We start from the raw sequence: 144,179 nt of genomic DNA on the forward strand, positions 1-144,179 counted from the left end.
TCCCTAGTGTCCTAAAAGAAAAGAATAAAATCAAAAATCAGATTGCCCTTCACTTGAATACGAGTTTTGCTTCTCATAGAAAAACACCATAAGGATATTTTCTTCTAATCAGATTCACAGCACTTATATAAAATGAATTAGTGAAGTGATGCAGAGATGGTTAAGTGTGTGGTGTTGCTACAGGGTTTGAAAGCAATATCTATCTCATATTCAATACCGACTTTACAGCTGGGTTATGTATTCATGAAAGACACTTAGATCCCATTTTTTTTCCTACTTGAAAGTTTGCTCTAAACATATGCTACTACAGAAGCAGAGGACAAGAAAGTTCCATTGACTTGATCATGCAGAGCTTTCCTGTGGTTTAAATATTGACCTAGGACCAGTTCCTATAACATCCAACCAGACGTCTGCAGTCCAAGAAAACAACATTTGGAAAATGAGTTACTTCATTGCCAGACTTTATACTAAGTTTTATCCCAAAAATACAAGGGAGCAAAAACAAAAATGTATGGAAAATGGAGTGTCTCTTTCTCTTTCTCTCCTCTCTCTCTCTCTCTCTCTCTCTCTCTCTCTCTCTCTCTCTCTCTTTCTCTCTCTCTCTCTCTCCACATATGTGCTCTAGGGAGAACATACTCCCATAAATACTTTGAGGTAAAGTCATCAGGAAACAGACATTGAGCTTTTAGAATGTATTTACCATAGCTACAGTCAGGTAGCTGGAGCGCCGAAGCTTTAAGTATATGCAAAGCTTCCTTCTGAAGCTATCTGACCCTATCTGAGGATTCCCGTATTAAAAAACATCCATTAAGGGAAGTTTCACTAACTCCTTGTCATCCTAAACAGAAAGTTTTCTCTGAAGTTTCGATTTGTTCCAAGGCTTTGAAATTATGTTCATTGTAAGCCTGAGAGCAAAGTAATATTTATGTGGCTGAAGCACAAAAAAAAAAATCATCTGAAGCTAAAGGGCACATCTTATTTCCAAGAATGTGTTGACTTTCCTTCTCTCCCTTCCTCTGCCACTCACAACACTGCTTTGTTTGAAGGACAGTCAGTGCCAAACTAAACCAAAAGCCGACATGGAAATTCATATTCCTATGGCCACAACACCTTGTACCACTCCTGCCTTGCTGGGCCAGTTTTCCCCTTGCCGTGCCAACAAATCCCAAAGTTCAATTTAGTTAAAATGTAGGCTGGGGTCTGGATCCCAAACCAAACCAAAAGGACACTTAATCCCTTCAAAAGCAACTTCACATATGTTTCTCTGGGCCATAAGATGAATCTCTACTTTCACGTATTACTAGTGAGTGCAGTGCTGAGCACCGGTACCAACCACTGCCGCTCAGCCCTTGCTACCTCTTACCTCGTACCTACATCACAAAGGTCCTATTATGAGCTCAGATCTACTACTCCCCTCATTTTACAGATGGAAAACCAGACTCAAAGAGCCTAAGTCCCTTGTCCAGCATACCTCTTCCCTGTATCAGACACGGGGCACTCTGCAGCGAGACATGACTAATATAAAAACAAACACCTATCTTGACTCAGATGGAGCCAAGATTGCTGCTGCTTAGACTCTGAATCACAAATGGGGGCTCTGCAGAGTCCCTGAAGGGCCTGTTGCCACCAGTTCTTCCTTGCTCTTGGGGAAGGGGGACAGTTCAGTTTGACTTTTGCCTTAGCTCCAATAGTCCAATCACCCATGTACTGACACTGTCTCCAAGTGGTGAGGCAGAGCATCCAATCTTTTTTTTTTTTCTCCTGTTTTCTAATTCAGTTATTTTCTCCACATTTTGGGCAACAATACACTTGATGCCAAAAAATGTAAGAAAATATTTTCCTTAAATATTTTACTATTTTGTTACATTCAACATTTAGTGGGGGATTTGTGTCTCTTTCCTATCGAATTCCTTTAACTTTCAAGATTAGATTTAAATGGTTTTCTTTGGCAGAGATCAGGTATGGGAAGCATCAGAAACAAGAGCTAGTTTTTAAGTCAGCTCTCTTCTGTGACACTCCAATCCCCAACCCCCAAGCTCTATTAAGCCCTCATTCCCCACTGCCTTGCCAACATGAATTGTCTATTCCACACTAAGCCAATAAGATTATCCTCTGAACAAGGCTTGTTTCCTGTTCCCTGCCAACCTTTGACAATGAAAGCTATTTCCTGTTCTCAAAGTCCCCCATCACCCCATCTCAGTGACAGTGTCCTCCCTCCCACATCCCAGCCCTCTAACATCACTTAGTACTTGTAGTCTGACCACATTCTGATCTTAATTTAGACCGTTAGTCACTTACTGTAGTACCTACTCACCTACTCTACATCCTGCTACCTAGATGTCCGGAAACTACAGAAGAGCCTGTGGGGCAGGGCCACTGCGCTGCCTTTTAAACCCTCTGAGCACCTAGGACACAATGCTCTATTGATGACCTCATCCAGTTTTCAGCCAATCCCAGTTCAGCACACGGCTCAGTAAGATCATGGCTGGTCTAGAAGTAACATCATGTTAGTTACTCAAGGACTGACTATATAACTTAAAAATTTAAAATAAAGTCTAAATTATCCTGGTATTTCACTGTCACAAACAGCGAAATTAATGTGAGCCGCTACATACTATCTTCATGTATTCTATTCTGTCTTTGAAGGAGAAAAAGTCAGAGTACATTTTACCTTTTGTTCACATAACCTTGGCATTTTTACTTCCTTATCCCTTTTCTTACATGTCTTCACATTTCCTTTGCTAATACACGGGATAAAATTTAGAAGCCGCTCCCAGTTATTTTTTTAACATTTAAAATAGGATGTTACATCATCGTATACATTATAACTTCATCCATTGCTCAACATAGTGTACAAACATTTTCCTGGATGGTTTTTGTCCCCTCTTATCCCCTACAAATTCTCACTATTTCTTCTTTAGTCGTCTGTTCTATATCTATTTTTTCTATTCATTTGTTACTTATTTAGACAGGGTCCTGGAGGCCATGCTATGCAGAACAAAATGGCTTCAAACTAGTAGAGATCTGCCTGCCTCTGCCTTTTGAGTGCCGGGATCAATGGCTTGTGCCACCACTCCTGACATTTATTTTTACTTGTGCGAGTGTTTAGCCTGTATATATGTGCCTCCTTGAGCTTCATCGAGATCACAAGTAAATTTATTTAATGTTTTAAAGAGAATAACCCTTGCTGAATGTTTAGGGGCTTCATATTAACATTCTCAAGTTGAAAATGATACTAGACTTTAATACATTTAGTATGTATTTTGTCTGTGTTCTCATCTTATCTTTCTACCCAAACACAAAGAGAAGTGGTTTTGCTTAAATGTATACTCTGAAGTATCTAGCATGGTATTTTCCACACAGAATAGGTGCTGCAAAAGTGTGTGCATGTGCATGTGCATGTATGTGTGTATGATGCATTTAACCCAACTGTTCAGGGGGGAGCATAAGCTCATCCTTGTGCTTTATGGGAATGTTATCTCCTCTTATATGCCCATGTTTTCATGAGTCCTTCTGGAACATCCTCATCCTAGTCTGTGCCAAGCTCACTGTTGGGTGCTGGAAATCTGAAGAAGAGTGGAGATAAGACCCTGGCCCACTAGACCCTCACAGTCAATTATGGGTCAGACATAAGTCAAGAACAATGGCAATAACTCTGATATGTATAAAATAATTGAGATGTGTGCAAACTATGCTGTATGAAGATAAAGAAGGAAAGTAAACTCCTGCTGGCTGGCTGACTGACTGACTGACTGACTGAGCTGGAGCTTCTCAGGAGGTATGGTTTTCAGGGGGCCAAGAATAGAGGGAGGGATTTCGTGTGTGCAAAATCATAAAAGTCTTCGTGGAAGGGATCAAAACTCAGTGTGTTGGAAATGAGACGAGTAATGAGATTAATTCTCTAAACTAGGGTGAAGACAGATGTGGTCTTGCTTGTAGAGGGACAGTATGGAGTGTTAGGTCATGCCAGGGACTCAGACTGCTCCCTGTGCCAAGTCAGAGGCAGAGCCAGTGCCAGTGCCAGTGAAGGAGTTATTTTAGAAAGCAAATATCTGCTTAAAATTATCATTATTCCTTCCCCACCCACCCCACCCCTCACTCTGAGAGAGAGAGAGAGAGAGAGAGATTACATATTCACTTTTCCTACTCATGAGTTTAAATCTTCTAACCCTAAACTATGTATTCAACTTTGTTTAACGTAACTCTCTTGAACCATCTTACCCATCAACCCTCCATAACCTAAAAGTGGACCTCAGTTTATATCATTTCCTTTGCCTGAAAACACACCAAAGTCTAGTTCTTACCATCTGCCACGTCCCCACTTCTGGCCTCTGCCTAGAGTCTACAGAAACTACACTATAGTTTTGGGTACTTTAGTGCTATTGGTGTTGTATTGTTTGCCAGTTGTCTGAGCCATCCTTCTCCCTGATACTCACGTAAATTCTCTGGGGACTAGATGCAAGTCCTATAAGATTAAAGAAACTGCAACCTTTGCTCAACACTATTTCATTGATGCTTACTTATTTGATCTGAGCAACAAAAATTCCCCAAGCACATGCAGTGATCATTAAGCGCATTTTTCTTTGATGTGATTTTCTTTTTGTTTCACTGAAGCTTTTCAAGTGTCTAGAGAAATATGTGGCACATAATAGATGCTCCATATATATTTGTTGAATTAATTATAAATGAATATCAAGATATCAGGGATTTTATCTGTTGTATTCACCATTCTGCCCACCACTCTTTCACATTTTATTAAATATTTATTTATTGTTTATATATAAGATTATTAAATAAATAAATTATAAATAATTCATAAGGTAATATTTTATTAAATAATGAAGCAAAAATATGCCTTTTACTTTTTGATACTGTGCCACACTTTTGAATCCATGCTAGATATTCAATACATACATGTAATTGGTGGTTCGGAAATAAAATCCGATATCAGGCTTACTACTGAACTTTGTAAAATTATAGGCCCAATTCTTCTCTTGAAGATCAAGAAGCTGTTACCATGTACTTATACATGGAGCAAAAAATATTTCCTACAACTACTGATTTTTTTTTCTTTTGAAAGAATATAGACTCTTAGCCAGGTGTGGTGGCACACAATTGATCCCAGCACTTAGGAGGCAGAGGCAGGCATATCTCTGAGTTCAAGGCCAACCTGCTCTATGTAGTGAGTTCCAGAACAGCCAGTGCTATGCAGGGAAACCTTGTCTTGAAACAAACAAACAAGCAAGCAAGCAACAACAACAAAAGCCCTGATTCTTTCATAATTGTATACGACTCTTAAAAATGTACTTTGTTAAAAACATATATTATTTAAACGCAACCTACAGACACCATTTAATGTTGGTCATGTGCATACGTTTGGTGCTGAACACAGGATTGAATAAGAGGTTATGCATTTGAGAGGAAGTTGCAAGGGTACAGAAGGAGTGCAAGAGAGGAAAGGGAGGAGTAGAATTATCTAAACAGAGCTCTTGTATGAAATTTTCAAAAGGAAAACCAATTTTTTTAAAGGAAAGGGGTGTATTTTGACCCTTTCCCCTTCTCTTATCACCTCATCTATCCCCTACCCCCAACACATACCGAATTCCTTTCTGTTCTCAAGAAGTTCCTACTCTACTTTCAAATCTCTTTTGTGATTGGGTGCATTTAATTAGAGTCACCTGCAGGAGCATGAGTGGGGAGCTATTTGCGAATTAGAGCAACTTACCAATGGCTGAAACACTGAGGAAAGTGACTTCCTCTCCTCCAGAGACCATTAAGTGCCTCTTCTGGGTGTGTGGTTGGTGGATGGGACCTAACAACCCCCTTCCCTTTCTTCAGTGGGATGTCAATGGGCCCAGGCTCGTGCAGGTCTTGTGCACATAGCCACTGATTGCTGCTCTGAATCAATGAGTACAATGGTGATGTCATATTCAAAAGATAGTTTTTCACAGGAACCACTGATTTTTTTAACGACATATCTAACCTATCTATCCCAGGCTATCCTGCAATACACTCTGTAGTTTAGGCTAGTCTGGAATGCCCAATTCCCCTGCATCAGACTCATAAGTGCTAGAACATTAGGTGTATAGCACCAGACCCACATAAACTGACAAGTGATAGAAATGTTAACTATGAGTACATAAAGGGTATAAGGTAGTCTACACTATGTAAGAGCAATGTTATTATCAGACAAAAGGACAAAGAAAACCTGCTCCCTTTGATGACTAGCCCTCTAGCCAAGACCTCTGAAAAACATCTTGGCAATAGATATCGCCTTGCCATGAATAGATTATTTAGATTTATTTAAAGAGCCTTTCAGAAAAGCCTCCCTAAGCATACTTTCCTTCCATTCATAGTAAGGGAAATTAATCTTAATTCTTCAGGCAAGTCCTTGGTATGCCTCAGTGGTGGAATGCTCACATGACATTCAAAAAGCCTCAGGTTTGATGCCCAACACCTTATACAAACACATGCATGATTTTTTTTTTGGTAAACATAATCTTATCAAAAAGTTGTAACCGAATAGAGAAAAAAAGAAGTTGGGTGGGTAGAAACGTAGGTAGGATCTGAGGGGAACTGGAGGAGGAGAAAATACTATCACGAATTATTATATCAAAAGACATTCTAACAGATCTAAAACAAAAACTTAGGTCATCAATGGGAATGTTTCCAAGTGTGTCTGACCCTTTATCACACATGTGACAAAGCAAGTGTGAATCTGAGAGGGGAAAAAAAGGAAGCATAGGAAAAATCTAGGGGAAAGCTAAAGTTAGTTACATGTGTCCCCTCTTGGGAACTGGTGAAATTCCCTTTCTTTCAATCCTGAGGTCAGGCTGAGTCATAAAAAGCAGTGTTCCTCAGAACACATCTCTGGAAGTCCTTTGGTAGTCATCACTCCACTCAGAACTTGAGACCTGAGACATTGACACTTCTCTCTTATGCAGCAGACGGCTCCAGCTCCTGTAATCCTCCTGCTTCTCCCTCCCCCAAATTCTCTTCTTGGGGAGGAAAAATTATAGCTTTGGGGATAATATAGCTTTAAGACGACTTTTGGCAAATGTAAATGTCCTAACATCTGGGCAGTGTTACCAGAATCCCAGAGGCCCTGACAGACCAGGAGTCACTGGTTCTAGGAATGTTAAAGTAGAAGGGCTTTTTTCCCCCTCGACTGATGAGAGGAGCAGAAAGCAAGGAGAAAGAGGAGAGATGAACGAGACCACAAAAATCAGAAAATAAAAAGCAGGTAAGTAAACTGCACTTAATTCCTCAAACTGAACTGTTCTGCTTCACAGCTGTGGAGAGTTCAAAAGACTCGGGACTCAGATGATAGAGCTGGAGGTGGGGGGAAGAGATTTTTTTTTAAATGAAATTGGATCATATGCTGTTTTCATTTGTGCTGGCTGCAGATGCATGTTCCTGCTCTTTTCTCAGCTTCCAGTAGAAGGATGGCTCCCTCCGGTGAGTCCAATTTCTCAGTCTGAGATTGGGGAGGAGGTGGGCAGGAGAGAGGTCATAGGCTCAAAAAGAGTATGGGGGCTGACACAGGAAAACCTTTCTTTATTCCACTGCAAAGGCGTTGGTTTGAGGCTGGATGTGGGAGAAGGGTCAGCGATGAGCTCATTTCCCCGGCTCTTTTTTAAATCTCCTTCTGTTGCCACTTGGTGCTTTAGTCCATCTATTTCCTCTACCTCCATCAGTTTCTTTTCATAAGAGCATAGCATTCCTTACTCTCACTTCTCTCTCTCTCTCTCTCTCTCTCTCTCTCTCTCTCTCTCTCTCTCTCTCTCTCTCCTACTTTATAGACACTCTAGATCTAGAAATCAAGAAGTAATGACTTGACAAATGAATTTTGGGCTTTATCCGATGTCCGTTTAAGGACTCTGCCCAGAACCTGCCATAAGTGTTTTTGTTTTTGTTTTTGTTTTAATGTTTCCATGTCTCAGACTGACTCCCTCTCTGAGCATGGTATTGCATCGAAAACATGTGGATGAATGGATGCTTGCTGAAAGGTCCAGTGGCTGTTGTACATTGATGGGCAGCAAGTTGTAGCAATGCTACTTGAGGTGTGTTTGTCCAGTAGCACTACAGAATTCTCTTGTCTCATCTCATTGCTGTGAAGCTTTCCCCAGAAAAGAAAATGAGATAGCAATAGGGACTTGTTGTGGGCTCACTAGGTGGGTCCTCTTCAATCTCTCTGTCTTCCTCCTAGCTCAGCAGGGCAAAGCTGGAGGGGTAGGCTGGACTTCAAAACAAGAAGTAACTATCAAACCACTGAGTCTCAAAACCCAGAGCTAAGAAAAGCACAGAGCTATAGTTACTGCTTGGGAAGCCGGAGAAGGAAAACACCCTGTCTTGTGTAATATGAAGTTAGTAATAATAACATCAAAACACACTGATTTTTCCCTCTGTGGCAGGCAATAATGTACACACTATTTTTCTTGTTCTATAGGTGAAGTACAGAGACCTAGAGAAGTTACCTAGTTTGCTGATTTGTCACAGAACTGGATTCATATCCAGATCTGCCTCACTGTAGTGCTGAAGGTCTTAAGCCATATAGGCCATGCTTCTCCGGGTTTGTGGTTAAGAAATGCTGAGTGGCCACAATCCCTTTGGATTTCCACATTCCCTTCTAGTTCTATGTGACTTTATGGTAGTACTTTCCTGGTCTTGGAACTTCCGTGTTCCTCCCTGTGACTTGGACCATGCAATATTTGCACTTGATGGCCCCATAGTATATTGAAGATTAGTTGCCTAACACCCCTTTCCTCCTGCTTGGAGAAAAGGGAACCATAAATCCAAAGAACACTTATTATGCTTTGAAGCAGAAAAGGTTTATGGTATAGATAACATGACTGGAATTGATGAATGTTAAATCTTCTTCCTCACAGATCCCATATGCCTGCTTCCTCTCACTTTTGGGAGTTCATAGCTGGTTCCACTCTGAAAGTCATTTCCCCTTATCCTGATACTTCTGCCACATAGCCCTAGTCTTGCCTTCTGAAGCTTCCCTGTCAAGGATGAAGACTGGTTCACTGACTCAAAGAGGTGCGCTCTTATTGCTGCTCCTCCTAGCACCAGCAGTGACACCAACATGGTATGCAGGTAAGTTCTGTGAGCTGTTGTCCATTCCTTCTAGGGAGGTCAAGAACAATACCAAGACATAGAAGAGGGAAGAACGAGATGACAATGAGAGATCCTTAACTTAGGCCAGAGAAAAACTGATCGATGGCAATGAACATAAACAAATAATAGAAGGGGCTGCCATTCAAGGCCCATGGGGCACCCTAGTAAGAGCTAGTTGATAATAGGTTATAACACACAAGCGAGAGAGGGAGACAGCATGGCCTTTGATGTGATGCTTCCTAGTTTCTTTCTTGCTTTTTCTTTTTCTTTTTTTTTTTCAGTTGCCCTTTTCACTTAACTTCCTGACAATTGGGGGGATTTTAGGTTTGACTGTGTATTTGGTTGGTTTGTTACATGTTTGCTTTCTACACATGGGATTAAATTTAAGAGTCTCACAAACCTAAGTTCTCTACTGCTAAACTCTATCCACAGTCCACTGAAAACTCTTTAGAAAATGTAGTTTTAATAAACCAAAGCTTTATTAATATTATTTCTTCCCTGAGTCAAATATCCTCGTGAAGACTACAAAATAAAACTCAGACCATGTATCTTTTATGGAAAATATAAAGAAGACAGGCAGTCTACTAAGAGGGAAGAAGAATTCACCAGATTTCCCCCTTTCTTCCTTCCAGGGTTTACCTACAAGATTTGTATAGTCGTTTATCAGCCAGCAGGGTCAATGACAATGCAGGTTACATGCTTTGAATTAGGATTCCTCCAGTCCCTTCTGGCTGTTCCTTATTCAAAAATGATGTAGTTCTTTGGATTCTTGAATGTTTCACGCCTCACCCTTGGGGGACATAGGGAGCCAACAAGAGTGGACTAAGGAGGGGGGTAGAATACAATGGGAGACAAGGAAAGGATACTGAACCACCATACAGAGGATTTTGATTGCGTTCCAGTGGCTTTCAAGTGCTAAGAATATTCTGCGGCCTGTAGTGTCTGCCCTCATAAGGGCTGGAGAGAGTGGGGGGAATGAGACAGTCCTGACCAGTGGGGTTAGGAAAATATCCAGAGATGAGTAAATAACAAACTGCAACCACCACAGCCACAGTCATTGCAGCTAAAATTTTCCACATACCCCCAGCTCCTGGTAGAAGCCTTTGGCAGCAGCTCTGTTTGTCTGGAACAGCTGCATCCAGCTTTCAAACAAGTATGCGAGCTTCTTCCCCTCTTTGGCTTAACCTGGCTTTGTAGGAGGTAAAGCACAAGGGTTGACATTCAGCTGAAGAAATTCAAATTAAGCCCTTGGCAGAGCTCACACTGTTTGGGGTTAAAAGAGCCCAAGTCTTCTGGAGATAAATATGCAGCTGTTCTCCCCAAACACCCACTGGCTTCAATTCAAGTACAGAAGACCAAAATCTACTCAAAAGACCACAGAACTAAGGGAGTGGAGATCTGAGGTTCAAACCCCAGTTTTGAACACCTGTATGAAACTCATTAAAGCCAGAGACTTTTTTTCAGACAAGGCATTAAAAAGGAGTAACTTCATGGCTGTTCGCAACTCAGGCACTCCCCAGTTCTACATCAGTCTTTACCCCCAGTCTGCTTGGGAGGAACCCAGGCTGCTAAAGTCTCTGGCAGCCCTGTGAGCATTCTTAGAAGGCTACATGATATTTGGCGTTTTCAAGTTTCTCCCCTTAATTGCCAGCTCACTCTGGGTTTGTGTCCATTTGCCCATTTGTTCCTTTGTTCATTCAACAATTAAGTGTTAGATTTTGCCTATACCTCAAGGTCTGTTTTGTTCTTTGTTTGCCTTTGTTCTCAAATGGGAATGGTGGGAAGAAAGCAGCTACGTGTGGACTCTGAGCAAGTGAGAAACCGTGTCCAGGAATAATCAACGGAGAGTGGGACATTGTTAGGGAGTACACTGAAACCGAGTGGGTTAAAAATGTGTGCTGGAATATCTGCGTATGTCAGAGGCTCACACTGTATTTGTCATCAGAAGGCAGGCATTAATGTGTCTCTTAACACCATCTTTAATTATCCAATATCTTTCCAACCATACATCCACAAAAGGCTGGACTTAAAGGATCCCACTTGGCTGTGGAATTTGAAGGAACCCAGTAACAGAACACACAGTAAAGAAACCACCGATTGATGTAAAGGAGAACTGTTGCTCAGGAAAATGGAATGAGACAGAGGCTGTGTTCTTTTTTCCTAGATTCCCCAGTTCAGTATCCCAATATGTGCATAAAAATTTCAAAAGTAGGCAACCGGGCAACATGGGAAAGTTTAAGTGGTTAAGTGGCCCAAGCCCATTCCTGGTACAAAAGGAACCTACCACTGGTTTAGCTACCTCTGCACACTGGTGGAAACTATAATTATGTGATTGAATCTTCCCCTTAGTTTTCCCACATCCCCTGTAATTCTGGAATGGTATAAAATTCACGGTGGTCTACGGTCTCCTCACTCCACCCCATTGCCACAGGGGGAAAAAAATGCTACGCTGTAAGACAGATTTTGGTTCTTTATCACTTCTGGACATAGTCAAAACTCTGCCTTTATTACCATTTGCATTTTAGTATCTGAGTCCATAGGGTTCAAACAGACACGGGCTAGGAGGTCTACTCTACAATGTATTATCTAGGAAGCCTTGGGCAACTCCTTCTATTCCTGAGTCAGCTTCTGTGTCTTTATGTAGGAGAGCATTAATGTTGTGTACCCAGTTGAGATGCTATGGCAACATAATGAGCTAGCATATGCTCTACAGATTAAGAGCTAAGTTGTCATTGTCATTACTTTATCCAGACATAGGCCTGTGACACCCCTCTTTCTCTTTTGGTGAACAGCTGTTTTTCCCTGATGAACACTTCTTCACAAGCTAGCTCTGCAATAAGAGTGGGGAGACCCAGTACTTTAAGGAACCAAGCACATCTGGTCCCCTGTTTACGGGAGTTGTGAGGGATTGAGGCTAACACTAAACTGAAACAGCTGACGAGAATTCCATGCTGCACAAACATACCTCCCATGTGGTAAAGAGAACAAGAGGGGACCTAGGGAGGAATAAAGGGAAGTCAGAGAAACTGGAATGTGAAAAGAGCAAAACTGAAGAGAAAAGGGGAACCCTTTCCTTTGGAATAAGGGCAAACCAAGAAGGACATGATTTCATAAGGCAAACCTTCTATTTAATTCATCTCCATGTTTACTGAGTTGGACACCACCACCACCACCACCACCACCACCACCACCACCACCACCACCATCATGTCCAGAATATGCTCTCTGTGTCTCTCTGTCTCTGTGTCTCTCTGTCTCTCTGCCTCTCACTCCCCTCTCCCCTCCCCCTCTCTCTCCCTTCCTCCCTCTTTCCCCTTCTCTCCCCCTCCCACCTCCCCTCCCTCCCTCTCTTTCCTGCAGGAAGCCCTGTGCCTCTGCCCAAGAAAAGAAAGGCCACAAGCTTTTGCTCTGTGTTTACATAGGTCAAAGGGCTCCAGCTTTAAAGCCCAGCCCTGTCCTGTAAGCACACCTTCTCCTGGAACTGAAGAGTTATCTTAAGACTGCAACTAGGCTGGCTGCCCTCTTCCTGTGCATTCATGAGAGCTCGGGGGCATTAAAGAAGGTCTCCGGAAACTTTGCTATGGAAAGAGCTAAATTGTTTTCCAATTAGTTCATACTCATGCCCGATTTCCTGCGTCTGGTGGAACACACTGTTTAGTCTCCCAGACAGCCGCAGACCTGCCACTGTGAGGGACTGTGCCACTTAACTGAGTGGAAGAAGATAGACTGGGAATGTTTCCTAGTTCAGCAGCTCACTGCTAAAGCTGCTTCTGACAGGATTCACATGTGTGAGCCCTGGGCTCAATCAATAGCTTTGAGGAAGAACAAACAAAAACAAAAATAAACAAAACCTTACTCTGACTTCTCTTTTTATCCCAAGCCAGAATAAGGTGCTTATGAAAGCGCTCTTGTTCCCCTTTGCCCTTTAAAGCCGTCCCTCTGTCTTGGCGTGCCTCCCTACCAATTACAATCAGGTGCTTAATATGCTCTGTAGGCTAGTGAGAACTCGAAATATCGTTTCCCTGTGAAAACTGTGTACAATGTCTGTCACTGGAGAAGACACTTAGGTGCTATTATTTCCTCAGAGCTGGGACAACAGTTCATCCCCAGAGATTGGCTACTCACTAAAACAGTGCCTGAACTACATCAAGGGAATTGGGCGGTTTATAGTCAAGATTGGCAGAATTGATAAGTGGTTAAGGAGTTTGATGGTCTTTATTTTGAAAGTCTTCTAATACAACCAGTGAGCCCCTACCACACCTCAGCCCTCTGATGTTGCTCTCTGTGTACCTCCTATGATCAGGATCACCCACAGCCATTCAGCAGCTTTACAAATGACCTGGCAGCTCTATCATGAAGTGTCAGATCCCAAGGAAAAGACACTGGTGAGGGTACTTGGAAGTACTTGAGTGAGAAATGAATATACATCTATATTTTCCTCCTCATCCTAGGCTCAGGTTATTCTCCAGATGAAAGCTACAATGAAGTATATGCAGAAGAGGTCCCCGACACCCGTGCCCTGGACTACAGAGGTAATTCTCATTGTCTCTTAAGCTCAGGAAGGATGTTTTCTGGCCTAAGATCTGGACCTTCCCAGAAACACCATCGCACATGCTTAGCTCATATGTGTCAGAATTAAGCACAGAGAATCATGAAGATCTCTGATTTTCTTTGCCATTGTTTTTCTTTTGCCTTTCTTTGCTTTTAGGTAGGTGCTCTAGCACTGAGCCCAAGCCCTCTTGTTTTGTTCATTTCTTTCTTGAGACAGGGTCTCGCTATTTATCCCTGCACAGTTTTGAACTCAAGATCCTTCTGCCTCAGACTCCTCAGCGCTGGCCTTACAGGTATGTACCACCACACCCAGCAGGTGTGCTATGATTTCTAATTACAAATTTGGTTACGGGCTTGCTGTGAGGTTTTACCTCCCTGGCCTGAAGGGATCATTAAGTATGGACTGAGTATCGGCTCTATGCCTATTCCTGTGCAGGGTAAGCCTATGGGGAACACAGGGAATATATCCGGGGTTTGCCCCCTCAAGGAGATTGCACTCTGTTGGTTGTGAAGTGAGAATAAAATTAACACATGTAGGGTGAATATGTGAAACTGTGTGGCAGCCATAAATGAACTAGGAATATAAGAATTCAGGCAAGAGGTCATGCATGAAACATGACATCCAGGATAGGCCTTGAAAATGGGCAGATTGTTATGGAAAAGGTTATAGACATTTGCCAAAGCAGATAGCCAAAGATAACAAGGTAAAGCAGATTTACTGCACTAAGAGACTAGGAAGAGATCACACTGACTTGAAGGGATGGAATATATGGGTAGAGTAGCAGAAAAGAGACTTGAATAGAAAGAGTGAAGTAGAAAAGGTCCCATGACTTACGGGTCCTTCCAAGGAGAGTCAGAAAGAATGCTGCCTAGTATTTCCTGAGATGATAGCAAGTTAGGTCATATGATGTCTAATACGACTTTAATTTATGATTCTCTCTGCCCATGCTTTCCTGGACACACGAAAGAGTTTATCTGTTATACTAGGAGCTCTAAAGGGTAGTCGTGTGATTTTTCACAGGGGGCTGACAATGTCAAATATATTTTAGAACACTAGGTTATTTTGTTTAGAAATAAGGGTTAGAAGGAGAGCCTGAGTTGAGGCGACTCCAGGAATCAGATACAGTAATGTTATGTAGAAATATTTGAGTCTAGGGGCCAATAAATGTAGAGTGAGGATGGAGCCCATAGGAGCCAGCTATGGAGCTCAATAACAGTGAATTCATGGAGTGTAGATGGCTCCCCTGTGTTTGACTCCAAGCACCTCAATAAAAGGATATATTCCACAGAAGTTGTAAAGCAGATGATAAGATTGGGTGCACAAATGCCTGGAAACATCCATTCTGAATACCAAGGAGGACTGTATAAACCATTTCAGAAAGACGAACTTAAAAAATTATGCTAGGAGCCACCAAGATGGCGCAACTGGTAAAAGAGCTTGCTGCCAAATCTGACAACCTGAGTTTAATTCCAGCATCACACGAGATAAGGACACACAGACACAACACACTTGTGAGTACTCAAATGTCTACACACACACACACACACACACACACACACTAATTTGGAAGGTTAAGTTTTGTGAATATGCAACTTAAATAAAAAGGCTCTCTGAAGAGAGAACTAAGGTCAAGCCTTGGAAGCCATTGGTAGATGTGTGTAGAAGAGAAAGATACATCAGCGAATGAGAGTTAGTGGTCAATATAGAAGAAGACTATCTATTGGGAATATTACAAGAGCTACAGAGGAAAATTTAGAAATCTGGAAAGTATATGGGATCAACTACGTGTATTGCAGAAAGATCAAACTGAAGGATAGGAAATATTTTAGTTGCTGAGGTGGAAAATGGTGCTCTTTGAGAAAGTCGTTCCAGTAGGGAAATGATCCAAATGGGGTTCTTCCATCGTTCAAGCTATTCTTTCTTGTCTTCTTTTTTACTGCTACTGGTGCACAATCACTACCTCTGACTCTAAGTCCCCTGCAGCCTGTCTCCCCATTCACCCACATATCTGAGTTGACACACCACATCTTGAAAATGATAGTTCTCTCTTGATCTCCAAATCATATGGCCTTGAGCTTTAGTCTCCCTGGTCTCTCAAGCAGGAGTAAGCACATCCTTTTCTTCCTGGTTCTCCTTCCTTGGATCCCATGGTAATTTCTCTATTCTGATCATAGTTGAAGCCAAGGTAGGAAAATGCAGTGTGGGTAGTGATCATAGAGAGAAGAAGAAGGCTGGGCTCTGAATGTCGGGCATCCCTGACATAGCTCCAGAGCTGCAGGACTGCATCTCTAACTCTGCCAGAGACGTCTAAAAGAGAATTCTTTTGTCTTATCTGATAAAAAGTTCTACTGTAACCTGACTGTCCTACTTCTATTTTCTGATAATCCCACCACCGCCCTCTTAGTGACTCAGACCTTGAAGTACCCTAGTGTCACTTCTAATAACCCCCAGCACGTTTAATTAACCCCCTTTCCTCGTCATTTCTTAGTAGTCATTCTCCAAGACCTATCATTTCTTTAGTACATGGGATTAGACTTAGTATTATTTCATACATGGACAAAGGCTACTGTTTCCTAATTAGATTCCCAGGCTCAATTTCTGCATTCCCCTAATGTAGTGACCTAGTAAACCAATTTTAAACCAAAGTCTAGCTCTGGGTCCTAGTCTGACCACTTTTTAAAACATTTCCCCATAGGAAATCTGTGTTTTAGCTAGAGTGGTATACTGTTTTCCCCCAATGTTGATTTAGTACACTGGGCCATTCCTTGACAACTAATTCTTTTTTTTTTCTATTTAATGTATCCATTTATTTGGAGGGAGTGCGCCACTGCACACATGCAGATGGCAGAGGACAAGGTGTTGTGAATTAAACTCAGGGCCTTGTGCAAAATGTTCTACCACCCAGCCATACTTCCAGTCCCAGAAGTACTTTTGGAAGGGTCTAGCATCCCCAATATTACCCCTTACTGTCTCACTGGTTATTTTTAAAAGATCAAAAAACCCTTTAAATACCTATATGCCACACAATAACATTTGCCTTGGTGTCGAGTGTCCAGTAGGTGTCTTTGGAACTTGGTATCCAGGCCTAAAACAAACTAAACAAGGTTATCAATGATGCATGGAAAGGAGGGGCCAGGAAAAGTACAACCTGAGGTCCTGGCCTCCCTTGTAATCTCTTTTGTGTCTTGTATCCATTTTCTCTGCAACTGTACCATTTAAAAACTTCCTACAGTTTAGACGTGATAGCTCCACATGGAAGGACCGAAAATAGACACCACCGTGTATTGATGCTTCAAGACAGGTGAGACATTGACTCCAACCTAGACACTGATTTAGAGAACAGCATTCCGGAGAGTGGGCATTTCATGGGTAGGATTCTATTTGCTTCTCATCACAGGCACATGAGGCTGCTTTATTATCTCCCATTTTACACACCAGAAAACTAAGCATAGGGAAGGCTTATATTGACAGAAGTTAGCAAGGCAGAATGGGCATTTAAAATGAGGGCTGTCTGACCACAAAGCTTATTTTATGTCTTTCATTAAAAATGTAATTTTTTTTAAGATAAAAAGGAGAGGTAACAAGGAAAAGGGATGGTTTCCCTTATTTTAGGGAAAACTATCCACATAGTTTAGTATTTTTTTCACAAACCTTACACTTTCTGCCATTTTCTTACCAGGAAACCTGCCTGGAGTCAGAAACTTTAGTCTGGAGGTGCAGCCTTAGCCTGCCAGGTGGCTAAGCAGCTACCTCAAAGCTTGTCTCAGTCCTGAGCAAACTTGTAACTGCCTGGGTTACCTTGAGTTTACCACAGAGAAGGTCTTTTCCTTGTTGACAGACTTTCCTGTCCTTGTATGCCCTAAAGAGAGAGGCCTTCAAGCTTCTTAACATTGGTCAAGCTATTACCATGTGCCACTCATAATACTAAGTGTTCCATAAATGTTATTCCATTTAAATAAAGTGCATACTTGCTTTGTTATGATATGCAAAGATTTCAGAAACATATTCACTTCAAAAAGAGAAGTTAGGACTGTGCCTATAGGTCAGTGATAGAGTATTTGCCCAACATGCATAAGGTCCTGGGTTTCATCCCAAGAAACACAAAATGTAAAGCAATGCTGTGAACAATGAACACAATATGCTCGCACTTGTGTCAAAAAAGCAACAAAAAGTAAGACACTATGCAAGGACTTGTATCTATAAACAAACTGTTACCATGGCCCTTTGGAAGGGGAATATTGAGCATAGGCATATGAGAAAGACTCAGAGGAGACATTTTACTATATAGCTAATTGCACTTTGGATTCATAAAACATGTGGGTGGATTAATAGATACTTCAAAATGGCAGCTGCAGTCGCAGGTCTTATACTTAGATAACCCATTTCTAGACTAGACAAAGCTTGGGTTCCATCCTGCCTATGCCCCTTACTTCCCAAGGAACTCTGGGAAAGTCCCTTCCTCATCTCCAAAATAAGGATGAAGACTGCATACCTCACAGGGCTACTGAGAGAACTGTATGAGATGGACGTGGAAACGGAAGAACGATGCATAAACAGGGGACTCAGTATGGTTACATTTCCCATCAGACATTTCACCATGCAGCATTTAACCACAGTCTTAGTTTCAGTTGCCACTGGCAGTTTTTATGTACAGTTGTTCGACCAGTTACAACTCTCTTGAACTGTACTGTCACTTCTTTTGTATTTCTTCATCTTCTCCACATCAGTGGTTTGGAAAGCATAGTCTGTCATATGCCTCACTGATTTACACATATCTATCATCATCCCGGTTCTACCAGTCCGGTGGCCCTGCCCAGAAAGGAAATCAGGTCATTCTGGAATAACTTGTTCTTGAGTGCTCCCGCTGGCTCACAAACCTCACCTTGAAATGTTCAAGAACACTGCGCTATCAGTCCCATCAATGGCACCAGGCTATACTACCTAGAGACTACCTTCTCCCTTATTTGAAAAATTAGTTTGTGGTTTTGCCCCTTTCCTGTCTCCAACATTCTGTCCTTATGTCACAATTCTTCTGGGCTAGCAATTTAAAAAAAATTCATAGAAGTATATATTATGTGTTAAATGAATCCCTCCCTACCTCTGTATCCTCCCATTTCTCACCCCTCACTGCTTCCATTGTTCCCCTTAGATAGTTCCATTTGTACCTGCATGCCATAATTCTCTACATCTGTATATAGTCTACAAACCACAGACATTTTTTTAAATGTACTCTTTGTCTTTTGAGACCAGGCCACCAAACTTGAATTTGTTTACAATAGCTGGGCTTCCATCACTCTCTCTGTATTGATTCTGAGCTTTGTATCTCTGACTTCCATTCCTGTTTCCTCTACCAGTTTCAATCTGGTGTGTCTTTCCTTCACAGAATATGAGAAACAAAAAGAACAGACGTGCTTTTAAGGTCCCAGGCTCCCGTGTACGACTTTGTGATATGTGCTGTGGCTTTGTAATTACCAGCTCTGCACAAATCTAGCACTTAAGCGACATTATGTAATTTGGAGATGGTGTCTCCAGATGGCAGACCCACCACTGCCACTGACTTAAACTAATAGTAGTTGGGGAAGAGTTTTCCCTCTGTCATCTATCTTTTTTTTTTTTAAAGATTTATTTATTTATTTTATGTACAGCATCCTGCCTGCATATGTGACTGCAGGCCAGAAGAGGGCACCAGATCTCATTACAGATGGTTGTGAGCCACCATGTGGTTGCTGGGAATTAAACTCATGACCTCTGGAAGAGCAGTCAGTGCTCTAAACCGCTGAGCCATCTCTCCAGCCCCCCTCTGTCATCTATCTTTATTTTCCAGTTGCATGCAAACAGAGGCCCTACCTTTTCATTTCTTCCTTGACCCGCTGTTATGTGCTTTTGGTAAAAGTTTCCCACATCCTTGTCCCTCTGATTTGAAAATCAAATAACCTTATATCGTCCTTTTTGCCTTCCAAATTCTAGGCAAACAGATCTGTGCTATGCTGTGTGGGAAAACTTGTGCAGTCCACCATGCAGTTGTTTCTCTGTGTCCCTCTAAACGCTGACCCACATGGAGCAAGTAGTTGTGGTGCATACCTGTAATCCAACACTCTGGAGATTAAAGCAGGGAATCGTGAGTTTGAGGCCAGCATGGACTATATATAAGCAGACGCTATCTCAACATATAAATAAGAACACGGAACCAGTGGAAGGGTCAGTTCTTTTGTTACCAGTAAGGCATCTTTATGATAGAACCACCCTCTAAACCTATGTGTTCAATACTAAGCTGGGATCAGACATTCAGTCCTCATCAGTCTGCTTTGTTCTCTCTCTAATGAATATCTTCCATGTTTTTTTTTCCATTGTTTTAAATTTCATACAGCAGAATGTACTTTCTGGTATACAGTTCTTTGAACTTTGACCACTACATAAAGTAAGATAACTACCACCAGAGAACAAAAACAGTCTTGTCTCCTCAGGAATGTGTACCATGCTGTCACATTGCAGTTCTCCTCTGTCTTTACCTCTGACATCTGGAAACTACTGAGCTGTACTTTACACCAATGGTATTGCCTGCGTATTTGTCATAGAAAGGAGTCATGTTTCTCTAGCTTCCCAAAATACACTTAGAATTCATCTGTGTTGTCACCTGTATCAGCACATTATTCTTATAAACATCTTTATACAGAGATAAACCCATTAGCTATGCTGTTCACACACAGAACCAATTTTTGACAATTACGAATAGAGGTACTTCAAACATCAGGGTGTAAGAGTGTGTGTGAACTCAGGTCTTCATTTCCAATGAGTAAACACTTTAAAATGAAGTCGCAGGATCAACTTTCTTTACCAGAAAGTATATAATGTCTCGATAAACTACTATTTTCCAGTGTGCCATTGTTTTTCTATTTCCCAAAGCAATTTGTAATTCTGGTTTCTCTCCATCTCCTTTAGCACTTTATTTCCATACATTAGACATCCTAAGGGGTTTATTAATGATTGCTCTGAGGTTTTACTTTGCATTTGTTTAGTGACTAATGGTGCAGAACATCATTTTATATGTTTATTAATCATTCATAGACCCTCTTTAATAACATGTCTCTTTGTATGTTTTGTCCGCATCTTTACTGTTAAATTTTTTTCTACATTTTATATTCTAGTCACTAGCCTTTTGTTGTGGATGTGATACAGAGTTTGCAAATATTTTCTCCCAGTGTTTGCATTTTCCTTGAAATTATTCATAGAGCAAAAGTTTTTACCCTTGAAAAGGTTCAGTTTATTGATTTTCTTTAATAATTTATACTTTTGGTATCATTTCTAAGACTTCTTTGCTTATGTTTGAATCCCAGAAATTTCTACTTTTCTATAAGTTCTGTTCTTTTGTTCTCAATGTAAATCTAATGTCCATTTTGATGAAATTTTTTGAGTAATGTGTGGGATTTAAGTTCTAGTTCTTTTCCTTCCCTGCCTTCTTTTTCAGCACCTGAAACTCCAATTTCTCTAGTATCCTTTGTTTTGAAAAGCTGTCTTTTCTCCATTGAATTGTTTTTACACTTTTGTCCAAAATCACGTTGACCTACTTCAGCCTGTTTCTGGGATCTCTGTTCTGTTCCAATGAGTTCTGTTTCTTCCCTTTTGACACACCACACTTTTTGCTGCTGCTGCTGCTGTTGTTGTTTTTGTTTTGTTATTTTTACTTTATTTTTTAGCTTGTGTTTTCATTACATTTCTCCTTTCCCTTTCCATATAACTCCTTCAAATTTATGGCCTCTTTATCTATCAATTGTTATTGTATACATATATGCCTTTGTATGTATACACACATGCACGTACACACACATGTGTGTACACACACATATTCCTAAATATAAGCCTATTGAGTCCATATAATGTTACTTGTATGCATGTGTTCAGGATTGACCATTAAGGCACTGGACAACAAATCAGTGTACTCTTCCCTGAGGAGGATCACCTCTCCTACTCCCAGCTTTACTGAGTTGCCTATAGTTACTATTCGTGTAAGGTTGATTATTGCACTTCTAGCTTACTTTTCTTTTGCTATTATAGTCCCTCGATGGTGTTACACATTGAATATCCAGGATGGAGAAGCCACATGCTACTCACCAAGGGGAGGCAATTATCACAGTAGCCTAGGCACACGTTGTGAGCTCTCCTGTGACCGGGGCTTTCGACTGATTGGACGGAAGTCAGTACAATGTTTGCCAAGCCGCCGTTGGTCTGGAACTGCCTACTGCAGGCGTAAGTTGCATGTGAGCATATATATATATATATATATATATATATATATATATATACACATATATATACACACACACACACACACACACACACACACAAATATGTGTATGAGAGAGAAGTTAGCCTGCTGGCCATGAAAGGCATATACCTGGAGGCTTTATGCTGTGAAATTTGGCAACTTTCCATAGGCCTCTGACAGAGCCTTTCCTCTTCCTGACATTGTGGTTTCTATTTCTCTGTATGTGGTGGTTACTGTCCAAGTAATGTGGATATTTAAGCCACAGCCAGGCCACTCTGACTCATAGAACCCAGGAATGTGTGTAGGAGGATAAGACTTGGCCATGAGGAACTGATCTAAGCCTGGACCATCTCTTGCTGCTTCCAAGGATGTGTTCCAGACTCCTTCCCACGTGTGGTCAAGGGTCATTAACCTTCCTAGCCTACAGCCTTAAAGGTCTTGCCAGTAAAGCTGATGAGACATCTGCTAGTCTTCATTTTCTTCTTAAAGTAGAAAAGAATTCCCAATAGCGTGATATGAGAATACCAATATACACATATCTTGCATTCTAACTCACTTCATCTCCCAAAGCCCTACTTCTTATTCAAACTCTTCAGTCTTTTGGCAGCAAGATTTGTCTTTCCATACGTGGTCAGCACACACCATTTGGATGACATCCATATGCATGAGGTGCTTCAGGAGCTCACTCAGCTCCTCGACTACCTTTAGGTTGCTAATAGGCTAATGGGATCGAAACTTAAATGTATGCACATGCATGTTGCACACCTGTAAGCATATGGACTGAGTATTTAGAGATAAATGAACTTGGCAAAAAAAAGAAGCTATGGAGGAGAGAAGAGGTTGGATGGCCAAAAAGGAGTCACTACAGTGACTCTTCAGGTCATGCTAAGTAAATTGCTTTAGGACTTAAGCCTCATCGTTTCCAAAATTAATTTGACCTGAACTGACAAAAAAAAAGATATAAGGCTATGAATTATCAGCATAAAGCTAGTCAAAGCATAGAGATGTACCCATTTCCATGAGGTGGCTATTACAATTGAGTCCTGTCTTTAGCTTGGACTTTCCTCATGGTTGAATCTGCTCTTTTCACTGTCCCATAATACTGATAGATTCATCTGAAGAGACCTAGCTTTATCACTGGCTCTCGTTTCAAAGTGGTCATTTTTGGGTGTGATTTTTTTACATAACAAATGCAGGGGCAGGGGGGAAGAAAATTCATCAGCTCATCGTCAAGCTTCCTTTAGTCATGAAGAAAAATGAATAGAGCCTATATAAAATTTTTGTTAAAAGTCCTATCATTCAAACTCTATGTAGGACTTAGACAAGCTAAAGAACTGTGTGTGGCTTACTTCTTTCAAATATCAGTTATCCTAAACAAGACTAATGATTGGCTCACAACTATTCTATGCTAACAGTCTTTTTTTTTTGACCCAATTGGTAAGATATAATTGCCCACCCTAAACAGACAAAGCCCAGTACCATCCATCCCTTAAGAACATTAATAACAACCTTTAAATACATAGAGCAGAATCACCCTCTTGCTAACAATCTTGAAAGCACACAAATTCCATTTTTATTAAATATCACCATGCCCTCCAGACAGTGGCCTGACGCAAGAGGACTGAAAGCCAGGTGACTGTGGCATCCAAGTGAGCCTTGGCTTAACTGTGTCCAGCTGAGGAACTTTGAACATGCTTTAGGGAATATAACAATTGAAGAAGACCTAGCGTCTAAGGAACAAGAAACAAAAATGAGCCATTGCTGAGGCTTCCCTTAAATTGTCCTGTGAGGTAAATGTAGTCTATTGATTAAAAAATAATAACAGTAAGACTCAAAGAAATAAGGCAATGTCTCTAAGTCACAGAACAAGAGGTAAAGGTAGGATGCAAACTGAGGTCTCATTTTCATAACCATGCACTCAGACAACTGAAACAACTTACTTTTTTAGACCCCACTCTCCATTCCACTCAGATTGCTTTTTTACTTTGTAATAAAAAAATTTAAAAAAAAGACAATCTGAGGGAAAAGTGGTTCCATAAAAAAAATGTTAAGGGCAGACTGGGTGAGATTTGTATATTCTCTGTTGAACATACCCCCCCACACACACACACACTCTGTGGTAGACACTCCTGCACCCTCTCCAGATAGTCCCATAGGGTGCTGAACTTACTGTTTGGTTCTCTCTTAGAGATGAGGTGCCACACACTGCCATTCATCACTAGTGGCACCTACACCTGCACCAATGGAATGCTGCTTGATTCCCGCTGTGACTACAGCTGTTCTAGTGGCTACCACCTGGAAGGCGATCGCAGCCGCATCTGCATGGAAGATGGGCGATGGAGTGGAGGCGAGCCTGTATGTGTAGGTAAATGCCAGTAGCTCCAGTTATTCCGTTGCAAAAGGTGATCTGGCATTATGTTCACAGAAGATGTGGAATTCTAATGATAGAATTATTTTTCACTGTGACAATACAGTATGGGCATAGCATTATCACCTACAGAGCCAGGCTCCTTTACCTCTCTTTGCTGGATGTACGTGAACTCTTGTTCTTTTACCAACCCAGTGGTGTGTGATATTGCTTCCATGAGGGAAGGCAGGAGATCTATAAATCCACCTTTGATTTTTGACCTTGGCAGACATAGATCCACCCAAGATCCGTTGTCCTCACTCTCGGGAGAAAATAGCAGAGCCAGAGAAACTAACTGCTCGAGTATACTGGGACCCACCCTTAGTGAAAGACTCCGCTGATGGTACCATCACCAGGTGAGCTTGAGTCACTCATGCCTCTTGTATCCCCAGTAGATTCTTCTAGTTTCCCAGTGTGGTTCTGTTGTCCACTTCTTCCCTCTGAGTATCCAGCCACTGGTGTGGACCAGGTGAGGAATAATGGAGCAAAGTCCTGAAAGGGTGGGTCAGCAGGATCCTGGTCCAGCAGTGAATTGGGAGGGGTCTTCTCTGAGGATTTCAGTGTTACAGCTCTTTTAGACAACATTGAGTGAGACAGCTGTCTTAAATGGTATTCAACGAAAGAGTTTGTATTCTTTATTTGGGGTGAACAAGGACTACATAAACCTCAGAAAGTAGGAAAGGGTTCTTCTTAAGGTGAAGGTTGATTGGCTGAGGCTTAAGGTTCTGGGATACCTCGTTTGCACAGAGATGCAATCCAGGAAGTTAAGCCTATAATTTCACCAAGGATTAGGTGACATTTCTCAGTTAGAATGTAGGGGCTAGGCTCCCCAGATAAGATAGAGAAGAGGAAGCCCTGCTGGGAAAAGGAGTTTGTTTTTCCATTTAGCACGGAGCTCAGGGGAGCTATCTAGACATGGTAGACTATGACCTTTAAATAGCAGGATCTTCCAACCCCTCGTGATCAGATAATACAGGCTGGGTCTGAAGATGTGCCTCAGATCTTGTCCTAACTATCTTTCCCTTAGTTGTTCAGTAACTCCTTCTCCCTGTCTCATGCAGGGTAACACTTCGGGGTCCAGAGCCTGGTTCTCACTTCCCTGAAGGAGAGCATGTGATTCGCTATACTGCATATGACCGAGCCTACAACCGGGCCAGCTGCAAGTTCATTGTAAAAGTACAAGGTCAGAAGGGGTGGGGGGAGCTCTTCCTTGTATACACTGTTCAAATTCCTGCTCTGCCCTGACCTTCAGAAACCCATGACAGCTATTTCCTCCTTTTTATATTGGGGAAAAGCCAACTTCGTCAAACAAACAAATTCATTAAGAAAACCTACACTACTTCGTCACAAAATTGTTCTATAAACCTTGATTCTCCAACAAGACTTTATTGTCCTTCTAAATCTAGATAACATTCACAAATAGTCTACATCTATTGCTTAGTATTCAAAATAATCAAATCTAATCAGTTGTCGTGTCTATCTGCTGAAATGATAACGTTGGTGGCCTACTGGTCCCCTTACCTGCTTCTGGTCACATAGTTTCACTTTGTTTTTTGTCATCTTTAAAATAATTCATGCTTATAACTAGACATTTGAAAATTTAAAAAACAAACAAACAAACAAACAAACACATACAGGTAGAGTATCACATGCCTTAATTCCAGCAGGTGAAGCAGGAAGGAAAAGGCGAGTTCCAGGTTAGCCTGGGCTAAGTAGCAGAATGCTGCCTCAAAACAAAATTAAAGCAACACTTAAACAGTGTTTAATAATTTATTGTACCCATCTTCTAGGGCCTTGTTGGTAACATCTTAGTATTTTCCTTCTAGTCTTTTCTCTATACATACTTGCAATGTGTAATTGAAGCTCACTCTTTCTACTTTTCATTAAAACACAAATAATGTTCACATGTTCTTGAAAACCACGTCCAGAATCAGTGTACTAAAAATATTTCAGAATATATTTAAGCACAACATATAATTCTGCTCTAAATCTGTATCATGGTTGGTTTAAACAGCCTCTCAATCATAGTCTCATCTAACATATACACACTTAAAAGTGAGTGTGACCAAGTATGGTAAAATCAGCACTTGGGAAGCTAAGGCAGACAGATAGTGAGTTTGGGGCCTCTTGCGCCCCACCCCACCCCTAGAGAATCCTCTTCAGCCTGTGCTATATTGATTGTGAATCAGGTCTCATGAGAAAGAAAGTCATTCTGCAAGTCATATTTACACTGGTTATCTATAAAAGTCTACAAACATAGATGACAATATTCTGTTTTATACATTTATACTCATCTGATGACTCTATGTGTGTGTATGTGTGTGTATGTGTGTGTATGTGTGTGTATGTGTTTGTGTGTGTGAATATGTGTGTGTGTGAATGTGTGTGTGAATGTGTGTGTATGTGTGTGTGTGTATGTGTTTGTGTGTATGTGTGTGTATGTGTGTGTGTATGTGTGTGTGAATGTGTGTGTATGTGTGTGTATGTGTGTATGTGTGTATGTGTGTATGTGTGTGTATGTGTGTGTGTGTGAATGTGTGTGTATGTGTGTGTATGTGTGTGTGTGAATGTGTGTGTGTGAATGTGTGTATGTGTGTGAATGTGTGTGTATGTGTGTGTATGTGTGTGTGTGTGAATGTGTGTGTATGTGTGTGTATGTGTGTGTGTGAATGTGTGTGTGTGAATGTGTGTATGTGTGTGAATGTGTGTGTATGTGTGTGTATGTGTGTGTGAATGTGTGTGTGTGAATGTGTGTATGTGTGTGTGTGATTGTGTGTGTATGTGTGTGTATGTGTGTGTGTGTGAATGTGTGTGTGTGAATGTGTGTGTATGTGTGTGTGTGTGAATGTGTGTGTGAATGTGTGTGTGTGAATGTGTGTGTGTGAATGTGTGTGTGAATGTGTGTGTGTGTGAATGTGTGTGTGTGAATGTGTGTGTTGTGTGTGTGCGTGTGTGTATGTGTGTGTATGTGTGTGTATGTGTGTGTGTGAATGTGTGTGTATGTGTGTATGTGTGTGTATGTGTGTGTATGTGTGTACGTGTGTGTGTGAATGTGTGTGTGGTGTGTGTGTGTGCGTGTGTGTGTATGTGTGTATGTGTGTGTATGTGTGTGTGAATGTGTGTGTATGTGTGTGTGTATGTGTGTGTATGTGTGTGTGTATGTGTGTGTATGTGTGTATGTGTGTGTATGTGTGTATGTGTGTGTATGTGTGTGTATGTGTGTGTATGTGTGTGAATGTGTGTGTATTTGTGTGTATGTGTGTGTATGTGTGTGTATGTGTGTGTGTATATGTATGTGTGTATGTGTGTGTGAATGTGTGTGTGTATGAATGTGTGTGTATCTGTGTGTATGTGTGTGTGTATGTGTATGTGTGTGTATGTGTGTGAATGTGTGTGTGTGAATGTGTGTGTATGTGTGTGTGAATGTGTGTGTATGTGTGTATGTGTGTGTATGTGTGTGAATGTGTGTGTGTATGTGTGTATGTGTGTGTATGTGTGTGTATGTGTGTATGTGTGTGTATGTGTGTGTATGTGTGTATGTGTGTGTATGTGTGTGAATGTGTGTGTATGTGTGTGTATGTGTGTGTATGTGTGTGTTTATGTGTGTGAATGTGTGTGTGTATGTGTGTGTATGTGTGTGTATGTGTGTGTGTATGTGTGTGTGTATGTGTGTGTATGTGTGTGAATGTGTGTGTGTGAATGTGTGTATGTGTGTGTGTATGTGTGTGTATGAATATGTGTGTGTGAATGTGTGTGTGTGAATGTGTGTGTGTATGTGTGTGTATGTGTGTGTATGTGTGTGTATGTGTGTGTGTGAATGTGTGTGTGTGAATGTGTGTATGTGTGTGTATGTGTGTGTATGTGTTTGTGTGTGTGAATATGTGTGTGTGAATGTGTGTGTGAATGTGTGTGTATGTGTGTGTGTATGTGTTTGTGTGTATGTGTGTGTATGTGTGTGTATGTGTGTGTGTGAATGTGTGTGTATGTGTGTGTATGTGTGTGTGAATGTGTGTGTGTGAATGTGTGTATGTGTGTGAATGTGTGTGTATGTGTGTGTATGTGTGTGTGTGAATGTGTGTGTATGTGTGTGTATGTGTGTGTGTGTGAATGTGTGTGTATGTGTGTGTGTGAATGTGTGTGTGTGTGAATGTGTGTATGTGTGTGTGAATGTGTGTGTATGTGTGTGTGTGTGAATGTGTGTGTGTGTGAATGTGTGTGTGAATGTGTGTGTTTGAATGTGTGTGTATGTGTGTGTGTGTGAATGTGTGTGTGTGAATGTGTGTGTGTGTGAATGTGTGTGTGAATGTGTGTGTGTGTGAATGTGTGTGTGTGGGTGTGTGTGTATGTGTGTTTGTATGTGTGTGAATGTGTGTGTGTGATGTGTGTGTGTGGGTGTGTGTGTATGTGTGTATGTGTGTGTGTATGTGTGTGTGTGAATGTGTGTGTGTGTATGTGTGTGTATGTGTGGGTGTGGGTGTGTGTGTATGTGTGTATGTGTGTGTGTATGTGTGTGTGTGTGAATGTGTGTGTGTGTATGTGTGTGTATGTGTGTGTGTGTGAATGTGTGTGTGAATGTGTGTGTGTGTGAATGTGTGTGTGGGGGTGTGTGTGTATGTGTGTGTGTATGTGTGTGTGTGTGTGAATGTGTGTGTGTGTGTGTGTGTGTGTGTGAAGCATGCTTTTAAAGACTACAAACCTGGATTTGCATGTCAAGTTTAGTTCCATCTGGCTACTGAAAACTCAGAAAAATCTATTCATTTGGATTATCTCAAGTCTCTTGTTCTAGAAACCTGAAGTGGACCCTTTCGGCCTTCCTGACCATGAGAGATATCATAACCCCTAACTTGACCTTCTCCCTGGCAGTGAGACGCTGTCCTATTCTGAAACCACCACAGCATGGCTACCTCACCTGCAGCTCAGCGGGGGACAACTATGGTGCGATCTGTGAATACCACTGCGATGGTGGTTATGAACGCCAAGGGACCCCTTCCCGAGTCTGTCAGTCAAGTCGACAGTGGTCTGGATCACCACCTGTCTGTACTCGTGAGTGAAACTAGGAAGGGAGTGACTAGGCATGTTCAGGGGCACTCTGGAAGACCTTCCATGGCCTAGGGGCCAACTATCAGTGTGTGGTATAAGAACAGAGATTCTATTTTAAGGGCCAACACTCCCCCAAAGAATACTTATAACTCAAAAAAGAGCATAAAATATTCAGGTTTCCCTCTGGAATTCACCTCATGGAAGGGATGGCAAGAATGTACAAGACTGGAATTCCTTCGGGATGAAGAGGAGGGGCATGTTCTGACTGACTATATGCTTCTGCCCTAGCTATGAAGATTAATGTCAATGTTAACTCAGCTGCTGGCCTCCTGGATCAGTTCTATGAGAAACAGCGACTCCTCATAGTCTCAGCTCCTGATCCCTCCAATCGATACTACAAAATGCAAATCTCTATGCTGCAGGTGAGACCTACTGCCTCAGGATGGCTTAGTAAAAAGTTTACTCTGCCACACCAAACCTACATCTCCCTACTTTTTGTAGATAGTATTTGATTCATTTTATCATTACGTATATTGGTCACATTTTAAATAGTGTTTTGTGGAAAAGTCAGTAAGTATGGCATAGTAGATGTATTTTGCAAGGAACTGGATGTAGGCTGGGAATGGAATATACAGGGGCTTATAAAACAGCTATGGTCAAATATAAATATTAAGAATAAACTACATGTGTGTTTCCAAAGGAATTTCACTTGTATAATAAGTGCTGGGTAAGTACCACATAGTGACTGGCATGGTTTTACACATATACAACTAATTCTCGCAACAACCCCTATGATGTCTGTACTGTACTATGCCCCACTGAAGACTTGAGGAAACTGAAACAGTCAGATTTGGTGACTTGCCCCAGATCACTAGCTAGTACGTGGTAGAGCTGGGACTGAAGCCAGGCTACCTAGCTCCAGGTCTGTGCTGTCTTTCACCATCAGTACCTAAGTGCCATGATATCGCAAAGGAAAGCAAGGAAGTTGCATGGTGAATTTACCTGATGAGTGGGAGAGATAGGGAGGTAGGAAAAGACTGATAAAAAGACCAGACTAGGTGGCTGTCAACAATTTTCTCTCTTCTATTCCACATTGTACAGTATATTTCAGACAGTTAGGTAGAATGAAGAAAACGCTTTTGTGAAGCCAGTACTTCAGGGATGAGAGGGAAGAGGTTGTACAGACCTCAAAGTATTGTGATCACTTGATTCCAAAGGATTGTGTGATTGGTGCAGACACCCTTCTTTTTCTATGTTGCCTTAATGGAGTCATGGGGTGGAGGGTTAGCCAAGCAGCCTAAGAATGTAAATACTATTCTATTTAATGTTTTCTCTCCCTCCCAGCAATCCACCTGTGGATTGGACCTGCGACATGTGACCATTATTGAGCTGGTGGGACAGCCACCTCAGGAGGTGGGGCGCATCCGGGAGCAACAGCTATCAGCAGGCATCATTGAGGAGCTCAGGTGCAGGCTGCGAGGCTGTGGGGCAGGGATGGGCAAGGCAGACACTAGCAAGCAAGAACAGGGAAGCAGGCAGATGTGAATTAGTGTCTTGGAGGCATTTCTTGTGTTTGAACTCTTATAGCTAAATAAGGACAGTGGTTCTCAGCTCTAAAGGAACTAAACAGAGCCTTAAAATACACATAACCAGGCTTTATCTCAAAGCACAGACCTGGGCTTTCATAAAGGCACCTCAGGTGACCTTGAAGAGCCACAACTGAGAGAGACACAAAGGATTCTACTCCAGACTAGAATCACTAGGAAGCTTCTGATCCCCTTGCCTATGCGCTCTTCTGTTTACTTACAGTCTCCAAAAGAGAAAAAGGCATCTTTGGTCACTGAAATCTGAACTGTATCTATCTGTCCCTCATGAAAGAGACGGTTATAGGTAACAGGTGGTAGAAGTTGACTTTTCTCATTATCTATCCATTATCAGCCTTACAGTTCCCCCAATTATACTCAGGTCCAATAAAGGCATCAGTGTTCTCTGAGAAATAATACCTAGCTCTAGGATTCAGTTTCAATGGGGACAGAACAATTCAGGGCAGTTAAAGAGACTAGAAAATACTGAGGACAGAGACTTGCAGCTACAGATAGAAGAGTTAAGCACAATTTGCTAATCAACCTTAGAGCTCCTAGGTTGGACGTGCATGCAAGTCCTAAGTTCTCCAATTACATGCTTCCTGGAGTTGCTCCACGTGGGCTGTGTGCAGTATGCAATATTCTTCTTCCAAGTGGAAAACACAGCGAAGAAATAACAGGCTATGGTTAGGAGGGGAAGGTAGACCTGAAAGGCTACCAAGACTAGAAATGCAGCAGAATAAGACTGAACCCCCAGTGAACTAGACTGTTGGGGGGAGGGCGGCAATGGGGGGAGGGTGGGGAGGGGAACACCCATAAGGAAGGGGGGGGATGTTTGCCCGGAAACCGGGAAAGGGAATAACACTCAAAATGTATATAAGAAATACTCAAGTTAATAAAAAAAAAAAAGAAAGAAAGAAATGCAGCAGAAAATAAGCAAAAGAATTTGAGATGGTGGTAGCAGGGGTAGAAAAAGGAGTGGCAGAGCTATGAAAGAGGAGAGGGTAGTAGTACAGCCTTGTGGCACTTGGACCAAGGTCTCACACCTCTCTGAACTGCTCTGTCTAGGCAATTCCAGCGCCTCACTCGTTCCTACTTCAACATGGTGTTAATTGACAAGCAGGGTATTGACCGGGAACGCTACATGGAACCTGTCACCCCTGAGGAAATCTTCACATTCATCGATGACTACCTACTGAGCAACCAGGAGCTGGCAAGAAGAGCGGAGCAGAGGGATGTTTGCGAGTGATCTTGAGCCAGGGTGTGGCTCTCCTAGGAAGCTTAAACTGAGGAGGAAATGTTTTCCCACACCATTGGGAGCAGCCCTCGGGTGGGGGAGAGGTTTGCCAATTCTAGGACATTTCCAGGCATTATTTTAGGGCAGATTATTCATTTCCTTAAGCAAGTGTCCACTTCGGGTAGCACTGGAGGAGCTTCGAAAGTAGGTCGGGACTGAGGATATGTCTTGGGCAGTGAGTTGTAGACAGAAGGTCTTCTTCCTCTGACTGGAGCTTTCCAAAGTCTTTCAAATAAGTAAATCCTAAATTCATTCCTTTACTGTTGTAAATGGTTCCTCTACCATATGGTAACAGCAGAGGGCAGCATCGCAACAGACAAGCAGGACACTTTGAACAAGAAAAAATAGATTTTCCTCACAGTTAATTGTGTTAGGAGCAGGAGAGGGGAGACTATGTTCTACAAAACAAAGCTGCTAGTCTCCCCGCTACCCCCTTCCAGGATGCTGGGCTTAAAAACAATGCTCACTTGAAACATTTCTTCATCAAGAGCTAGAAAAACCTTTTCTCCAGAGGGAGTTTGGGAAGCATCATCTAGCCACAGCAGCTCCTAGATGATCCAACTAGCTTGTGGGCAAGAACTTCCGCTTACTGAAGTGTTTAATACCCTGGTGATGGCCCTTCGTTAGAGGATTCTGCGGTCGACGAACAGGATTGGCTCTAAGAATTGGGGAGATGGCTCAGATGGTAAAATGCTTGCCATCAAGCATTGAGACCTGAGTTTGATCCCCAGAACCCATGTAACATAACCAGATGTGGTGGTTATGTGTGTGCTTGGAATCTCAGTGGAGAGGTAGCGATAAACAGATCTGTGGGGGTCACTGCTCAGCAAGCAGAGTCTAATGGTGAGTACCAGGCCACATAAGAAACACCATCTCAAAGAGCGTGGTAAATGGCATAAGAAAAAAAGCCCAATGATATCTACATACAGGTACACATATGTGCACTTACATGTATACACACACACACCACCACCACCACCACTACCACTTCACAAAACATAGCAGAAAAACAAAATGGATAACTTTATGCATTAACTTCCTCTGCTACCCACTTCTAAAAGAGAGCACCGAGTAGGTTGCTACAGTAGGTCAAGGTAAGGAACAAGGCCAGAAAGTAAACATGAGGTTGGGCTTTAGGGAAATGGAGCCACACTGATCCCTGCTCTTCTGCTCTTCCTTTCTTTCTTCCTTTACCATGCACCCTTTGTCTCCCCCACCCCACCCCTGCTCCCCAACTCCCTGCCCTTGTATGCCAAGCACTGCTGCTAGGAGCACTTCTGGTGTCACACAGAGTGTTTCCCTAGAGTTTGATACAAAACCTTCTTCCCTTGCTTCTGAGAACAGTCCTTTATACAGTAGTGGGAGCCACAGTCATAGTCAAGATTTAGATGCCCTGTTCCTTCAACTTTCTCCTGGGCTTCATTGGGCAACTAGAGACAGCAACAGGCTAGCTGGGGAGGCAGAGATAACAGTACTCTAGTACCTACTCTGTGTCAGGTGTCATTGTGAAAACATTGTAAACAAGGAAAAACTATTAAGTCAGATGTCTTCACAAGAGCCCCAGGAGGTCGGTTCCCCTAGGCAATATGCTAAGACCCAAACAACTAGGACGAGGCAGTCAGGCCTAAACAAACTGCAACTGAGCTCCTCTAAGCCATCCGACCTCAGCTCTTTCTACTTTCCATTAAAAGAGAACTGAACATCCTAAGGGGAGAGGTTCATCTTTTTTTTAAAAAAGATTTACCCATTTATTATATATAAGTACACTGTAGCTATCTTCAGATACACCAGAAGAGGGCATCAGATCTCTTTACAGATGGTTGTGAGCCCCCATGTGGTTGCTGGGAATTGAACTCAGGACCTCTGGAAGAGTAGTCGGGTGCTCTTAACCGCTGAGCCATCTCTCCAGCCCGAGGTTCATCTTGAGTCCCAGGAGGGAGGAGCAAAATGAAAGGCTCTCAGCCGAGAAAAATTCCTCCTTAAAGCAGAGTGATAAGCCATAAATCACAAGTCCACAGCTTAAGCACAAGGGCAGCAGTGAAATCAGAGAGAAGCAATTTTAACTGGGGTTTTAGTGGAAGTCTCTGATTTAAGAGGCAAGAAGTCAGTCAGTTGCCTAGTGGAGTAGAACATGGAAGAAATGATCAAACCTCAAAGAGGGGCAAATGCCCTTCTTCATCGTCTCTTGAAAGACACACTGGAACTTTGGAAGGCTAAAGACAAATCATAGGCTGAATGGGAAATACAGTTAATTCATGTAGGAAATTTCTACTCAGACAAGGTCTATGATTCCAAAGGCAAAGACGGAGCCTTGGGAAAGATAAATCCTCTCCTTGTCTTTACCCTAGCACATCAATTGGCAAGCCAGGACATGCTAGGAGATCAAAGGCCCAGAAAATAATGTTGGGCCCAACTGCCTCCTACATAAAGTGCCCAGCTAGGCCTGATCCTTGCACGGAAAGATTCCAACCAAGTGAACCTTAGAACAACTTGTGTGGGGATATTTTTGTTTCATTTTGAGTAACCAAATACTTCTTGACTTCCCTTAGGTAGGTCTTACCTTAATCTCCTAGGGAGTCCTTTATAGATTATGACTTAAGAAATACAAATAGGGGAAAGAGACAGGAGTAGAGTCAGGGCCACGGTCAGTCAGACACAGGGGAGCTAGCAACTCCTGTGCAACTCCCTTTCCCCTCCCCTCTCCTGTTCTCTGTCCTGCTCTCCCATTTTTTGCCATTCTCCTCCTTCGTCCTCCCTGTCTTCTAATCTCTCTCACACATACACACAAAAACACAAGCTATCTTGTCACTGTGCTGGCTTGGCGATACCAAAAGCATTCTAATTGTCCCCTTTTGTAAATTAATTCCATTTCTCTATGGTATTTTGAAGACATCCTTTTCCTTAGTGCTTCACCCTTGACATACATCCTTTTTATAAGAGGCAACCTGGTAGTTAGATCTGAATTCAAAACCCAATACTGTCACATGACAAGGAGTTCATATTTCTTTGGCTGCAAGAAGAGAATGTTTCCTACTTCATAAGGTGTTAGAGTCAGGCAATATTATGCCAAACCTTGTGTACAAAACCCAATTTGTTTTTTGCAGATATGCTTTTGCACAGAGGCCAAGAATCACTTAGGCTAGAAACTGGAGGCCTTATTTCAAAGACAATTTGTCTAGAATCAATGATTTAGCTCTCAAATCTAAATAAGGAAGAGATGAGGAAAAATATCAACCTCCCAGAGAAACTGAATAACCTAGAAAGAACTGCTGGTGGCATGGAGTGTGTCCACCCACACCTGTATATCTCTCTTCTTCCAGTGACGGTGTATAAAGCCAAAGGCCAGCTTCTATTGGTACCCAAGAGGGAAAAGAGCAGTGCTACTTTAAGTTTCCAATCATATAAAACAAGGAATCTGGGCTCAGCAAAAGTATCAGACAGCAGTGTGGGAAACAGCAGATTTTCTTCCAGTAGAGTGAGGTGCATTCGTTTCTCTGGTTCAGATCTTCAAGCTGTGAGTGTCAGTGGCAACAGAGACAAAAGCATCTGCAGAACTCACAAATGTAAACACTCAGGTGAGAAAGCTTTATTGAAACACACATGCATATTAAAGTAGAGTAATACTAAAGAACAAGTCTGAGCCTGGGCTCTCAGGTATGTTTCCATTACAGGATCAATCCACAGTGAAGGGATCTTTGAAAACACATTCTATGCAATTTCCACCCATAATCTCAGCCACTCTAGCTGCCTGCAATCCAGTGACCTTACAGGAACATCAGCTTGCAGCTGGCTCCATTGGCAGGCAAGTCTTCTCTGTTACAGGCACCTTCCACACACACATACACACACACCCATCTACAAATAGACTGCTATGAATGAAAAGCCCAGTTCAGAAGAAAGAGTAGCAGGAAATAAAAGCTCACTAGAGCCTCTTTTAAGTCTCACACACTATTCCCATGTTACACCCAGGTCAAGTTTGGGAAACAACCAAAGAGAGGAACTGAAAATATATTGGGTGAAAAGTTAGAATAGCTGGGTGATTCCATCCACATTATCATGGGGTTATAGTAGTCCCCAACCTGAGGGAGCACTGTGTCGGTTTAGACAGTCTTTGGCTCTTGCAGCTGAAGCAGAGGTATACAGCCTATGTTCTATGTAGCAGCACACCTTAGACACAAACTTAGAGAAAGCTATAATACGGGAGAGTGAACATGCCTCATCTTCCATGAGGAAAATAAGGGTATCTCTCTCCAACAACTACGGTAACAGTTTAAAACAGAGAACTCAGCAGGGCTTTGAAAAACTTTACTCAGAGTCACTTGGACCTAGTGGGATCAGCTAGTAGGTCTCACAGGACATGTTAATGTCTCATTGAAAAGGCCATTATCTAATTAAAGTGATTTTTCTAAAGTGACTCCATTATAAGGGCTCCCTAAAGGTCTCAGAAGGAGCTGGGGAATTTTCATTGCATTTCAAAGAAAAGCACTATACTCAAGCAAGGTGGAAATTGCTTAAAACAGGAAAAGTTAAAAGGCAAGTTCTAGAAGTGTATCAAGGTAGATGATGAAATAAAATACAAATTGGAGAGGAAGGACTGGTCGTTCACCCCTCTCCCATAGTCTAATAATATCTTTAACAACTAATCCTTGCTTCTAAGAGCTTTGGCCTTTAATCAGGCACACCTAGACCCACAAACTAGAACTAGTGCCCAAAGCAGCCACACTTCCAGGGAAAGGGTAAGCAAATATAGCAAGATAAAAGGTAGAGAGTTGTTGTGAAAGGTTTTTAAAGTTAATTAAACCACAGAAAGAGGCAACTATGTACTCAGAAAATATACTAGACTATATATAAATAAAAACCATTTGAAAGGGCCCTTATTCTTGGGCTGCTTTAACAGAAGGAACAAGCCTGTGTCACACTAGGTAGCAAAATAAGATATGCAGAAATACACGGTTACACACACACACACACACACACACACACACACGCGCGCGCGCACGCGTGCGCATTAAATTAGAAATCTTTCCTTGTAGTTGCGTTGCTTCTTTTGACTTGGACTGACCAGGGCTGCACCTGCAGATAAGGATAGGAACTCAGACACCCAGCTTCTGCTTGACCATTGAAGAACGTAGCTGCAGAGTTCCTTCTGCCCAAGACCCTGGGTACTGTCGCATCTTCTGCCACAGGCTTACTTCTTCACCAGTCGAATCCATCCAGTCCACCACTTCGCCACTACTGATCCCTGAGAGAAAACACCAGAGGAGACTGAACAGAGTCCTACCACTGAGCCCCTCAGAGAGGATTGGTTATATGGCAAAGGAATCCAACCCAGAAAAGACATTGGGGACAGTAAGCTGGCAAGCTAAGTCTACGAATACATGTGCTTCTGAGACAGTAAGGAGGTTGATGAAATGGGACCTGAAATGACATGATGTCAATAGAGGCTTGTTGTTTAGTGACCTTTTTAGAGCTCTGGTGTCTGGCACCCCATATTAGAACTGCTTGCTACCCTTCTGTCATTAGGAACTTGACTTGATTTTCAAAAGTGCAGTTTTTTGCTTATACTGTAAGGCAGTGACCTGGGTAGTCACAGGAGTACTAACTAGTCTTTACATGGGTCCTTGACTTAACATTTTAAAGAATTGAACACCTCTTTTTTGTTATTACTAACACAGGATTTCACATGGAAATCTTGGCTGGCCTTGAATTAGTGGCAATCATCCCGCTTCTGCCTGCCAAGTACTTATATCATGGGCATGTACAACCTGTAAATACCTTTTTCTATAGCTGTAAATTCTATTACCATTAATATTATGTGTTCCTACTCCTGTTCTATTGTAAATCATTCATTCATCCATTCAGTGGACGTTTCCTGAGTGCCTACTCTATGCCTGTTTTAGAGATACTATGATGAACACACAAAGAAGGCCCCTGCCCTAGGCAGATTACATGAGAATAGAAAGCACAATCATTATAAAATCCGAAAGTAGGAAGTAATTAGGTATATTTGGAGAGCACAGTAAAAATTAGAGTGGTTTTAACACAATAATACAGGGAAATGGTGCAGGAAAGATAAGAAAGAAAGAGTCAAGATTATATGGGGTCTGCAGACTTGATAAGAATTTCTAAATGTGGGAGAAAGACACTGAAGGGTTTTAAACGGGGCAGAATGCAGTTGCTTACATATGCAAAAATATCATTGTAGAGCTCTGTTAGGTACTCATATACAAGCAGTATTCAAGCCCATAAGAATCTAGCAGACATGTCAAACCAGAACTTCATGGAGATAAGGATAGCTATGAATGTGATCCAATCATAACTAATTAAAGCAATGAAGTTTTTTTTTTACTTTTTTGTGATTCTTGATACTCAATTGTATAGTTCTTGGGTGTGAACATTATATTTGAAAATGTAATGAAGATGCAATGTCAAAAGGTTGGATAGGCTTGAATGAAACTATAGAAAAGAAAAAAAAGGCATCCAAGACCAAGCCAGAGAGCACCATCATTCAGAGTTTGAGTACAAAATGAAGACCTCATGAAGGGAATTGAAAAGTGATACACAATAGAATCAAAGGGAGTTGGAGAACGCAAACAGCATTTCAAGACAAAGGAAGCGCTCTGCTCTGTTACATAGTGCTCGGGAATTCTAGTGAGATAATAACCCCACTTTGCATGAGTAAGCACTCTTAAGAGTAGAAGAATAGATGCTGTATCACGGTGGGCTAAGATCTGGAAGAAGAGGCTGGTACACAGAGGCCATTCTTTTTAGAGTGAGGAGGACATGTGGTCCGTGGAAAATATGCTCTTATTTAATCAAATTAGGCCCGAGTACATTGGCCCTTGTCTAGATCTGAGCACTTGGAAGGTCAAGGTAAGAGTTCAGGGCTAATCTGGGTTAATGAGACCCCGTCTCAAAACAAAGAAAGAAACGATCAGAAAGATTGGTGTCACCAGAGCATTCCCCTTCAATAGTCGAATCAAATGAAATTGATCATACAGAACAGACAGAAATTATAGAAGCAGAACCATTAAGAGGAGGTAGGAGGTAATCTAGAATCCTCAGAGAACAAGGATTTGCTGGCAAAGACCCTTATCATTATACCAAGATAGAAGATAGAAGTCAGGTGTTAAGGCAGTTAAAGGAGAACAATGAAGTTCCTGGCCTTCAGGGTCACCTTTCTATACATAGAACACTGCATGCCGTCTACCTTCCCTTAGGCCTAGCAGGGAGGTAGCAGGCACTCTATAAGTATTTTTTGGATGTTTATATAAAGGAAGAAGATTTTTGTCAGAAAAGTTCTTTGTACATAGCGGTGGCCGAGAGGTGTGAAGAGGAAGAGAGACAAGAAGCCTTTAAGACAAGTGATGATCAGATCGGGGAGAGAGTCTCACCAGTGCCAACACCCAGTCTGACCCCTCCCAGGAAGTCATTGCTGGCCAGGGGCTCCCGGTCCCATACAGTCAGTTCCAGGCACATGTGTTGTAGATCTTCCAGCCTCACACCATTGTAGACAAATGTGTGGTTGTAGTGGGGATTCAAGGTCTTCTTCATCACAGGAGTTTTACGCTTACTGGCCTTGTTCCTCATGGGAAGGAGGTATCTGGCAGAGGGCGGGAGTCATCAACACCTACTCGAGCTGGCAATATGTTCCCTTTGCCCCTACCACAGGCCTAGCCCAGGATGGTAAGCCAGCACCTAGGTCCAAGTGCACACAACCCTCCTTTGAATCTGCTGAGGCAGACTTCCCACTACTTCTACTAGATCATCTACTTCCTTTAACCTAAAGAGAAAAATGAAGGCATTAGTCATGCTGTGGCCTCTACTCCACCAAGGCTGAGTTTAAATATGTGCTTCTACTTTTATCACACAAGGTAAATGAAGCCATTAATTATATGTATAAGTTGAGTCAACATGGCTTCTCAAGAGACCTGGAGTCAGTAAATGATCTCTAATACAGAGGAAGCTTACAGCCCATAATAAAAATTATGGAGCACACAGCATCCTATCCTGAATCACAGGACATGAATTTTCCACCTAGGCTTACGGCAGAGTATGAGAAAGTCAGAGCTGAACTCTCTATTATTCTCTGCTGTGAAAGCAAGCACCAGAGTTGAGGCCTAACTGATCTCAGACCAGTGCAAAGGTAGTGGTGGAGACTTTGCCATTACCTAATTTCAGAAACCAAGCTGTTGAGGGTGGCAGGAGGAGGGCAGGATCTACAAAGGAAAATTAAACTGGGTTCCCCACTAACTTGCTTATCTTATAACTGCTTAGTTTGATGCTGGTCCAGGGACTCACCCCTTGACAAAGCTGTCTGATGTCCCTCCTGATTTGGCAGCCGTCAGGTTCTTGGCTTCTTTGATCCACACCTGGAGTTCTCCCCCTTCCCCACCTTTACCTGTAAGGGATGTCAGCCATTGCAAGTGAACCCCCATGCCACCAGCTATATCCTGAATTTTAACTGAATAGCACATTCTCCCTTTGCTTTGGAATACTGCAAACTCCTTAACTGAATTGGACCTGCATCCTTTGTTCCTAGCACAGTGCCCAGCATAAGCAGTATGAACTCAACTAATAATACCAATAGCAACACACGTTCATTAAAAACTTGCTATGAACCAAACACCACCTTAAGCATTTATTCTCCAAATAGTCATATGAGATACACACTATGATTGTCCTTATTTCATTCATGAGTTGACTGAAGCTAAAAGAAGGAGTTGCCTGTCATTTGCTAAGCAATTAAAGCAGGAAGGAAGTCCTCTGCTGAGTTCTAGACCTCACCTCTTACTGCACAGGACTCACCGGAACACCATCAATCTCCACACTCACTCACCTACCATTTTGAATATGCCTTTCCCCAGACTGATCCTTTGCCCTCAGTCTGAGCACTTGCTGATCTGTTTCTTTAAAAAAAAAATCAATTTCAAAGAAGACTTCCCTTCCTTCAATCTGATCCTTTCGAAGCTGTTCTCTGTGCCTTTCTTTCCTTTCACGATCACCAATTACCTTGGCAAAGAACTCTTCGCACTCATCACCTCTGCTTCTCTGCCTCATCCACCGAGCCTGGTTTCTTGGGAAATCAGATTCCATTAATGCCTTCCAACCTAATTGTAAGAAGCTGCATTTTCTCAGTCCTCATCTGGCCTGGCTGCTCGGAGTGTTTGGAGAGTGCTGACAGTTCCTGCCCACCTCTTCTTCAAAGTTCCTCCCGGCCTTTCTGTGTCCTGATGACCTTCTCCCTCCTTGACATTTTCCATCTCTTCATCCTTTTTAAATGTTGCTGTTCCCAAAGGTTCTGTCTTTACTTCTTTTCCAGTCATTCTGCACACAGTCCTTGTGACCTATTGATTCCTCAAACCTACACTGCAATTTCCTGACTATAAGTATGTGATATATCATATATGCATACATATAGACATATACATATACATGTACATATACATATACATACATATAAGGGAATTGGGGCTTCCCATTGCCAGCAGATCAAATTAAGCTCTTCATCAAAGGCCCATTTCCTTTTTTTAAAATTTGGCTCTAAACTCATCACCAATCCCAGCTTATTCATATACATACACACTCACATCATAACTCCAGCTCCACTAAAACTGATCTTCAACCCCACATTTACCAGGTATATAGATTGAGCCTGTCTTTATTTTTATTTTTTGAAACAAGGTCTCATGTAGCCCAGGCTAGCCTCAAATTCCCTAGGTAGCTACAATCCCCTTCAATTCCTGATCCTCATGCCTCCACCACCCAAGTGGCAGTTTCTGAAGTACTCTGTGCATACAACAGAGGTTTTTATGCATGCTATGAAAGCACTCTGTGAACTGAGCCGCATTCCCCACCGACATTTTTAAATAATTATTTTGTTTTCCTTTTTGTTTTAGCTACTCAATGTTTTTGAGATGGGGTCTCACTCTACAGCCAAGTCTGACCTGTAACCCAGTAACCTATCCTATAAACCTGTAACCTATCCAGCCTGAAAATTCATAGCAATCCTCCTGCCTCCACCTCTCAAGTACTGGGATTCTAGACATGCATCACCTAGGCCAAACCCCCTCTTCCCTTTCCTCATCCCTCGTTTTGTGCCTAGTATAATCTCAAGGTCCAGTTTCAATATTACTTCCTCAGCAAAGGCCTCTCCATCACCCACATAGGTGGATGGCCTGGGCACGTGATTACCTTTCTTTAAAAGTTGTTTTCAGAGGATGAGTACTCTGTTTCTCTTATATACAGATCTATAGTCCCCAGCACCATGCTGGCCACGTTGAGTGACTCAGCCTGTACTTCCTACTCCTCATGCTTCACTACACCTTCCAAGTACCCTTCTCTGCCACAAAGCTCCTGTTCTCTTCTGCCTTATTAGTAGCTTGACACAGATAGAACAAGACCAAATCACATTAACAGTCTAAACGTCATCTAAAAGGAATGACGGCACTATGGCATTTCCTTCCAACTTAGAGACATAAAGGCTTCCTTAGGAAGACACTCCTACCTAGAAGATCCAGGAAGCATTCCATTCTTTCCTAGCCAACAGTGCCAGCACGAATCTTTCACAGACCCTGTATTGAAGCCTAAGAGCTGAATCCAGGGCCCCCCAAAGAAAACTCACTCTTTTTCCGGTCACCTCCAACAGGGAGTTTGGAGGCTGGGATGTATTTCAATGAAACCACCAACTCGCCTTTGTGTGCTGGCAAACCAGGCGAGGACTCAGTACTGATCTGAAAAGGGAAACCCAACAAGTAAAATCAGGACTCTCAGGGAAACACTGGGACCTCACCCTGAGAGGATCATAATGTTGTCCCCATAGGTGGGTGTGGTGGTACATCTCTGTCATCCCAGCACTGGGAAGACTGAAGAAAAGGACCGTGAGTTGGAGGTTAGCCTCAAATTCATAGCCAGACCCTATTACAAAAATAAAGGAAAAAAAATAAACAGATAAAATTACCCCAAGAACAGGTTCATGGCACAAGTCGATCCATCTTTTATGGCTAAATGCCACAGCAGCTACAGTTTCTTTGGCAGTCTCTTCAGAAGGTGATCCAGAAGAACCAAGGTGCACTACTGTGCACTCTGGGAATAGGATTACTAGATTCCAAATGTTCCCAAAGGCATGCCAACAAGATGGCCACACAAACTCTCAAAAGAATCAATGATATGTGAGTAAGACTCTTGCTACCTGCATTGTTAGTAAGAGCCAAGAAGTGAAAGCTACCTAAGTGTCAGTGAACACAGGCCAGGTTAAGAGTAATTTTAATGCCTTCATGTGACGCGTGGCATGAGGTTATCAGAAGGAACACAGACTATTTCTGAGAGCTTAAGTGCAAGCAAAGTCAAGGCAGAAAAGAAACCATTTGGATTTCCTGTCAGTCATAGTTTAAACATGACCTTCCTCTTACACTCCAGCTAGTTAAAATAGAACCTGGATGATTTCAGCCATGCTATGATCCTGGCTATGCATCCTAGAAGTGTTTCTATTTCCAATCTTGGTTGAATAGAACAGATAATTAGTTATATGCCTGTTGAGTAAAATCAACTTACATCTCTGCTTTCATTTATATCCTTGAATATGATCACACTGATTTTATACTTTCCAAAAAGGGAAAATACTAGAGATATACTTACTCTTAAGTAAACAAAGCAAGAAGTAGAAAAACAAAACCTTGTATTATATATAAACATAAAATATACTAAAACTATACCCACGAACAACATTGGGTAATGTTTTCATCACTCTCTTATAGTACTTACTATTTGCCAGATACTGTTATGAGTAGTCTAACTATATCACTTGTTTAGTATGTAATCTCTGTGAAATAGGTATTACCCTCATCTTGTGGACTATTGCATAAAGAAACAGAGAGGTTAAGTCATTTTCTCACAACACCTTGGTTCCAGAGTTCATGCTTTTTACCACTAGACTGAATAAAACAATACAAAAAATACAGAAGAATCTAACACTAGGGAGAACAGACTGGGGAAAGCAAAAGGACCTTGTGCTACTTTATATCACATCGACAGTGTCCTGCTTGTGGAAAAAAGAGCCACATCGGCTTCTTAAAAGTAAAAAATACTTTTAATATTTGACAGTTTGCTTACTTGCTTCAGTGCTGGGTATCAAGCCCAGGGCCTCGGACCTGCTAAGCATATAGTCTACCTCTGCATTATATCAGCCCCTGACTTAAACATGCTTTTAGCTAACAACTCTCTATTACTAGAATCTGTGTACCAGAAGGACAGGAGTCAAGCTTACTTCTGTCCATCCCAGAAAGGCCAACACTTAGCACGGTACCAAGCTGACAGAGGCACCCCCATGTTGACTGAATGGATATAGCAGTGAAAGGACAGGAATCCAGGACCCAGAGCAAGTAGCTCTGGGTGGGGCGTGCTTCCCTCTCTTAGCTCACTGGCTGTCACTTTCTTTATGCTTCAGTTTTCCCCAGCACAAGCCAGAGGTACCCTTTTCATCTACCCATATTTCTTGAGGCTGAGCTAAGCTAGGTCTTCACCACTGAGCATGCTAATACTGGTAGGCATAATCTCTTACGTTTCAACAGGCTTACTGCATATTCAGAATACACAGGCTTAGTCTATGGGGAAGGACTGTTAGCAAGAGAAAAGAAAATGGTAGCACATGGTTTATTGGGGGGGGGTGTCAAAAACCCCAGAAACGTTAAATGTAGGATTATTTTAAGTTAAGAAGACATGTATGATTTTTAAATTTTTTAACTACAAGTTTAGTTTTTAAAAACCTTGCTTTAAGTCTAGCAAATACAGTTTACATATTAACTAATACTATAGTAAAATGATTTGAGAAAGTTTTAAATATGATATAAGGTGAAAACTTCAAGTCATTAACAATTTTAAAGAGGAAGATAAGATATTATTTTATTTCATAAGCTACCTGATTTATTAATTCCTACCCTGTTGACTTTAGTGAACTCTTAAAATCCAGATTTTAGTATGATGCGCTTCTTTCATACTGCTGAAAATATTTCCAAAGAACAAACCCTCCATTTTAATGGAAGACATGTTTTGGTGCTTTACAGTGACATTTTTGATATAATTATATAAGCTCCAAGTCACAGGTAAAATGATTTGCATGCCAAATTGTTAAGAAATTCTAGGACTCTAATAGCATGTTTTACTTTGACAGTATTTGCTTTCCTGTTTTTATGACTCTTTAAAGTGGAAAAATGCAATGTCACTAAAGTTTTCTGGAAGGCAACAGCCATCAATTTACTAGATACACTCTCCTCTAACTCAATTATTTTGCCACTAGGACTTTCTCTGACAATTACTTTCCCCCAAAGAAAGTCAAGATAGGAGGCAGGGTGTGGCTTGGCAGGATAGCACTTGCTTAGCATATATGTAGCTCCAGATTGGATCACCAGTACTGAAAACAGAGGGGAAGATGTGTGACAGCAGTTTTCAAGCATAACGTCATAATTTAAGTAGTCAGTAGTAGGGTGCTAGTAAATAAATTTATAATACAAAAATCTAAGAGAATAGTGTATAACAAGTAAAATCAGATCAATCTGTAAGTAATGCCATAGAGTGATACCTATAATAAATTGTTTATATATACATATATGTGAATAAGGCTTATTCAATTCACTTGAGTCAAAAAAGAATACACTATGTATGTGCATGTATAGATGATAGATGATAGATTAATATCTATGCTGCTCAATACAAAAATTCTAGAAGGATACTTAAATATTGCTAATATGTAGATATTTGTAAGTAATAAAATTTACTTTCTTTTACATATTTCTGTTGTTTTAATTTGGGACCATGTATATATAGATCTTTTTGCACTTAATATTCTTAGCAGGGCAAAAATTTGAAAGTTTAAAACAAAGAACACTAAAAAAGACAATAATAAAATGGAAAAAGTACATCCCTCTTCCACTTCCAAGAGGCAGCCCCTTTTCTGAGTTTCTAGGCCATTTTGGTAAAGGTATTCTATGTGCTGTTAATTGTTTGAAACAGTCAAAATGTTATTATGACTTTTAAAGGGGTTGGCATTGGATTCACTATGATAAACAGGAAGTTGCTGCCTAAAAGTTCCTGATGTAGCTGCTTCATCTGAACGAGAATAGCAGTACACTATGGACTGGCCATCGGGTGCTACACACTAAAGGATACAGCATTAAGTCCCGCAACATGGAGTAGAACTGCTATTCGTTTTGCTGAAGACAAAACTGAGGCTCACAGAAGGTAGGTGAATTCACCAGACCACCAGTAAGTCACAGAAGCAGGACTCTAGTCCTGAGCTGCACTAAACTGACCCATTACTATGGTGCCACCTTATTATACTGCCATCTGAGATGCCATCTCTAAAGTAAAGTTTCCCTGGCCTGCACACAGAACCAAGAAGCCAGCCATTGCAGATCCATCAACTGTTGTGCCTCTCACTTCTAAAGCAGGAAATTGGGCATAGAAAGGGTGCAGATTAGAATATGCCTCAAAGGTTAGATTTGAGAGGAAGTGCAAGTTAGGATGTCCGAGTACATGCAGGTTCTGGACAGTCATGTGAGCTGTGGCTTTCTGCTTTGCCTGATTTACACAGAAGAAATTGCTCCTGCTAAACTTAGAAAGGCCAGCAGAGGGCAGTAGAATTCTACATACAAGTCCATGCAAAGCTACTTCCAACACAGACCAGCAGAGGCCGCTGCAGACAATTCACCTGGAAAGCAAGCTGGGAAAGACCTTGAAAGCAGACTGCCTACCTTTCCATGTAAAGGGAGGCAATGATCCAGCTTCTTATCCAGCTTCCAAGAGTCCATGTGGACCTCCGCCTCTCCAAGGAAGGTGTTTCTACCGAAACGACCATGATGCCAAACGGAAAACTGCAAGGTCCTCTGAGCCAGAAGAGACTCCGAAATCTCATACTATGAGGGGAAAGAAACCGGGGTTGGGGATTTAGCTCAGTGGTAGAGCGCTTGCCTAGCAAGCGTAAGGCCCTGAGTTTGGTCCCCAGCTCCGGAAAAAAAAGAAAAGAAACGAAAAGAAAAAGAGGGGAAAGAAACATCCCAAGGTGGGCAGTTTGCAGTAATTCCTCAAAAGTTACTTCTTCCAAACCCTAAACAATCTGTCCCCCAATTTGTAGTTCAGCGTGTCAAATGGTTTTTAGCTCCTAAGCACTTTGAATAGCTCTTGGAAGTGCTCAGCTTAAAGCATCAACTGCTCCTCGTCCATTAACCCTAACACAGTCCACAGGAAGCCAGAGAAAATTAAAGTTTTCCTTGACTGGCAGAAAGGATGTGAGAATATCCACAAACACATGTCAAGGAGAGTCTTTATCTCAAACTGTTTTTAATGATTTTGTTATATTTTGCTTATTTGTGTTAGTATGCATGTAAGTACATGTATGTGTGGGTATGAGTATGTCGTGGCATGTGTTTGGAGATTAGAGGACAGCTTACAGGAGTCGGTTGTCACTTTCTACCATATGGGGCACCTTGATAGCCCTCAAATAATTTCTTTTTCATTTTATGTGAATGTGTGCCTGAGTATGTTTATGTGCAACACATGTATGTAGGGGCCCACCAAGGCCAGAATATGACATTGGATCACTGAAACTGGAGTTACAGACAGCTGTGACCCATCATGTGGGGACTGGGAATTTCACCTCTGTTCTCTTCCCCAAAGAGGTGAGTATATGAACAGTGATTCCTCAGACACAAGCATGTTCTTCCAGTCACACTATACAGAAAAAGCTATACCACAAAGACCCAAAACAAACAAACAAAAAACCCTTCTCCCCTTTAGGGTCAAATGTATACCCGAAAGGTCTCATCATATAGTGGATTGATGGTGTCCCGCTTGATGCTGGTTTTTCTTTTTCCTTGGCGGGACTTGTCAGGCAGAAGATAAGTCTTCACGTATCTAGTAACCAAGAACAACACTAAATTATTTGCTCTCCTCTCTCAAGGCCCGTCTTTACTTTCCTGTTTGGCACATGATGAAATACTATGTGAAAATTTTATTTTTGCTTTTTCCAAGGCCTTTATTAAATTATATCTTACTATTCTGTCACCAAAGAACTGATCATTTTGGTCAAGGGTACCCTGATAGATTCTGAGGTCTACTTTCTCCTGTCAGAGTATTTATTACTCAGGTCCCAGAATCACTCACGGGTTAGAACGCTTCTTGGCTTCATCAGCATAAGCCAACTGGTGGCACTCCTTGACATGGATGACCAGAGTCTGTGTTTTCTGCTCAAACTTCAGTGAAAAGGCAATTTTGCCAGTCACAGAGACGTTCCCAAAATCACCAGCTTCGCTATAGAGGCTCATCATGCTGCCAATGGTACTCTGAGGGGAAAGCAATTATAAATAGCTCAGGAAAACAAACTCCACATCCCGAATTGCTCACATCTCCCCTCTGATAAAGCCAAAAGCCTCAGAAAGGACTGCAAGGAGCTGGGAGTGCCAACTGTCCTTTCTCCACAGGGTAAGTCAGCGCAAGCAGCACATCCACAATTGTTTGCGTTAGTAGCTCACCTCCTGGCTCACACAGACTCTTAACGTCTCTTTCCACCTCATTTTACACAATCTATTGATTAATTTCCCCATCTTTAGAATGATGACAAGGAGTAGGGAGGTAAGGTACAGCTAAGCCCATCTGTGCTGTGTGTTATGTATGTTGCAACGTTGGCTAGAAGATGTTAGTCACTGGTTTTAAATGGGGCCTCAATTATCTACCTTCTATCAAGCAGTGTCGACAGGGGAGAGTGACTGAGCCAAAACTGAGAGCAGCAGGAGAGTTACCACTGCCCTCCCCTTTGGTAGCAGTGAAGAAGATAAGGTTGAGCTCTATAGTTTCTTCCAGTGTAAGTGTGAAAGTCGAATTAATCTTCTTCCAAAATCTGTTTATCCTAAATAGCAATCTTTGTACTTGTAATAGATATAGGCACTGGTTAGCAAATGTCCAGGAGGCTATTTTGTCTTCATCCTATCCACAACCTCAGTATCATAGCAAAGGTCTTTCTCACAACACCTGATTGCCTTTTAGTGTAAGAATAGGGTAGAGCTTAAGACATCTGGAAGTATGATCTTGTTTACATCATGGCCTGGTTATCCTCTCAGAGGTTTCCCCAAAGCTAGGATGAAAGAATGGCCAGAGCCTTCGCTATCTCTTGGACACTTTCCAGATCAGAGGTTCTGGCTGTCACCTAGAAGCTACACTGAGCACCTAAGCTCTAAAGTGATGATAGCAAAAACCAAATGTATGCCCCTGTCCTAGGAAGAGTGACTAGGGGGATTTTCCTGGTCTGCTCTAATGACGATGGCTCTTCTTTCCTTCCTGGTGCGCCAATGTGTCTAAAACCACAAATGGATAGAACATACCATGGAGGAGCCGCTCTGCATGCTGCCTCTGGCCAGTTTCTGGCGATGCAACTTCACCAGGTGGTCAATGTCCTCTTCCTCCTCCTCCTCCTCTTCCTGGAACAATGGAAACTTGAGGGTTAATAAAAAAAGCAAGGTGAAAAAAAAACCAAGGTCTTTCCTTCAGTGAGGACCAAAATTGGTTGCAAAGGTTCTGAGCTTTCATGTGAATCTATATGCACATATCCTTTAAAAAATATATCTTCATGATATCTCAAAAGAAAACAAATATTTAATATTTCCATGGGAGGTTTTTAACTCTCCCATTTGAATATCCCAGTGTAGCCATCTCTTTGTATAAATTTTTACTATAATTTTTGTTGTTGTTTGTATATTCTATCATCATTGTGGTCGTCGTCGTCATCATCATCATCATCGTGTCTGTATTCAACCATGCTTGTGCAATGGCATGTATGTGGAGACCCAAAGACAACTTTAGGAAGTCAGTTCTTACCTTCTACCTTAGTGTAGATAGACTCCAGGGGTCAAATGGGTTGTCAGGCTTTTGCAGCCAGTGCTGCTGCCCCATCAGTCATCTGACTGGTCCTCTCTTTACATTTTAGTCAAAATAAATATTTATTTGAGTGGCCAACTATATATCCAACAATGAGATAATGGTGAGTGATAACAAAGGCTGTACTTTAAGTAAATCAGGTGCTAGTATAGTTCAGAAATTAGGGGAAATTATAGGTTATTTCACCTTTCCCAAAGAGTTAAAACAATTAGAACAAGAGAATTGGGTACTAAAGCAAATTCGTAATTTAAATATTTTAATACAGTACCCAAGTGAAAGGTAAGAGTACTCACCATATCCACACTGAGGCCTGGTACAGATTTGCTTCTATCTCCCAAGATGCCACTTTCTTGGGCCACATCTTCTGGACGAAGGTCTATCACAGACTTAGTGTATTCTGCATGAAAGGCCAAAACCTTAAGTCAAAAGGAATCCACTGTACTCCACACCAAGAGCCCAGCAAAAGCACTTAGAACACAAGCCTGGGGCTGCTGTGATGGAGATGCTACCTGAAGGCCTCAGGACTTTCCTAGTGTTCTTCTTAAATATCATGTCACCCTCATCACCACACACTGCATTCTGGTTCCCTGGTGCAATTTCCTAGAAGAGAATAAGTTCAAGGACATGGAGAAAAAGACCAGCAGGTAGACCAAAGGAGGAACTTAAGAGTTAGATTTTGATCCAACTCTAACAGTCAAAGGAAAGATTAATGTAAAACTCGTGTTCACACACATTTCAGCCAAGACCTTTGAAATGTTTCCAAATGAAGGTGGGGTAACATTTTAGTTGAATTCCTGACTTGAGATATGAAAACAGAGTGGAATGAAAGGGAAGGGAAGAAAGGAAAGAAAGAGGAGAAAGGGAGGAAGGGAGGAAAGGAGGGAAGGATAGAGGGGAAAAGAAGTAAAGCCAATAGCCTGAAGTCTACCTTTTCAACTTGAGATTTGGGAGCAGACATCTTCTTCCATTCTGGGAAGAGTCCAGATTTATCCAGAGAATCTCTCCTAGAAGTATCAGAAGTTAGAACTAAACCATGCCTTCCACTCCCGCTTCTAGCCAGCCCCCAACGCATTAACAAGGAAGGAGAGTCATTGCCAGAACTATAGCAACCAAACTGAGAAGGCCCATTTCATATCCATCCAAGGCACCTTGACAGAGTGCAGAAGATCGGGCAAACAACTCTGTTTGCACACACACATGCACACACACGCACGCACACACACACACACACTCTCACACTCACACTCACACACGCAGGAGCACACACACACACATGCACATGCACATGCACACACTCTCTCTCTCTCTCTCTCTCTCTCTCTCTCTCTCTCTCTCTCTCTCTCTCTCTCACACACACACACACACACACACACACACAAATGCTCAGACCTCCTTTCCCAAGGGACAGAAGCAGAGTCTTCCACAGTGCAGCATCCAGGGGAAGTTAGCTCACTCCAGGAAGCAGTGCTCAGAGCCAAAGCAATAGTACTAGAGAGAGATTTCTGGTGAGGTCAGAGGAAAGATTCATCCAACAGCCCAAGAACAGAAACTAGGAAGGCAGAAGAAACCTGCACCCTGATGCTAGAGAACAAAATGAGAGCTCAGTATGGATAGACTTGACCTAGATGGGAAAACTCCACCTGGAGGTGCTGTCCGAGTCAGCGGTGTAGCTATCCAGACTCTCGCTCTCAGCCTCCAGTGCGCTCTTTCCACTCTTCAGCTTTGGCACTTCAAACAGCACACTAGAATAAAAACCAAGATCCAGTGTTTTACCGAAATGGAATTCTCCTGCCTCTGGATAGGTATCTCTCCAACTGACCCACAGTAGTAACCTGTGCAATTTTTTAGCATAAATGTGAGTCGATTTTACAACAGTGGGAATCATACTTCGGGCCACACATGCTAAGCAAATACTCTACACTGAGCTGCATGCCCAGCCGTGTGAGCAGACTTTGCAAACACCTAAGTCATTTCCCATTTCTGTGGAAACCAAGTTCAAATCCCTTAGCATAATGTGGAACTTCTAATGTAATGCCCCTTCAAAGGTCTCCAGCTTTATCTTTCACCCTTCTCCATACTCTACATCCCAGAAGACTAATATCTCCTACTTTCTAAATATCCCAAGCCCATGCTTCTTTTTTTGTAGACCAGGCTAACCCCAATCTCACAGAGATCCACCTGCCTGTGCTTCTGGAATGCTAGGATTATTGTCCTGCAACACCATGCCTCACATCCTACCCTTAAACACTTGTTTTTTAAGTGTTTGTTCATTCCTTTATTTTATGCATATTAATGTTTTGCCAGTGGGGCATGTCTATGCCTGGTGCCCATGGAGGTTAGTAAGAGGGCACAGTATCCACAGTACCAGAGTTATAAATTGTTATAAATTGCCAGGTGGGTGCTGGAAAGCAAATGCAGGTCCTCTGCAAGAGGAACAAGTGCTTTGAACAGTGAAGCCTCACACAGCATTATTCTTATAACCCAAAAGGTAGAAATAATCCAATTGTTCATCTACAGATGACGGGATAGCCAAAATATTGCACAGCAGCACAAAGCCCCATTGTTCCTCTGTAAAAGAGTATAAAGCTCTAATGTCTGCAGCAACATGGATGAATATCAAAAACTTTATGCTAACTGAAAGAAACCAATCAGAATGTCCACGGTTGGTATGACTCAATTCGGACGATAAATCCAGGGTATGAAAACACAGAAAGGCAGATCGGAGAGTACATTCTGGAAGAAATGGTAGTGTCTAGTTCATGTACAAGGTTTCCTTTCGGAGTGATAGTTGTGCAACATCTTGAAAGTTCTAACACTCATGGCACTGACCTTGGCAGAATTAAAAATGGTTTAATGCTAAGTGAATTTTACCTCGGTTTTTAAAAGACAAAAAAGAAGCAATAATCGTTAAGTCTGGTTCTGATATCTTTCTCTCTCAAAATAACTTAGAGTCTTTACAGAGGCCAATGAAGTCTTACACCACTGGCTTCCCATCCATTTCTGTGCCTAGTTCCTCACACAAGCGCCACTCCCCAAGTCAACTCCAGATTGCACATGTGTCAAATTTGTTCTGAGCTCCTTATACCTGCTGAGATTTCTGTCTACAATATTCCTCCCTCCAAATACTCTCCATGTTTACCCCTGCATTTTTTTTCAAATGTCACCTTACGATCCAGACCTGCCTTAACTATCTAAGGAAAACAGCATATACAGACACACGCGTGTTCCTGGTCCTCCATATCTGTTCACACTGAGCCGTTGTCTTCATCACACTTGTCAACATCTGGCAGACTACTTATTTGATGATTTACAAGGGACCTTTTTGTATCCACGATAGTATCCCAGCACGTAAAACAATATCTGGCTCAGAGTAAGCTTCCACATATATTTAGCGAATGAACAAGTAACCAAATCTATAATGTCTCCGTGTCTCAGCCAGTGGGGAATAAACTTTCCAGCTTGTCAGGTGATGTTTGAGATATGGCTGTGCAAACAAACAGAAGGAGCTGAGTTGAAACCTTAGAGAAGACAGGAGGTGGGACAGAGGTCATTCTTGACAAATGTACCAGCTTTATTGTACAAGATGCAGCAAGGTGCTTGGTTTTCTTTACTTTACTTTTAAAAGCATTCTTTTGTCCCCTTCCGGGCAAAGAGAAAAAGAACTTCAAACAGAATCATTCCTCTAGAGCCACTGTTCAACAATGGTCCATGGAGTGTTCCGTGCTTATATTCCTTTCTATTTCTTTTTTTTCCTAAAGATGAATAAGTTCTGATCCTGAGCTGATGTAAACAACTGTAGGGCAAAAAAGCAATTATTTGACATCTGTGCAGTAAAAAATAAACTCAGAGATAGGAGTCCTGGTCTTTATCTGTGTGATCTCAGGTAAATCATTTATCCTGCTTTCTTTTCTATAAAAATAAAAGGGCTGAATTAAATTATCTCTGAGGCTCCATAATTTTATGTAAAAGTCACTTATGCTCACTCAATTTGTTTTCATGTTTATAATAAATAAGAGGCTTCTCAATCCAATGAGACAAGAGGTCCCAGACAGCCAGAAGCAGTAGATTTCAGAAATTACATTCTGACCAGTGATGTCAGATGCGTTAATCAGGTTCAGCAAATAAAAGCCATTTTTAACCTTAACTACAAAGGACTGGGGGGGGGGGGCTCATCACCTGGAACAGATGACTCACACATCCAAGGCTATCTGATAAAATCACAGTACATATAGACAGTCAAGCAGCACACAAACATAAAAACGAATGGAGTGCTCTGGCGTTGGAAAAGTGTCTGTGTTGCAGTTTTCTGCTGGTTTTAACTAATTGGTACAAACAAGCTGTACGTGCTTAATTACGCACGCTAATGATTTCTGGCAATAGACAGGCACTTTGAACACTACTGCTACAGTTTAGTTAAGGAACACATTAATCACTCTGCTGAAGTGTCTTCATGCCTGTTGGCAATCCTGTCTTTCCCTTTTCGTCCCTGGTCTCATGCGAATGTTGATTTAGTTTGCTCACTAAAAATTAGTTTGTATTTTCTGGAAATTTATATACCAGAATCATACAGATTCATAGAATAGGTACTCTTATTTGTTTTGTTTGTTTGAGGGTTTTTTGTTCTTATTTAAAAAAAAGAAGCATGGTCTCATTATCTAGTTCTAGCTGGTCAGAAATTTGCTATATAGACAAGGTCAGCCTTAAACTCACAGAGATCCACCTGCCTCTGCCTCTGTCTCTGCCTCTGTCTCTGCCTCTGGCCTCTGCCTCTGGCCTCTGCCTCTGGCCTCTGCCTCTGCCTCTGCCTCTGCCTCTGCCTCTCTGCCTCTGCCTCTGCCTCTGCCTCTGCCTCTGCCTCTGGCCTCTGCCTCTGCCTCTGCCTTTGCCTTCTGGCCTCTGGCCTCTGGCCTCTGGCCTCTGGCCTCTGACTTCTACCTCTGCATCTCCTAACTGTGGGAACTAGAGGTTTACACCACCACACTCAGAACATAAGTACTTTCCTATTTAGTGCTTTTCACTCAATAGACGTATTTTGAGATCCATTCATGATACCTTTCATTAACAAATTCTGTGGCATAAAAAAACTACAGTTTATCCATTCACCTGCTGGTGGGCACTTCAATTGTTTCTAGGTTTTAGCTATCATGAATGAAGCCATTGTATACATAATAGAGCCTAAAGACACCCCCAGAAATCTTTTAAAACCGATAACCATATTCATCAAAATGGCAAGATATAGAATTAATACACAAAAGTCACCGGTCTTTCTATATATATAAACTTCAAACAAGCTGAAATAGAAAACAGTTGCAGTCACAATAGCCTAAAGGTACCCTGGGATAAACCTAACGAAGGATGGGAAAGACTTTTACAATAAAAACCTCAACACACTGAAGAAACTGAGGGGACTACTAAAAGATGGGAAGACCTTCAGGTTTATGAATTGGAAGAAAAAGATTCAATATTGTGAAAATGGCCATTTTACTAAAAGCAACTTACAGATTCAGATAATCCCTATCAAATTTCCAGTGACACTCATAGAAATAGAAATAGGAGAAAAAGTCTTAAAACTCACTCAAAAGCACAAGAGACCCTAGTAGTCCAGCACAAACAAAAAAAGAATACTTTGGGATGTCTCACCATACCCGATTTCAAGTTAAACTGCAGAGCCATAGTAATAAACACACATGGTACTGTTACAGAAGCAAATTCATAGAGTAATAAACTAGCATCTAGGACAAGGTCATACAACTATTTCATTTCTGTGTATAAGCTTTCATAGTACTACAAGGTGCTATGTAGGCTACTATGAGGGAAACAAAAAACAAAAAAAAACAAAAACAAAAAACGAAACAAAAACTGTGGTATCCTCGAAGCCAACCTTACATGCTACAACACTAACCTGCTAGGCAAGATGCACCAGTGGTACAGTGGGGGCATAATGTATATGAGGACAATCGGCTATTTATTCCACAGGAAGAATTAAGCACAGGAAGAATTAAGGCCTGGTATTGTAAACCTGACCAAAAGCAGTAGTTCTCAACCTGTGGGCCCTTTCACAGGCATCGCCTAAGACCAGCCTGAATATCAGCTATTTGCATTACAATTCCTAACAGTAGCAAAATTACAGTTATGAAGTAGCAACATAAGTAATAGTATGGTTGTGGAGGTCGGCACAACATGAGGAACTGTATTAAAGGGCTGCAGCACAAAGAAGGTTGAGAATCACTGCCCTAGAGAAAAGCCTACTACTGTTGTTTTGGTACATGACATGTTGTCAAATTGCTTTCTAAGTATTTGTACTTTTACATCCATAAATGAATGTTGCCTGAACTCTGGCCAAAAAGCTTCTCTCTGAAATGCTCGACAGTTACTACAGAAAGTTATAACTGAAAGTAAGTGTCTATTGAGTGCTCAGTCCTAAATAGAACTACTAGTCTAGATCAACTGTCCTCCTGTGCCCTGCCAAGGCTCAGGGAACATCACAGAAGGGTGAAAAGAATGTCAAAGCTGGAGGCTAAGGAAGAGTACTGTTAAAGGCTGTGTTGGGGACATGACATGGCTACTGCACCACCCATAAACTCACTGCAACTATGATTATCTGCACAAGATAAAAATCTGCAAAGAAAGAAAGAAGATAAAAATATAAGGAGAGAAGTAGCTTTACTTGTATAGAAGCCCTTCATATTCACATCATTACTATTAATATGCTATCTTTTGGTTTTATAGACTATATATTCAGTGACTAAATTTGCTATAATCATGGTTTTCCAGGTTTTTATAAGGGCAAATTAATTTTAGTTAGTTCTGTGATGAAATATACTTAAGACATATGTCTGAGTTGCATGGATAGAGAAATGTGTGTTTACATATTTGTAGACACAAAGTGTGTGTGTGCATGTGTCTGTGTATCCATCCAAGATTGGTACTGGGTGTTTTCCTTGATCCTTCTACCCATATATTAAGGCAGGGTATCTGGGTGACAGGGTGAACTGTCATTTTGCTATGGGATTCTTTGTCAAAGCCTCCCTATCTCCCACACTAAACCAACTATTAAGTCCATTTGGGAGAGCTAAACTCTAGTAGGGCAGCAAGCACTTTACCAACTGAGCTGTCTCTCCAGGCCTGTACATTAAAACATTTTTAATTCCAGATCTAGGAATATAATGCAATAAAAACACTTGTCTAGCATATATGAGACCCTAAGTTCTATTACCAGCACTGGCAAAAAAATGAATAAAAACAAAAATCCAATAAAATAATTTCTTACTGTCTTAAAAATAAATGAAATTTCTATGAATATGCATATACAAGTTGCTGAATGGACATATGACTTGACTTCTCTTGAGTTACATATCTATGAAACGTCTGAATCACACAGTAGGTGTGCAGTAAACTTTTTAAGGAGTAAACTTACAGAGCAGCTGAGCATGGTACATTTCTCCACAGAAATGAATGGGAATGCCAGTTGTTCTGCATCTAGCAAGTGGTACAACTGATCTTTTCAAATGATGGCCATTCTAGTAGACAAGGGCCATCTCACTGTCATTTTATTTGTAGTCTAGTGATTAATGATATTGAACTTCATTATTTGACATCTGTATATTTTCGTTAATGAACTATCTCTTCAGGTCTTTTTCTCCTTTTTCTATGGGATTGTCTGTGCTACTGTTTTGAAAGTCCTTTTTCTTTCATTTTTTAAAACTTAACAGGTCCATAGTATAATCTATTAAAAGGCAATTAAAATTCATGAGTTTAACTCACATGGGGGATGGGTGGAGATCTTGGTAGTTCACATGCCAAAATTATCAGTGACTATTAACAGTGATCAGACAAAGAAATTTAGGCTACTGGAGGACTTAACGCCCCTGTTTCTGTGGACGTCTTTTAAATCTTTGCCTTTATTATATAGGCCGAGGTGTCCTCAAGCTTGTGACCCTCCTACTGCAGCCTCACTAATACCTGCAAATTCAGCCATGTGCTACGAGCTCTATGCTCATTTTTAAACGACCAATAATAAGGTATAATAAAATCTTTTCTCTTTGGCTGAGGTAAAATTAAAGAAAAAGTCTTCACAATACACATGCCTAAAATTCAGCAGCAATAAACAAAAGGGGGGGTAAAGTATATGATCATAAAGCAACGTTTAAAAATAAACCCTACAGTTCAGAAAACAAAGGGTTTGGGAGCCGAGAAGATGCTGAAGAAATGGGTCAGTAAATAGGAATGACTGCTTTGCAAGCAGGGGAAAGCAAGTTTAAATCCCTAGAACAGGTATTGTCGTGTGCCTGAACCCAGTCTTCATATAGAAGCAGAGGAAGAGTACCACTGAGACCTGGCCTCTAGCCTAGTCTCCAGGCTTACGGAAAGACTCTGTTCCAAGGGAAGAAGGTGGAGGATATTATGGCCAACCAACCACCTGATGATTTATTTCCTCTGTCTTCCTCACGTACCCATGCACATACATGCACGCACACATGCACATAAACATGTGCTCACACACCATACAGACACAAAAAATAGAAAAAAATATTTTCCAAGTTCAGGAGACAAACATTGAGATTACAACCCACCTTCCACCTCTCTTCTAGGGTTACAGAGAAATAAGTACAACAGGGCCCAGAGAAATGGTTTAAGTGATTAGGAATGACAGCTGGACTTTCTAAGGGTCCTGGCTCAGTTCCCAGCACCCACATGGTAGCTCACAGTCATCTGTAACTCCAACCCCAGGTGATCCAATATCCTCTTCTGACCTCTGCAGACACAAAGTACTAATGTGCTACACAGACATACAAGCAGGCTAAACATCCGCACACATAAGAGCACAACAGTGCTTGTCAAAAGAAGGGAGAATGGGAGGATACTAAGTTATAGTTAGATCATGGTTAGAAGTTCGAATACGCAACTCTGCATTTATAGGACCACACATGGTAACATGTACTACATCTTTTTAAAGAAATAAGCAGTTTTGAATGTTTTCACCATAAGAGGTAATATGAAAAGTAGCCCTGCTCACCTTGATTTAAGCATTACACTAATTTATTACATGGATTTATCAAAATACCATGAGTTATTATGTAAGTATATACAATTTTTTAAATCTTGGGTTGAAAATTTAGTTCAGTGGTATAGCACTTGACTAGCAGCACAAGGCCCTGGGTTTGGTCCGTAGCTCCAAAATAAAATTTTAAAATCTTAAAAAAATAAAATTAATTAAAAACCCTGCTTTGGTACTCGAAAGGGGGTATATATGTATATATGTATATATGTATATATGTATATATGTATATATGTATATATGTATATATGTATATATGTATATGTGTATATGTGTATATGTGTATATGTGTATATGTGTATATATGTATATATGTATATATGTATATATGTATATATGTATATATGTATATATGTATACATGTGTGTATGAATATATATGTATATATATGAATGATGATGGGCCCACAAATTTTCATCATATAACAATGTCATAGCCATCTTAGTTTGCATAATCTATTTTATTCTGTTTGCACAGGCATAATGTAGACTTTCTAAAGTGAGTGAACTCAAATACAAAATGATAAAACAACAAAAATGATAAAAACAATTGAAGAGGATATAAACCAAGTCTAAACAAGGTAACTCCTTCAAACCTTTAAAGTCAGCAAATGGAAAGGAAGAAACAGAAAAGAAAGAGAGAAAGAAAAAGAATGGCCCAAACCCAAATAGCATATAGGGAACAAAGTCATTGGGGTCTCCATGCTTAATTGCTTCCATATTTCTCTTTTGCTTTTACATCATACATTTTTTTAAAACATTACAGAAATAGAGGATCATGGAATCCAATATCCCCAAGGTGGGGCCCCTAACAAAACAGGAAAAATGTTCAAGGAGGTGGTTCAGAAAAAATTCCAACTATGAAGAAAAAGATCATGAAGAGTATATCATATGTCAAAAAGTACAGAATAATCTTTGTTGATTTATATTCTTAAGTAACTAATATTCAAAATTTTCCAGTAAATTCAATAATATCAACACAAGATCTCACACCCATGCACACCTGTGTGCATGTGTGTATGTATACACACAAAGTTACCTCCAAGGGTAAAAATGTCAAGCTGGCCTTTTTCATAGATTCAATGGCAGAAGACAATGGAGCAATGTCTACAATAGTCTGAGCAAAAGAAAACATAACTCACATCTGTAATACTGATTTAAGATGCTATGCAACTGCCAAGGTAGTTGGCAGCATTCTAAACATGAAAGAATGCAGTGAACATCACAAACCCTTCTTGATGGCACTTCCCAATGATGAAATCTAGACAACCAAGAAATAAAGCCAAAGTAAAGAATTCAGGAGGAGAGAAGTCACAGTTCCAGGGCTGATCATGAGCAAAAATATGTATAAATGTGAAACTAAAACTAAACCGGTTTTTAAAGTCTGTTGATTTATGGTTGCATAACAGAAAGAAAATATCACAAAGCCTGAAAAAGTTAAATACATTTTAATAATGAATAGCGAGAATAAAAGAAAAGATTAGGGGGTGTGTGGAAGAAAGTTAATATGGGACTGGGGAAACAGTTAATGATAGGTGTTGCTGTGGCAGGGACTCAAGTTCAGTTCCCAGCACCCATGTCAGGTGGCTCACAACTGCTTATGAGTCTAACTCCAAGGGACTAACACCCTTCTGGCCTCTGCAGGCACCTACCCACAGGTATATATACCTGCAAACACACACTAACATTTTAAGGAAATAAATCCTTGTTAAAAGCGGAAAAAAATGAATAAATTGTGCTATATATTTTTTTTAAAAAGAGCTAATAGCTTAGTTTTTTACAGGAGAGTGCAGCCTAAGAACAAAATTAATTTGCTAAAATATTGATATTTGTGTGGGGCTAATGGGATCAGGATTGACTCCTCCTCCTCCTCCTCCTCTTCCTCCTCCTCTTCCTCTCCCTCTACCTCCTCCTCCTCCACCTCTTCTTCTACAATTTTATCTGTATTTTCCAATTCCCTCCAGAAATACCTATTATTTTAGAAAACAAAGTAATAGTAATAGAAGAACTAAACAATACTAATTCCTTGGCTCTCACCTTTGTTCCTTCTGCTGTTCCTGAATGATCCTTCTTCCCGGCCAGATATCACCCATCTGGGTCTGCTGAAGGAGGGACTGCCCCACTGTCTCTCTTTTATTCACTTCAAAACAAAAGCATGGCAGGGTAGTAATAATGAGACTAAGGAAGGAAACAACTTCCACAGCTGCTTCCCCCAAAAAACACACTTGCAGACAAGACAGACAGAGATATTCGCACAGACTGCCTGAGCCCCTGGGGGATTAAGTCACCACTAACCAGAATACAGCTGGATTCCACACAAGCCTAGCTATTTCCAAGGACGGCTCCTTCAACCAGCCTCTAGCCCTGAACAATACCTGCAGGCTTACGGCGCAGGGACATCCTGATGATGTCGCTGCCTGTTCTGTAAGCAAAGCGATTTACTTTCTGGTCATAAAACCAATCTCCAGTTGCTTTCTTCAGCTCTCTGGGGAGGAAAAAAAGAAAAGGAAATGTCAGACGTGTTGTACTGGCTGGTTTTGTGTGTCAACTTGACACAAGCTGGAGCTATCATAGAGAAAGGAAGTCTCGCTTGAGGAGACGCCTCCACGAGACCCAGCTGTAAGGCATTTTCTCAATTAGTGATCAAGATGGAAGGGCCCATTGTGGGCGGGGCCAGCTCTGGGCTGGTGGTCCTGGGTTCTGTAAGAAAGCAGGCAGAGCAAGCAAGCCATGAGGATCAAGCCAATAAGCAGCACCCCTGCATGAGCTCCTGCCTCCAGGTTCCTGCCCTGTTGGAGAGTTCCCATCCTGACTTCTTCCAATAATTACCGGCAACCTGGAAGTATAAGCCAAATAAACTCCTTTCCCCTCAAATTTGCTTTTGGCCATGTGTTTTTTTTTTTTTTTTTTTTTTTTTGTGACAGCAATAGAAACCCTAAGTAAGACCTGTAGAAACAATGACTCTTGTCACCCAAGTAATAAAGTTAATGAGAGACATTCTCAAGGCAGCCCAACTTATGTCCCCTCTTTATGCCACCATGACATGACACTCACATTTCCTTCGAGCACACCTTGCACCTCCAGGAGCCATTGCTCTCCAGAACTCGGCATTCTCGGCACACTAAATGATTACAACCCACACAAGTGTTGCTTTTGGAAATTAAACGGCCCAGGCCTTCCTGGCACCTGGCACAGGTTCGATCACTGTAGTGTTGGCTGCCCCTTTTGGCACCTTTTCGTTTGATCTCCAGGAGCTCGTTCTTCAGTCGCCTGGCAAGACCGGAAAGAGAAGCACACGTGGGTTCAGGATGTACAGAAGTTGAGGGAATGACAGTGAGACTACTGTGTTCTGCAAAGCAACAAACTCCGAACCCAACTAGACTCACGAAGCTTTTAATCATATACCCAATTCTGACAGCGAATGAAGAAGCAACTCGAAAGCTTGGGTCTGTCTCCTTGGTTGAAAACCTGGAAGTGCTTAGTATTTCTGGAACTCTTACCGAATCCTTTTCTCATCTGCTTTTCTGAGCTCTTCATCTCTCTGCAGAACACTGAGAATCAAATCTCTTTCCATCTCAGACAGAAAAGAGAGGTCTAGTATCTCCGACATGATGTATTGAGTCTCCTCCTCTCTCTTCAAAGCAACCTGGGCAAGAAGAGTGACCAGAGGTGTCTAGAATAAAAGAGCAATAATTTCATGAAGATTCTTAACTCCAGAATCACTGCCCAGCCCGAGAACATTTTTTCCAGTCTGTCTTCTTCTTGATTAAGCTAAAGAGACAAAACAGGAAAAAATGTCTGCGATTCATTATTTCTACTTTCACATTTGAACCCTGGCCTACAATGGATTTTTTTTTTCAAGAAATTACTCATGACTCTGGAAAGTGGCTGGGTCATTCAGATTAAGCATCTTAGTCAGGAAGAATTATAAGACAGCTGAGTCAAACTCTCCCTCCACGAAGGATGTCCTCATCATCCAAGTTTATTATTGTAAATGTTCTCAACTCTCAATTCCATTAATCCAAATAATCAGGCAGGTGCTCTCTGGATGTAAGGGGGCTGCCAGTTTAGGCTAAATTCTCCATCCCTGACTAGCTCATGTGTTCCTGGAATTTAGCCATCTTACTAATAACGTTTCAAAAGATTTTGCTACCCCCAGCTACCTTCCAAACAACATGTACTGGCTCTGCACTTGAAAGCCGCTTCTCCCATTTCATTAGCATTTGTTGAGCACCATTCTGTGAAGTATTTTGCAAAGCACTGGAGACACAAAGATGACTAAACCATGGTCCCTGTGTTCCAGAAATTGACAGGCATGACCACAATACTTCGTGCAAATGCTATCCAGAAACTTTAGATTAAATCTTTGGAAACTTATAGAAGAATCCAATTCTGTCTTACACAGACAGGGGAAGGAGGAGAGAAATAGTCAAAGAAAGAGAAAGCTATTTACATGTGAGGACTTTTACAGACGATATGGATTTTTGCCTTATTGAATTGAGTGTTTTTAAAAAGTGTGTGTGTGTGTGTGTGTGTGTGTGTGTGTGTGTGTGTGTGTGTGTTTATCATGAGCATGCAGGTACAAAGGGATACCAAAAAAGGGCATCAGATCTCACAGAGTGAGAGTTATGGACAGTTGTAAGCCAATCCACATGGGTGCTGAGAACATAACTAGAGTCCTCTGGAAGAGTCATAGCCATTCTTATTCAGTCATCTCTCTAGCCCTATGAGTACATTTGTTGATAAAGGAGAATGAAGGGGAAAATGGGTTGTAGACAACTTACACGCCTCTTAAGTATTTTTGACAATGAATAAGTTTATAACTCACTACATACACAGTACAAATTCATCAAGCAATTCTGGTAATGCTTTTTGACGTTAGAACATCCTATGACTATGGTTGCAGATGTAGTTCGATTGAACAAGGGCTTTCCTACCATGCATGAAGCCCTGGGTTCAAGCCCAGCAGCTTAAAAACAAAGTGTGGTGGCTCACACCTGTAAACCCCACCCCTTCTAGCACTCTGGAAGCACAAATAGGAATACCAAAATTCAGAGCATTCTTGCTACACAACAACCTTAAGGTCAATCTAGTAGACATGACAACCTGTCTCAAAAAGAAAAACAAATTAATTAGTAATGTATAAACAAGTTGAGCATTAAAAGAAACTTGATTTAAATGGCATATTAAAAACTATATATTGAGCTGAAAGTATTCTTCTCAAGCACACTTGGAATATTTACCATACCCTCCCCCAGGAATAATCATGTACTAGATAAATCTCAATAAATTAAAAAGTCCTAAATCTCAATAAATTAAAAAATGTATTTTTCATACAAACCAGTCTTTGAGTTCAGGAACATTAAAAAAGAAGTTAATTTTAAAGGCTAATTCTAATCTCAGTACTGTCTGAAAATTTGCCAGACACTTCTAATTAACTCATAGGTCAAAGAAGAACTCATCATAGACTAACCATGTCTTTAATATCTTAGCAAATAAACCTGCCTTTTGCTTCACCTCTGCTACCATGGCTGTTTGCACACTATTGGATAAAAATATTCTCTAGGAATTCAAAAGGGAATACACGGAAAGAAAAATAATGCTTTCCTGTGCAGTGCATTAAGTGATAATAGTTTAGGGCAAATGATAATATCACATTTTGAAAAACAGAATAAAGAAAATAACAAAGGCATACACACAGACAGAAAGACAAACACAAAGTTGTCTAAAACTCTATGGCCACTCAGATACTCCCAATTTATGGATAGGAGAACTTCATAACGGAGAGATTAAAGCCTAAGAGGACTTACCACACCACTTCACTCCCATCAGTCATAAATGTATAGTCAAAATGGCCAAGTCACGGCTAAGATCACTTGTCAAAACATGAGCTCTGGTGGACCATTTGTTTGTTCTATGTAGTCACATAGTGTCAGTTTTCATTGATCTAACACTTTGGTAGGGCCTAGGCCCAGAATAAGGTATTCCAATCATTCATTGAAATCATACTGTATGTCAGGTACTGCATTAAACTTCTGGGTGTCTATGCCCAACAATTTCTTCTAAGGAGGTCATATCTGGCAGAAGTTTCTAGTTTGAACACAAATATTATGATCTTCACATTTATAAGCAATCTTCATGTTTGAGAGACAGAGAGGTTATTCGTGTGTTCAACAAATATACCACCCAGTCAAATATGTTAAATTTTCTTTGTACTGTAAGCACTGTTTTCTTATTTCTATCACCTTTTGTTTTTAGAACACCAGTAGCAATTTTTAATCTGAGTGCCATTAGGAAGATGCATATGTCTGAATGACTTTCGAGGGTAATTCCAAAGGTCATATAGCTGATAAATGGTGCCAGAATTTGTCTCCAACACTGAGAAATATTGGCATTTATGTGTTTAGATTCAGATTCCCAAAAACAGAATAGTAGTAATAGAGCTGAGAGAAGAAAAAACAAAAACAGTTGTTCTTCTGATACAGTGTGGATGCTGAGATTAAACACTAGGGCTTTGGAACCAGACTGAATTAGAATCTCAACTCTATCCTTCACTATGTGACTGGGTAAATTGCTACACCTCATCAAGGCCTTCTTTATTTGTAAAATAAATTTATACATCTGTAACTGGACTCACACCTCTGAGCTTAAAGCTCAAAGTTATGTGAACCCAGATACTGTGTTTTAAAACAGCCCCACACATTACAGGTGACTACTACTGTGTACCACTGAGCTACCCCAGCCTGTACACTGTCACTTTATACATGAGAATTCATACTTTCAGATTCGACGACATCTTGGAAAACTGTTCATTTTCTTTTAAAAAATGTGAGTTGATCATGAGTTAGGCTCTAAACAGTATGTGATGCTTTTAGCACTTTTTAAATAAGAAATTTCAGACAGGATTTTCAGAAAGCCTGACTCATGCTGAAGGGATAAAAGCTTGAAGTGATATTAAACATTTTTCTAGACTTACAAATGTTAATAAAATATGATGGTTTTAATATGTCAACTCTAATGGATGTACTGTCATTTCCCACCAAAGGATAATGAACAATTTTGGTACAAATTAAGATCTTACTAAGCATAAAGGAGGGAACTAGATTTGTTCAAAAAATGTTAGTTTATCCATGAAGGTGCAAATTAAACTATCCTTGCTAAGCCAATATTGGTATAGTATACATAGACACTCATTTGTTATGTGAGATTTACATTACCGGATGCCAGATTCTGTATGCATTTGAACATAGTTATTTAGGGGTTGATTTGGTTATGTCAAACAAGTAATGTGATGCTATCAACATGTTTGAAAGATGACAACTGAAACTGAGCTTGGTCATAATCACTGAGAGGTTCCAAGTGCCATGCCTACTGATGTTCAAGATGAAGTAATAGACAATGTACATCTAGTCAGACAATAAATTGGCAAAATACATGAAACAATGCTGCCCATGACACTGTAAATGAGGCTGTGCAAGTCTACAATCTCTATGGATCAGTGGGGTGAGATTTCTCATTCTTAGAGCTCGTTGCCTTGAGTGTTTTCAAGCCAAAGGATAGAGGAGGAAACCAGGGAAAGCCTGCTAAGCCTCCCAAATTGAGATGGCTGAGAACCTGAGCAAACCTTAGGGGACTAGACTTCTTGAGACAGAGTATGTGCTAGAACAGCAAAAAGAGAGCCCCTCAAGCACCACATGTGGCCTCTCTCAAGTGTTTAGCAAAGGACTTTCCAGTACAAGACATCCCTGTGATGAAATTACTCTGGGCTAGGGGAGGACCCACCTGAAAGGATTCAAATAAAACAAGAAGGATGCCTATTTTCCCAGCCAGACTGTTAAAACCTCATGATTCATAGAGCACTGGCTAAAGAATTGCCTTATATTTCAGTAGTGGGAAACAATTAGGCCTACATTGTGAATTGTTCTTATCCTGCCTACCCAATCTGATGGGAAAGACTTGAAGGGCTCAGTCTACTTTCAAATAACTTAGGAGCTTCCAAGCAGCTTAGGTGAATCCCGAAGCAGAGCTCAAGAATGTTTAGGATACAAAAAAAATACAACTAATAATGTAAAATCCATCATTTCTAGTATCCGTGAAAAGTTACAGGCCTGCCAAAAGTTAGGACATTTCTATTTCTAATGTGGAACACGATAATTAAAAATGTTCCCAAAAGTACAACAATGCCAAGCAACCAGAGCTTCCAGGGACTAAGCCACTACCTAAAGACTATACATGGACTGACCCTGGACTCTGACCCCATAGGTAGCAATGAATATCCTAGTAAGAGCACCAGTGGAAGGGGAAGCCCTGGGTCCTGCTAAGACTGAACCCCCAGTGAACTAGTCTATGGGGGGAGGGCGGCAATGGGTGGAGGGTTGGGAGGGGAACACCCATAAGGAAGGGGAGGGGGAGGGGGATGTTTGCCCGGAAACCGGGAAAGGGAATAACACTCGAAATGTATATAGAAAATACTCAAGTTAATAAAAAAAAAATCAAAAAAAAAAAGCTTCATGTGGAGAAATTAAAAAAAAAATGTTCCACAATTTCCAATATAGGATTTAACAAGGTCACTACAAATAGTTCCTATGGCTACTTTCTGTGTGTTTGAAAGGTTAAGTAGGGGTTTGGGAGCTGTAAAAGTAAATTCTGAAGTCAAACCTAGAAATAGAAAACTATAGTGTTGGAGACCAAACGTACAGAACACGACATTAACAACAGATTAGACATTGTAGTGGAAAGACAATTAGCAATAAAGACAAAATAATATACAAAATGATGCACAGCAAGAAAAACTATAAAAGAAATGAAATGAGTTGCCCGATAATTCTGAGCTCTCTAGTATATGTGTAAATACTCGAGAGTAATCAATGAAATTGGAAGCTCTAAAAATCTTTCCAAAAACCAATGAAATAAAATTGAAAAAATACCATGAGATCACTGATACAAGAAGTTCGCTGGACTGCAAGCATAGTATAGAAGGAAAGCTATGGTCATGATATATAAGGAAAGTAGACCATAGTCAAGTCACTTAAAACCATAAACAGTAAGAAAAGTTAAGAGGTGCATTGCACACGGATACCCAGAGATTATGATGAAAACACATTGATTACTAAAATCAACTGTAAACAAAAGTCGGATGATATCTCTAAAATATTAAAAGGAAAAATACAATCTATTTAAAAGTATACATCACGAGAAATATTACTTGTAAACAGGTGAGGGACTTGAAGGAAGGCTTGGTTGTTAACGAGAGGTTACTGTTCTAACAGAAGACTGGATTTTAATCCCACCCACCCATGTCAGTAGACCACAACTGAGTGGAACTCCAGCTTCAGGGGATCCAGTGCCTTTGGCATCATCTAGCACGAACACTCAGGAGCACATACCCCAGTCAGATAAACATACATGTAATTAAAACAAAAACAATCACTGTTTTCAAAACAGGGTTATATGAACAACTTTTCCAAACATGCAATAGTTGAAAAAATCAAGGGCTGGAAAGATGGCTCGGAGGTTAAAAGCACCAGCTGCTCTTCCAGAGGATCTGGCTTGGATTCTCAGCACCCACACGGCAGCTCGAATAGTAACTCTTCTGGCCTCCAGAGCACTGCACACACATGCATGGTACACAGACATACTTGCAGGCAAAACACCCATGCATGTAAAAATAAAATCTATTTTTTAAAGGGACAGTAAGCAAAGATTGCAACAGATTACAAAGAAAAATTTGGAAGTATCTCACTCCATCTATATAAAGTATAGAGTCTGAATGTGAAAAATGTAATATTTACATTTTTGAATATGACTCATTTCACTTCACACATCTTAGAAGGTCCTTTTGGTTCTCTCATCCCATGGCACAAGGTTTAGAAGAGCGACAAAGGACATGCAGAAAAGAGAAAAGAAGTGAGGTACAGAAAGAGAGAGCTCAACTACCATTATAACAAACCCACTACCACAATAATGTCATAAGTCCATTCCTAATGGGGGAGGCCTTACAATCAAAACACTTGTTACTAGTGTCCACATCCCAGCACTGTTACATGGAGGGGATTAAGTTTTCAAAATGGGTATGTTGAAGACTATAGCATTCAGACTATAGCAGGAAGCAGAAGCAGTGGATATGTACCGTATCTTTCTGCTTATTGGTTTCATGTACATTATTATTATGTCAATTATATATATATATTTATTTTAATAAATATACAAGCTGACTTTATGTAATCATGATTTTTACCATCACAAAGTATGTCTAGGGTTCTGAGAAACTTTAAATTAAGACATTAAAATATTTTATTTCAAGATTTTTAAAATATAAAACAGTATGAACTAGGTGTGACATATTTATATAATTTTACAGCCTTCAACCACTTTTGTTCAATTTGTAATTGAACTATAATTCCATTATTTCCCCTCCCACTCCTTCCTCTAAACACTCTCATGCTCTACTACTTCAAGAGTAGAAGGATGAAAGAAGAGTTGAAAGGATGTTAAAAACACAGCCTGTCGCATGATCAGAGAATGGAAGCTGAAATAATAGCAAACTCTTTTGAACCATGAACAGAGGCACCATGAGCACTGTAACTTAGTACATCCAAAAAGGCCCTTTCATTTATAGATGTATGTATTCTGTGAAAAATCAAGTATAAAATGAACATGGGTTAGAATCCCATCTTCAAGCAGCCATATCACAATCAAATTTGTGTTTAAAAATCACTGCTTTTGGAGTAATCACTGGGTAATGGGATTTATCACATAAGCCTCATGACCTGAGTTCAATCCCCAGAGCTCATGTGAAAAAGAAAAATGTCTGTGGCACACATCTGCAATTTCTATGGCAAGGTGGCAGGCAGAGACTAGGGAATTACCCAGCAGCTCAAGGACTGAGCTAGCCTAGAATTGGTAGTGTGTGGCACAGTAAAAACCACCCAAAGGTGAATGGTGAGAACCAACTCCCAAAGGTTGCCCTCTGGTTCCTCCACATGTGTTGTGGTACTTGCATGCTGGCACTCACACAAGCGTCTCTCCCTCTGTCTCTTCCCTCCCCGACAATCATTCTAATAGAGTAAAAGCATTTATAGCACTGCTCTCATCAAAATGAGTGCAAATGTTAAAACTTTTAATAAATGCTAAATTGTTCTTCCCAGTATTTATCTTTCATTCTTCCACATTTCTAGTTTTGTGCATGCTTCATAATATGCTATCAGTACAGCGCTAAATAAATTACGTATTTTAAGGGTTAAATTTTCAGTAAAAGGGGTAAGTAACCAAAAATCTTGAAAAGCAGATTACAGGAGACTTGAGGGGAAGCTAATTTTACAAACTACATACCCTATGTTTTCTGAATCTGCTTGTATATAGACATGCAAGGTAACTTTTATCTAGGAGGTAGTAAATCGTTCTGATGACTGCAATGCTGTTACCCTGGTGCACACAGTGTAGCACAGAAAGCTGTGCAGGCTTAAGGCACATGACAAAGTGGACTCTACTGTCACCAACAAAAGGACAGTATTTGAAGCAGACTATTATAAAGAACTGTCACAATTAGTACTTGTTATATCTATGAGATTCTATATCATGGGTGAAGTTCTTAAGACTTTGAAAACCCCAGCACCCATGTAGGTTTACATATTTGACAATCTTAAGGTAAGAGTGTTGATTTCTAGAGCATGGTAAAGTAAGTGTGTGTGTGTGTGTGTGTGTGTGTGTGTGTGTGTGTGTCTGTGTGTGTATCGGGGTGTAAGTTCAATCTTTAGAACTTAAAACAAAAACCATAGCACATAGAAAAGAATGCTTTTACTGGACACTAGTGAGGCAAAGACAAGACTCACAACATCAAGGACAACCAGGCTACATCAAGGACAACCAGGCTACGGTGCACGGCTGTGTCTCAAAAAGGTAAGGCAAGGAAAAAAGAAAAGAGGGTGGAGAGGAGAGAGACCATGAGAGGGGAAGGGAAGAGGAGAAGAGGGATGGAAAAGGAAAGGGGTTGTTGGGGATTTAGCTCAGTGGTAGAAGGCTTGCCTAGGAAGTGCAAGGCCCTGGGTTCGGTCCCCAGCTCCGGGGAAAAAAAAAGTAAAAGAAAAAGTAAAAAAAAAAGAAAAGGAAAGGGGCAGGGAGAAAACAAGCAAGTTAACTTCTTGGGATTCAGTGCTTCCAGAAAGCCCATGTGGGTTCTGCTACACAGAAGGCACTAGGTACAACACAATGTCACACTGGAATACTGTGTGGGTTGTTGTATCAACTGTTCCTCTCCATTTTAGGGAGAAGTGTTTAATAAATATAATCATGGAAATAAATATGTCTTAACGACCTAGTCTAGACTACTGAAATTTAGCATAGATTCAAATAGCAAAGGTATTCGAATTGGTGTCTCCAAAATTTAAAAGTTCTTTTTGGTGCATTCCAGAGTGGACTCCAGTAACTATCACTAGGACAATGACAATATCTGAAGGAGACCAAAAGCACTATCACAATTAACATCTATGAATACTTGACCCCCTTCTGCCTCCTGGATTGGTAAGTATAAATTTATCCAGATATTTTTCTACAGATTTTTTCCCATAAGATCACCCTCTAGACTGTCCTAGCAGTTACCTTTGAATATTTGTACGGCTTCTTCCCAGGCTTATGGCTCTGTACTGTGTACAAAACGTTCACGATTAGGTGAACCAACTGTGTTCTAAGTACTATGCAAGCTAAGGATAAATGCATAAAGCACAGCACATGACCACAAAGACCACACAGTCAGAGAAGCAGACACTTGAATAATCATTTAAACATTAAGCAAAGAAGCACAGGCATAATGCTGTTCTTAAAATCCATGTATTTTTTTTAATGAAATCCGGAGCAAACAACTTCCCATGAATTGTTGACCAGGGACCCTACACCCTGAGCTTTCCCCCAAATATTGTCATTGCTCCTGCTTGCCCAGCAGATTCAGATAAGACAATGTTGCTCAAGATACTATGCACTGTGGATAATTAAGGTGGAACTGAACTGGAAGCCTCCTTTTAACTAGCTAGCATTAGTAGTGCTGAGATGTGTTAAGCAGGCTTCCGAGTGAAAAAAAAAAATCATCAACAATCTTACCCAGCTGTGAATTGTGTGTGATCAGCGATGACTTGCCAGGCAACATCTGCCTACTGGTACAATAGTGGCATGGCTACGTAGGACATAAGCAACCACTTTCCAAGCAGAGTTGAGGCCTGCTCCATGGTAAGACATGCATGCCTAGTACCGTAAACCTAATCAAAAGCCTATATCTGGAGAGGCCACAGAACGTTACACTGATGAGGAATGTAATACTGACGTTGTAACTCAACCGCATTCTCACCGTGGATCTGAGAAGTTTCCTCCCGCTGTGGGTGATGGTTAGTGCAAAAGCTCATTTGTTACCAAGGTGCTGAAAAGTGAGTGTTGAGTGCTCAGCCCCATAAATGGGACAACTGTACCACTGCCTCTGCGGTCTAGAAGAAGGTGTAGAAAAGGTTAAAAGAGCTGGAAGATTGGGAAGAGGGTTATGATAATGTATCTTCGAGATATGAGCTAGTCATTGCCATCATTCACACACAGCACCTGCAGCTACTGCACAGAAAATTAATAATAACTAAAAGGAAGAGGGGAACTAGTGTGGGAAGAGGAGGGGTTAGCCGGAGTGGGCGAGGGACAACAGAAGTAACGAGGTAAATATCGCCACAACACATTGTATACAGATATAAAATTATCAACAATTTGACAATTAAATAAAGTCTCTAAAGTGTAAAAAATGATTACACACACACACACACACACACACACACACACACAAATACATGCATATGATAGCATGAGAACACCACGTTGGAGCCTCTAACGCAGCTGGGTGGAAAGGAAAGTAAGTAAAAAGGGACTTATCAGCAGGAACACATGAACTGAATGTAAGTTTAATGGGTAGCAGCTGGTTTACCAGTAGAACAAGGGCTTTCCATCATAGAGGAAAAAGCATGGAGGCATAAAGCAACATGCTACAACAAGCACTATGATGAGAACGACTGACAAATAATAAAGGGAGGGTGTTAAGGGAGCAGAAGGTTTCTGAGAGCTTGGCACGCTGTGCACAGAAGCGTTGCTAGTCAGCTTTTGACAACAGGCACACTGAAGTGGTTTCAGGTAAGGCAAGGACATTCCAGAGCACTCACACAATTGTGAAGAACACTGTTTTGAGAAGCGTGTGGCATCAATCCTGAGAGAAAATGACAAGAAACAACAAGTTCAGAGCACAGAAGTAGTAGCGAGGGAAAGGAGACAATGACAAAGGTAACGCCGAGGTAGCATCTGCAAATCTATAACACAGAAACAGTCTCTCCTATGAGGACATGCAGTTCTGATGGACCAGATTCCTAACTAAGGACAATACAGCATAGGAGAGTACTTAAAAGTCCCGGAGCTGAAGCCAGGCCGCCTGTCAGAAGCTACCTTCATGGCATTTTATTTCTCTGAACTTCGCAACAGTTATTTGAGCTCTCTAAATCTCAGTTTTCCCACTTGAAAGAAGGGCAAAAATAAGAATTCCTGCCAGGGGCCATGAGGAATCAAATATGCATGAGTAAAAGGCATGGCACAGTGTCTGGCCTAGAATAAAAACCCAACATTGTTAGCTGCTTAGTTTTAATTATTATTAACCATATGCTTTGGAAAATATATGAGCATATGGCTGTTTTGACATCTTTCTATGAAATTTGAGAAATCTAATCAGTATTCTTGCCCAGATGGAAAGTTGCCCGTACGTCTCTGCATGGATGTAGACTGGTAAGCATAAATATTAAGCAAATGTTAGTAATTAGATATGATCGCTTTTAAAGATAATTATTTATACAGTGTTCCAGACAGGATTTAAAGTGATTTATAAAGATGCATAAAACATAGAAAAATATCATGCATTTTAAAGTAGGATCAAAAAGAGAGAATAAAAAAGAAAACAGGAACAGAGAGAAAGAAAAAGATCCAAAGCCAAAGCTCACATCAAAGAGCAAATGAGGCTTCACAGTCAAGTACCTGGATTCACCACACTTCAGCCTCCCACTGGGCCATCACAGAGCACAACCTCCTCTCACTCATGCCTCAGGCCTTGACCTCTCGGGCCTGCCGAGAGGTTTTAGAGTAGCACAGTTGTTTTCTGTTTTTCCCTGATAGTGAGAAATTTACTGCTAGCTCACAGGTCTACATGAAGCTTTATGGTCTCAAATATTTTTTTTCTTTAAATGGGTTCTAGGAAAGGGGTTTGTATGTGCTGTGGTGGTTTGCAGTGTTAGCTCCTTTTAAGATATATACCAACTAGGATGATGGCTGTGTTGAAAGTGACAGCAGCTAACATGTCTATAGCATTTATTATGTATCAGGCACTTTTCTGCACATTTTCTATGCCTGGAGTCATTTAGTTCTCAGAATCATGCCATGAGGCAGGCACTAAAATGTTGTGTACATTTTACAAAGGAGGAAAGTGAGACAGAGTGAGTAAATAACTTGCCCAAGGTTATATACCCTGGAAGAGACAGTCTAATTTTCTGACTAGGCAGTCTGGTTCCAGAGTCCAAGGGCTTAGTCATTTGATTGTACCATCTCTTTACATTCTAGAAATAGTGTTCTGCATAGTGACATTTGGAAAAGGGTAGACTTTATGCCTAGGAACTTGAGGTAGGTATTTAAAGTCATTACGTACTAATGGATGAATGTTTGAGAGGCCCTCAGTCTGGCTTACTCTCTCATTCTCCAGACCGCTCCTCTGCAGACAGGGAAAGATCCACTCTCCTCATCTAGGGCATTTCTTCTAATGGACAGTGGGAGTATACCGAAGGGAGCAAAAGGAACCAACATGAAGTGTCCTCAGCTAGCTCTTAAAATCATGTGTGGGGACAGTTTTCGCCAGACGGTATCTGCGTAGTTATATTTCAAAATTGTCAAATACTGATCTTGAGTGATTTGAAGAAAATTCCACTTTGTGTGTTATAAACAACTCTACAGTAACTCCTAAGGGGAAGCTAGATATGTGACTCTACACATTGCCCTTACAGGGCAGCATACAAGAACATGTGGATGTGGCCTTATTTCCATGATTTCACAGTCATAAAACCCTGCTTCTCAGGACTTAAACCTGCCACAAATCTTAGAGGCAGGTCTCCATGCAGGTGGTTCACAGAAGTATTAAGTATCATAAAAAATGAGATTGTTAGTAAAAAATGAGATCACAGATCCAAATGTCCCATCTGGCAAGAGAAGAAATAGCTATTAAGACAATCCTACTTAAATCTCTAACTTTCAAAATCTTCACTAGAAAATCTTCCTCTCATGTAAGCCTAGCAGGCTCCATAGGGTCCCATACAGTTCGTAGTAGAAGAGCAAACAGTTCACCACCTTCTATACCAAAGACCTTAAGAGCCTCAAAGTTTGTAAAGAGTCTAAGGGTCTTCACAAACCAAAACTACCCAGCCTAGTGGTGAATCCCAGCAAACAGGAGGCCAAGGCAATAGGACTGTGTGTTTAAAGTGAGCCTGGTGTATGTAAGGAGATCTGGTTGCAAAAATCCAAGAGCCAGGGGTGTGTTTCAGTGGAACAGCATTGACTAGCATTCACAAAGCTCTGAATTTGGTTTGATCCATCTCACCCCACACCTACTCCCCAAATAAAGAAATATAAAATCTTGTTAATTTATAATAATTTTTAAGTGTGGTAAGGCTTGTAATTTTTCAATAAAGCTTATCACCTTGTAACTCAATTATCATTCCCTGTTCTATAAGCTTTGATAAGGCAGAAACTCCGCAGGGAAGACCCTGTTCTTTTGCCAGGGTCACAGATGGTGGCGATTTCTAAGCTAAACTCTAACTGGCATCTGTTTCTCTCAGGCCACATCACCTCCAAAGCACCCACACCATCCGCTTAAATGAGAAGTCATGACGGCTCATGACTAATCCAGCCCATGTTCACACCTAGCTGCAATTTCATGCATTCGGCTTCTTTTTAATTTTAGGGATGCTGTGATCTAGCTATGGCCATAGAAACCTTAAACACCACCAAATAACCTGCATTTGAACTTTAACTGAGCGGCATATGTGGCAAACCATTTTAAAGTGTCAATTTCTTTCAAGTAAAATGCTAATAAATATGTGAGAATGTTTCCACAAAGGGTAAGGGAAAAGTACAAACTACAAAATAAATCTAACACACAAAGTGGCTGCCAGTGTTCCTTTCCTCCTAAACTGTTTAACAAGAATTACTTGACACATTACTTCAAATCCCTAGCACAAGATTAGTACATGCATTACCAACATCTGGTGTGCTACAGAAGCAATGTTCTCACAGTTACAAAAAACAAACACAAGAAGCTACAAACACTAAAATGTTCAAAGTAGATTCATACATTTCTTTATTTTCAAAACTGACAAGATACATGAAAGGACCTTTACAAGTTCTAAGGGGAAAGAGATATAAATTCTCATAATGAAACAAATAGACTTTAAGAAAGGGAAAGCACTCAAAATACCTAGAAGGGCTTTCTTTGCCACACATACAAAGTTTTGCTCTTAGTATTATAATTATTAGGTCTCTAAATAAAATTACACAGAGAGAAATCTGCTCATATCCTCTTATTTGATAAATGTCAAAATTATATGTGTGTGCATATATATTTTATATATTACTGGATTGTAAACTGTATAAAAGAAAGGACTTGGTAGATCATTGGAGGGGAAAGGAAATGGAATTTTATTTTTTGTCCATCTCTGTGTGGATTATTGGAGGGGGAAGGAAATGGAGCTTATTTTGTTCATCTCTGTACCTTTAGTGTTTAGAGTGATACTTGACCTACAATATACAATCAATATTTGTAGAGTGAATGAGTTGGCATCAAAAAATACCACTTATCATTCAACCACACCCAAGAGTTTATTCCGCAGAACTTTTCCACCTTTGACATCATTGATTCAATACTCCTCTCTGAATTTAACAACCTATCCTTCCAACTTGTTCACTCAGTGATCTCTCCCGAGTCATTCCTACTCGAAGACCTCACTGAACAGTCTTCTACAAACCCTCTTTCATCTGGTCAGCCCCTTTCTGTCTTCAGTACCTTTCCTAGACAGTTTGGATTCTATTCTTTCAAATACACTCTTGTCAGTGTCTTCATTAACTCCTAATTTCATTACAAATATCTGCTTATTTTAAAAGTCAGCTGAGCTCATGTTGGCACTTTTATGCCTTCATGAGCACTCCTGGGATCCAGTGAAAGAAGAAAATGGGCATGGTAGATTATTATCCACACAAATTCTTCATCACCAAGCTCACCTCAACACTGCTCGGCACCACAAATATGCTTCTCTGGGTCTGGCTAGCCCGCCTGTTCTCCACAATCCCTATTGCTCGAGTGACTCTAATATTCAAATCCTGTCTACTTCAACTCTTGTTCAACAGGTTTGTCTTACCTTTTATCATAAAGAAATATAAATGCCATCAGACTACTTACTGATGCCAAATCTATACTTATGCTCATCTGTGCCCACTCATGATGAACCTCTACCCAGTTCCAGATCCCCTCCCATGAAGCATAGGCTTCTGCTGCATCAATTCCACCATCCACCTGATCATCCTTCAGAGATACTAAATGAAAAGTGAATTCCCTGAACCTCAACCCCCTCTCCCACTACTATCCTTGCTCTGCTCATCAGAGCCAAATTTCTCTAAGGAATTGTCCATACTTAGTACCTCCAATTCCTCATCTCCCCAATTATTTCTCAATTTATCAGTCTAACCTTCTAACTTATAGCACTTTAAAATTGTTCCTGCTATATGGTAAGAGTCAGAAACTCAGTAAACACCATGGGGAATTCTTAGTCTTTCTCTCCCTAAACTTCTTTCAATCCTTGGCCCCACTGACTTTTGTTTTGTTTTGTTTTGGTTTTGGTTTTGTTTTGTTTTTCAAGACAGGGGTTTTCTGTGTAGACTTGACTGTCTTGGAACTCATTCTGTAGACCAGTCTGGCCTCAAACTCACAAAGATCCACCTGCCTCTGTCACCCCAGATTAAAGGTGTGTGTCACCAACACCTGACTACTACTAACCACTTTTAATATAGCAGAACCGATCATTTTTAATAGAGCTATTTCATTTTGAAAAACTATTGGGCTGACATTCAAGATGTGATAGACATAAAGACAGTCTGACAGACAGATAGACAGATGAATAGATAGAGACAGGGAGTGAGAGTGAGAGATTCAGGGATAAACAATGTCTAAAGCAGTAAAAATATTCCATTAATAAGAAACTGGTTGGTTTGGATACATATAAGAGTAAACTATGTAGTAGTTTTAAAACACAGTCCTATTTACTAATATTGAAAGCTTACCATGGGATATTAAATAAAAACGTATATGAGTCCATTTGTATTTCTTTATACATAAAAATAGAGAGATGGAAAGGATAAATGAATAGATTGGAATATCTTATATAGGCATATAAAATATGTCTGGGAAAAAAAGACAAAAAATTTTCCTCTAGGAATTAAGATAAGCAGAGGCAATAAAATTATGTTTTAACTCTTACTAGGTCAAGTAATAAAAATATCTTCATATCTCTGAGCACACCAAGCTATATAAGGAAGAAGTTAAAAGGAAATAGAAATAAATAACTATAAATACAGAGAAAAGACGTGGTGGACTCTCCAAATCTTGAGGAGGAATAAAAGAGTGGTTAGTGGCATCATACAAGAGACAAAAATACCCAACAGACAGAGAATACAAACAGATAAGTCTTAATGAAGGAAACTCAAATGGTCAAAAGAAATCTAAAAGAAAAAGGTCCACCCATACTGAAAATAAGTTTTTAAATGTTTGGGTATCAATTTTGCAAAATTACAGAAAGACAGTGTTGATCTTCTTAAGATTTATTTTTATTTATGGATATTTGTGGGTATATGCCACATGTGTACTATGTCTGAAGTGGGTGCTGGGAACCAGAATCAGGACCTCTGGAAGAGCAGCAAGCTCTCCTAACCACTGAGGTATCTCTCCAGCCCCAATGTTCAACTTTTAAAAGGAGAAACGTAAAAGAAAACTTTCTTGATAAACGTAAAGTAGTAAGAAAAAAAATCTGTTAGAACACGCTGATTTTTCACAATTTGAACTTCAGAGAACTTTTCCCAATTGCAATGAATTTTCGGATCCATTGTTTAATCCATGTTTAACACACGCCTTCCCTGCTGAAATGCTCCCCAGGAAAAGAGACCAGTGTCTGTGTGCACTACAAGTCAAATGTCTGGATGGCCAGACTCAATGCAAGGCTCCTAGCACATTTCAGTTCCTCCTAGCTACCACACAGTGGGCCCTCAGCAGATAAAACCCTGCTTTCTGGTGCATCACTGGCAATAATTTGAAGATGCACACACTAAGGTACTCCTAGAACCTAAACCGAACAAACCTACAAACATGAAATAGTGCAGATACCACGGGAGATTTCCAGCTCTTTAAAACTACCTTGAATTCAAGGTAGTTTTAGAGAGCTATGGCCATGAAATTGACTGATCTGTCATTTCAACTCTTCATTTGCTGGCACTGTCTAATCTCTGACCTTGTCATTTTCTGTCACAGCCATCTGGACAAATCTCTCAAACTATACTGTTCATAGTGCTTCAAGATCTTGGCTGGTGAGTGATTCTGGGAAAAAAATGAAACCAGCCTCTGTGACTTCAGGTAGAAACAAACCATAATAGTCCAGACCCATTTTACTTCTTGCAGCATTATGGAGATATAATTAACAAAAGATGGACGCATTTGCAGTAAATATGAGGCTATGAAACACATATGTATAATCTTGATGGGGCACCTGTTTTTCATCTTTCTCAAAGACCACTAGTGCCCTTCCCCAGTCTTGTCAAGAGGACCATCCTCAGAATACCAGCCCTCCACAGCTCTGTCCTCCAGAGCATCACTAGTTTTGCTCTCTCTCTCTGTTGTCTCAACCAAAGAGCTATTTGCCTTTCTCTAAGTACAGTATTTTTTCCACTTTCATTCTGTTCAGTCACTACCCCTCCCCAGCTTCCTCAGGGGACCCTCTATCATCTAATTCTATGTGATTGCCTCATAAACAGCATTCTCTCAATCCTGTATTTAAAGTAACACAAAATTAAAACCTTCATCTCCCCTGAGACTTGTCTCCCTCCATTACAGCCAAGCTTCTTCAATATAAATACCACATTGTCTCAAACAGGGGAGTGAAACTGACTGGTAGATTACTTGCCTACTATGCATGAAATTATGGGTTCTATCTCCACCATAGAAAAAAAGAAAGATATTTTTAAAAAATCATCCACCATTAATAAGGGAATAAACAAAAAATGCTCTTGATTGTAAATATGCAAATTCTCTGAGATACTAAATTTTTAATATATGTATGTGTGTGTTTATCTTTCATTAACAATAATTGTGTATATTTATAGGGCAGAATCAATTTGGATGTGTGTATATATTATAGAAAGACTCAGTTTATTCTTTTAACTATGTAAGAATATACGATGCATTATTGTTAGCATGTAGTGCAACAAATGACTGAAACAAATCTCCCCAGTAGAAGAGAAACTATGAATCCATTGATCAATACTTCCCTCACCCAGAAGGTCACTTACTACAATGATTTTCCAGGCACTAAGAAGATGATTCGGTGGGTGAGACTTCTAGCGATGACCTGAGTTCGATCCCTAGAACCCGTGTAAAAACCCTGATAGAGAGCAAGCTAAGACAGGAAGATTTGTGGGGCTCACTAGCTGCAAGCACATGGTGTGCTCCAGATCCAGTGAGGAGAGACTCTGTTTCAAGGCAATAAGGCAACAGCGATAGAGCCAAACACCTAAAGCCCTCCCCGCACATAAGCACATGTGTACACGCACACATACATCCCACATCCATGTGGCACATGTTCCAGGCCAGGAATCTGACAGGAACAAAGGAGGTGCCTACTGTAGGCCAGGAGTTCCTTAGGGAGCAGGAGATTCCTACCATCATAGGAATGAATTTCTGGTGTCTCAACCCTCTCTACCCACCAAGCTTCCTGGCATGGTTTAGCATCTCGCACACCCATATGGAGCTGTTCCACAGAAATAGTTGTATATATTTTACCATTGTGCAAGAATGTTCAGCTAAGCTTCATGGTGGTTGGGACGGGGGTAGCAGGCAGAGAAGATGGAGACGCTTGGAAGAGTTCATGATACAGTTTGAAAGTGAGATCAATGAAAGTTCAAACATTGTATGTGGTGGGCCTAAGAAGATGACAGAAATCCTGGATAACCCAATATTCTTGGTTCAACCAACTAAATATATAATGGTACCCTATTTCCTACTCATGGGTAGAAAAAGGGAAGGATTAAAGGTGTTAGGGCAGGGGCTTGGGGATTTAGCTCAGCGGTAGAGCGCTTGCCTAGCGAGCACAAGGCCCTGGGTTTGGTCCCCAGCTCCGGAAAAAAAGAAAAAAAAAAAGGTGTTAGGGCAATCAGTAATCCACATTTGGCCATGCTATCCTTGAGGCATCTATCAGATGACAGGTAAAGATGTCAAATAGGCCACTAAAAACATGAGGCTTCAGCACAGAAGAAACACAGAACACAAACATGAATGATGGCTATCTAGATGTCACAGCCTTGGTGCTTAAAGAGAACTTCTGAGCAGGTTTTGGAGGGAGAAAAGTCTGTAGGCTGAGTTCCGAGACAGCCCAATGCTCAAGGTTTAGGGACATAAGATTGATAGAGCCTGAGCAGTTATTTGTGCAAACTTAAATTTCAACGAAGTTAGCACACAATAAATGGTGAGAGGTACACACCGTCACTACTTTTGCCAGGGTTTAGGTCCTTCCAATTCTGTTATCAAATGAATTCTGGACTTTTTTTCTGACTGGATATTTGAAACTGCATTTAAACAAAATAGCACTTTTATTTTGCTACACGGTTGTTGCCTACTCCTCTATACAACTAGTATACAACTAGGCAATTGTTGTAAAAGTACCACTCAGCTGGACCGTCTCCATAGAGCCCAGAACATAGTAAGCACCTCACGCATAAAAAGGTTAAGGTCGATGAGAATAAAAACCTAATTTCTGGCATCTTTTATTCTTTGGGGCCTATCCCTGTTACACAATCACATTCTGTCCCCTCTCACTGACCTTGACAAATGCCGGAATGGCCTTGGGACATCTGATAATTCACACCTCTCTCCCCAGTGCTGCCACTGTTAAGATGAAACAAGAGAAGGGTGTCTTTCTTTTTCCACCTACAGATTTGTACTTCAACATAAAGTGGAAGTTCTAGTCAAGCATATTGGTTCACATCTTCAATCCTGGTACTCAGGAAGGTGAGGCAGGAGAATAACCATGAGTATGAGGCTAGCCAGGATACACAGTGAGGTCCAGGCCAGCCTGGGGTACATTCTGAGATTCTTATCTCCAACAACGTAGAAATGAAAAAGAGAGGAAATATTTATCACTAGGTCAAAGTTGTTATCAGAAATAGAGTCTCAAAGCAAAACAACAAAAAACCTCAGCAGAAGGAAAGCAGTGTGAGTACTGGGCCGTGGGGCTGGGGCATCCTTACATGTATAAGGTAGCAAATTGGAGGCTTGGTTTCAGACTCAGAAAAGTACAAGAGTTCCAATTCCTAGACTGGCCATCAGTGAGTACAAAAGACAGAAAGTCCTATCCACATGGCCTTTGTGTTATGAGGTAGAAGTGAAACAATCAATAAGCAAAACAAATGTAGGAAGGAGGTTGAAAGAATGTTTAAGGGGCTGGAGAGATGGCTCAGCGGTTAAGAGCACTGGCTGCTCTTCCAGAGGTCCTGAGTTCAATTCCCAGTACCTACATGACAGCTCACATCTGTCTGTTCCATGGGATCCAACACCCTCATTCAGTCATACATGCAGACAAAATACTAATGCACATAAAATAAAAGTAAGTAAGCTTTTTTTTTTAAAAAAAAAAAGAATGTTACGGACATGAATGCAATTTTCAGTGAGTTGGTCAAGTGACTGCCTTGAAACATAGGCACAATGCTTGTGTACAAACCCTTACTGTGTGTTACAAATAGCTCGGGATGGTTTCTTCTTATTCCAATCTCACCACCAGCACATCTAGATCCCTGGAAGACATGGCATCCCTGATCCCTAGCACAAATATTTGTACTTCAAGATCCAGTTACTGCCTTTACAGACATTATAACCTTCCAGATGGAAAAAACGGAGTGGTATTCAGACCTTTGTTGAAGTCTAAATAAAGTCCTTCAAGATAATATAACTAGTCATTCTGCTTGGGGGAAGGAAGTGTGGGTTCAGTGAGGTTAACTCAAAGGCAAGGACATTAAGCTAAATCCTGAGAGTTGAATAAGAATTAATGAGGACGACATTGGGAATATGAGTACCAAGTTTGCCAGAAGAAAAAAAAAACAATACTTTAAACAAAGTTCCAGAGATACTCTCCTGAGTATCGCTGCCTAACCTACAAATAAAAAGGGTATGCTATCACTCTGTTTGCCTTGTGTGGCTTTGTCACATACACATATTTCTGTCAAATACCTGTCAGCTACTACCCCACTGTTTCTCCCCTGGCCATCAGGAAAGGAAGAAGTTGAATCAGGTGTCCATCCCTAGAATCCAGGAACGCACCTCTAAAACCCAGGTATATGCTCTCCTAACCTCAAGACAATGACCATGGAGCCGAGAGCCTAGGAGGCTTCAGCCATCCAGGGTATGTACTTAACAACAGCAACATGCAACTGGCCCCATGTTTGAAATTAACTCGGTTAAGACATGAGTGAGGAGATTCAACTCCTCCACAGCGCATCTAAGATGGAGCCAAGGACCAGAAGATAGTGTCACACAAGCTTGTCCCATTGCCAGAGTGTAATTGAGAGCGCCACACTTAACCTCTGGGCCTCCATTGCATTGTATCCGGGTTGTAACTGTGGTTCCAATTGCATTGAACTAGTCTGAGGCTTGTCTGAGATAGCATAAGAACTGATCACATCACCTGACTTCATTTGTTCATTATGCCATCTCTACAATAGCTCCAACCTTGAAGGAAAATAGCTCAGAGAACACCAACCAGAATGCTTTCTATACTCACAGACCAATAATCCCAGAACCGGCCTCCAAGCTCAAGTTCACCACTCTGACCTAGGGTGCAGCATTTAAAATCATGTTCATCTGCTACCCAAAGGGGCTTTTTCTACTAGGATTTCCAGTGGTACACACACACACACACACACACACACACACACACCCCAAGGAAAAAATTGCCACAGCTCTCAGAGCTAATTACTGTTTTTAGTTCTTCATGGCAAATTTACACTTTAGTTCATTAACTCCTTAATGTCAACATATTTATGAAGACTGCAGCTAACAAAGAGTAGAAAAGTAACCCGTTTTTTAAAAAAAAAAAAAAAGAAGCAGAGGACAGATGTGATGTTGCAGACCTGTAACAGCAGCACTTTGGGAGGTAGAGGCAGGAGGATTTGAGTCCAGCCTGGTCTGCATAATGAATTCCAGACTGTCCTGCACTATAGTGAGAGACCCTCTCTTGAAGTAACAAAAACAGAAAGGGAAAGTGGGGTAGGGGGATGTCCAGGAATATAGGCAATTATTTTCTCCCATGGATATGAAGAGCTAGCATGATTGACTAATCATGCTAGAAGCGAATTCTAGGTCCTCTGGTCCTGAAACTGTAGTATATTAGGGGAAGAAAGGGTTGGTTAAAGCAAACACATCAATTTTTCAAGCTACCAGAATTTTAAACCAAATTATTTTGCTATCAACTTCTCCTAGACCCCATCCATCTACTTCAGTGTTGCAGGCTGGAGGGACACTAGTGTCCTTCTGCCAGGTGCAAAATCCCAAGCCTGTTTGAAGGGGGCGGTGAAGCAGTGGAGCTCTAAAGTACACAGCTGGGTCTCCAGCTCCATGCCCAAAGGGAGTCCACTGAGGCAAAACTCAGAGTCAACTTGCCTTTAGTCTGTACCAGTAGTGAAGAGACAAGGTGAAGCTAGGGAAATAGAAGCTTAGAGTTCAGAAACAGCGAGGGGCCATAGAAGGAGCTGGAGAGCCAAGCCTAGCGAGAAGCAGTCACCGAAAAGGTGACTAGACTCCAAGTCCGAGGGCACAGCTCCACTAGAAGCCTGTCCAAGCCTGCGCCAGGGACCAGCTCTCCCAAGGGGCCAAGGGTAGCAGGGGGGTAGTGGGGGAGGTGGGGCGCACGGAGCCAGAGATACCTGTGGAGAGGCAGCACTCAGAAACTCTGTCCAAGGGAACCAAGCAGAAACAGCCCGAGAGAAGGAAAAGTGGCAGGGAGGGACCGCCTGGAGCAGACGGGAGGCACCGCATGGGGGTGCGGTCCCTAGACGCGGACACAGCAGAAGAGCCGGCGTGGCAGCTGGGGAGGGAGGACAGGGACCTCACACAAGGTACAACAGGACACACGCCCCCGAGGTGGGGGAGAGACACGGGACTGGGGGAGTCCGCGAAGTCCCAGACAGAAGGCGAGGGTGCGCTCAGACACTAGCTGCCACCTACCTGTCACCTGCAACAGGTGCTACTAGGTGACCAAAGGTCCGGGTGCTGAATGGTTGGAAGGGTCTCTAGTTCCAAAAAGACTGAGACCAGCAACCCGGGCGGCCGGCCCTACTCAACCCTCCCAGGAGGCGGAAAAAGCTGCAACTTTCCCTGGAGCGGGGAGGAGCTGGACTCTTAAAGGGGCCGCACCGAGCGCAGGGCTATTTTAAGTGAGGGCCAACTAGCACAGTACAGCTTTCTGGGAGCGAAGCCTTAAGGCACTGGAGGAATTTCCTCCTGAGTTAGTAGAGTTTGAGAACCTACTAGATGTCGTCCCTCCTCTGCCTTTTCTGTCTGTCTTTGCTCACTCTCTTAGATAATGGGGAAGGGGTGGGAAATAAAGTTCCCACTTTATTCGGCAAGCCAAAAGTTGTCCAATTGTCAAGTACTAGGAAAACAAGAGTCTCTCACTGGGGAGAGAGAAAGATAACTTCTTCATCGATGGAGGCATTGGAAAGGAGTCCATATGCTTGTGAATAATCACCAGGACCCTGTAAACAACCCTGATGAAACGGATTGGGTCATCAAATAAATAACTTAAATAAAATAAAAAGGAATCTGAATTTTAATTGAGGGAATATTAATATATGTACCATTCAGATTGACTTTCCGTTTCTTGAGGCAAGTAAAAGTACTCTTTAGGGAAAGGATATATATGCATTCACACTCAAAGACACAACTATTTAAACTATTTCACCTCATTAAGAACTAGACAACGATTTAGAACAACAGTGGGTTCTTCAGCACAAAGTTTGTGAGGGATTTGGAAAAGGCATTCAATGACGACTGAGTAATCGCCAGATAAGCTCCTTTGTAACCTCTAGCAGGAATGTATGCTGCTTAAAAACTCTCATTTGAAAGGACGTGTCCATTGTTCTTCAAGACATACTAAAATGCTTTATGTTTACCCACATCTCCACCTTCCTCTCTCTCTCTCTGTCTTTGCTTCACATCAGCCATGAAAGGTAGGCGGATCCCTCTTATCTACCGGTACCAATTAAACATACCCAAATTTCTACCAGCTTAAAAGAAAATCCGCATCCTATGCATATATAAGATCTCTCTCTCTCTCTCTCTCTCTCTATATATATATATATATATATATATATATATATATATATATATATGCCTCCTTTAAGGGTCAATTGATTGAAACTATTTTACAGGTGAGACATGTCTATAATTTCTCACTTCTCTTCTTTCTTGTTCATTTCTCAACTCTTAGAAATCTAGTTTCCTCTCCCCGCCCCCCACCACTAAGACTGAGCTAAATGAGCTACCCAACCAATGATCTCTGCTTCAATAAATTCCTTGATAAATAAACAAATAAAGCATCGCTGGCTCTTATCTTGCCTGACCTCTTCCCTACATTTAGCCCCATTGGCCATTTCCTTACCCCTGAAATGAATTCTGTGTTATCTGTGACACCACACTGCCTTGCTTTTCCTCCTAATATTTTGTGTTCTCCACCATTTCCTTGATATGGTTCATGTTCTGCTGTCACGTCAGACAATCTCAAAGTGAAGATAAATGTGCTCTCTCTAAATGGTATCTTTCATCTATATGACCACGACTGTAATTCTATAATTCTTCCCAGATGGCTATATTGAGCTCTGTTTCCTTAGCATCTCCATCAGATAGCCTACAAGCACCTCAAATTCAACACAACCAAAGCTGAATGGCAGCTTTTCTCTGAAATTTGTTCCTTTCCCCCAAGGATTCTTAGTAAAAGACAACCTGCCACTTGAGGCAGACACTTGGCATCCAAAATAGTATATAATAGTAAGCCCTGAGTATCAATTGCATGATAGGCTAATTAATGAATCCTAAGGAAATAGAGGTGGACACAAAGTTTCTGTTCCACTATAAAATAGAGTAAAAAAACAGATAAAGATAGTTCAATGGCTAAGTAGAATATTATATAGTCCTACAAATAAAATATTATTATGATCAATTCAACTGATATATACAGTTTATAATAACATGGAAATGCTTATACTATGTATAATATAGTGTATATAATATTTGAATGTATTATATTGTGTATAATATATAATATTGTTTGAAAGTAGGATACAGCCTTCAATAGAGAATATGATTATGACAATATAAATAAATGTTTGGAAACATGCAAAAATATTAATAATGGATACTTGTAACAAAACTGATGGAATTAATTTTTGTTCTCTCACTTTTCTTTATTTGTCAACTTTCTGATAAGTATAGATGGCTTTGATAATACTAATATTTTTATTTTATGATGTTTTAAATTTCATGTGTGTAGATGTTTTACCTGCATATATGTGTGCACACCACAAGCACACAATGTGTGCAAAGGTCAGAAGAAAGCATCAGATCCACAGGAACCACAGTTACAGATGGCTGTGAGCTGTCATGTAGGTGCAGGGAACTAAACTCAGGTCCTCCAGAGGAGCAACCAGTGCTCTTCACTACTGTGCCATCCCTCCAGCCCCAGTACCAAAATCTTTTTAAAAAAGAATTGTAATATGGAAAAATCATTTCAATTTTGGTAGACAAAACACTAAAAATCCAGCTCCCGGGCTCTGAAACATGACTTTTTAATACACTCCTCTACCCTAAAGTATGAAGAAACCCCTTCAAAGCTGAAATCTTCTTGCTTTGTGAAGCTTTGACAGTTAACATCTAGGTTGGATTGGGAGAGTATGTGGACTTTATTTTGCACACATACACATGCACATACATGCGAAGCTGGTTTGTGGAAATACCTTTTTTTTTGCAGGTGGTCCTTAATAGGGATGAAAATATATTCAACACCAGAATTTACCTAAAAAATATTTATTCTTTCTTCATTATTACTCAGCAACACTTTAAGATTTTGCTTCCAAATGTGCGATTTCTCAGTTATCAAGAGCTAGTTCAATAAAAGGATGCAAGGATGTGATGTTCATCTCTAGGACACCCTTACCTACCCAGCAGTCAATGCACTGAGGCAAACATCAAAATGGATTTTTAAAAAACTGGGCAGCAACCCTTTCCTAACCTTTTTTACACATAGTCTGCTTTGTAAATTGCTGTCACTTTTGTTTGGACACTAGTTGACTGCTACAATATTTCTGTGTTCAAATTCTACTAAATATTTTTGAAGAGTCTAACAATACAAACAAATTCAGACAATGACCTATGAAAACAGGTCATCAGGCATCAGAGCTCCAAAAGGGAAGCAGTAGAACACAAGTACTATGAAGGAAAACGTGGGAAAATAGAATGGGGAGGGGCTTTAACTTGTGAGAGTGGAGGGAAGGCACTAGGATGAGGGAGAAAGAGAAATACAGAACACTAAAGATGACTGAAAAATCCGTAGGAAAACCTACAATTTTATATTTTCTTAATATAACTGTACATATAATATATGTGTATATGTGAATACAAATATAAATTAAATTATGTCACTGGGGTGATTAACAGGCCCCTCAATAATCATATCTAATTAAAACCCTAGTACTAGCCACAGGAAACTTCCCTACAAGTCCCTCCTCAGGGGAGTCCAAGAGACTCCCAATACAGCATAGGCTCTGGCTGTTGCCCTTGGTTGTAGCACAGAACTTGAAAGTAAGATGTGTTTGCTAAAGATACCACACACTTCAGGCACAGAACTCAGAGGAATTGATCTGGAATTCATCTGGAGACTTCCCTCCCTAAGAACTAGCTCTCATTGTATCTAAATTTGTATACAAGCTGCCAAATGAGAAAAGCAATCAATTATCTTTCCAATTGTAGATAGGAAGAGACAACAATGACTGGCCTCCCGAAAGAACCCCATGGGTGCAATAGTGGCACTTACACATTGGAGGTAACCAATGTAATTGGAGGTGTATGTAATTGAACATAAGGCCAGTTTAAGAGGAAGTACGCATGTCTGGTACTACAGAGAACTTTTATTGCCACTTCTTAAACTAGGATAGTCCCAACTGCATTCTAAATACCTATTCTTATAGTCACAGATAAGTAATCTCTCATCACTTGTTAAAGAAGCTTCTTTTCATAGCAAGAAGAAACCATCGCGGAAACCTATAACTGGTCAAAATACAGAGAACAACTGACTCTGAGGCTTGCATATCTAATTGAGGCATCTGCATTACAGCTCCCACATCTAAGACTCATAGAACTTTATGGTAGATGGGCTGGAAAGATTGTAACAGCCATAGAACCAGAGCATCTTCTGTGAAATAGTGTCTTCTATATATAACAGAGAGCAGCATCACAATGTGATCACCCAAACAACATCTGCACAATGACAGCATCAGCTGACATTTCAACATGGATTAGGGAAATCTCACAAAGCCACACACCTAGATAAAAAGCTAGAGGCAGTTAATGACTGCTGAGAGAGTGAGGATCAGTCTTCTCAGCCCTTCCTGCGGCCATGCCTTCATTACTCCATGAGGGATTCTAACCCTCTGAAACCATAAGCCAAATTAAACGTTTTCCTTTACAAGTTGCCTTAGTCATGATATTTTATCACAGCAATAGGAAAGCAACTAATACAGTATCCCTGGGGAAAATTAGGTTCTTTAACCCTTAAGGGATAAGTAGGATTTAGATCAAGATGATTGAAAGGTATTATAGGAGAAAAATAGCATACAGCAAAGTTAAACGTCTATAAACACTAAGTAATATACAGCGGAACTGTGACTAAGGGAGTATTACAGAATAAAGTGCCAAGAAAAAAATTATGATGAATGAGGTTATAAAGATGGTGTGTTGGCAATAGGACTGATACACGTATGAAGTCTCAGAGAATATGATAGCACACATAAGACCCACACAGGTTAGAACCAGACAAAATCCCATAGAGAAGATGAAGTGGACACAAAATCTACCTCTAACCAAGAAGCTATTTGCAATTGAAACATTCTGGGAAAGGGAAGACTCAATTTTCTCCAATGGAATGTCACTTTGTACTCAAGCACAAGCCCAGCACAAAAGCACCCCATGAAGTGTGTGTGTGTGTGTGTGTGTGTGTGTGTGTGTGTGTGTGTTTATGTGTCTGTGTGTTCACATGCATGCATATGTTATTTCATTATGATGGTTTTGGTCTTACTGGTTCTTGCATTTTAATTTTTGTTTTGCTCTATGATGTTTTCAAGGAAAGAAAAAGAACATAAAGTTGGGTGAGTAGGGAGGTGGGTATGATCTGAAAGGAGTCAGAAGAGGGTAAAATATCAAAATACATTGCATGAAACAAATAATTAGAAAACAGGGGAAAGATGGTGTGTTGTTTTGGGGTGCTGCAGTGACTAGTTATCACAAACTGAGTGACTTAGGCAAAAAAAAAAGCTTGTCTAATAATTCCAAAAAGTAGAAGTCTGAGACCAAGCTGTCTACAGAGTTAGTTTTTCCTCAGTAGTGTGAGAAAAACTGTTTAATGCCTCCATCCCCGGCAGCTAGTGATTTCTTTGCTTGTAGAAAGATTTCCTTATCTCTACCTTCACCTACATGTGGTGTCTTCTCTATGTGTTCCTGTGCCACAATAAATTTTCTCTTAAAATATGTTTTGAGAACTTTGTACTGTATCTACAGTATTCACCCTCCATGCCCAATTCTTCCCATGCCAAATTAATGACCTTTTCATATATGTAATTTACAAAGGCACATATATAATATATAATATATTGAGATGCATACACACACACACACACACACACACACACATACATGTGTTCAGGGCTGACCACTGGGATTGGACATCCTATGCAGGTGTTCTTCTTTGTAGGAAACTGATTCTCCCTCTCCCAGCAGACATTGACTCCTGTACCTTTTCATGTAGGAGTGGGACAATATGGACTTTCCTTATTCAAGTTGGCATGTCAACTGCTTTTGCCACGACAGTTACATTCAGGCAACTGTTTTGTGGCATACATTTCCTGTCACGTATAGAGAACAATATCTAAAAGCAGATGCCCTAGACCCCTGGTTTTTATAACCTTTCTGCTTCCTCTTCTCTGATTTTTTTTCCTAAACCTTGGGTGTATGGGTTGCATTGCAGATGTATCATTCAGCGTTAGGCACTCCATTATCCCATAGTCTCTGCATTTTGACCTGTTATGTATCTCTCTAATAATCTCCATCTGTTCGCAAAAAGAAGCTTCTTTATGAGGGATGAGAGCTACACTAATAAAGGCATCAATCATAATAGATTAGAGTCCATCCTAATTAATTTACCTTACCTAATTACATCTGCAATGATCCAATTTAGAACACATTCTCAGGTGCTGAGGTTAGGACTTCAACATGAATTTTAAGATACAAAATTTAACTCACAATATATGGGTAGGAGTTAGAACTTCAGAGGCTTTTTACGACTTTGGGGTTTGGGTGACACCAATAGTTTAACTAGTCTTCATCTCCTTCTCTAGGTGAATAAACTCTTTTTACAGATAAACACACTTTGTTAATATATTCAGAATATGATACCATTTGAGTCATTTCCAATTTTGGCCTTTATGAATAATGCTCACATAAACAATCACATATAAAGTTTTTAACGAATATTTGTTTTCAAAGCACTTTTTTTTACATACCCATATATTGAATTGCTGGTGCTTATTAAAACTCAGTTCAGACTTTTGAAGAATCCTGATTGCTTTCCAAAGTAGCTTCCCCATTTTACTTTCCCAAAGGCAATTTAGATAGATAGATAGATAGATAGATAGATAGATAGATAGATAGATAGATAGATAGACAGACAGACAGACAGATAGATAGATGATGGATAGATGGATGATGGATAGATAGATTTAATAGCACCCACTAGTATCAGTCTTCTTATTACAGATATCCCAGTGAGGTGTGGTCTTTTTGTGGCTTTGATTTGCATTTTTCTTACAAAGTAATGATATTGAATATCTTTCCATGTTAAATATCCATTAAATTTTCCTCTTTGAAAAAATATCTATTCACATCATTTTCCACTTTTAATTGAATTATATTTTTACTATTGAATTATACGGTTTTTTATGTGGTGTAGCTGTAGTTTTTAAGCAGGCAGGAGAAAAGGAGAAAGACACTCTTAGGAGGGAGAGTGTCATAAAGACATAAACATCAGGTTTGTTGTTTGATTCAAGAGGAGTGTCCAGGTCAGAGAAATCTGTACCAAATTTTATTGAGGATGAGTACTTTGTGGTTCTGGCCAAGACTAGGTAAGTGCTGGATTGATTTGTTCTCTGGCAGTTGGTATTCAGGATGAAGACTTTTAAGATGTTTTAAAAAATTTGTTCTGAGTGGTCATTCATTTTAATAAAAGCATTTTTCAAGAAAAGAAAAGCAACATGTACCCTGATGTGAAAGGAAAACACAGAGGTTCTCTGTTATTGATTGTAATGACTTCTTTTTGCTTTAATTTTCCTTTGACTCTCAACCAATATTTGACATTGTTCCCCAATTAGTCCTCACTAAGGCCTCCTCTTCAATAGCTTTTGAAACAATGCCATGGCCTACAGATTCATGCATCTCTTCTGCTTGTGCCTTTTATTATTCTCAGCACCTGCTCTTTCTGCTCCTACCTTAATATTAAAAGCATAAATGTCACATTAGTTTATTCATAAGGAGTCTGCAGACACTAGCATTTACTGGTGCCTGCTATATGCAATTTTGTGGGGGCTGAAAACGTAGCAAGAAACAACAAAGTCCTTGCCCATGTGGATCACACGTTGTTAGTTTAAGAAAAAGAAGCAACAGTAATGTTAAGTACACACAATACTACTAGTATCAACACTGCTTTAAAGTATAAATCTAAGATACCCATGCATTACACTTACTACTCAAAACTCCTGATGAGCTACTACAATTATCCTTATGGGTAAAGAGAACTAAGGCATAGAGGATCAAAAGGTTAACTCAGAGTATGAAGTGAGACTCCATATTCTTAACTAGTTAGCTGTGTTACAGTTTAGTAATAAGTGAATATGTCATATATTGATATATACACAGACATGCACAATAATACATATTTGTGTGTGTGTGTGCGCACGCACGCGCGCACGCGCTGTTATAAATATAAGTAAAATGATGTTCAATTGTGGTTCGTTTTTTTCTGTCTTCGTACAAGTTTTGACTAAGGTCTCAAGATTGGAGGACACATATCTGAAGAAAACACTTTATTCTAAAAGAAAGATGTTGGGTAGATTCTCACTTAACTTACTAAGAAGTAGTCAAACTGGCATCTTCATTATTAATCACAACCATTTAACTCCAGCTTGTATATACACGTGTGTGTGTTGTGTGTGTGTGTTGTGTATGTGTGTGTGTTGTGTGTGTATGTGTGTGTGTTGTGTGTGTATGTGTGTGTGTTAGAGAGAGAGAAAGAGAGAGAGAGAGAGAGAGAATTGTAGAGAGAGAATTCTAGAGATTAACTAAAAGAACAAAGAGGATTTATAAAGGGAATTCACAGGAGTAAGAATTCCCTGCTCAAGACAAGTGAAAAGAGAAAGAGAGAGAAAGAGAGAGAGAGAGAGAGAGAGAGAGAGAGAGAGAGAGAGAAGAAGAAGAAGAAGAAGAAGAAGAAGAAGAAGAAGAAGAAGAAGAAGAAGAAGAAGAAGAAGAAGAAGAAGAAGAAGAAAACGAGAGGGGAGGGAAACAACTCTTTTAAGAGAGGAAAGTGTCAGAAAGTGTCATCTTAATTTCAGGGTGCAAGGTTGCTATGCTAAATCAATTTTAGGCTTACCTATATATTACTACCGAAGCAGGGAGAGTTCCTTGAAGAACCTTACATGTTTCATCTGGTATTTAGAAAAAGTAAAATTGTATACTTGACTTTTATATGAAGAATCCTGGAGCAGAATACTAGTCAAAGGAACTCAGAGTGGGGCAAACAGGGATGGTGAGTTGCAATGTTCCCATGAACTGCGCTTTCTATGGGACAGACAGTTGTTTTGTTGTTGTTTGTTTGTTTGTTTTTATTTCTATACATAGCTGGCAGGATAGCATAAAATGGCAATCCCGGAAGACAGCCGAAAGGGATATCTGTCAGTTCATGCATTGTTTCTATAAGAGAATGGGGCAGAGCAAAGATGCTTACTAAGGTGATGAGGGTGGAGATGGGCTTTCTGAACAAACTATCAAAGCCTGACCCAAAAAGGCAGTATTTGGGGGTGCTTAGCTCACAAAGTACCTTGGTAGTTAATTATACCACCTCTAGTCAGTTGAGAGTTTCACTGTTGTGGCTTGGATATGAAGTACTGCATACCCAGAAGGCTCATGCTTTGAACACTTGGTTTGAAACTGGTAGTGCTATTAAAAGTCACTGAGTCATCAGGGCACTAATTTGATTATTAGCTAATCCACTGATGAGTTCATAACTGAATAGGCTATTAAGATGTAAGGTCTAGTCATAGGAAATAAGTCACAGAGGTGTACCTTTCACTATCGTATCTTGTCCCTGGCTGCTTCCTGTTTTGTTCTCTTTGCCTCCTGTCCACCATGAGGTGAGCCACTTGAGTACTCTACCTTACTCCACATGGGTTCAGTGAGAAAAGATTCAAGTGACCATAGACTAAAATATCCAACATCATGATCCAAAAGAAAACTTCCCTTCTTTCAGTTGTTTTTCCCAGGTGTGGTAACACAGCTATACCCTACCCATGGTCACGAGTTTTCAGAAGTGTTAGACCGAGCTGAGAAGGAAGAGAAGCCAAGAAAATGAAAGAAAAGATCAAATAACATTTCTTTTCTGGTGGGTCTGTGGTATGGCTCAGTAAGCAGCAATGGAGGTCGGGAGCTGGAGGTTTGAATTGAATATGAGATGCGATTCTTGATTTTGAAATGTTTAGATTTTTTAATATCTACAAATTAAACTATTATTAACATATGAGAGTAACCAAGAGATAATGGGTTATATAAATAAAATAGTATGAATGGCATTTTGTAAAAAAGATAAATTAATAGAGATTGATAGGGAAAATATTTTATATATTTTACATCTATTAGCTAGTTTTCTCATTGCTATGAAAGTATCTGAGGCTGGGCACTTTCCAGAGAAGAAAAGACTATTTAGTCTTATAGGCTCAAGGGCATGGTGCCAACATAAATTTTGACAAAGACTTCATGGCAGATACCACCACAATATCAAGAACATGAGAGAGAGAGAGAGAGAGAGAGAGAGAGAGAGAGAGAGAGAGAGAGAGAGAGAGAGAATGTGTGGATGTGTGACACACAGACATACCATACATGCAGGCAAAGCACCCATATACATAAAGTAAAAAAAAAATTCCAACAGAAGAATCCAGAGTGAGGGGAGAAGTCAGGTTTACTCTTTTTCAGAAAACTCTGCCATGAGAACCAAGTCATGTTCCCATTCTAAGGGTAATGCCCCATGACCTTATTCCCTTCCAACAGATCTCACCTCTTAATATGAACACACTGAAAGCCAAGTTTCTAACACAGAAGTTTTTGGAAGCTACACTCAAGCCATATCGACCCCTCAGCAGTGCATTAAGGAATTCCAGGCAGAGTTAACACAAATGGAGAAGCCATAAAAACAGCCATTCTCAACTTGTGGGTCATGACCCATTTGGGGGTTGAAAGACACTTTCAGTGGGTTCACATATCTTGCATATCAGATATTTAGATTACCATTCATAACAGTAGCATGATTACAGTCATAAAATAGCAATGAAAGATCTGGTTGGGGTCACCAGAACATGAGGAACTGTATTAAAGGGTCACCGCACCAGAAAGGTTGAAAACCACTGCAATGAGTATTTCTTTCAACCTGATCTCTTTTTATCATATATGTTCTACCTTGAGTAGCATCATTTCCTACAGCTTCATTTCCCCTGATAACTCTAATCTTGTATCTGTATACTAGATTGTGTCCCAATCCTCAGACGTACATTTAAGTGACTACTATCCTCACCTCAATGATCACAACCAGCCACTTAAAATTCGGCTATTCCAAGCTTGAGCTTCATCTTTATTCCAACCTTATTTTTGTCCCCAGTGTTTTCCAACCCAGTGGTCATCATTACCATCTACCCAATAGCGTAAGCCAGAAATTGTTCTCACACCCAAGTAGTCTCTAGATCTTGTTGTTCTTACATCTGCATGAAGCCTGAATTCATCTGTAATGTCACTAATTAACTCAGGCTGGAATCATCTCTCATCTAGACTGCAGCAACCTTCAAAGTTTTACCTTGCTTCCATAACTCTTAGAACTGAGTCTTTTCGTGACTTGGAATGGCCCCTACCTATCTTGCACATCTTCTACTAGTCCTTGTTCTTGACCATTTGGCTTCCAGCCAAACTCGATGATTTGTATTTCTTCCCAAACACAAAATTCTCTCAGTGTCATCTGCCAGTATTAAGTCTTCTCTGGGCTAATTCCTACTCTGCCTTCAACTCAGATGTGACCTCATATGGAAAACCTTCCCTGAATTCCTCCACGGTGGTTGTCAATGCTCAGGTCTCCTATTTCCCATAGTACCCTTTATTTCACACTCTTTTTCCTGATGGCCATTTTATTGTGGTGGAGGTGCTGCTGCTGGGGGAAGAACTCAAGGCCTTGTGCATTCCAGTCAATCACTGTGCCTTTGAGTTACATACCCAGCACCTCAGCTTTCTCTTTGAACTTTCTATCACTACCAAAATTTCACTACAGTCTACCTGTGTTTCGTATGCCAAAGAACTCACTGATAAGTTTCTTGAGGGACTAGTTCTCTCAAGAATAATTCTGCCATTACCAGTGATCAGCTTGTGTTTTCTAGGAACATTTATGGTCGTCACACTCTGGGAAAAGTGCTAGTGGTATCTCAGATAGAGACCAGGAGTAGTGCTCTATGCAAAGAAGTTTCCAGTCCAAAACCTCCATAGTACTGAAGCTAAGAAACCCTATCTGGTGGCAAGCAAAACACCACAACTCCTGTATACTTTTGAGCTTTGCTTTTCTTATTTTGAGTTATATAGCTCCCTGTGAAATTCAGTGCTGTCTTCTGGAGTCTAAGATAATGAAGAGGAGGAAAAGGGAGTCATAAAGATAGTTTTTGTGGGCTGGGGTTTCATTTGCCTTTGCTGGATGAGCAAAATTGAGCACATGAATGTATGTAAAAACCCATATTTGGGGAAACACTCACAGAGACACGGACCATTTAAAAATAGCCCAAATGGCTTTAATTAAATTCATGGAAAACTTTAGAGCCACTATTCTTGGCTCAAACTAAGAACACTAGAGCAAGTTCTACACACGTAAATAAGGAAACTCCACAAGCCAAGTCAGAAATAAGGAACTTAACATGCATCATCGTTTAATACTCAAAGTAGCTCTGGACAGTGAGCATTGTAAACTTATGACTCACAGAAGTTCAAAACACATTAATGCTAAATGATGAACTCGGAGCTTAAGTTCAGTGTCTATTACACCAAGCTAGGATGACTTAATTTTAAAGCACACCAAACTGAAGAAAAAGGTATCTTAACACTTTTCAATGCATTACAAACTTAGACAAGAAGAAGCAGGGGCTGGGTAGAGTGCCTGCTTAACCTATAGTAATACCTGGGTTTAATCCCCAGCATAGGAAACGAAGAAACAAACAAAAAGCATGTTGGCTTGCACTCTGAGTTCTTTCAACCTTTTGTTTTTCCCACAATTTAATAAGACTCATCTTCCTTCGATCTATTTCTATTTGAGGACACTCCATGCCAATAAGATCATATATGGTTTGGAAATCAAAATATGTGAGCTTATTCAATAAATCATATGTTCATAAAAATAAGACTGACAATTATCTCATTATTCTTTGGTTTCCCATTTATAAAATAATATGGTTTGATTAACCATAGTGTATAATAAGATATAGTTTATTCTAATGATATAACTTTTTAATATGTAATTTCAAGTACTAGGTCCAGACCTACTACTTAACACAAAAGTCCCTAGGAAACTGAATGTGGTGGCAAATACCAGTAGTTCCAGAATTCAGAAGGTATAGGCAAGAGGATCAGAAATCTAAGTTCAGTTGCATGGTGAATTTGAGGTCAGCCTGGACTGCAAAAGACTCTGTCTCAGGGGTGGGAGGCAGTAAAAAGTTTCTGGTGCTGCACCATCATCTCTTTCCTTTCAAAACTTTTACCACTATCACTATCTCTATCCCTAGGAATTCTCCTTAATTCTTCCCCTCTGCATTCTGTATAGTAGGACACTATCGATACTTCATAACACAATCACAGGGGTCCTTTTTTATAGAATCTGTTGCATCACTAGCAAACTGCTTCCCTAAAAGGCCTGGGCCTTTACCTTCATTACCTGGGCCAGGCTCAGGAAAACATGGACTATACAACATTTCTGCTGTTACTGAGAATGCACCGAAGACTGCTTTCTGATGGCTTGTAGAGTGTCGTAGGAACAGTGTCCATTTGTAATAGAGTGTAAACGTCTTACAGTGCTTCCATTAATTATCATTTCACCCAGTAAAAAGCATTATTTGTGCTGATAACATAATATGGCTGTTGGATCGGACAACCTACATTGCTAGGGGTTTCCTCTACTCTGTTTCTGTCTACTTCAATGTTACAAGCTTTGTTACATTCTCTACTTGTCTCCTTGTTTCCTTTCCATTTTTGATAAAGCAGCTCACAAAGAAAATCTCAACCAACATCACCCTCCTCCCCCATCCTGAGGCCCAATGTGTATATGTGGGTGCATGTGCATGTGCGCATTTCGTCTATATTTTGTGAGTGTGAGTGTGTGTGTGTGTGTGTGTGTGTGTGTTTCAAGCAGTCTAACACCGAACTATTATATCTACAGCCCTAAAAATCGCAGTAGTTTAATCTCACTTTTTTCACCCTAAGCTTTCAACAATGTTGAAGCTGTTCTTACTGTATTGCCAAAGGCATGTGAGAATGGAGCTTGACAAAAAGAACATTTCAATTAGATGTGCCAGTGGCTCCTGGGAAGCTACAGGCAATTTGCTGAATTGTGGCACACATTTTTAGCAAACAAACAGGGGTCTTTAGAGTCCAACCTGTCCAAGTCCTTCCTATTTGAAGCTCAAGAAATTCATACCTACTTCATCTTAGCATGTTCTGAAAAGATGCAGCATGATTTCCAAAACAATGCTAGAGAGATAACCCAGTGGATAAGGACACTTGCTTGCAAAGCTTGCCAATTATAACGCGACCCCCCCCAACCCTCATTATGAAAGGAAAGAATCAAATTCCACAAATAAAATCATATATATAAATCATATATATAATCATATATATATATATGATTCCAATAAAAAGGTTTTTTACTAGAAGAGTTAAATTGAAAATTGGTCTATTTTCAAAGTACACAGTTGGTGTTCATCTATACGCTGTTCTTTGATCAGTTCATAATAAGATTTTCACAATGATGCCTCTTTATTTAGGTCTTTCAAATATCAGATTATAAGCAAAATCTTTTTGCAGTAAAATTGGGGGCTTGAAAGATAATATAATAATATTTCAAAGGACAAAGAAGAAGTATGGTGTCACATTTCATCTTTTTGTTGCTATTTCTAACTGTCCTAGCAAAGGAAGTGGTAGAAAGTACATGTTTGAGTTGCTCTGTAGTAGTGAGGCAGAAAGTCAGATAAGTACATATGTACCCCCCAAGAAATACTGCACTCGCACCAAATCTGCTAGCACAGAATGCTCGCCACTCTGTGTATATCTCTGCATGTACCAAATCCCTCTCTCCACAGTTTATTTTACCAGCCTTATTTATAAACTTAATGACAAAAGGACTGCTTATTTGGGGTCAGCATAACACTGGGCAGCAAAAAATGAATCCAAGGGACAAGATGTTCCACACATACCTAATAGTACCTTTTCTTTTGAGAGACACAGTAATCAAATAGCAGGGATTTTTTTTTGCTCTTCGGATTCTGAGGGAAAACAAAATGACCTTGGCATCTACCAAGTAAGCTCCAGTTCCAAAGATTGAAGTTATTACCCACAATAAGATTAGATTCTTCCCTGTGGGAACACATTTGTGTTCAACAGTCAATTTGGGATTAACCTTTTCAGGGCTGCTGAGGAATTAATTGGTTCTTAACTTGTCTCTCTGGGCTGCCTTAGGCTCTCGAGGTTTCCATGTGTTCCAAAGGAGATTGGTGCAGGGTAGCCAGCTGTGCAACGCTGGCTTATTTACCCTGCTCCTGGCATACATTGCTCTGAGTGTGAGAACTGTAGAACACAGTCCCTCCCAAAGAACACACAAGCCCAGCCCAATGCAGCAGGACTCACTATGGGTGGGGTCCACCTAGTACAGCAACTGTGTCAATCTATGAAAGGAACAGAACTGTGAGAACACCTCAAATATGTTTTTCTTCTGTTTCTTTTTTTTTCTTCCATTGCCTCTTACCTCCCACCCACACACACATTACTGTGGATAGGGAAAATTAATAAAGACTATCAAAGGCCAATAATTTTAAAAGGCTCAGAAACTGTGGAATTCAAAATTAGCATTCAGCTTAAATATGTGCAATTTCAAAAAGATATTCATTAAAATGTAAGCTAATGGCTACTTCATGGAAGAAACACTTTATTTTTCTCTTTGTGGCTTCCTAAGTTTTCTGTCATGGTCGTGTGTTATTTCTGCTTTAAAAAAAAAAACAAATCCTTTTAGAAAGGGGATATTCCTCCATGGTTACCTTTATTAGCCAAACATTCTAGCTCCAAACACTGTTGAAACCTGAGAAAGTTCAGGAAAATGCCCAAATGAGGTTATTTCTCCACCCAGCATTAGTGTTGTTTAAAATGAAATACCCAATAATAAAATAAAATAAAATAATCACAATGAATGGAGACAAAAACAACTTTTATCAACAGTGCCTCGACTGGAAAATTACCCACTACAAATCATCCAGATGAAGAAAGTTTGTGAAAAGACCATTTACAGGGAGTGGTCGGGGTTACTGGAAGAAACAAGGAATAGTGACGTTTGAAGGGAAAACATTACCAAGAAGTAATGCTACAGCCAAGAAGTCAAGGAAACAAAGGGATGTAAATGCCAGTGTCCAGTGAGTGTTAGGACTATGGATGAGTAGTTTTGCCCAGAGGATGCTCTTGTACAGAAACACAACTACTGCCACAGGATAATTAAAGTAAGACAGAAATCCCCTGACCCCTCTCTTCTAGCATCTGACCTGACCTCCTACTGTTTCTATTACTTTCCAAAAATCCTCAACAGGCAAAGAAACCAAGAATATACATTGGAAATGGGGTGTGATAGCTTGCTAACAGGATAATGGAGAATCACCTGAGAATGGAGTCTGAATAAGGGATTGTCTGTATCAGGTTGGATTGTCAATGTGTCTGTATGGGATTGTCATGATTACTGTTGGTAATTTATGTGTGAAGAGCCAGCCCACTCTGCGTGGCATCATTCCCTAAGCAGGGGATACTGGGCTGTGTAAATTAAGGCTAAGCACGAGTAAGTATGCATCCACTTATTCTCTCTCTTCTTGATTATGGCTTATTAGCTTCATCGAGTTCCTGCCTTGACTTCCTCCCAGTGATGGACTGTAACCTGGAATTTTTAACTAAAATAAATCCTTTATTTTGTCAGGATATGTTATCCCATCAGTAGACAGAGAGTAAGACAAGGGTAAACTTCATAGGAATTAAAGAGGAACTAAGAGAGGGCTGGGGATTTAGCTCAGTAGTAGAGCGCTTACCTAGGAAGCGCAAGGCCCTGGGTTTGGTCCCCAGCTCCGAAAAAAAGAACCAAAAAAAAAAAAAGAGAAACTAAGAGTAGATATGGATAAGGATATGGGACAAAAAATATCTATCTCAGTCTGTTCCTATTCCACTTAGAAACATTCACTTGACTATCGTATGGTGAAACATAAAATAATGTATATATTTAACACACACACACACACACAACTAGACAAGTTTGTAGATAAGTGTACACCCGTGAAATCTGCACTACAATCTATGTCAAACACACTTCTAGGAGCTTCTAAAGGTGGGGAACACACATAAGTTATTGGATGGTGCTGTCCTCCAAAAGAGGATGGCATTTTCATGCCCATCTGTCTTGCCTACCATATACGTTGTTTCCATTGGTCTGCTCATCTGTATCTTATGAAATGTGCTTTAAAATAAACAAGAAAACTTAAGTATTTCCTGAGGTTTGTCAGCATAATTAACTAAACTTAAAGAGGATTTGGAGAAGTGTTTATTTTTCTTTCTTTTTCTCTTTTTTAAAAAAAAAGTGCTTTAGAATTAAAACCCAGGGCCCCAGTCATGTTAGGCACTAAGCTAATTTACCATAAACTGCACACTCAGGCCAGAGACGGTTTTCGGTGATCCTGGTTTATAACTAGTTGGTCCAAAGCACAAAGAAAATAACCCCAGGGTTTGAAATTAGCATCTAAAATCAGGGTAGCCTTTAAGACTGAGCTCCCAGTCTCTGGGATCTGATGTTATCTTTAGGTAGCTGTCAGGCTGAAATTGGATTAGAGGACAGCAAACTGATATATGCTGCTTCATCATTGCCTTTTGAACAAGAATCCCCCCACCATAATATAGACACACACACACACACACACACGAAATTCTAATATTAGATTCGTAATTATTTGAGTATAGAAGGCACCAAATTTGAATGGTTTTGGTTTTGATTTGTTTTCTCATTTGGTATCAATGAGATGGGATTTTTTTTTTCTAGAATGGTCCTAGCTCACAGAAATATGTGTTTTGGGAAGAAAAAAAAATGAAATGATATGGGATTAGAAAGCTTTGATGCTTGGTTACACATAATGTGGAAGCACCATCGCTCTGTGTTCAGTCACAGAAAGTAAACATTTCCAGTGGAATTCAGAGACAGTGGCAGACCCAACTACTGAGGAACTACGTCTTGGATGTGTAATGAAATGAAAAATTAATAATAAGTTCATTAATTATAATGAACACACAGTTGTTTTGTTCTCACTACCTGTAATAGCTAAAATGGATGCAGAACTGTGTTTCATCAGGCTCTGAGGTAGTGTGTAGGAGTTCAAACCCTGAGCCTCAGTGCCATTCAGTAGAGAAAATTATGCTGTGGCAACTGAAAGTACCGCTAAGACATTTGGTCACCAAAAAAAAAAAAAAAAAAAAAAAGTTAACACAAAAGGGCAAGACTGCTAAGAGTAGAGGACATAGTGTGAAAGCATTGCCTCATCGTGTGATTGTCACTAGCTCCCTGAGCAGACTTTACTGAAATGGACTCTAAAAGTAACTGAGACGAGAACAAGACCTTTGGTTTTAAGTGAGAGAGTAAAAGAGCAGGTTTGGGCTGATGCAGGATGCCTAGCTCACTGTGGAACAATCACAGATGGTTCTATGCTATACAAACATACCCCTTACTCCTAAGGGACAGCCAGCCTTGTGGACTGGGAGAAAACAGCTACAAAGTCCGTTTGCCTGTGGAAAAAAAATCACTGCCTGCTGTCATCTACAAGTGCCACAAGAACATTTGGGGGGGAAAAGCCTCCAGGCAGATATTACTGTTACGGAGCAGAAAGTCCAAGAAACCTTATCTAATATGTTGTCTCACCTTCCCCACCCCCACCCCCAACCTCTCACCCCCACCCCCAGTATTAGGAATGCTAATAAAAGCATTAGACTGTGTTAGAAGTGACGCTCAACAGTAGAGGGCTCGCCTCTATGTACGAAAACCTGGATTTGATCCCCTGCATAAAGTAAATAAAAAGCACTGTGTTGATTGACAAGAAGAAAGTACGAATGTTAAAATGATTCAGAAATAAAAGAAAGCATTGATGTGGATGAGCTTAAAAAAGAAAACACGGTCACTGGACTCATTCTAGCAGTGTGGGAATCTTTAAGACTTTATGAAGAAACGAGATGAGGAGCGTGAAAGCTGAAAGCACTAGAACTAACATTTTAATAAAGTTTCCTGAAAAGTTCCGCAGACCAACAGGAGCCCATGCTGGTTCCCTAACGTTAAAACTCTTGGAATAAGTTTGCTGTGTTTACTTCCATTTAGAGGCATTGAAAACGTCAAAGGGGAAAGAGCTAAATGATAAATTTGATCTAAAATTTCTTGGGGCAAAACTGGTGAAGATAGATTGGCAAAAGGGACAGGGTCATTTGGCTCTGCCCTCTGCTGGTAACCTAAAACCTTTTGTGAAAGATTATAAAATGTTGGATGCAGAGAAGGTAGTTCGTAAGATTAGAAGACAAATATGTAAAGGTTGATAGGAGTATAAAGGTGACCTGTTTAAACAAGCTTTATGTAAAGACTCGTAGCTCATTTACCTAATTGTTTTATGGAATGGGTATTATGTCTGGCTGGGAAACACTTTCCTCCCTTGCTTGGTATTATAAACTATAAGCCTACCCATCATTACCAAAACTTTCTTCTTACCCTTGTTATTTATTATTATTATTACTATTATTGTCATTATTATTATATGAACACTTACCATAAGATCTGCTTGCAACAAAAATTTTTAAACACAAAAGCAGTACTTTTTTATTTATTTTCTTTATTTAGTCACTTTACATCCCACTCACTACCCACCTCCTGGTCCCCCAATCCCACAATCATTTTCCCATACCCCCTACTCCTCAGAATGGGTAGGACTCCCCCGGGGGATATCCTCACTCTCACATTTCAAGTCTCTGTGAAGCTAGGCACTTTCTGTCCCAAGGAGACTAGACGAGGCAGACCAGCTAGAAGACATCCCACATACAGGCAACGCAAACGCAGTATTTCTAATAGGAATTCTGTTAACAGTAAATATCTAAGTAATCTTGCATAAATTAAATATTGTGCCTCTGTCTAATGCTCTCCTATTTCCTCCTCTCCTCACGTCCCTGAAAATCAGTTACAGTCTGGTTCTATAAGTATTTTAGATTCTTTATAAATGAGATCATGTAGTATTCATATTACTGTGTGTAGATCATATCACTGAGCATAGCCTCCAAGTTCATCCATGTACGGTAAATGGTAGGATTCTTCTTTCTATTATAAGTCTAAATAATGAGAGTTTAGGTTGTCTGACTTCCTCAATGTGGTGAGTAATGTTTCAATGAACACGACAATGCAGGTATCTCTTCCAGATGCTGGTTTGGTTTCTTTTATACATATGCCCTAAAAGTCCATTTTGGTAGTCTCTGGTACTTAGGTTTTTAACTTTTGAGGATGCTTTGTGTTGATTTCTATAATGGCTATACTAATTTATATTCATCCCAATAGTGTTAGAGTATCCTGCTCTCTGGTGCCTTCCCAGCACCTCTTACCTTTAGTTATTTTTATGCGTTTATTTATTTGGCAGTAAGGCAGAGGAGAGCATGCTACAGTATATATGTGGAAGGAAGAGGACAATTTATGAGAGTCACTTCTCTCATTCCATCACGTGGGGCCCAGACCTGCACCTGCATGCTTGACAGCAGATGTCTTTACCCACTGACCTATTTCATAGGGTCCATTTGTACTCTTTTAATATTAACCATTCCTATTGCGCAAGTGGCTATCTCACTGTGGGTTTGTTTTGTTTTTGTAGTGGTGGTGGTAGTGGTGGTGGTGGTGATGGTTTTGTGTGTGTGTGTGTGTGTGTGTGTGTGTGTGTGTGTGTGTGCGCGTGCGTGCACACATACCTTTTTGAGACAGGATGTAGCCTAGGTTGGTATTGACCTTTCTAGACAGCCAAGAATGACTTTGAACTCCTAATTCTCTTGATTCCACCCCCAGCGTACTGAAATGATAAACACGTGCTGCCATTACCATGCCTAGCTTGCTCTGTTGTTTTCATTGATTTACAGTTCCTTAATACTTAATGGTTGAGCACTTTCCCATATGCTTATTGGCTATGTATGTGACTTATTTGGAGAAATGCATATGTCATTCTTCTGCTCATTTTAATCAGCTAGTTGTATGAGTGTTTTTCACGGTTTAAATATCAACCCTTTGTCAGATATACGGTTTGAACTTGTTTTTCCCATTCCACAGGCTGCTGTTTCTCTCTGTTCTGGTTCATTGTTGTAGATACGTTTTAGTTTGATGTAGGCCCACTTTTCTATATTTAGTTTTGTTGTTTGTAATTCAGTGTTATAATCGAGAAGAAATCATTGCCAGGAAATCAATGTCAAAAAGCACTACCCTGTGTTTTCTATGAGGGTATTTGTAGTTTCAGGTCTTCTGTTCAGATGTTTCATCTACTTTCAGATGATTTTCTTTGCATATGGTATAGGATAACTGTCCAATTATATCCTTCTTGGTTAAATATAATATTTTATTGAAAGTTGGAGAATTTTATATATGCATATGATATTTTTTGATCATATGTACTCCCACTTCTCTCCATAAGTCCCCCAAGACCCTCCAGATTCCATGTTTTTTTTTAAATGTCTAATATGTGCTACCCATAGAATCATGGGTGTAGGGCCATCCATTGGAGAATGGATAACCTATCAGGTGATCCATAAAGAAAACCCATTGTCCTTTCCCCAAAATTCATCAACTGTCAGTAGCTTCTCAGCTAAGGATAAGTCTCATGAACCCTTCCCCAGCTCCATGCTGGAATGTTGTCTGGCTTGATCTTATCCAAATCATGTACAGGGAAACACAGTTTCTATGAGTTTATGAGTTCGTGTCCCAAGGACATTGTTTTATTCTGGTTTTCCTGAAATTCAGGCTCTTTCAATCTTTCCCTGCTCCTTCCATGAATTACTGAGAGATGGAGAGGAGGCGTGATACAGATGTTCCCTTTCTGGCTGAGCACTACATTCTAAATCTCTATCCTTTCACCACTTGCGAGTTTCTGCACTAACCTTCAGTGCACTACACAAAAGATCCTCTCTAATGATGTCTTAGAGTGACATTAATCTATGGTCTGTAGATATGAAATTAGAGAACAATTTGATATGTTATACATTTAGCAAAATAATAGTAGATGGTTCACCCCAGGGCCTGTGAGGTGCCCACCTATGTGTTATTGACCAGATTTGCATTACCTCCTTGACATGAGCCTTAATTCTAATTAGAAAGTGGTTGGTTACCCCTCATAACTAATTCATGCCACTACTATACTCATTAACATACCTTATACAGCAGTCACTACTGTATCTTGCAGGGTTCACAGTGGGATAAGAAGGCTGATATCTTTCCTGTGCTAGTAGATTGCATAGCACCATTTGGTACTATGAAAGCCAGTTGGGTTGGGGATTTAGCTCAGTGGTAGAGTGCTTGCCTAGCAAGTGCAAGGCCCTGGGTTCAGTCCCCAGCTCCGAAAAGAAAGAAAGAAAGGAAGGAAGGAAGAAAGAGAGAGAGAGAGAGAGAGAGAGAGAGAGAGAGAGAGAGAGAGAGAGAGAGAAAGCCAGTCAGCAGGGCAGAAAGCTTCCCAGTCAATATGAACTTGATCTCTCTATGCCCTGTGACCAACATGGAGACAAACATGTGCAGTGTGTCTTCAGCAACAGGGTCTTCCCATCAAATTTGTGGCGAGCAACTAAGAGAAATGGCAATAGTCCATATCTGGGGGCAGTCTTTGAGACATTCCTTTCCAACATCCTGAAGGAGATCCCATACCCAGTACTAGGCTTTTTTATTTGACATCCTAAGGCTTCTTGGAAGAGCATTATTCCCTATGTAAGGTAACTACGATTAAACTCCATTACATGAAATGTGTGCATGTGAGTGTGAGAGTGTGTGTGTGTGTGTGTGTGCATATGAAGCTTACAAAATAGTATATTTACATTTTTAACATGTGGGCTTTTCTGGTACTATTTATTGAAGACATGGGTTATACCACTTTGTAGCCCAAAATTCATCTCTAATGCTGGGGATACAGCTCACTAATTAAAAAAAAAACAAAAAAACAAAAAAAAAAACGTCTTGCCTAGGATGAATGAATGAAACCCTAGTTTCCATCTCCAGTACCACGGAATAGTGGCCATTTTTGTTCTCTGTGCCAGGGGAAAGCTCTCATTTACAATAGAGAAAATACACAAAATTCTATAAGCTATCATATCAACAACATATGGTATTGAGGTTCAGTGAGTAAAAGTGCTTGATGTACGCACATGAATGATGGAGTTTGAATTCCCAGTACCCAAATAAAATGCCAGGCATGACAAGAGACAGAAGCATTGCTGAGGTTTGCTGGTTACCAGCCTAGCTCCAGGTTCAAGGAGAGACCATGTTTCAAAGGAATAAGGCAGAGAGTGATAGAACATAACATCCAACATCCTTCTTTGGCGCGCGCGCACGCACGCACACACACACACACACACACACACACACACACATATGCACTTACAAGCGCATACATCATGCACACAATAATAGAGGCCTGCCAGGTGCATGGCCTGCCCACCGAGGGCCACTACAATGTGAAAGTATGGGGCAGAGAGATGGAAGAGAAAGAGGTGGAATGGGTTAAGCTCTAGGAAGAGAGATGGAGCTGGAGAAGTAAGGGTGTGGGAGAGCCTGATGTGAATAGCCTACACTGCCACCTAAGGCCATGGTGAAGTCCTGGCCTATGATGCCACTGAGGGTCTGTGGCCTGGGCAGCCCTGGTGCGTTGGCATGAGAGAGTTGGCTTTGCACCATCTCTGCTGTGTTCAGTGATGTGAAGGGCAGGTCCTGCAGATTCAAAGCTACAGGATGGTGTCACGGGGCAACTGCAGGATATCTGAGGGGAGTCCCAGTGAGGATCTCGTATAGTGTAGCTGAAGTCTCGAACTCGATCAATGACTCACTGCATAAGCATTTGCAAGTAAAAATGCATGGACAAAAAGGGTATACTGCATGATGTACCTTGACACACTATAGCTTCCATGGTAAGATTTTTGTTGTTGTTTTTGGTGTTTTCTTTTGGGAGGAAGTTGCAAGGGCATAGGAAAGATACAAAGGGAGATGAGTGGAATAGGGTTACATGTTGTGAAATTCACAAAGAATCAATTAAAATTTTAAATAATAATGATAACAATAGCAATGCATTGATTCAATTACATTTCTATCTGAACCCAAAAGTAACCACAATAGGACCATTCATCAAGAAAGTTAAGAAAGATAGAGTGTGCCTTAGTTAGGGTTTTACTGCTGTGACACCATGACCAAGGCAACTCTTACAAAAACAACATTTAATTGAGGGCTGGCTTACAGGTTCAGAGGTTCAGTCCATTATCATCAAGGCGGGAACATGGCAGCATCCAGGCAGGCATGGTGCAGGAGGAGCTGAGGGTTCTACAGCTAGGATGAAAGACTTATAACCCACACTCACAGTGACATGCCTACTCCAACAGGGCCACAACTTCTAATCCTGCCATTCCCTGGGCCAGTATATGCAAACCACCACAGAGTGAGAAGAAGAAAAAGAGTATGGTAGCATAAAATATACACCACTATTAAAGTGTCTAAATACTGAGAAGTTAGTAACCTCCTTATATCTCTGTCTTTTATATACAGTTAATCAGCTCTTCTCTGTGCAAATTCTTTTAGTAAATACTCCTGGGGTTAGCTACAAGATGAATTATTGTTAAGCCTTCTGAAGATCTACATTCCCATCTGCCTAAGTCCACAGGGGAAGTTAGATCCACCTTAATACCAATTGAAGAAGGACAAAGCCTGACCAGAGAAGAGAGCTTATACCCTCAAGAGTCATGAGATGTCATTAGTCTTATTAACAAGAGCACGGGTGGGGGCTGGAGAGATGGCTCAGCGGTTAAGAGCACTGACTATTCTTCCAGATGTCCTGAGTTAAATTTCCAGCAACCACATGGTGGCTCACAACCATCTGTAATGAGATCTGATGCCCTCTTCTGGTGTGTCTGAAGACAGCGACAGTGTACTCATATATACTAAACAAATAGATCTTTAAAAAAAAAAAGAGCACGGGGAGCATGCACAGAAGGGTGATCTAAGGGTGTTGCCAAAGCGGGATAATAAGGGGTGGTAAGGGTAAATTCACTGACACAGGTGAATTCATTCAAATTTGGAGTTGAATATTCTGGCTAATCAAAACCTCTAATTACTGATGGCCTGCAATTGCTGAAGCCAACATGGCTGAACTTATCTAGTGCCCTATGGAGTGAGTCCAGTGGTACAGGGAAGTGTAGATAATGGAATGGATGTGTGTACAAACTGCTTAGCTACCAACCCTAACAATACTTCCTAGGATCACAAAGGATACATTCACTTAACCATTTAAAAAAACAGTATCAATGCATAACTTCTTCGATGCAGGTTGGGGAAACTAGTCTAAAAGTCACTTGGTAGAGAAAAAGGGGGAAGTACCTGGAAGGCAGGGCATTACAGCCTAGGTCAAATAAGAAAGATATGGTGGTAACAAGGCCCATAGACATCATCATGGTCCACATCTGCAACAGGACCACAAATAATCAATACAAATATTATGTTGGAATTCCCCTCCCCTCCTCCAGTCCTTCTACCAGCTCCCCCTACCAGGTTTCCTGAGCTCTGTCTGATGGTTGGCTCCAAGCATCCATTGGAAGAACAACATAGGCTGGCCTGACCACCCAGTGCTCCCAGGGACTAGACCACCAACCAAGGAGTGTACCTGGAGGGATCCATGGCTCCAGGTGCATATGTAGCAGAGGATGGCCTTGCCTGACAGCAATGGGAGGGGAGGCCCTTGGTCCTGGGGAGGCTTGATGCCCCAGCATAGGGAGATGCTGGAGCTGTAGGGAAGGAGAGTGTGGGTAGGTGGGGAAACCCTCATACAGGCAAAAGGGATGAGGGAGAACAGAAGTGGGATGGGGATTGGTGGGGCAGGTAACCGAGAAGTGAGATATCATTTGTGATGTAAAGGAATGGAATGATTAATTTAAAATGTTTTTTAAAAGATGTTGGAAAAAAGATAAGGCCTAGGGAACAGAGTTTAAGCAGAGTATGGGTGGTATCCTTGTCAGTATGAAACAGTAGAGCTCAGTGTAGAGTAACAAATTCCAAACAGAAAAAGGAGGGAGTTTATGAAGACGGTTGGTCTATAATGGGCTACTGGAACTGAAGTAGTGCTAAAATAAGTATCTTTAACAGAGAAGAGCTCCATACAGGGATCCACAATCAAGACTGAAGGACAAAGATCCCCCAAAGAGGGGATTTAATTTAACTTAACATGTACTATTAGAGTCCAAAGATAATGTGGAATGTATCTATGTACAGTAAAAGGAATTTCCAGATGAAATAAGTGAGGAGGGTGTTCATCGATAACATGTGCCCTAATGACGAAATGTCAAATCTCAGGTGAAGTTAGCATAATACCCATGCTGCATAAGAGTGTAAAGTCAGAGATGGGCACTGTGATGAAGCCATTCACACAGAGATTCAGCCCAACATAAAGTGGCAGAGCCCAAGTGGAAATAGAAGGGTTAGCAGACTCATGCCATGCATGAATCGGATGATGGGCAAGATTAAGGGTACATCCATGAAATAAAAGAATAACCCAGAGCAAGGTGTCAGAGCCTAACTGGAGCAGAGGAGGTACAAATTGGTGGTGGGAAACTTGGGAATGATAGAGTGTCAAAGTCTGAGAGGAATGAAAAGAGTGCTAGCAAGGGGCAGGACCTGCTGGTATGGGGTGTGATGATCCCAGGTGTGTGACAGTGACTTTCCTTCATCCGAAGACAGAATGCTTATACCCTAGCACAGTGAGAAGGGCTTCAGAGAAAGACTATCTAGAATAAGTTTCAGAGCCCAAGAAGTGTTATAAACCACCCACATCTTATCTAGTTTGGTGGCTGTATATGTATGGGCCCCATGAAGGTGGCAATGGGGGGAGGATTGGGAGGGGAACACCCATATAGAAGGGGAGGGGGAGGGGTCAGGGGGATGTCGGCATGGAAACCAGGAAAGGGAATAGCATTTGAAATGTAAATAAGAAATACCAAATTTAATAAAGATGGAGAAAAAAGAAAAAAGAAAAAGAAACCACCCACATAAGAAGGGAAGCCTGGCACTTGCTTGGCATGAAGTCTCAGAAGTCACCTGTAGTTACAAGGACAGCCACAAAGTGGAGGTGGGAAAGAGATAAGAAGGAAGCAGAAGCAGAGACTGAGTTCCACTCAGGGGGAAACTCCACAGTATATAGCCCAGAATGGAGGTGTCAGCAAGAAGAACATCCAAGTGCGTGGACAGTCTCCTATTATGTGTTAAAACAAAAATAGGTTGGAAAGGTATTTCCCTAGGTGGAGAGGTGATAAGCAACATGCTGATTAATTACATACAAAAAAATCTAACAAGATTATTAAAGTTAACTGAATCCAGGACTCTCAGTGACAGAGAAGGGAGTTAGCTACCAATATAAGGGGAAAAATAGAGTCATGTAGTATTAGATTAGAGTTACATGGATGAATCAATAAAAATTTACATTTTCACCATAACATACAGAAGTAAGTATGTTTTAATGTACAGATATGCATTTATATAGAGATTAAACACATTCTTGTGCATATATCAAGTTCTAGCTCTGTCTACTGCAATGGTCTTGAAAAAGTGACTTCCTGGTAACAAAAATCACAATTATCACCTAGACTTTGATTGCTAAATATCATTCTCTGCCAAAAGAAAAACCAAGATCCTTGGACAAATGCCTAGTTACAAGAACATAATTACAATGCACTGCATACAAGTACAGCATTGTTAATGCTTCAAAAAATTATTTCGTTCGAATGTTTATTTGTTCTTTGAAAATTTTATATGTGTACACAATATATCTTGAGCATATCCACTCCTCACTTCCTCCCAGGATCCTCATCAAAGCTCCTTCCTAACTTAATGTCCTCTCTCATAATTTTTCCTTGTTATTTTTTATTTTTTCAAAAGAATTTTGCACATGAGTATGGCAATTATATAATTTCTACCCCTTCCTCTCTCCCCTTTAAGTCCTCCCCTGTCACCCTTCTTAAATTCACAAGTTCTTCTACCTATTGCTATTACTCATATGCACATGTATTTAGGGCTTACCCATTAGAGTTAGCTAACCTACCACAGGGCTCTCCTCTGGAGAAAACATTTTCCCCTCCCTTAGCAGCCATTGACGGACTGAGATCATCTAGAGATGGGAACCTGTGAAACTCTCCCTATCCACACTGACACACTGACCTATACAGCCATTTTGTAAGTCTTGTTTAATGCAATCATATCTTTGAGATTACATGGGTTTAGCTTCCCTGTCTTATCCACAAGATACTATCTCACACAGGCATCCAGACCTCTGCATCCAACCCTTTAGTCCCCTTCTTCTGTGATTTTCCCTGAGACATAAGTTTCCTACAGCACCCATCAACTGCCAACAGCTCCTAATCTAGAGTTAGGACCCAGGAGTTCCTTTCCCATTCATGCTAGAATATATATATCTATATTTTATATTTATGTAATATATATGATGTGTAAATATATTATGTATATTAATTTTGAGATTATAATAGAGTTTCCTCATGGTATGACAAACTGAACTTTCTGTATTGATTTATTAGCTGATAGACAATTAGGCTGTTTCTAGTTCTTACCTATCCTGGTTGTATTCTCCTTCGATAACCATGGCTTCGCTGACACTGAGTTATTAGCTAGGTGTTTCAGCACCAGGCATGGCTTCCCTATTATTCAGTAGGTCGTAAGTCCAATTAGAGAGCCCACTGGTTACCATCAAGGTATGCATGCTACCAAATGCACTCTTGTGGTTCATAGCTGTCATAGCTGTGTAGGACTGTGAGTACCTCCCTCATTTTTAAGATTGCATGGTGCCTTCTGGTACCATGAAAGCTAGTCCTGAGGGAAGAATATTCAGATCCGTTCCAGCTCAGGAGTCTCCAAGTCCTGTTTCTGAAGAATTGGGTATCTTCAGCAATAGGCACTTACCCAAGGGGAACAGCAATAGGCTTCATGTTCTAGGAGTCTCTTGGATAGCCCTGACCAACAACTCAAAAGAGGGCTTCTCCCATCTGGTTTTGAGGTTTGTATTGTTAGATGGTGTTTGGCTTTGGAAGGAGCAATGTCAGCCCAAATGAGAAAAGTTCAGTAAAGTTATATATGTATATCTATACATTGAATTATGTGTAGTATAGGAGTCTTAAGGTAAATAATTAATAGTATGATTCCTTCTTCTTTTTCAGGTATTTCATTATTATTTTGCCTTCCTTCCTCCTTCTGTTTTAGTTTTTTCTATTGTTGTGATAAAACTTTGACCAAAACCAACTTGGGTGTTGGAGTGGGTTAGTTCATCATATAATTTACAGTCTATCACTGAAGGAAGTCAGGGAAGGAATGGAAGGAAGGAATCTGGTGTCAGGAATGAAGCAAAGGCCATGAAGGAGTGCTGGCTTGTTCTCCATGGCTTGCATAGCTTGCTTTCTTGGGCAATATAGGACACTTTTCCAGGGGTGGCACCATCCACAGTGACCTGGACCACCCCATTTAAATTACCAATCAATAAAATGCCCCATAGGAAATGGTATAATTATAGTTTAATTTAAAATTTTGTCCAACTATACAAAAAAAGAAAGAAAAGAAAATGTTCTATATATGCATCCACAGGCTAGTCTGGTGAAAGCAATTTCCTAATTGATGTTCCCTTTTCCTAGGTGATTCTAGCTTCTGTCAAGTTGGCAAATATTAACTAGCACACACATTAACGTGTACAACTTTCTTGTGTCAGCTAAAAAGAATAATTAAGTTAAACATTACAATTATATTTAAAATAAAATAACAGGAAAAGAAAACATATCTGGGCCAGAAGTTGGATGCATGGATGGAGTGATTGCAGGCCAGATGGTGCATTATACCAACAAGGTGAGTCAGAAAAGAAACACCAATTTGATATGTGTGGACTGTAGAATGATTACCTGCTGGTTTACCCTCCAAATGTCCCACACTATTTTCTTATGGCCCACCCCAGAAAGAAAGGAGAAAGGGCTGAGAATGTATCTCAGTTGGCAGACTGCTTGCACAATATGGTACAATTCCCAGCATTGCATTAAATACTTAGGTAGTACAGCCCTGTAATCCCAAGGATTAGGAGGTAAAGTAAAAGGACTGGAAGTTCAATTTCATCTTTATCTATATAGCAAGTTTTAGGTAAGTCTGATCTATGTGAACCCCTATCTCAGAGAGGGGAAATTGATGGGTTTCTGGGGCCTTCCTTTGTGTCTTCCTATAGTCTGACCTTACAACTGTCTTTCCACCCTTGTGCGTTTTGTACTGTTATCTCTTCTTAGGCCTTTAGACATGGACTGAACCATACTCCTAGTTTTCCTTAGTATCCAGATTACAGATAAACATTCATAATATATGTCCTAGAGTTTTACTACTGTGAACAGACATCAAAGCAACTTCAGTGTTACAGCTTCTTCTTTCAATGTCTGGGATCCATACATGATCTTCTGGGCTCCTCCAAAGGGCTGGCTCTGCCCTCTATAGCACTCTGGTTGATCCATTGCTGCTGTTATTCTTGGTGATCATCCCATGGTACTGACATTTCCAATACATTGGGTCTTCCTCTGGAACTAGGCTTCATCAATAACCTCTCATAGGCTCTCTTCACGGTGCTGAGCCTCAACTCCTTTGCATGACCCCTTCAGTCCTGGATTGTCACTACAACTGAGGCTGTACTTTCACCAATGGCCTCCTATGGCCTCTTACAGTGCCGAGCCTCAGCATTTGAAGGCATGTTCTTTATGCCTTCAAAACCAGTACCACTTGGGTGACTCTTACACATTACCAAGTACAGGTGCTACAGGAGGTACAACCTTGGCTATCTCTGGAACACAGCTTCTTTATGTTCTCAGAAAACACTTCCCAGAAGATTTCACCTCAGTGATGCTGGTCTCTTCTTAATCACCACTAATTCCTTAGCTCCAGCTAACCAGCATCAATTGTCCCGGTAGTCCCTTCTATTCTAGACTCTAAAGCCAGAACCACATGGCCAAAACTGCCAAGTTCTGCTGTTTGCTGTGGCTGGAACATGGCCCCTTGTTCTATTACATTATCATCAGCTTTCTGTTTTCTAATTCCTTCACTGCCTAAAGCTTGGCTATCCTGAAACTTGCTCTGTAAACTGACTTTGAACTCAGAGTCATGCCTGTCTCCTAAACAATTGGATTAAAGGTATGGGGCACCAAGCCTGGATTTAAGTTTTTCCTCACCTAGAATGGGCTCTAGGCTGGCCTTGAACTCAGAAATCTGCTTGTCTTTGCCTCCTGGGATTAAAGGCTTGTACTACCATGGCTGGATCTAAATTTAGCTGGAAAAGATCATGCCTCGAGGTCACCACTCCCTTAATTCAATATAATATCCTTAACATGGGACTCAGCTCCATTTCACTTCCTGGTTCCCCTTTAATACTCAAACCATGTATTTTATATTTTTTCCTTCCTAAGCTTGTTATCCTTGTTCAAAACACTCTTCATGAGACTTAATCAGAGAACAAAGTCTATGATGGGCATTTCTGAGACTTCCTTTGTCAATGCAATTAATCTGATTCTCTTTACCTCAGCCTCAGGCAGATTCTTCAGACAAGGGTAAAAAACAGCCATGTTCTTCACCAAAGTACTACAAAACCATCTCTGGGCCATGTTTGAAGTTCTTCTCCACTGAAACCCCTTGGGCCAGCTCTGCACAGTTCAAATCACTTATAGCAACAAAATCTTCCATATTCCTACTAGTATGGCTCATTAATCCCCACTTAAAACATTTCATGCCTTTCCAAATCCAAAGTTCCAAAGTCCACATTCTTCCAAACAAAAGCATGGTCAGGCCTATCACAGCAATACGCCACTCCTGGCACCAACATCTGTCTCGGTTGGGGTTTTACTGCTGTGAACAGACACCATGACCAAGCCAACTCTTATAAATTGGGACTGGCTTACATGTTCAGAGGCTTAGTCCATTATCATCAATGTGGAAACATGGTGGCATCCAGGCAGGCTTGGTGCAGGAAGAGCTAAGACTTCTAAATCTTCATCTAAAGGCGGCTAGCAGAATATTGGCTTCCAAGCAGCTAGGATGATGATCTTATAACCCACACCCAAAGTGATACACCTACTCCAACAGGGCCACACCTAGTCCAACAGGGCCACACCTTCTAATCATGCAACTCCCTGGGCCAAGCATTCACAAACCATCACAATGTGACTTTCTAGCTTCGATAACTGTGTGAGCCAATTTCTCTAATATATCCCCTGTTTAAATGCCCCTAGCTAGCTGCTGTACAAACATATTCCATTTGTTCTATTACTCTACATACAGGACCTTGACTACCATGCATATATAGGAATAAAATTTATAGGTATTCTTCCAATAAACTTAACTTCTTCAACTTACTGTACATAATGCATAGCACCTTATGTAGTTCACATTTTTAAATCAGATAGATAGATGCACCAAGTTCCTTAACCAAGAATATCAGTCCTGTAGGATTTAGACATAGAATCTTTCCTTTAATATGTTTCATAGTAGAACTGAGGGTATATTTAATGGTTATTTTCCAACATTCACAATCTACTTAATAACAGGCAAAATTCCAAAATTAATTCTTTGCTCTTTGGAATAAGAGGAATTATGGTAAAAAAAATCTAAGAGGAAGCCCTTGAAATGGCCTCATGATAGTTACCCCAAAGAACATTAAGGAAACTGTACAAATTAATGCCTTATTAAAATTTCAAAGATGGTCTAGGGGTAATGTATACCAACCCCACATACTTGACTACTCTGAGCCAAATGGCTTATAGGACACGAAGGCAAATTATTATATACCTAATTATTGATACAAATTGAAATGGGTATATATGTTATATGAAACAAACCAGAAAATGTATTCTTTTTCATTTTCATCAATGAGCAAAATCCAAAACAGTTTAAATACACAGGTTGGAGACCAAAGGACAACAATATATGTTCACCGCTTCCCTAGGACTATACCAATTCTCTGTTCATTGTCAGCATCTAGCAGATACTATATTTTCTTTATATCCCAAAGAATGCTTTATGGTTTTATTTCATTGATGATAATATTATGGTACATGAACCCAGTGAAGAGAAAAATAATAAGCACCCAAGATATCTTATTGAGTCATGTGTGAAAGAGAATACACAAAGCTAGGGAGCTTACCAAATTGAAGTACGTAAGGGTCCAGTGGCATGGTACATGTCTGAAAGTTCTTAATAAAATGAGATTAAGCCCCATGCTTGTATCATTTACATAATTAGTCATACTTCTTAGTAAGAATCTTTGGATTTGGGGTTGGGGATTTAGCTCAGTGGTAGAGCACTTGCCTAGCAAGCACAAGGCCCTGGGTTTGGTTCCCCAGCTCCGAAAAAAAGAAAAAGAAAAAAGAATCTTTGGATTTTGAAACTAGTAGATTCCATATTTGATTATGCTGTGTTAGTCAGATTTCTCTCAACATAATGATATATAGGAGATGATCAACTTATAAAGATAAAAGATTTACTTTGTCTCACAGTTTTAGAGATTCCAATCCATGATCAATTGATTCTATCTTTTAGGCTTCTGGTGAGGCAACATATCACAACAGAAACACATAGCAGAACAAAGGGAAAGATAAAAGAGTCAAGCTTCTACAAACTCTCTCAAGGGCTGACTCCCCTATCCCTAATACAACAAGGACCTCCTCCTCGTTCTCACATCTTAAAGGCCCCACCATCTACCAATAGAAGTAGCCTTCAAGAAAAGCCTTTAATACATGGAATTTGAGGACATATTAAATTTCTAAATGCTACTTTGACCTATTTACTAAGAAAATTATAAGGCTTTGAAGGAAACCCATAGTAAAAACAACGGTTTGTAGCAAGTTTCAGTAGGACAAGCCGGCATGTCACTTAAATCTTATGCCTCGTTGGGGATTTAGCTCAGTGGTAGAGCGCTTGCGTAGCAAGTGCAAAGGCTCTGGGTTCAGTCCCTAGCTCTGAAAAAAAAAATCTTATGCCTCAGAAGAGCCAATGCCACGCAAAATACCAGGCTAAAGACAAAATGTGAATAGTGCAGACTACTGGTAAGTTCTAATAAGAAAATAGACACTTACTGAGAGAATTTCTGTGACTTATAAGGAAGATCATACTTTCGTTTGTTGACAACTATTCTTCATTGGAAAATGGCTACTGGCTGACTCCAATACTGGTCGAGTTTGAACTGCTAACCATCCAACACAAACTAACTCAACAGTCCATGTTTGACTTCATAAGCTGATCCCTAAAATCCATTAAAAAAATCCATAAAACTGATCACACAACGCAACACATAGAAGATGAAAGTAAGGGAGAAACTGGTGAGAATCCACTGAGAGCCGCCCATTAGACTCCCTTGAAGATGTCTTAATAGACAACAATAGATGAAGAAAAAAAATTTTTTTCAAGAAACCCCATTAAAACCCAGAACAGCAAGAGTCTAAGCTCGTTTAACCAGAACCCATTCCCTCCCTCCTCATTCATCAGATAAGTCTGAAGGAAGCTTCATTCCAAGAGAGCAGAGCCAAGAGAAATGTCTCTCTCAATCCTAGGCTTAAAATCAAAGTTACCTTATCTTATTAGGAAATTCATGTCACCAGGCTTTCATATCGAAGAAACGAAATACTACTAAAATGATGCAGTTCCCTGCTTTCCACCTACTGCCAGATCCCAGAGCAGAGCCACTGTAACAGTTAGACCAAATGTTCAGAGATCAAAATTGCCTTCCTCTTGGTCATTTGAAAAAAGGGGCACTCCACGTTAGGAGAGACAGGAGGCTATTAGACATATCCAGTAGTCAGAGAAAATCGAAGAGATCTTTTTGCAGGGGAAAGGGCAGCTTGAGGTACAACAGAACTCTGCCGTTCTCCTGTAAGAATTAACAGTATTTGAAAACTTTTTTTTTGTGGGAAAATTCAATTCTAAGGGTACACTCAGAAACAATGGATATATTTGTTGCAAGCGAAAAACCTCTATGAGAGCAACAAGCTAAATTGTAGGCCAGCTAATTTCCAAGAGAGAACCAGGGAAATTATAAAGCTAAGATAAGATCCTCCTAGCATCAAACCAAACCTCAAATAGGAGCCTCAAAATTATCCCTGTAAGATTCTCAGACTTAATTGGATTCAGCTGTGAAACAATTTAAACCACAGGGTATTCTCTAAAACAATAGAGCAATTAGCCAGCAATTAGAGGAACCTAACATCTGGGTGTGCGAGCAAGAGAGGGAGAGGGTTCAAGACAGATGAGAAAGAAAGACCAAAGACAACCCTGTTGAAGACACTGTCGTTCTATGGAGACAGTGCTTGTACTTGAGGCTTATCATAAATGTCACCAACAAAGGCTTCATACAGCGCAGAAGAAAACATTCTACTAACAGTCTAGCAAAGTAACTGTGTAAATAAATAAGAAGATAACAAAACACACCATACATACGGAGGAGAAAACAGTATCTACACTTACACACCAGTTTAGTACCTAAAATGTGACTCCCCAAAGCCTACCAGCTGCCTGCCAGGAATCCTCCAGCTGCCCAACATTACCAAAAGCCCCACGCAGGGAACCCCAACCACTTTCCAGAGACCATCCAGCTGCACTTCTCCATGGTGGGGAAAGAAAGACCAAGATAGGTAACTCAGGGCTCCTTCTCCCAGTCTTTCTGGGAGTCCCTGGAGCCTTACTGCCAAATCAGTTCTCTCTTTTCCTCTATAGTATGGATTCCTCAAACTTTCAACCACTGGCCCGCCAGGATCTTATGCTTCTTCCTCCCTCCCTAATTCTCCTAGGGATTTCCCACAGTCCCAGCTGCTGGCATCTGGTATCCTGTGCTTCTTCTCCCAGCCTTTCTTTGAAAGGGATTCCCTAAAGCCCCACCTACTTCTTGTTCAGGACTCTCCTGCTGCCCCACAAGACAGAAAACCTGAAAACCCAGGTAGTGACCTTGTGTCTCCTCCTTCCTGCAACTGCAGGGCATGGCCCAGAAAGCAGGCCACAATACCAGGGGAAACTTGCTCCAGGCACTGCAATCACCAGACAGTAACTGATAATCAGAAAAGACCTGGTAGATAGATGGAGGTTGTGGCTCTCAACACCAGATCCACTGAAGAAACAGACAGCCATAAAATGAGTTACTCCACTTGAAAACATTATACAGGTCTCCACTGAGATGAGAAAGGTGACTTAAACTAAAGAGAAAGAAGGAATAAAAGCTAACAAACTAACCCAGGATGTGCAAATCCCAGCACAGAAACAAAAGCAAGAAGAAAAGCCAGGGAACGTCTTCTTCAAAAAAAAATAGCAATTTCATAGTAACGTCCCCTAATGAAAACTGACCTTGAAGAAGTTCCAGATGAAGAATTATTATAATTATGTATTCAAATGACTCAGAGAAGAAAGCATAAGTATACTCCAAGATATGAACGAAGTCAATCCAAGTCGAGAAGATTGAATTTGACAAAGAGAATTGATAAGGAAAAACCAAACTGAAATGAAACTGGAAACGAACACCTCAACAAGCCAGATAAGGACCTCAATGGGAAACCTCGCCAATTTCACAGATCATGTGGAAAACGGTGTCAGAACTGAATACAAAGCAGACACATGGGACCACTTGACAAAAGTCAATGAGGAATTAATATATATACATACACATACACATACACATACACATGACATAGATAGATACAAACAAGGAGATCTAACCTCTGATTTATTTGCCTAGCAAAGTCATAGAGCTATTTTTCAGAAAAATCATTAAAGAAAATTACCCAAACCTAGAGAAAGCGTACCCCTCTAGATACAAGAGTCCTACAGAACACCAAATAGACAAGACCAGAAGAAAACTTCTCCAGTGATACATTAAAATTAAAATATTAATAATGTAGAATAACAAGTATTGAAAATAGGCCATATGTTTGAAAGAGGTCAGGGGAACATATATGGGAGAGATCAGTAGGAAAAAAGGGAAGAGGGCCATTATATTATTATATATAATCTCAAAACACAAAAGAAATCTCTTTTTAAAGTTTTGAAAACAGCCGCCATACTTGACTGGGACTCAGATTAGTGCGTCACTCAGCCTCATCAGACATGCTGCTTCTTGCAATACAGGGACCCACGATATGCAGAGGTTAAGAGACAGGAGTGCTCAGCTTTAAATAGAACACTCTTTATCACACCCCTTCCTTTCAAGGCTCAGGAATCTACATAGAAAAGGAAAAAAAAAAAACCTTGAAGAGGTGGTGGATGACTCCAAGGATAATCCAGGCATGACAGGCTGATGCACATATGAACTCAGAGACTGTGACAGCACATGGACAAGTACAAACCAGACAAAACCCCAGCATGGAGAGGGGAAAGTGAACATAAAATACCATTCCTTATCAAGAAACTATTTACAGTTGACACCAACTAAAAAAGAGAGCATCAGTTTTCTCCAGTGGAGTAGCGCTGGGTTACGCACACTCCAGGGCAAACAACATGCCCAGGAGTAGTGGGCTAACACAAAGTGAACTCTGTTTCATGTGCTTTAGTTTATTTTGGTTTGGGGTTTTTATGTTTTGTTGTTGTTGTTGTTGTTGTTCTGTCTTTTGTGGTTTTGTTTTGCTTTTTTTACTTTGAGAGAGAGAGAGAGAGAGAGAGAGAGAGAGAGAGAGAGAGAGAGAGAGAGAATAGTAATGGACTCAATTCTCCAATAAAGAGACACCTAGTAGTAGGTTGGATTAACAAACAGGATCCATCTTTCTGCTGCCTTCAAGAAACATGTCTTGCCACCAAAGATATGTACCACTGTATGGTAAAAGGATAGAAAAACATATTGCAGGTAAATATAACCAAAAACAGGCAGGAATAGCCTTTGCAGGTAGAAAGGTGGGGAGGATATAGGAAGACTTAGGGGAACACAAAATTTGATCAAAATATATTGTATGAAAAGTAGGTTTTTAATTTTTCAAAAGACATTTGAAGTTACAGGAGAGAAAGAGCAAATAACTTATAAAGCAGGCCTTTCTGGGTTTGGAGTGTCAGGTGGTAGTCGGAGGAGATGGATTTTTATATTTTACAGAAATGTTTAAAGCCAGACGGGCCTAGATAGGTGTATTCCAATTTCTGAAAGACAACTGTCAATCCAGACTACTGTACCTAGCAAAGTTATCCATTAAAATTAAAGGAGAAATAAAATAAAAAAGTTGTTTTCATGTTCAAAACAGACAAAAGAGATTTACAATCAGTAAGCCAGCTCTACACAGGATGCCAGAAGGAAAACTTCACTCTAAGCAGAAGTATAAACACATTCAATGGGACATAGGGAATAAACAGTGCCAAGACAGTTAATTGAAAAAAATTTAAGAAAATAGCCCCAAATGACAAATTAATGGATATTTTCAAGAATAACTCCTAATAGTAATGGACTCAATTCTCCAATAAAGAGACAGCTACTACCAGATTGGATTGATAAGCAGGATCCATCTTTCTGCTGCCTTCAAGAAACATACCTTGCCACCAAAGATATGTAGCACCTTACCGTAATAGAAAAACACATGATGGGCAAGCGCCACCCAAAAGCAGACAGGCGTACCTGTTCTAGAATGTGATGAAATTAGAAGAAATGGAAAGGGTCACTTCACACTTGGAGAAAGAATCCACGAATAGAACATTACAAGTCCAAACAAATATTTACCAGACATACATTACCTGATTTCATAAAAAGAAATACCACTAGAGCAAAACCACAGCTAAATTCCAACACATGATGGCAGGTGAATTGAGTAGCCCACTCCCATCAATAGGTCATCTGGACAAAAACCCAACAGTGACTCGTTGGAGCTAAATGTCGTCATAAATCAAGTGGACCTCAGAGACATCTACAGAACATTCGACACGAAAGCTAAAGAATACACATTCTTCTCAGCAGCCTGAGGAACTTTCTCCAAAACTGATTACATGTTAGCACACAAGTATCAACAAATATAGGAAAATTGAAGTCACAATGAGTATTCTATCTGACAATAATGGAACAAGGATAGATATCAATTCCGAGGATGAAATAAAACTAAGAACACAATATGGCCAAATATGTGCGATACAGTGAAGAGGAAGGTTTATAAGCTAAATCTTCACATCTAAAAGTATAAGAAATCTCAAAGTAATAAGATAATGATAGCCCTTAAAGCACTTGGACAAACCAAACTACAAAACAATAGACTGGAAGAGGTGATCAAAATCAAGGCATAGGTTAATGAAATAGAACAAACACAACAGTAAAGCAAAAACAAGAATCAATGAAACTAAAACTGGTTCTTTGAACAATAAACATTATTGACAAAACTCTTAGCCAAATTAACCAAAAGAGAGAGAAGATACAAATTAATACAATTAGAAGTGATAAGGGAAATATTACAACAGATAACAATGAAATTAAGAAAAGCATCTGGACATATATTTAAAAAAATTCTAGGGCTGGAGAGATGGCTCAGCGGTTAAGAGCACTGACTGCTCTTCCAGAGGTCCTGAGTTCAATTCCCAGCAACCTCATGGTGACTCACAGCCATCTGTAATGGAATCTGATGCCCTCTTCTGGTGTGTCTGAAGACAGCAACAGTGTATGCATAGATAAAATAAATAAATAAATCTTTAAAAAATTCTATTCTACTAAATCAGCAAATCTGAGTTGGGAATTTGCTTTAACTTATAGGCATAGATAAGACTAAAACCAACAATTGATACATGGGATCTCCTAAAAGGCTTCTGTGCAGCCAAGGGCAACTGTCAATCAAATAAAGAGACTGCATGGAGAATTGGGAAAAACTCTTCCATTCATACGTCTGATGATGGATTAGTATCTAGAATATACAAAGAACCTATTAAGCTAAACATAATGAAAACAACGACTCATCAACGACTATGAAAGTGAAAAAAAAATCTCAAAACAAGAAAGGCAAATGGGTAATAAACACCTTTAAAAAGTCTTCACCCTCAGTAGCTCAGAGGAAAATGCAGGTTAAAATCATTTTAAGATTTCATCCCACTCAAATCAAAACGACCAAAATTAGGCATGTAAATCCCAACAAGTGCTGGTGTATATGTGGGAACATTTCTACACTGTTCGTGGGAGTGTAAATGTGAAATAATGCTGGAGGTTTCTCAGCAAACTAGAAATAGAGCTCTCATACAATCCGGCTACCCCATTCCTGGAAATACTCCCAAAGTAACTTATATCCAACCACAGACATACTTCCACATCTATGTTTATTGCCACTCTATTCACAGCAGATAGTAAATACAAAAAATCTAGATGTCCAGTCACTGGTCACTGGATAATGAATATATGTTATATAGGTAAAATGCTCAATTTTCAGTAAAACCAATGAGACAGCCAAAACAGAAACAAACAAACCAAAGCAAGAAAGGGTGACCCTTAGGCAGGAAAGAAACTGCATTACTGACCAGATGATGTGTTTAACAAAATAAGACTTTGAGGTTGCCATTGTAAACTTGTAAAGAAATCATGGTTAGATACATCAATGAAATCCTGGTGACTGTGTTTTTAAAACACAAAACAAAATTTTGGGGTTTAAAGTACAATAACTCAAATTGAAAAACAAAATGACTAAGAGACTACAGCAAGTCCAGCCCTAAATGGAACATCTATACAGAAAGCACCCCTCCAAAGCCTCGGAGATCATTGTGGAAGCTGGCACAGTGAAGCTGGCACAGGTAAGAGTGGATAGCCAGAGGTGAATGAGAACAAGCAAACTGTTTCCTGGACACATGGCGTTGCGTGTTGGAGCTGACACCCTTTGTGGCGCTCTCTGTGACTTCCTATGTGCCTCATGGTGTCTAGAAGATGCTGTTTCCTTGGAATCTTTAACCGCCTCTGGCTCTTAGAATCCCACTGCTATTTGAGACACCTAGGAGATATTATTTATCCTGGTTTGATTGTGGAATATCCCCTCCCCCAAAAATCTAATGCGTTGGAAGTTTAGTATCCTTTTGGTGCTTTTGAGAAGTGATGAGATCAACTTTACTCCTTGGAGCATTTCTTGTGTGTTCTTCTGGGAGGAAATCTTTCAACTTTCGTTTACCTGGCACACTTTTAATTTTCTCCTCCATTTCTGCAGCACCGTTTTCCCAGCTACAGTACTTTTTATTTTACTTATTGAGACAGTGTCTCATAGCCCAGGATGGCCTCAGAACCCTTTGCGAAGGATGATCCTGGATTTCTGGTCTTTCTGTTTCCACTTAACTGAGTGCTAGAATTATAGTTATGCACTACCATACCCGTTTTCTGTGATAGGGGCTAGAGGGAACCAGCACTTAGTACATGCTAAGAAAGTACTGTACCAATTGAGATTCAGTTGTAGCCCCCAGCTCCAGTACTTTTTCTTTTCTGCTGCTGGGGACCGAACCCAGGGCCTTGCAGTTGCTAGGCAAGAGCTCTACCACTGAGCCAAATCCCCAACCCCAGTACTTTTAGATAGTCATTTTTCTCTTATTATTCTAACTATGCTCTATACTGCAAAGATTCACTTGAGAAGAAAACTGCTCTTGATCTAATGTGAACTCAACTGTATGTAATGAGTCCTTTTTTCTTGCTGCTTTCAAGATTTTGTCTGAGTTTTGATGGTGTGGTTTATGGTGTCTCGGTGTAGATATGTGAATTGAAATTACTTGATACTCCTGGATTTGTGTATGTGTGTTTTCAGATTTAAAACATTTTCAGCTATTAGATCATCAAAGATCCTCTCTGTTCCCGTCTCTTGTTTTTCTCTGTCTAGTTGTTACATAATGCATATGTTGCTACATGTGATACACGATTAGTCCACTAGGCTCACTTTGCTTCATTATTTTCTTTTCCTTTTCTCTTCTGCCTAGGCAATTTAGAATATCCTATCTTCAAGTTCACAGACTCTTTTATATTCCCAGTGAACACTGCTGTTGTAAGCCCAGAGTGAGTTTTTCTGTTTAGTTTATGACAACAGTTTTGAATTATTGACCTCGAAATGCATGCATCTTGGTTCCTTTACACTCTGTTTTCAGATATTTGACGTGTTCTTATGATGAGTCATCCTATTTCTTTGCATTCTTTGTTATCTTCTGAGGCTTTAGCATTTGTGAATAAATAAATAAACAACTAAACAATTGAATAAACAAATGAATAAGCAAGCAAGCAAGCTCGCTCCATCCCCTAGTCTTTCCAGTCTGGCTTCATGCATGGAGAACGTTGTCCAGTATATCTAACTGGAGATTAAAGACAGCTCAAGTTTTCCTCCTAAGAATTTGTTCGTTTGATTGTTGGTTTTCTGTTTTGTTTTGTTTTGTTTTGTTTTGTTGTTTTTGTTTTTATCCTGGTCTCCTGCTCCTAATCTTTGGGGTTCTCTGCTCACCACTTCCCCCTCCTGTCCGGCTGTAGTAGTGCATCTTGCCGCGTGCTCCAGTAACACTCGGTATTGGAGCGCCACCTAGTAGCCATCTGTGGTACTGCATACCACAGTGTGAACGTCCGTAGCAGCCTCCAACTTGGCACTCAAGTTTTACTGGCACTCGGCTTTAATCAGGACAGAAACTATTGTCTTAAGCAGCTCCTCCGAAAGTCTTCCTCTCTTTGCCTATTTAGATAGAACTAGGCACCTGAGAGTTGCTTCCCAACTGCACCTGTTATTCTAAGAGGCAGAGCTGTGTAAGTAATCACAAAATTTCCTGCCAGCTTTTGATGTACCTATCTTTCCACTGACAGAAATTTCTTAACTATGTTATGGCTTTGTTACAGGGCAATTGGGTCGTGTATTACTGTTAAGTCAATGTCTGCATGGGGAAACTAGGGTTTGGGATCTCCTATTCTGCCATCTTCTTGATGCTAATCCTGTAGAAAACTCTCCCTCTCCCTCTCCCTCTCCCTCTCCCTCTCCCTCTCCCTCTCCCTCTCCCTCTCCCTCTCCCTCTCCCTCTCCCTCTCCCTCTCCCTCTCCCTCTCCCTCTCCCTCTCCCTCTCCCTCTCCCTCTCCCTCTCCCTCTTTCCCTATCCACCTTCCTCTCCCTCTCCCTCTCCCTCTCCCTCTCCCTATCCCTCTCCCTCTCCCTCTCCCTCTCCCTCTCCCTATCCCTATCCCTATCCCTATCCCTATCCCTCTCCACCTCCCTGCTCCCTTGCTCACTCCCTCTTTCCATGCCATCTTCTCTTTCCAACTTCCCTCTCCCTGATCCCCATCTTGTACCAGGTCTGTATCCCATAACGACCTAGAATTGCTGTGTACCCAAGGACTGATCAATTTGAGTTCTGTCTCCACTTCTCAGGTGCTGGTATTACAGGTGTGCCACCACATCTGGCTGTTAGTCTGTTTTACTCATTTCATTTTTCTATAATTCAAATATCACACAATTCATCCTTTAAAAGTTTACAAATCTTTTTTTATGTAATCACATATGCTCAAGCAGCCCTGCAGTCAATCTAGGGACATTTACATCACTTCAAACAGAAGCTTTGTGTGTCACATAGCTCTCACTCTCTTATCACTTCCATCCTCTCAACACCTAACCACCACTAATTTGCCCCATATTTATATACAATTTCTCTTTTCAGGTCATTTCATGATTGAAAGTATATAATGTATTTCTTTACTGACTTTTATTAGCATCATACTTTCATGGTTCATATATGTTGTATTATGTATCAGAATTTTTATAGACAAATAATACTACATCTTATGATTTTACTGCATACATAGAAAGAAAGCCTATCCATGTCTCATGTAATTATATGAAACAATATTCAGTGAAATAATAACACCTTGAATTCAGTACTGTATAAAAAGAATTTTATATAGGCTAAATTTCTAAGCATGAAGGATTAATTCAGTATTTGAAAATCAACCAATGTAAACCATTATATTGACAGACTAATGGAAAACTCTCATTTTATTAATTCTCACTAAAATTATTTGACAATTTATTATTTATGAGATTATTAGATGGCTTTTTTCAAGTGTCAACAATCTAGGAAAAGAAGAGAGTCATTTTTGTTAAGAACTTTTCAATCTATATTAATAATGAATCTTGGTCATTAGTCTGCTTTTAGGGTATTTGGTGATTTTTTTAAATTATTAAATTTTTTCACACAAGATATTTTGATCATATTCTTTGATGATTTTGAGGTTAAAATAATGCTGGTCTCATAAAATAAAGAGGAAACTTTTCCTCATGTTCTATTTTTAGGACGGGTGTATGTAAAGTTGATATCAATTCTTTAAATAACTACTAGAATTCATATGAAAAGCTATGTGGTCCTGAATTTCCAATCACTGGAGTATGTTTATTGAGATACAATTCATATATTACAGATACCCAACCTGATAGTGTATCATTGTGAACTGGTGGACTAATTGAATTATGTAGTCACCAACACAATCAATTTTAGAACATATTTGTTGCATCTTAAAGAAAATCCATGCCACCCGGCAGTTGTTCTTGTGCCCACCGTACCCTCTCTTTCAAACTTTACACAACCGACAACTTTTCTCTTCCTGGGCATTTGTCTGCAGTAACTGTTTCCCAGAAATGGTAAGGCAGACTACATGGCCCCTCGGGACTGACTTTTTCATGTAGAATAATGTTGACAACCAAGTTGCAGATTGGGGCCCCAGTGCTTTTAACATCTAAGTACTATTCCTTTGTATAGATTTGTCACATTGTCTTTATCATCGATAGACATTTAAGTCATTTCCTCTTTGAGTTATTTTGACTATCTTACTGGGTTATATGAAGGGTGCTATAAGCATTTACATACAAGTTTCATGTAAATACATGCTTTCAAATTTTGGAATATATAGCTTTGAGTGAGATTACTCTACCACAATGATGCTTAATCTTTTATGGTTTTATGTTGTAAGAATGATACACAATTTTATATCCCCATAAACAATATGAACAATATGTGAAGGTTCCAGTTTCTCCCTATCTCTACAACACTTACACTTGCAGTGGGCCATCTTTTTAAAATTATTATAGTCATCCTGGAGTATGTGAAACAGTATCTCATTATGGTTTTGATTTTCTCTAAAAGCCAAAGGCAAGCATCTTTTCAAGTGCTCATTGGTAGTCGGTGCATTTTGCTTTGAGAAGTGTTGGTTTAAATTATTTTTTAAGGTGGCTCACTTAGCTAAGTGTGCTGATGCACACGTGTACTCACAAAACTTAGGAGCTAGAGGAAGGAGGGTGAGGAGTTCAAGGCCATCTTCGATTAATTGTGAGTGCACAGCCTTCCTGATATACACAAGACCCTCTCCAAATCAAGTTATTTATCTATTTCTGCGAAAGAAAGCATCATTCCTTCTTGTTACTACATTCTTTTTTATGACTTTTTTTTTAATTAACTTGAGTGTTTCTTATTTACATTTTGAATGTTGTTCCCTTTCCCGGTTTCCAGGCAAACATCCCCCTAATCCCCCCTCCCCTTCTTTATGGGTGTTCCCCTCCCCACCCTCCCCCCCATTGCCGCCCTCCCCCCAACAATCACGTTCACTGGGGGTTCAGTCTTAGCAGGACCCAGGGCTTCCCCTTCCACTGGTGATCTTACTAGAATATTCATTGCTACCTATGAGGTCAGAGTCCGGGGTCAGACCATATATAGTCATTAGTCCCTGGAAGCTCTAGTTGCTTGGCATTGTTGTTCATAAGGGGTCACGAGCCCCTTCAAGCTCTTCCATTTCTTTCTCTGATTCCTTCAACGGGGGTCCTATTCTCAGTTCAGTGGTTTACTGCTGGCATTCGCCTCTGTATTTGCTGTATTCTGGCTGTGTCTCTCAGGAGAGATCTACATCCGGCTCCTGTCGGCCTGCACTTCTTTGCTTCATCCATCTTATCTAATTGGGTGGCTGTATATGTATGGGCCACATGTGGGGCAGGCTCTGAATGGGTGTTCCTTCTGTCTCTGTTTTAATCTTTGCCTCTCTATTCCCTGCCAAGGATATTCTTGTTCACCCTTTTAAAGAAGGAGTGAAGCATTGTTACTACATTCTTATCTACTAGGTAATACAAATATTTTTCTCCCAGTCTGTGGGTCATATTTTCAGTTTATTGATGGTACCATTTAAAGGAGAAGGCTTTTTCTTTTATTTTGGATGAAACATCTATATTGACATGGCTTGGTTCAAATACACAAAGGCATGTAATTATATTTTCAACTAACAATTTAATAGATCTAGCTCTTACATGCAAGTGATTGGTGCATTTTGAGTATGAAATGAGGTGGTGACCCAATTATCTCAGCAAGGATGTTAACAAGATCGATATTTTACCATTGAATTGTCCTGAAAGATTTTGTGGAAAATCAAATGGCCACGGTCATATGAGTGTATGGGTTTATTTCTGGATATTGAATGTAACACACTCTCTCTCTCTCTCTCTCTCTCTCTCTCTCTCTCTCTCTCTCTCTCTCTCTCTCTCTCTCTCTCTCTCTCTCTGTGTCATACATGGTATCATGTATCCCCAGATGGGCAGAATTGACTATACAACTGAAAATGACTCCGTTTCTGGTCCTCTCAACTGTTGAGATTAGAAGTATGCACTAACACACACAGTTTATGTGGTGGTGGGACAGGACCCAAAGGCTTCAACCATTCTAGGAAAACACTCTTCCAAATGACGTACATACTTACACACGGTTCTTTATTTCCGTTCCACACTGCCTTGATTACTCTACTTTTCTACTGAGTAACTAAGTCAGGAGCATAAGGACTAGAACTCTGTTGCTCTTTTTCAAAGTTGTTTTGGCTATTTTCGTTCCCTTAAATTTCTACATGATTTACAGTGTCTTGTCAAATGCGTCAGTAGGAAAGCACATGGCATTTAATAGGGACCGTACTAAGTCTGTAAGTAGAGATAGCTGTGTTTATTTCCTTCCAATCTGGGTGGTTTTTGTTTCTTTGTCTAACCTAATTGCCCTAGCTTGACCCTCCAGCACAATGCTGAATAGCAATGGTAAAACAGACATCCTTCTTTCTTCCTGCTTGCAGACAGATTTCCACTGCTCACTACTGCGGTGAGTTTCGTCATGAGGTTTGAATACATGTTCTTTATCAGATTAAAAAGAAATTCCTTTCTGGTGCCTAGTTTCTTGTTCTTACCATAAAAGTGTTTTTGAAATACCGTCTCCCCATCTATTGGAATAATGGTATGGTTTCTCTTACTTTTCTATTAATTTAGAGCTACTTTATTACATTAGAGAAGTTGATATGTGATTCCTGAATCCAACACCATTTTTCATCTGCATAATCTTCTACCAGGTTTTGATGGTGTTTTGCTGTGGGGTTTTGTGTCTATCTTCATAAGGGGCCTGTGGTTTTCTCTTTTGTTTTGTTTCAAGATTGGCTCTCTCTGTGTAACAGCCTTGGTGTCCCGGAATTTTCTCTGTTGACCAGGCTGGCCTTGAACTCACAGAGATCCACCTCCCTCTACCTTCCCAGAGCTGGGATTAAAGGCAGCACCACTGCCCAGCATTGCTTCTTTGCATATGTCTGTGTTGCTATTAGTGTAACACTGCCTCATAGAATGAGTTTGAAAGATTTTCCTATCTGAGAGAGATAATACTGGTACTAGTTCTTTAAGTGTCTGGTAGAATTCATCAGGGAAGCCATCTGAGCTTGAGCTTCTTGTGGAAGGATGGTGCTTATCACCGCTATCTCTCTTTACTATTACAGATTTACTCAGATTCTCACTTTTTTTTTCTTTTTCTTTTTTTCAGAGCTGGGGACCGAACCCAGGGCCTTGCGCTTGCTAGGCAAGCGCTCTACCACTGAGCTAAATCCCCAACCCAGATTCTCACTTCTTTAGAGTAGGTTTTGGTAGATCATACATTTCTAGAAACTTGACTATTTCATATAGACCTCCTAATTTGCTAGATTACATTTGTTCACGATATTGTCCTATGGTTTTCCTCTCTGTAGTATCAGTAATAATTTATATTCCTTCATGCCTCATTTCAATAAATCAAGATCTTTTCCCTTCCTGTTTCCTTGTCTGTTCCTCTCTGGCTCTTCTTGGCCGCTTCTGTCTTCATCCCTCTGTTCTCTGCTTCTGAAATTCTCTCCTATACACATACACACTTGTGCATACACATGTAGTATTTTGAGACAAAACAAGATGTATCAAAATTGATGAGATGCATAAAAGCAGAGCCCAGAGCAAAATTTACAGCTGTATACACCCACATAAAGACTCAAATCAGTCTCCAACATTTTAGCACAAGAGTCAACAAGAGGACTTCTGGAAAACATGTTGGACTTAGAAGTGACTTCATGAGAATAGTCAGGATAGGGAAAAAATAGACTACTTCACACAGAGAGAAAGAACCTCACAAATTCACAAAAAGTTGAGAAAAATTAAAAGTTCTATGGTGAAAAAATGAGCCAATTTGCCGTGCAGAGACTTGACATGCTGGGGGGGGGTTGTTGGAGGGGGTGACCTGGAGGAAGGGCAGTGAGTGGGACGCAAAGTAATAAATAAAAATTAAAAGAGAAGAAGAGGAAGAAGAAGAAGAAGAAGAAGAAGAAGAAGAAGAAGAAGAAGAAGAAGAAGAAGAAGAAGAAGAAGAAGAAGAAGAAAAGGGAAGGGGAAGGAAGGGGAGGGGGAAGAAGAAGAAGGAGAAGAAGAGGAGGAGGAGGAAGAGAAAGAGGAAGAGGAAGAGGAAGAGGAAGAGGAAGTAGTGAGGCAAGCCAAAGGCAACTCTAGCCCAGCGACTGCCTGAGGGCTGCAGAAAAAGTATGATATCCCCCAACTGTTAAAAACAAACAAAAACATATACCAAAGCTGCTAATATATATATGATGTCATTGTTAATTTCTTACTGTATCTAAGTTATGCTTTGCCAGAGGTAAAATATACATGGATAGAGTATATATTTATGTGTCTAAATGCTATGTATGCCTTTAGACATCTTAGAACACATGCCTTGTAGACAAGGAGGGAGTATTCTATTTCCCTGCTTGTAGGGAGGAGGAGCGTCTTCCCTGGGAAAGAGTTCGCCTTTTGGTAGACATGCAAGATGTCTCCAGTACCCTGATAAAACATTTAGCAAGCAGTTAACAAGGCTTGTCCATAGCAAAGGATCAGCTAAACTATTATTATTCAAGAAACAAAAAGATTATGGCCCTTCCTCTAATTATTTGCTCTGTTAAACATGCCTATATTCATACACTTCTCCAAGTGGGTTGTCACTGGCTCAAATACAACATAGCAGAATCTTTTCTATTTTGAAAGATTTGCTTTTGAGTGAGGATTTTCACTATGTAGCCCAGGCTGGCCTTGAAATCATCCTTCTCTATTAGAGCTTCTCAGAGAAAGAACTGTGGCAAGACATACAATTCCAAAATAAGAGCATGCCCGTTACAATATGCCACAGGATTCTAGGGAGTGGCACTTCTCCATCAATATTGCTGAGAGCATAAAAGCAAGGAAAACCAGTGGAAACTTCAGTCAAGAAGAGCTGAAGAAAACAATAATAAAGTGGAATGCTGCATCTGGGTTTGATCCTAGTAATAAAAATATAGTAAATAAAAAATAAGGAAATTTGAACGAAGTATACACTTTAGCTATAATAATGTGCCAATTATAGTTCATTAAGTATAACAAACTTATATTCTGATCTAAGATGCTCTGCAGGACTAGGGCAGGAATTGGCAGATATGGAAACTGTGTACCATTTTTGCCATTTTTTACTACATCTAAAATTACCCCAAAACACAAAAATGTTTTTAAATCATAATACCAGGATAAGATTAAATAGAATCAAATCTCTCTGTCTTCTTTTTTTTAATTTTTTTATTACATATATTTCTTTACTTACATTTCAAATGTTATTCCCCTTACCGGTTTCCTGTCCATAAGCCCCCATCCCTTCCCTTCCCCCTCCCCATCCATCCCCCTTATTGCTCCCCCATATTTCCCTGCACTGGGGGTCCAACCTTGGCAGGACCAAGGGCTTCCCCTTCCACTGGTGACCCAACAAGGCTATTCTCTGCTACATATGCATTTGGAGCCTTGGGTCAGTCTGTGTATAGTCTTTGGGTAGTGGTTTAGTCCCTGGTAGCTCTGGTTGTTTGACATTGTTGTTCTTATGGGGTTGCAAGCTCCTTCAACTCTTTCAATACTTCCTCTAATTCCCTCCAAGGGGGTCCTGTTCTGTCTTCTTTATATGCTTCAGTATAGCCTTGCACAAGTCACTATTTTTTAGTAACATTTATATGACAACAGCTTAAGAAGCCTCAGGTCCCCTCTTCTTCCATATAGACTAGCACAAATAACTTGGTAAGAGGTCAAAAAAAAAGAGTCAAAGGTTCTTGAGAACCATGTAATGCCAAATGAATAAGAAAACATACATACTAAATTATAGAATTAGAACATCATGTCTACTTTGTTCTATTATCCTTCCTGTCACCCCCCAATACCCTTGCAATCTCTAAATGAAACAATGAGCCAGCTTTCAGTTCCCTCCCTGGAATTCCAGAGAATGCAAAGAGGCCTTCATTTACACTATTCTAGCTTGCTTAGGGTCTGCCTTAGTTTCTGACCTCTTTTTCCCTATCCCAGTGCTCATAAGAGAGAAAAAAAGCAGTAGCTTCAATCTCTGGCTAGAAAAAGTCAACACTAATCACAAAAACTAACAGAACACTACTAACTTGCAGGCATCCAAGACAAGAGATTAGAGGTAGATGAATATACTGATACATTTAAATCATCTAAAGTAAGCAAGAATGAGAAATCTAAAATATGTGTGCAATAGAAATTCTAGTATCTATATTTAATTGAGGTGGAGAAGTCACTGTAACAGTTCAACAGTAGGCTCTAACAGAAGGAAGAGCCTAATTTAACTTGAAGGCAGGAATTTTTCAGTCTGAAAAACAAAAAGAATTAAAAGAAACAGAAATTAAGGGGAATGTCAGGGCGGGGAGGCAGGAAGAGGAGTGGTTGGGGAGGGGGAACACTCCTACAGAAGAAGGGGGAGTGGGAAGGGATGGGGGCTTATGGACAAGAAAGGGAATAATATTTGAAATGTAAATAAAAAACATCCAATTACAAAAAAGAGATTTAGGGGTCACCATCAAGTTGACTGATCTACACATCAGTGGAATCTTGGAAGATGAAGAGACAATGAGAGAAGAATTACAGATGGCAATAATAGCTTAAAAGTTCCCAGATATGATGGTAGACATTCCCTTACAAATAAAGAATTTCAATGACATCTATGTAAAGTAAACTGAAAGAGGTGATTCCCACTACACATTATCATCTATCAGAGGACAAGGGCAAAGTAGGAATCTTGCAAAACTAAATGCATTACATACAAGGGATCCTAAATAGGATTGTCTGAGGAAGCTGAGGGGTGGTGGTACATACCTGTAGTCCCAGACTGAGGGCGAGTTCAAAGTTAACCTACTCTAAATGGCAAGTTCCAGACCAGCCTGAGCTATAGAGTGAAACTTATTTCAGGGAGGAAAAAAAGCAAAGATGTTCAGTAGATTTCTTCATAGAAACCATGGAGGCCAGAAAGATTAAAATAGCAGATTTAGACAAATAATAAAGTCTATAGAGAATTCTACATCAGGAAAACTATTCTTCAGAAACAAGGGAGAAATTGAGGCATTCCAAAATAAAGGAAATTCAGTGTTGCTAGAACAAGTAAACATGATAAAGAAACAAAATTCATTTGAATTAGAAAGAAAAAGGTAATATTACCACTGCAGAAAGATGACCCGCTATCATAGCAATAAAACCAAAACAACTAATAATGGAAGGTGGCTGCTTTCTTGCACATTTTCAGATTTCTACAAAAATAGCAAAGCATACAAAGAAAACAAAGTTGCAGCATATGAAATCAACACATAAGAATCAGTTGTTTCTGTATCAATGAAAAGCAATCTAAAAAGGAAATTAAATGATTAAAATTGTGATAAAAAGAAAAAACACCCTTTGCTTACTTTTTATTTTTATTTTCTTTATCTATTAGTTTATTTATTCATTTTTCATACCAATTGAAGCCCCTCTGGCTCCTCTCCTCCAAGTCTCCCACACTTTACCCTTTACCCCTACTTTTCTCCTCAGAAAAGAGGACCCTACCCCCAACCCTGTACCAACTTGCCTCGACATATCAAGTCACATCAAGACTAAATGCATCCTCTCCCACTGAAGCCAGAGAAGGCAGCCCAGCTAGGGGAACGAGATCCAAAGGCAGGCAACAGAGTCCAAGTCAGAGACAGCCTCCACTCCACTTGTTAGAGGACCCACAGGAAGACCAAGCTGCACATTTGCTACAAATGTATAGGGGGCCTAGGTCCCTTACGTGCTTCTTTCTAGTTGGTGGGCCCCTCTTTGTGACCACACATGGGCCCAGCTTAGCTGCTTCAATAGGTTTTCTTATGGTGTCCTTGGCCCCTCTGGTTCCCTCAATCCTTCCCCTTACTCTTCCACAAGACTCTGAGGTCTGCCTAGTATCTGATTCCATCAGCTTCTGAATGAAACCTCTCAAATGACAGTTGTGCTAGGCTCCTGTAGGCTCCTGTCTGTAAGCATAGCAGAGTATCATTACTAGTGTCTGGGGTTGGCTTTCTTCCATGGGGTGGGTCTCAAGTTGGGTCAGTCGTTGATTGGCCATTCCCTCAATTTCTGCTCCACCTTTATCCCTGCATATCTTGTAGGCAGGAAAATTTTGGGGTTGAAGTTTTGTGGGTGGGTTGATGTACCCCTCCTTCCACTGGAAGTCCTGCCTAGCTACAGGAGGTGGCCACTTCACTCTCCATATCCCCTGCTGCTAGGAGTTTCAGCTAGGGTCCCCCTCCTATCCTCCCAGAAACCTCCCCTATCCCAGGTCTCTGGTTTGTCCTTCAGATGTCCCACACACAGATATCCCTTCTCTCTCCCAGCCCTCTCTCCCCCAACACACACCCTACCCACACCTAATCCCTACCTCTGTTCCCCTCCCTATCCACTCTTCCACCCAGTTTTCTCCCTCCATCCACCTCCAGTGTCTATTTTATTTCCCCTTCTGAGTGAGATTCAAGCCTCCTCCCTTGTACCCTCTCTGTTTCTTAGCTTCTTCGTGTCTTTGAATTGTAGCATGGTTATCCTGTGCTAATATCCATGTATAAGTGACTATAGACCATGTGTGTCTTTGTGTTGAAAGTATTTTCTGGGCCTTGGAACTGGGACTCTTCATCTTCTATTCCTAAAATTCTTAGATTTTCAGTGTCCCAGATTTCTTGGATATTTTATGTCATGAACATTTTAGATTTAGCATTTTCTTTGCCTGATATATATCAATTTATTCAATTCTGTCTTCTACATCTGAGATTCTCTCCTCCATCCCCTGTATTCTGTTGGTGATGCTTACATCTGTAGTTCTTGTTTGCTTCCCTAGGTTTTCCAATTCCAGGATTCCCTCAATTTGTGTGTGTGTGTGTGTGTGTGTTTTTTTTTTTTTATTGCTTCTATTTCATTTTCAGACCTTGAATAGTTTTATTCATGCTCTTTACCTGTTTGGTTGTATTTTCCTATTTTCTTACCCTCCCCACACACACACACACACTTTTTTTTCATTTTTCTGTGATTTTTTTTGTTTTGTTTTTTGATTTCTCTTTTGCAGGGGGGAAGTTGCAAAGTTAGAAAATAATGAAGTAATGGGGAGATGACTGGGGCTGGGGTATATAATATTTCATTGATCCCTGTATTTCTATAAGGGATTTATTCATTTCCTTTTTAAAGGCCCCTATCATCTTTATAAAATGAAATTTAAGGTCATCTTCTATTGCTTCACTTGGGTTAGGATACCCAGAGCTTGCTGTAGTAAGACAGCTGGACTCTGGTAATTCCATATTGCCCTGGCTCTTGTTGATAATGTTCTTTTTTTTTTTTAAAGTTTTTTTTTTAAACATTTATTTATTTATTATGTATACATCATACAGCTTTCTGCCTGCATGTATGCACCTGCAGGCCAGAAGAGGGCACCAGACCTGATTATAGATGGATGTGAGCCACCATGTGGTTGCTGGGAATTGAACTCAGGACCTCTGGAAGAGCAGTCAGTGCTCTTAACCGCTGAGCCATCTCTCCAGCCCTGTTGATAATGTTCTTATGATGGCCTTTAGCCATCTGGTTGTCTCAGATGTTGGCTGGATGTTGCTGATGCTGACAGGACCCGTCATGGAGACAGGCAGAACTTAGGAAACAGCCTGCTGCTCACCTCTGCTGGCTGTGCCCCAGGTGTAACTGCATGTTCCCAGGGTCTCGGTGGCCTCCTCCGGAAGGGAGGCAGAGCTGTGGGCCTGCTAATGGAGCTTAGGGGATGCAGAGCACAGCTCACCAATGCTGGCAGACAAGGCAGACAGGGGGATTGGTGAGGAGGCTTCCTTGGAGGAAAAGCAATGAAGCCAGGGGATGGGGGAAACAGTGCTAGCTGTGCCCCGTGTGGACCAGGCAGATGGGCAAAAACAAAACAAAACAAAATATTTTAACAAGTAAATTTAACTAAGGAGTTCAGACATTTGTACACTAAAATATTTCCCTTGAAAATTTGTAAAAATGTTTTAGAAAAATGTTAAAGATGAAACAAAGAAGTGAAAACATATTCTGTTACAGAGTTGGAAGGCTTATATTTGGTAAGTTGCCATTGCTACCAAAGTGTCCTTCCAAATCCAGTGTAACTTCAGTCAAAATCTCAATTATATGTTTTTTAGAAAGATCTACCTGAAAAGTCAATTTGCAAAAAATAAAAAAGTAATAACTTGATTAAGTTGCAAGAAATAGGCAATGAAGCCAACTCAAATTCTGGCATAGATTTGGTAAATGCTATCTCGGTCTCACCCCTTATTGAGACGTGTGCTGCTCTTAAGGTGGTGGGATCTGGGAGAATGGAACCAATAAATGAGACAGATGAAAGTCTTATCCAATAGCCAACTTTATTCAGAGTGTCAGAAAATACATACTGTGTGTTAAAAGAAGTCACATGAGAAAGGTGTCCAATCCCAAACGTAAGCCATACATGGCAAAAACGGGCTTTTCCAGACAGGTATATAAACAAATAACAATAGCCAGTTGTAATAAATAAATAATCTGAAGGAAACTCACTCCTACCCACTGCACCTGGGAGGGACCAAAGCATAACTCAAGAACAGGTCTGTGTTTTTCAAGAAGCTGAGGTCTTGATTTCTTGGAGGTGTCATCTCAAAAGCACTCAAAGAGCTCACAGGCATCCATTCTTGGGCCATGTTCTGACAAGGAGCAGTGGGGTAGTTGCTGGGAGATGCAGAGTCATTCTTTTTGCAGATATGGCCACTTTTAGCTTTCCCATTCTCCAGTGCATACAGGCATGCACTAAGGGGACTCGGTGGTTTGTCAAAATTAAAATAGGCATGAAGCCAGGCATGGTGACAAATGAATATAATCTAGCACTCAGAAGGCAGAGGCAGATAGATCTCTGTGAGTTCCAGGCCAGACAGTTCTACATAAGCCATGTCAAACAGGACTACCTAAGGAGATTTTGTCTCTTAAAAAGGCATGAAATTGGGAGTGGCATGTTGAGGGGGGAATGGAGGTAGAATGGGGGATAGAATATGATGTTCCATTGTATGCATTTATGAGATTCAAAAGTAACATTTTTTTAATGTCAGCCAATTGCTTTCTGATTAGAATTAATCCCCACTCCACAGGAGTGGCTGGGGAGATCATAGGTTTAGTGGAGAAGTTATTGCTGCCACGTGGCTGAGTGGACATGGTGTGCCTGTCAAATTGCCATGTATGTAACTATAACCACAGACTAGTGCTGTTGTCAGTTGGATCAGAGAAGCTTCTTTTTACAGTGCTCAGCAGTGATTACAGAGTTCAAAGTCAGTCAAGGCACATAAATTGATTGATTGATGAATGTTTCAGGATATTTGATTTCACTGTGAGCCCTAAGATTATGCTATGGTGTGGCTCAGCCCTTAGCACACACCTTTAATCCTCATGGCTGGAATACAGACACTCCTTCATTACACATCTTCTGTTAGGGTCTGTGAATTGCTGAAGAGTAATACCCCAGAGTCAAATACTATGCAAAGGCAAGGAGCATTTACTGAGCAAATTCCTACATGCAGGGGTCCAATTTCATTGGGATGAAAGGACCCCAACTAAATTCACAGATTCAGTTTTAAACCAAAAAGAAGAACATTAGGAAGGGGTAGGGTGATCTATATCTTGATTGGTGGGTTCTAACCCTAGAGGTCTGGGTGATGCTAGGATTAGTTAGGGTCTTGTTTTAAACCTACTGGACTAAATAGTGTTGCTTCATGCCAAGGAGGGTAGGTATTGACCTCTTGGCCACAAACTTGGCTAACTGTCCTTTTGCAAGCTGAGACTGGGTCCCTTTGACATAAGCCTGAGGTTGCCCCAGTGACCGACTTGCCCAGTTCTAGGAAGTAGAAATTCAGACCTGGTCTCCTGAACTTCCAGTTTGCAGCCTGTCATGGAGTCAGCCTAGCTTAGGCCAATTCACTCCTTTCACTTTAAATTCACTCCTTTCATTTTAATCCCTAACAATGAAGGTAAAGTTAGCACCCATGTTTGAAAGTGACATCTAATTGAGAGGCAAACAAAGTGATGAATCAGAGAAAAATTGGACAGAATAGAATATGCCCAACTCTCACAAAAAGGAAAAGGAAAGGGAAGCTACTTAATAAAGTAATGCAGAGAGAGAAAGGAGAGAAAGAAGAGACAGGTAGTTTTACTGGGAAAGTTCTACAAAGACAGATTGAAGAGAGAAAAAGGTAGACACAGGTAAAGACAGAGCAAGCCAGAGAATGAGAAGGATCTAGAAGAGCATCTTGCCAAAGTTAGTTTGAGGCCAAGCAGAATAATTCAGGGGAAGCTGAGAGAAGCTAAATTGAATTATTCAGCTTGGAGAAGACTTTGAGCCCGAACAGCTGAGTTGACCAGCCACCCAGAGCTCAGAAAGAACAGCAAATCTCAGAGGCCAAAATCAGTATAGGCCTAGATAAAGTTGTATGGAGGCTAGAAGTGTCTAGGACCAGATCTAGGTTAGCAGACCAAAGCATTAAGCCTACCAGACAACAATTACTGGCACAAGCTATGTAGGAAAGGCTTGGCAAGCTAGTATGTTCTCTGGAGATGGCCCACCGTTTTGCATGGCTGTGAAGGACCTCATCACAGTTACGTGGACCCCAGAGACTTCATCCCAGAATTGTTTCTTTCTGTTAATATGCCTTTCCTGCCACTATTACGTAGCCTAATGATTCATAGGCATCAGCTCACCATATTGGGCAAATTGTGTGTCTGTCAGTATGTATGTATGTATGTATGTATGTATGTATGTACAATATGTGTATATGTCTGTCTGTTTATATGTATGTACATACATACATATGTAGGTATATGTGTGTGTGTGTGTGTATGTGCACTTGTGAAATGGATAAAGCAGGTGGTAGGCCCTTGCGGATTTTGTGTGTGTGTGTGTGTGTGAGAGAGAGAGAGAGAGAGAGAGAGAGAGTGCATGACTTTCTCTATCCTTTTCTTTCTTGCCAGCCTCTCAAGAGTTAAGAGTTCAGAGTTCAGAGTTTCTTGCTAGTCCCAAGTACTTAAGTTTCCTTTTCTAATCCCTGCTGCTATCAGCAGGAGTTAATTAATGGTCAGAAGAGAGAGATAATTGCAAGAAGCCATCAACTCCGGCTCCAGAATAGTAAATGAATGTCAATTGCCAGAAGCTATAAGCTCTTGCCCCAGGAGAGTAAAAGGGACCTACTAGCTTCTGGACCTGCCCCTGACACCACACTTCACACAGCCTTCCTCAGTTTACCCCGAATGTCAAAGCTGGGTTTTGACAAATTACAACCAGAAAATAAAAGTTACTTTTACAGGTAAATGCCCAACCACAACAAAGGTGTCTATAGCAGTCCCTCTGAGGCTCAAGATGAAGGGTGGGAAATAAAATGATAGGAGAAAAGTAGGAAAATGGAAACACTGATTTCTGGGCATCATGTGGCTATTACATGCAACTCACAGTAGCTGCAACTCTCAGCACAGGATCTGCACAAGATCATTGCCCATCAACACCCTGCAATGGAAGAAGGAATAATTAGTTCATGGGGTCCCAGCCATCCAAGGGGATTGATCCTCTCATAGCAGTTAATAAAGGAGAGACACTTCCTCAGGGTAAAGCCAATGGCATGGTGCTCATGATGCTGTAAACAAACTCTTACTTACGGTGTAAATAATCCTAATGAAAGTCATTGGCTCACCAAAAAGTGACATGAAAGTAAAAGAGGAGCTATTGGGAAGAGGAAAGGGATTAATAGGATTTGGGTGAGGGGGGATAAAAGAGATAACGAGGTAATGGGGTTAAGTATGATAGGAATACTTTATGTATAT

The 144,179-nt window shown here is 40.5% G+C and overlaps 2 protein-coding genes across 14 annotated transcripts; one reads left to right on the top strand and one right to left on the bottom strand.

The window, feature by feature from the left end:
- The first annotated feature begins 6,872 nt into the window (after positions 1-6,872).
- On the top strand, positions 6,873-32,525 carry Srpx2 (sushi-repeat-containing protein, X-linked 2). 4 transcript variants are annotated; one of them, XM_087599843.1, is made up of 12 exons: positions 6,873-7,243; positions 7,407-7,458; positions 8,889-9,102; positions 13,575-13,655; positions 21,728-21,919; positions 24,127-24,303; positions 24,575-24,701; positions 25,407-25,528; positions 29,119-29,388; positions 29,674-29,807; positions 30,730-30,851; positions 32,037-32,525. In XM_087599843.1, the coding sequence occupies exons 3-12, from the start codon at positions 9,018-9,020 to the stop codon at positions 32,215-32,217; spliced, it is 1,491 nt and encodes a 496-aa protein (XP_087455969.1). In that variant the 5' UTR covers positions 6,873-7,243; positions 7,407-7,458; positions 8,889-9,017; the 3' UTR covers positions 32,218-32,525. The 4 variants fall into 4 exon arrangements, with proteins under 4 accessions (XP_087455969.1, XP_087455970.1, XP_087455971.1 ...); NM_001108243.2 differs by having other exon boundaries at positions 7,164-7,243; positions 29,209-29,388; XM_087599844.1 differs by lacking the exon at positions 7,407-7,458.
- Positions 32,526-35,823: 3,298 nt separating this feature from the next.
- On the bottom strand, positions 35,824-85,964 carry Sytl4 (synaptotagmin-like 4). Of its 10 annotated transcripts, none has more exons than NM_080410.2 (17): positions 85,814-85,964; positions 62,745-62,917; positions 62,299-62,514; positions 61,620-61,729; positions 61,282-61,384; positions 51,828-51,929; positions 51,116-51,191; positions 50,697-50,787; positions 50,481-50,584; positions 49,635-49,730; positions 48,421-48,599; positions 48,069-48,171; positions 47,013-47,174; positions 42,890-42,998; positions 40,567-40,666; positions 39,660-39,868; positions 35,824-37,507 (listed from the first exon to the last, which is right to left on the bottom strand). In NM_080410.2, the coding sequence occupies exons 2-17, from the start codon at positions 62,852-62,854 to the stop codon at positions 37,359-37,361; spliced, it is 2,019 nt and encodes a 672-aa protein (NP_536335.2). In that variant the 5' UTR covers positions 62,855-62,917; positions 85,814-85,964; the 3' UTR covers positions 35,824-37,358. The 10 variants fall into 10 exon arrangements, with proteins under 10 accessions (NP_536335.2, XP_087455131.1, XP_087455129.1 ...); XM_087599005.1 differs by having other exon boundaries at positions 35,830-37,507; positions 62,745-62,890; positions 85,814-85,927; XM_087599003.1 differs by lacking the exon at positions 85,814-85,964 and adding an exon at positions 85,513-85,770 and having other exon boundaries at positions 35,830-37,507.
- Positions 85,965-144,179: the final 58,215 nt, after the last annotated feature.

This window comes from Rattus norvegicus, chromosome X (genome assembly GCF_021556685.1).
Source record: "Rattus norvegicus strain SHRSP/BbbUtx chromosome X, alternate assembly SHRSP_T2T, whole genome shotgun sequence".
In the NCBI taxonomy this organism is placed as follows: domain Eukaryota; kingdom Metazoa; phylum Chordata; class Mammalia; order Rodentia; family Muridae; genus Rattus; species Rattus norvegicus.

Bases quoted from the DNA above. Each gene is read 5' to 3' on its own strand.
- Srpx2 (XM_087599843.1), top strand. From the start codon at position 9,018: ATGAAGACTGGTTCACTGACTCAAAGAGGTGCGCTCTTATTGCTGCTC. The intron at 24,304-24,574 runs GTAAATGCCAGT...TGACCTTGGCAG, and splicing joins AGGCGAGCCTGTATGTGTAG to ACATAGATCCACCCAAGATC. The intron at 29,389-29,673 runs GTGAGTGAAACT...CTTCTGCCCTAG, and splicing joins ATCACCACCTGTCTGTACTC to CTATGAAGATTAATGTCAAT.
- Sytl4 (NM_080410.2), bottom strand. From the start codon at position 62,854: ATGTCGGAGATACTAGACCTCTCTTTTCTGTCTGAGATGGAAAGAGAT. The intron at 62,515-62,744 runs GTAAGAGTTCCA...CGGTCTTGCCAG, and splicing joins GCAGATGAGAAAAGGATTCG to GCGACTGAAGAACGAGCTCC. The intron at 40,667-42,889 runs GTGAGTTTTCTT...CATCCCTTACAG, and splicing joins TGGAGGTGACCGGAAAAAGA to GTAAAGGTGGGGAAGGGGGA.